Genomic DNA, 114,748 nt, shown 5'->3' with positions numbered 1-114,748 from the left:
AGGTAATTCCTCTCACAGCTATAAATATAAAAATATCTGAAAGCTTTTGAGTAAGTGCGGCACAACTGCTGGGCAGATAAAGTGTGGGATCAGACCAATGGAAAGAATCTAGAAAGGTACAACACTGGAAACCCATTAGTTTAATTCAAGTTTTGTGTAGTGTTTTTAGCAAGATCTTAGGTTTTCCAAGAAACTGCATAAAAATCAGTTAAAAATTGAATAGAAAATTATTTTTAAAACACTAGTTAATCTTGGCAATACTGTTCTCCCACCTACCTCCAGTAAGTGAAGCCATGGACATGAAGCCAGCGCGGAGAGGAGGCTGAAAACTGGCAAGAAATGCCATGGCTAATTTTAGAATCATTTCTAGTCAAGCAGCATGACACGTAGTAACAGTGCATATAAAAGTACCTGCACCTTCTGGAAGATAAAGCAAGGTTTTCAAAGGTATGTTCAAAGCATAAGACTAACAGTCTGCAAACAAGCAGGCCAGGATGCCTTTGTATTTTAGGATGGGGAAGCGGGGGAGGGGAAGGCTCTGCATCTGGATCCTGAACCACATTAATGGGATTTCTTCTCTTGCTAGTCCTCAGGATGTGGCTGTCTTCCCTCAGCCCACAGAAGTCTATTTAAACACTATGGTAGAGGTATTCTGTTGTAGTGTAGTTTCTAATTTTAAGTGCTTTCAAGCATTTAAACTTGATTGTGTTTGAAGCTCCAGGGGAGTGAATCTGTGCCATCTTTCCGTTATTAAAGCCTTCAGACCCAGCACTGGACTTTGGTAACCTTGTATTAGGGCCGTGCGAGGAGATGCTGGGGTGTAACAGTGTTCCTGTTACTGAAGTGTTAGCAGGAAACAGCCCATGTTAAACACACTTCACGTGAAGCGTTCTTCTTAAATGTCTTGTAAAACAAACAAAACATTGGTTAGAAACACATTCACAGCCACTGGCCACATAGGTTTTGTATTTAATAGAAATTAAATTAGTAGCTTAATATACATAATGTGACACTTTCTGATCCAGCAGCTTTCCAGTTCTTGCTTTCAAGTCACAGAGCAAATACTGTACAAAAATTATAACAAAGAGCAGCCAAAGAATAAACACTCACTAGAACACTGGACTGAGAAAGGCTAGCTTTATCTGGAGCTACACATGCCAAAGGATACATAACAATGGACCCATCGTGGTACAATCATGCATTACCAAGAGATAGATCTGCTGCCAGCCACACACACATTCTTCCAGGGCAGACAACAGAATCCTGGAGTGCAGAGTGGGCTGTTTTATCGTGCTCCGTAGCTGTAGTAGTAAGGTTCATCCGGGCGGTATCCATAGGCAGTCGCTGGGCGGCCAGGAACTCCTGGTGGTTGACCAAACCCATCAACTCCCATGCTACGAAAGAGTAGAGAGAGAATGTAGGGTTTTGTAGGGTGAGGAAGATGTGCTATCATTGGTGGCTCCAACTCTTCCTGCTAGGGAGAGAATTTAGTGAGGCAACTTTGCAAGCCATATTTTCCTTCTAGCCAGCACTGCTCTCTCCCCTCTTCCCTTGATGGAAAAAGAAATGTTGCAGATAAATCAGCACAACTCTTATTGAGTAAAGGCTTTCAGGTCAAACAGAAGTCCCAGAAAGACAGAAATACACTATCCTTTATGGATTTACTGGCAAAGTACTTTACTTCTGTGACTCAGTTTCTCTGCACATTAAAGTTAACCTATCTTTCAGGAAAGGCTTCAAGCATGCTTCTTGCAAAGCCCACTGATAACCCAGCCCTAGAGAGTACATCTGAATAATCTGATTTCCTTCAGTACATTTCTGAAGCCTCTGAGAAAATAACCTGCTAGAAATGAAAAAGTGAGAATATCTGGCACATCAACATAGTTGAGTAAAGGACACTGTTTCTGGTGGGATACAAGATTAACAGCCAAATGGCAGAAAGAATTCATCATATACTGGAAGGTTATATACTAATGAGACAAAAAATTAACTTTTCATGTAGAACAGCATCCTTTACACCTAAAAAGTTCCACAGCAATGAATTAGACACTCAAGCACAAAAAATGGCATAGGGAAAAGTGGCACATATTTCATACTCAACAGTAACTCTCATGCAGGAGGAAGAGGAAGAAGGAACACCGCCTAAGATACTGGATTATTGCCTATTCATAGTTATGTCACTGCTTAACTTCCACTTCAGTAGGACAAATGGAAAAGGATTCTGATTTATTGCCTAACTAAGGATGCATTGAAAGGAGCTGAACTTCCCCTCTGAAGACTGTCAGAACACAAAGAACCAGAGTGCTTTTGGAGTGGGGAAAAGCTGGACCTCATTACTGCCAATTATACATATGGAACATGGTTTATGCAAGAGTCAGGGCTGGGAAAGAATCACCCATCCACAAGATGTACAATGGGTGGGCCCCAAGCCCTGGCTCAGCACAAAGCTGGCACTCCTGAAAGGGCTCAGCTGAAGTGGTGGGGGACCATGTCCCATCACTCTGTCCTTGCAAAAACACTTTCCTCAGATTGTGCTTCTATGTGGTCCTAGAAAAGGGTCTTTGGTACTTGGTTTCTCAGGAAACTAGTTCACTCTTGGGATATTGTGATAATCACATGAAGGTGGAAGTTCTGAGGCAGAGAGGTGTCCTCTGAGAGGGAAGGGACACAGCCATAAGCCAAACTGCAGGGAAAAAAAAAATCGTTGAGTTTCACTTGAAGATATCTTGAGAAATACAGCACACAAAGTGCTTTGCTATTTCCACGTACGTCTGTCTGTCCTCGAACTGGCAACGCCCCTGGCCCCGTAACTCATACACGGAGCCATCCGTCTGATCAGTCCCTTCAGCACGGCAAAGAGAAGCAGAGTAGCCATGGAGCCAGTACCATTCAGTGGCGCAAAGCCACGCGAATATATGGTCGAGGTGTAATAACGACGCCGAACCACAAGGTGGCAGTGGGCCTCTATTACTGCAGGCAGAGCTCTTCCAGCTACTTCCAGTTTAGTAATCCTTATTCAAAGAACTTTTAAATGTATTTAAATTGATAACAAGAGCAGGGAAAATATGTTTTCAATCACATTCTCAATTTTTTTTTATATTTTTTTTTAATAAATGTGTAAGTAATTATGTCAAAATCCCCAGAGTTTAAACTTTGAGGAGTATCAGTTATTTCCAAATGGTTCAGACATATGTTAGTGTCCTGAAGAAAACTGGAAGAGATGAATCAGCTGATAACTACTTTAGACAGTTAAAAAAAAAATAAAAAGGAACAGAAAAATCACATTAGCACACCTTGATCAAATCACCACTCTTTGCTATCTAAGTATTTCTGTGAAGTAAATGAAGGCTTGTCCATGCTTAAAAAAAAATTGGCTTCATTTTTACGTGTTAGTGCTCTTGAAATATACCAGCTTTGCCTATTTGATTATTTGTGCTGGCAGCCTGTAGCAAGAAGCTTCCCCTCTTAGTTGAAGGAAATGTTATTGAACCCAGGAGGTAACCGAGGGGTAGGGCAACAAAACAGCAAACACATCTGGAGACTGAAGTCTGGCATACTGGTGCAGCTGGCAGGCCAAGGGCAGTGACTGCAAGCATGACCCTCAGAGGTGGAGACCAGTTTAAAAACCAAGTCCTGATGAATCCTTGCCATGTTTGCCAAGAACAGCCAGGAAAGATGGTAGCTTCTCAGCTGTAAACACTTGTTGGGTAATGATTGCCCAAGATCATGACTTGTGCCATGTGTTTTTCAGTTTACACCAGCAATCAACTTTGAAACTTACTCCTAGGAAAAAGTTGGCCTTATTTATTATACCTCATCTACAGGGAAAGTTGATGCTCCGCAGGGCAAGTGTCAGCCTGTCTTCACCAAAAGTTAGGGACACATAATTATGCCACTGAGATAACAATACTCATCCCCAAATAGGTATTTTTTCTCCCCATTAGTCAGTCCTGTTCCAGCAGGTACCTAGCAGAAGCGTATGTCATCCCGATAGCTGTGTAACAGATACAGATCATGCACCACCACACAAACTCCTGAGAAAAATGATTCATGCCATTGCTCTAATCTGTAAGTTATTTAAGGCAGCTCTGATTCAAAATGGCACACACGTGCGCACTGAGATTGGTGCTCACTATCCACACCATCAAAGCATGACTGTTTTCTTGTGCAAAGTTTACCACCATGCCTGGGGCTGATGGAGTTAAACAGGGAACAGTACAGCTAATTACTATGCACTGCTAACCCCAGTTGCTGGTTCACTTTGAGACCCTTTAAAATATGAGCTGTGTATTTTACCCCTATGCACTCTCTTAATGATTTGTTTTTTTTAGACTGAAATCACTTCTAGCCATCAGTTATACTCGAGGTCTCTACACAAGCACTTCTCCAAGCACAAATATTTCTTTTTCCTATTGGTCTGCCAGCCCCTGTCAGAGCAAATTTCACTTTAAACTAAATGCTAGGATACTTAAAACCTCTTGGATTACTCAGGCTGCTAGTGTGATCTATGACCTTCTCCAAATGACAGCTGAACTTTCCAATTTGCTTGTACTGCTGGGGAGCTGAAGAACACATGCCGAAGATGAAAATGTTCCTGATGTGCACGAGTGAGGAGAGATTTCTTAACAGCTCTACTTATTGATACCTACTCTGATTCGTAACATCCAAGTTAATATACCCATCTATGAACCAAGGTGCCCTGACATAATTTAACATGTAAGGACCAACAGTGCTCCCCTCAAAGCAGGAAATGCCAGCCAGCCATCCCACTATGTCCACAAAATGCTTCCTTTCCTTAACTTCCTCCTGCAGTCAGAGCCTCAGAGACTAGATAGGCTTTGTGGTACATCTGGAAACCTTGGCAGGCTCAGACAGGACGCACTATGCCAGCAGCCCTCTGCTGCGATTCCCATTCAGGTATCTTTGCTGCTCATGACTGCAGAGTACAGGAAGAGAGGCTCTTGAGCTTATTCTGAACTAGGGTAATTAGCACCTGGGTGCAGACTGGCCATGGAGCAGGGCTGCTTTCTGTAAGTTTTCCTGATGCAATAGACACCTGAGCCTGTCCACACTAGTGTTCGCACTGTTACTAGTGCTGGTGCTGACAAGTTGCTCTAAAATGGGCACTAATTTCTCCAGCATAAACAGAGCCTCAGAAAGGCAAGTCCTGGGTCACCAGAGAAATTCTTGGTAAAACTAATCCCCTGAAGTCCAACTGGAAATCCCTCCACAGGATGCATGGATCTTTGAGCAATCCCCACAAGAAACAGGCCTGCACACTCACAAGAGAGGCACGAAGCAGCATGGCAAGAATTAGTATAGACTGTAGTATAGAAGACCATGACTGCCTGTGCTGATGAAGGTGGCCTGGAAAAAGTCTTCACCTTAGAGGTTAAAGTTTATGAGCTTACACTTTAGGGACAAAATTTAATCCTTTTCTGCCCATCAGTTTCATGGTTGGTAACCCAAAAATAAAGCACCCCGAAATCACTGCCCACTGAAAATGAAATCCAAGCTAAACACACACAGTGATTCTACCAGAGCCACAATTTCAGCTACATTTTCATCCTGAACCTGTTCTAAATCCTTGTCAATCCTCCTTCTTTACTCTGCATCAACAAGGCTTATGTCAGCCTCATCTGAGGCTCCCAACTACTCAATGAGGATACAAGTTTTATAATTTTATTAGGGAAAAAAAAAAAATATTTGTAATTGACTAGGTACCCTGACCTTGGCAAGACCAGCAAACACTGCCTACAGCTTTCAACTCATCAGCAACCCTAACCAAATCCTAATTGAAGGAATTACGCCCAAAGTTCTCCACATGGTTAAGTGAGCTGCTGAGAGGGTCTACTGCCGGCATTAATATGCAGCCCCAGTGACATCTCTTCTTGCTGCCATTGATCGTACCTGCAGCTTTGCAAAACTCCTCAGTATTGGAGAACAGGATTTGAAGCAGAAGGTTTCTGAGCATCCTTCAGAAGCCTGACATCAGTACAGTTCATAGCAACTCCACTGTTTCCTCTGTACTTTGTCCCTTTATACACCTTATGTTACAGTTTCTAAAATACACCATTTTCACTCTCAAAACATCGCCTACCTCATTCCAGGCAGGCATTCAGAATTTCATGCAGCACATCCTCAAAGTCCTAATGTTTCCCTTTCTGTGAATCTACTTGTGTGTGATGGCACCACATAACATACAGTATAGTTACCATCCTATATTGCCTTATAAACTCACATGCCATAAACCCCTGTAATCTGTAATGCTGTATCAGGTTCCTGTATGTAACAGACAAAACAAGTTATGTTCAGATTAATACTGAAGGCTGTATTTTGCCTAAGGAGGTACCTAAGCCATAGAAGTTGCACACCAGTCTCTACTTTTGAGACAAGCACAGCATTATAACCTGTACAACTGAGATGGAGTTTATTGTTTATAATACTTGCCAACAAGAGACAGAGGAGTTTGGCAGCAGCAAGTCTGTATTTTTTCTCTCCCCTCAGTATTTTTGTTTGTTTCAAAGTGTTGATGAAAGGTGCTAGACTGTAGGTCTAAGACAACAGCTGCACTGCAGGGCAGTATAATCCCATATGGGATGGGGAGAGGCTGCAGTCTTGCTCCCCCAATTAGGGATTAGCCTTTCTGCTGATGCTGTCAGCTAACCACTGGATGAGATACCATTTTCATGACACCAGTCATAAAAGAGTGAAGAGCATCAGAAAGTAGCATAAAGCTGGTTGCCTTTTCCCTTAGTTAGAGTTGAGTGACTGAGAAGATGATCCTACTTACTTCTGCATGCCAGCTACCTCTGGTTTTGCTTCACTGACCATAAATTTTCTGTCCTTCAGAGTAAAAGCACAAACCATGGGTTATGGAGAAACAGCATACACTAAGAAGCCTTAGGAAAAAAAACAATGTTTCTTTATATAATGTCCTGTAACTGTAGATTCTCCCACTACTGGTAATGACGTTAAACTCCAAACCACAAGCCTCTTAAATTTTGCCTCTCATGGCCCTGACTTTTTCTTCCCTATCTGTGAAGCTTTTTTCCCATGCTTTCTATCCCTCAAGCTCCACTGGGAGGGGAGTTTTGTGGCAGGGACTGTGACTGTGCACACTGCATCAAATACCAAGTCCATCTCTACATTAGCACTGAATATTAACATTCCTTAATAATACTGTATCTGCTAAAAAGATAGCGAATTTCAGAATGAACCTGTGCAATAATACTTTAGCTCCCTTGTGCATGATACAGCTTTTAGGGATATGATGTCTCTCATGTGATCCAGCTTTCTTTAGTCCACTTAATGACTTAAAGTTTCCAGTGGCTCTGGACTTGGTGCCCAGTTCTATCTCAGCACAATACCACTGTTTCTGCCATTTAATTATAAACAAATGCAAATCTGACAATTGTGGAGAAATGAGCACTGTGTCGTCTGTGTCAGGCTCCAGCTATGCACCAAGCAATAAACATGCCAAAATTCACTGGTGGGGAGGCAGCATTTAAAAAAAAAAAAATAAATAAAATATGTATTTCCCAACTGAATAGGAAGAAAGCACTGAACTAAAACCAGATGACCTTGCTTAGCCAAATTCAGAAAGAGCCTTGCTTGAAAGCTGTAGAGCTTGCCATCCAAGCTCTGTAAAAGCAGCCTAGGACTTGGGCTCAGTTTCTTGCTCTGTCAGTTACCTGCTGTGCGATTCTGGACAAGTCGCTACGTTTCTCCATGACCTCAGTTTCCTATCGGAGTCTTGAAAGAAAAAGCACCCCAGACATTAAAAGACAGCCAAGTGACAAAATACAGTACTGAGAAGACTCAAATTAGACTGACATAGATAGAAAAGACTTTTGCTTATTCTGTAACATCCCTCATAAAAGGGAAAAAAGAACTTTTCTGATCTCCTAGAAAAGCAATCCAGAACATGGTTAGTGGGCAAAACAGCAACTCAAGTTGTTTCATAGAGCCGTCTTGTTTCTTTGAGGGGCACCAGGATAATTTCACAAGCATTCCTTCATTCATAGCTCTGCCACACAGATAAGGAGTTTCTCAGCTATTCTGAACAGGATTTGTTAAAGGTCAAGTGCACAGTCAGAGTTGGAACAGAAACCAAGAGTTCTGACTTTCCATTACAAGCCTGACAGAAACATCTTCTCTGCTGTTGGCTCAACAACTGGCCTTATCCACTGATTAGATACATCCATTTCTTAAAAATTAATTATGAACTAAAACAAATAAAAAAGCCCTGAGAAGCAGGCAATAAAGATGTCCTTTCCTCCCCCACTCTCCTTGCACAGCCCAAATTATTTCTGTCAACTCCATAAACTGAGGAGTACATTGCCTTAATTTTAAACTATAATAAAAGTCTGGCTTGAGAAAGTTTCAAGCATCTCTTTCACTGAGCTCCAGCAATGTCAGTGTTACGGTGGGTACAGAAACTTCAGACAATAGCTTGAGCGGAGTAAGATCGTGAAGTGGCAACTTCATAGAGGTGACTGGGGTCACTGACTACATCAGCTCAGGATCTGGCCCACGTCTTCCACAAGCCCTCCAGACGAGAAGTGTTTCTTGCTTCCTTTGCTAGGTTACAGAGCTGGGCCACTGTGAAAATGTACTCAGAGATAAGCGGTTGAAGCAGAAACACAAGCTTTCAGTGCCATGCATTGAAGGGCTCCTAGTTGGAGAATTATTCCTTTTAAATATTTATGCAAGCTCTTCAAGTTCAAGCACTGCAGCTCGGCCCTGTGCCTCAGAACAAGCAGGGAAAAAGGTTCCCTTCTTGTGTACAAATGCCCAGAAAAGCCATGCCAACAGGTTACTGCACTCAGCACCAAGAACCAGGCAAATCAATGTGGATGATAATCCAGATGCTGGAGGGAGGGAGAGTCAAAAAATCTGTTCTGCTTTGACTCCGACTTACAGCTGCAGCCAATAAAAGCTTTCAAAGTCTTTTCTGAAAGTTAACATTACTGAGGGATTTGCAGTGCTCACTAGAGTGCACACAGCAAATGTAGTTGGAGCGTTATTACTGATAAATAAACTTTAAATGTTTTTTACCGCCACAAATGATTGTCCAGATTTCAACCACTTTTACATAGCAACATAAGGCCCTAGTGAAATCTTGTCAAAACCTACTCCAAATCAGTAATGATTATAGTTTAAACCAAGAAGGAAGTAAGTCTCAATGTCTCTTCCTGCTTGCTTTCTTAGGGCAAACACTTGACATATTAGGGAACAAGCCAGATACAGAAGTGGAATATTTTCTTGGAGATCTATACCTTGGAGTAGCATTATCATGCAAAATTTTAAACTTCAATTAAATTAGCAAAAAATAAAATGTTTCCAGGCCAAGGTTTGGGCAGGGAGTCTTGGAAAAAATAAAGCTTAAGAAGATCAAACCCCAGAAAGCAAATAAACTCTCTTAACTGGAAGGCTGAAACACTCCAAACCTTCTAGTTTTCCAAAAGGAAGAGGATGGTTCAGTCATCATAGCTGAATGACTGAAGCTGATCAGCACAGATTCAGAGAGTTACATTTTAGAATCAAAGCAATTTAACTATTTGGAAAAGAAATTAATTTGGTATGTTGCATTAGTTTTTATACTAGAGACTTGTTTGCAGCACATATTCAGTTCAGATAATAGCCATAAAAAATATCCCACTGATACACAAGACTTTTTAAAACTACTCATTGTAGGTTTAATTTTGAATCCTGTGAGCATGCTTATACATAGCATACAAACCACCCTTTGCTTTATTACAGTTTTAAATCTTTCTTCCAGGTCTGGCCTTGCAACCACTTGTCTTGGTAAAATAGGTCACTTGAAAAAGGAAAGCTCAATAAAATAAATTACAAAACCAACAAGATTAAACTGATTGTGCTGTTTTTGTACAGTGCAGCCAAATTCTGCAAATATGCTGCTGGCTGTGGTTTGGCATTTAACAGCATGCGATCAGTGAGAAGGAGGAAATTTTATTCTCATTAACTGTTGCAGATTTACTGCAGTGAAAAAGGGTTATGTAACCTGAGAAGTGACAGAATGGAAAGATCAAAGCAGCAGTCTGGAAACTAAATAAACCTTCTGGCTACTTCCTGCAAGGAAAATTCACTCTGGCAATGTAAAACAGAGTCCAGTTAAAAACTACTCTCAGTTTTATGAGCTGTCACAGCAGCTTGAGTGGTTTGGACCAGTCAAGTTTAGAACATTATATTTCCTTGTTTTTGTCTCAGATACTTCTGTAAGCAGTTTTATAGTTTCTTTTTCCTTTTTTTTTTTTCTTTTTTTTTAAGTGAAAAATAAAATTCTTTTCTTTGGATGAAATTGAGAAGGTCACAGCTAAACTCATTAAAACAAGCAGGTCTTCATTTGCACATTCCATTCCCGTTTACTGTGTTTTAATATTTTACTTTGAGATTTATAAGTAATGTACATATGCTTTAATAACTCTTCCACATTCTGTTCACTTATTGTTTAATATAAGTGCAAATCAGTTTACAGAGCCCAGATGGCTTGTAACCAGGGAGCCAGTCTATTTCTAGTAGCACATCTGGACGGACTAAGAGTGGAAGACAGAACATGGGAATTAATTAATGTTACATTTTAGAAGAGACAGACCCAGGTTTGGGGTATTTTTTGGTTAAGACATTCCAAAGGACCTGAGCTAACGGCTGCAACATTTTGGTATTCTTTTGAAATTCTTAATAGCCACATATAGCCATAACCATGTTGGTTAAATGAGGCCAACTGCAGGTGGAATATAGTAAAATAAAAAGCAACTAAAAAAAAATGTTAAAGAAGCGACTGCAACTGAAAGAGGCCCAAGCATCCTATATTCCAGAAGAGCTGAAGTGCATTAAAACCTCAATGCTAACTCTTCCCAAACAGCATCTGCAACTTCCTGAAAAAATTGCACCTTTAAAAATATTCCCAAACAAGCTATTTCATCTCTTAGCATACTAGTGTAATTGTTCAGAGCAATTCAACAGCTCTTACAGCAGATGAAACAAGTGCAACATGATCCTTCATGATACGGACCACACACCTTGGAGAAGTGGTGTGGTCCAGTCACTGTGGCAACTGTGAGCACCAACAGGAGAGCACTGCTCTAATTCCAGGTTCTAGCACCTGACTTTGGATGAGTAACCTCACTTCTCCTTGAGTTTGGTTCCCTGCCCATATTGACTATCAGCTCTGTGTGTTGCAACTGTGGACATCATCTACATGTTGGGGCATACAAGGAGAGCTGCCTGGAAGCTTCTGATACAGTCCAAGTAGAGAATAATAACAATAAACACCCAAGCACATTTAAAAAAAAAAGTTGCTGTATATTGAACACTGCATATGAAGAATATTGTCCTCTTCTGGATATGTGCAAATCACAGGTAGTGCTGGGCCCTAATCTGTTGGTGGTGCAGTATGCACAGACCTTCAAACTCCAGGAAAAACTCACTGGTTAATCTGGGTCATAGAGAAAAATCTTCTCCTTGAATAATCAGAATAATCAGACTCCTAGTCTTCAAAAATGCTACCAAAGCTGTCCACATCATAACAGCATAATTTGGTGAAATACCTAAACTAGTGACACCTAAACTGGATTGTAATATGATCAGGTTGTGGTATTTCATTTTTATAAACACTGCTTTGAGAAAACAGTATGAAAAAAAATATAAAATGACAGCAGAAAATATGACCGCTACCTAAAAAAAAAAAAAATAAACCAGGGAAAGAGATAACTGGTTTAGTACTGGTGCAGAAACAAATTATTACAAACTAGAAATGAAGGAACTCAAGTTCACATTCAAGAGCTCTTAGCCATGAAGCCCTTAAAGCTCTTAGCCATGTTCTGGAAGTACCACTCCCACATTTAAGCACTGAAGGAAAACAACTATACAGTGAATTCTGGCTTAGGCCATGATCCAGGATCTGAAGAAATCAGGTGACGTCCTTCAAGAAGCTTGTCCCAGACTTCGATCAAAACCCTCCAAAAGGCAGCAGTTCCTGCTTCCTTCTTACTATATTTTAGTTGCAAGATCTTAATGCCAAGCACATGTACCACCTGAACATGGACTGATGAACAAAAAGAAACTTACCTGCCTGTTTCACACAAATAGTCAGTAAATGCTGTATTGTCCAAATGAGAAGTGTGCTTTATCCCTGTTATATCAAGCCATATAGAGCCATATTAGAAATTTAGTGGAATCCTGCTGACTATATTCAGTTTAACTTATTTAAAACTAAGCATGTAGGCAGTTACAACAACAGAATATGATTTAAAAAGAAGATATGACTGCTACAAGTAACAACATTTTTGTGGGATTAAAAAACAAAACAGAAAACAACCACCACCACCACCAACAAAAAAACACCCCACAAAACAAAGCTGAAAACCCCCTTATTTGTCTCCCAAAACTTCATTGGTTCTGGGCTTCTCTTTAAGTCCTTTTCAAATTTGTTTCAGTGGAATTTACAATTTGCTAATACTGATGTGTGATAAGCTAATAAAACCTGCCTACGAGGTTACAGGCCCAATTTACTAATAAAACCTAATTCGATTCTCTTGGGAAATGCAAATTAAATACTGTCCAAATGGTAGAAGCTGAGTACAACTCTGCTGAACATATTTGCAAAGGCAAAGAAGTTTTCATGTTTTGTTTTTAAAATACAGTTTAAGTATGAAAAAGAAAAAAGGCATAGAACTGTAAGAAATATCACTATGGTAAAATGCTTAAAGTAGAATCATAATAACTTATACTTTATTAGCTTTTTTCTGTTAGTTAAAATATTTTATATTCACTGTGTGTCCACCTCTCAGACAGTAAAGTATTATTGCCTTTATTCAAATGATAAGGAGAGAGATGTGGATACCTTCAAGTCTACTGTAGCACAGACCCCACATGAGATCATGTTTTTTATCTAAGCAAATTTTCCCAAGAACCATGAAGCAAAGTTTCTTCTACCACTGAAAGCTGTAAAGGGTTGCCTGGGGCAGCTCACTCTTACTGTCTACTAATGTATTAGTTTTTCACCTTCAGAGATAGCCTTCAAGATAGCACTTAACTGCTGAAAGGCTGGGAAGGGAATGTTCAAACTTCTAAATAAACTGTGCACATCACTGAAAATGTGACATGGATGAGAAATACTCAGGGTCACCAACTCTTTCAGTCCTTAAGAAGGTTCTTGATTTCAGCAATATATCCTGTATGGTTTAAAGACTGAAACAAGAAAGAGATTAAATCCTCAATGCTTGAGAAGTACAACATGTGACTGCTCTTAGCAAATCTAATTGAAGATGAGGATCTATATGTAAGATAGCTACAAATGTTGATGTCGAATTTAAGTTACAGATACAACCATTCAAAAACATTTTACCAAACATTCACAAAGTGAGCATTTGCCAGTGCCTGATGCTGTTCCTGTACCTGACCTGAACAGAAGCTATTCAGCTGTAGCTCACAACTGGGAGTTCACATGACCTTGCAGGAGTCAACAGGAATGGAAGGCTACAGACCTATGTCTTTCCCCTTGAAAATTCACATCTGATTTTCAACAGTGTACCCAAGCAAAAAAGTCTATGCATAAGACTATTCTTGCCATTGAATGTGGCCATTTAGCACAGGCAGATATTACATGTGGGTAACATAACTAGAGATAAGGTAAGTCACAGTTAACAGTCTTCCCTGTGCTCCCACCAGGACCTACAGCCATGTATTACTGAAGCCCACATCACCGCAGCTTCCATCAACCCAAGACACAACAGCTTGGTTATACATGCCTATTCTTGCCAGAGACAGACACAACTTAATGCAAGTCAATGCAGACCAGCCTGCAAGGTGCTGGCTCCATATACTTAGCTCACAAAATATCACAATGACCTTGCCATGGCAAAAAGAAGAAATTTAGCTACAGTTTTAGGCTGTAAATCCAAAAAAGAGGAAAGATGTTCCACCAAGGACAGACAGTCACCCCATAAAACTGGTTTTGCTTAACATGCCAAACCTCACTGCTTCCTGGAAAGAAGTTTCAATCACATCTCTGTTGAGAGATGTGAGCACACACAGAGAAATGCCTTGTCTTAGTAAAAATGAAGATTATGCAATGGCAGCTCTGCTACATCAGAGGTTCAAGGATTCTGTACAGGAGAAAACTTCCTCAGGATGAGGGAAATAAAAAATTTTGGCTAGCTCCAGCATTCGTAACCATTAAACTTTCTAAAGCTCCAGACAAAGGATTTGGGAACTCTGATGAAGATATTAACAAAAAAATTGGCTTTTGCACTTAAAATTTGTATGATTATCTAGTTATTGCCAGGAAAGGTTAAAAGTTGTCTCTTCCCCAAAGGGTAAAAAAAATACTGTGGATATCTTTATTATAAGATATTTAGCCATTACTATTATGTTTGTATCTTAAAGTAATTAGTCTCAAGAAGGTTATTAAAATTTGATAAATGGCAACAGATTCTTGAAGATGTCTTTAAGCTGATCTTTATCCCTTGCAGCTCAGACACTAAGCTGTCATCACATCAGCCAAAGGTGAAGGACTTTTTGTTTGCTACAATCATAAAACTTTCACTCTCTATTAAGAGTTATCAGAACCAGAGCCTTGAATACAGATTTTAGTAACAGATGAAAATTTCAAATCTATGCCTAATGTCCATCTGTTGCTCAAAGACAGTAAGATGATTCAAAGCTGGTAATCTAATCACAAAAGTCTTTTCGTAGCCAATGAAAAAACCTGGATACAAGCTGTCAAAACAACCTCCTCAGCATGTATTTTCTGCTGAATGGAAAACATATCTTACAATCTGTTTGCAGTCTGCTCTCAGTCTTTGAGGAAAACAAGAGATGCTGTTTATGTATTTTATCACTGCTTCTGTGTACATTATATTCTGAAATAATTCTATTTATAGACATCATACACAGCAGTAAAATTCCAGTAAGAATATAGTTGAGAAATAAGAGCTGTGAACTAAAGCTTCAAAACACACAAACTAGCTTACGAGAAACAAAGCATTTTGATTTCTAATAATGCCTTCAGTCCCTAAAGTGAGGGTGGCAGCATTAGAAAAATGGCAACTTTCCACATCTTTTATTATGTGCTGCTTCTCCTTTATGATGACAAGTACCAGAAACAACAATTATCTCTGCTTGCTTCAGGATACATCCAGAATAGCAAACATGCAAGCAAATTGCAAACTGAACTTAGGTCTAGATTTACAATTGCATTCAAAGTTGTTGTGTACTTCATGATGCAGAAATCGATAATGGAGAGTAGCATTCTCAACTGTTGACAGTCATCAGTCTCTAGGTTTCAAATGAAAGTCCAAGAAACCCTGTGAAGGGAAGGCAATGTCTTTGACAAATGCAGTCCTTAAGATACTCCACCTCACCTGCAGTATATAGAGATGTTCTTACTGCTAATGCTATTACTCCATGTTTCCCTCTTAAAAAATAATGGGGGGAAAAACCCCTCTGTGCTAACCCAGCAGGTGCCTATAAATACCTTAACTTTTTTAAACTTATGTTTTACTTGACTTCAAGAAAAAGGACTTTCCTACCTCCCTGAGACTGTGCAGCAGATCTAGGTATGTAGGTCCAGTATCTCCTGGAACAGGAACTCCACAGGAGATGGTTCTGATATCCCTACTAGGTCACAGGAAAGTCACCCACTTCATCAACTGCACATCTGGATACTGCCACTGCTCCAATTCTTCTGAATTTTCCTGAATGTAACTTGGTGGAACTGTAATGGCAGAGGCTGTCCCAGATCTCTGCTAAGAACTAGCATCCTACAACCAAGGAAGCACATGGTTTTCACTATCTGCTCAATGCAGTATAACTGGTATAACAACCTAATATATGACAGCTGTTGTGGGCTGAGCTGCCTTGAACAAATATTATTAAGTATTGCTTACAGTGAAACTCTTCAAGACAACTTGAGTTTGGTTGCAATCCTTGAAAAACTCTCCTCACAGATCATTTCTCTGGCTCCACAAAAATACAGCTAGTGATAAGAACACACTTAAGCCCTGGTAACGCACTGGGGGCACCAACACTGTTTCAGCACTAGCTCAGCTTCTCAGTGACATGCAGTCACTAAAAAGGTGAGTCTTTCTGTCTGACTCGTTAAGGCTTTCCCAGAGGCAAGAAGTCCTGATCCAGTCTAAGCGCATTGCAAGGATAGGAAATAACCTCAGAGACATTGAAGACGTAACATATCTTAAGTCTTCGTCATAGCAATGCAGAAAGGAGAAGAAAGGATTACTCAAAGTTGAGTTGCAAGAAGTCAGCTCATGATTGCCACCTACCTCAGACTTCACAGGGTGGTCTTAAATGAAAGAAGAGACTTCTTCAGAACTCACCTCATCGCTTAACAAACAACTGTTTCTATTACAGAATTAAAAAGCCTAATATAAAAGGCCAAGACCAGAAGACACAGGCACAACAAATAATTGTGTAACAAAAAAGTGCAACAAATGAAAAGACCAGAAATATGCTCATTATTAGGTCATTTCTCTTTGAACTCACAAAAAAAAAAAAAAAGTTACTGTTAACTTGCTAGATGTCTATGCAAATCATAACTCAGCTTGCTTTAAAAAAGTTTTGGAAAACATTTCCAAACATTAATAATAGAAAAATGAACCATTTTTATAACAAAAATTTTGATTTATTAAAAGCTGGAACTGGTTAAAAATAAATCCTTGACATAAGGTTCTTGTTAGCTTTAAACTGTAAGCATAAAAATACCCTAGAATTATGTTTTGGTATGGATGAAATGTACACTATAACACATAAAAAGAGCATTGACTTGCTGCTATTATTTTTAATTAGGCTCTCTAGCACGTATAGTTTTACCTTCCAACACCAATTCAGATTGGGGGAAAAGGGAAGGTCTGGCTCTTCAAACTCATGGGACTGGCAATTCCATGGCTCATGCCTTGGAGCACTAATGCATTTTACATTAGCTCTAAGCATCAGGAAATCCTGGCTTCTGGCGCCAAGAAGTTCAAAACGATAATGACACACATCTGAAAACTAGGATTCGCCATTTGACTGCCAGTATCTATTCTATCAAACAATTCAGTCCTGCTCTGTTACAAATAGGATAGAACATTTGCAGCATTCTACACTGTTTCCAATTAGACTATGTGTCTGGACTGCAGATAAATCCAAGGAGCAATCATATCAAAAGAAGTTCTCCTAGAAAACAGAATTCTAGTGAAAAATCTGAATATTTGCAAAGGCTATCTTCAACAGGCAATTACCAAGTTAGTCATTACCTAAACTGCAGTTTCTCTGTTTTCTTTCTCAAGGTGAGCTCCAAAATGCCTTGAGACATTGCAAGAAAATTCTACAAATACTTAATTTAACTAGGTATATATCAGATGTATTTTGCTACTAATTTTAGGTGGAATATAATCAGATTAAAAAATCAATTTACTAACGTAGCTCCCTGATAAAAGACTGCAACTTGAGGTACAGTGATCTACTTTAACTTTTGCCCAAGGACACTCAAGATTTTTTTCTTCCCAGCTGAATGCTTTCTGGCAAAACAAAAGCATCTTGACTGGAGCAATACCTAACTTTATTGGAAACAAAGGAGTCTGCAAGCTTCACTCTACACACCTTTCCCCGCACCTCCAAGGGGGCATGAAGGCTGTTGGGACCACATACCCATACAGTATTCTGGTTAATATAGAAATCTGTCATCTGCTGGGTTGTGTGTCTATTTTAAAGTTTAAAATGGTAAGTCATATAGTAAGACTCCAAGGCTAGCATATAGGTCATACTTCCCTCAGTTTCTCCTGGTGATGCCTGCATGCTCTGAAACAAAGGTTGTGCATTTGGAAACTATCAGCTCCTGTATTCCCTTCCCAAATACAGGCTCAGTGCAAAGGATTACACACTAATGTGAACTTGATCTTTACTGATTATAAACACTTCCTTTTTCCAAGACGATCTATTTCTCAAGTCCTAGTTTTTTTCCTGATCTGAGCATTTTTGTTATTTTAATTTGTTGTTTAAAATGTTACCACCATTCCACCCTTGACAAATGTTCAGCTTTCTGGTGCATAACAGACAGAATAAACAAACAAGTGTAACCATCCACTGCCCTTTAAAAACTACAAGAAGCAAAAGTAAAGGAGAAAAATCTTTTTTGCTTCAGCTGTACATACTGTGAATTAATCATGTTTTACAAATGATGACTAAAGTTCCAAGTGGTGAAAATAACATTCTTCTTTTGGAAAGGAACAACTTTAGCCACATGGCTGGGCATGTCCCGATAGCATCCTGTTGAAGTGAATTCTGTACCACTACTGTAAAGTGTTTTAAGTATTTCCTACCGAGTGCACATAAAAGGCACTTCCAAAATGCAACAAGATCTATGAATATTCCATTCTTTAAGATAAGTCTTCTCTATTTTGAATCTGTGGGTGAAGTCTACTCAGAAATTCAAACTGCAGCAGCTCGTTGACATTCAGAGAAGGAGAGGTCATTGACCAGAGGAGGAATTCAGAGAAACATCTCCCAAAAGTCAAGTCCACATCTCCTGCTCCTCTAGCAAATTTTCAGAGTAAGTGCCCTCGATAATCTAACTGAGAATACCTTGGGAAGACTTGGGTTAAGTGAAAAACAAACAAACAAACAAGCAATCAAACCAAAACCCAAAACCCAAACCAGAACCAAACCAACAAACAAATAAACAAACCCAAAACCTCCACAAAACACCAAAACAAACACCAAAACCCAACATGCACACACACAAAACAACCTCCAAAGAAAACAAAGCCAAACAAACAAAAACAACAACCAAACTCCCCAACCCAAACAAAACCCAACAAACACCACACAAATAAGTTTTGGCAGCTAAACAAAGCTTATTTTTAATGATTTAAGAATGCTGGAAACTAGTCTTCTAGGTAATCAGCACCTCAAGCTTCTTGTTAGATATTTCCAAACAATAATGTCTAAATAGTATCTGAGCAATTGTCATAACAGGTAAATAATTGTATGCTCCAGCTTTACTTTTCTATTGTACAGTCAAGGTCCTTTCCAAACTTAGTTACTCTATGATTTTATGATTCTATTACAACATGTGTGTTAATATGCTAAAAGAAGCATGTAATTCAGACAGCTGCTTCTTCAGTGTAAACCATTCCCACTGCTATGAGGGCAAAACAAATGAAGCCCTGTGAAGCAATCTGAATAGCCATTGTTAGATTCTATGCATTCTCTAAGAAGATCAATTTACCTGCTAGAGAAAGGATGCTGCCCAATGAGGTCTCCATTCTGAAGATGGTAATCACTGAAGAAATCTGGACTCACTGCTCCATCAGGGGCTATTAAGCCATCTATAAAACCAAGAAAGATACAGTGACTGTATGAAGCAGCAGGATTTCAGGGCAAGCAGGTAATACAACCTGTGCTTGTCTTAGGATTTCATCAGTAACTTGCAATATTTCTTGGAGGAATTTAAAGCAATAAAAATATTAAAAATCAGCAACTTCAATTCCAAAAAACCTTACTTGGACTTCAGGTAGCTCAGCCCACTGTTCTGAAGAAAAGCTGTATTTAAGAAATACTCTCTTACCCCTTCCTCCTTTGGCCTGTAAAGGTTATATTGAGACCAAACTTGCCTACCCCATCATGAAAGTGAGCCCAGAGAAAACGTAATGAGAAGGGTCAAATATTAATCTTGGCCAGCAACAAAAAAGCAGAAAAGCAGCAAAGGTCTTACTTGCTCAGACTCCATCCTTTACCACTGTACCTTTCAAAACTTATCAAGAAAAAACGGAAAGCTTCAAAAACTTCAAACCTACTTTTTTCTCTTCCCATATTTTGATGTCTTCTAGCTATTTCCTAAAGGGTGGTCTTTTCACATGATATCCTCTCATGAACATAGATTAAAGGGTTTGGGTTTTTTTTTTTTGCTTCTTGTATATTAAAGCACTGGCATATGAAGATGCAGTAAAGCCACTAGTATTCCTTGAAGGCTTCACAGTGTCTGCTTGCTTTAGAAGAAAAGAAAAGAAAATCAGGGGCTAACGTTTTCCCTCTGTTTTATCAGTGTAAATCCAGAGTGCCTTTGAAGTAAAGTCAGTGAACTGACCCCAGCTGAATGAGAGCCCAGCTTAACTCTTTCTTATTACCATTCACAAAACATTTCTTGTTAATATTAAGGAGAGAGTTCTTACTTGGTAATTAGTATTAGGCTCTAATCAGATAATGACTTATTTCATCAAAACTGACCCTACATCAGTTTGTCTCCATAACCGTATGAAAACAATCCCAGACTTGTAGTACAGAAAACAGGGCAGAAACAGGTACATTCAGACTGATACTTTAATAGTTCAACAGAAAAGAGATATTCCTAATGACTAGGAAGTTACAAATGCCATTCCACTCTAAAGAGAGATAAGATCCAAGGAGTCACAGGCCACTTAGCTTAACCTCTGTGGTTCTGAAACTACTGAAACTGCCTATGCAGGCAGCAGTGGAAAGTTACTTACAGACACAAGGGCTTAAAAATGACAACGCAGGCATTCAAACAAATCTCCCAGTGCTTTATGAATTTACCTGATGTTTTTTGAAGATAATACAGTGACAAATGATAAAAGGAATAGAATAGACACATCTAGATTTCTAACAGACATTTGATGAGGTGCTACAGTGATTCATTTAGAAGATAATACCTCATGGGAAAGTGACTGAATACAATGCAACAGATTGTAAATGAAAAACGCTAGCCATGATCAGACTACATTTTAGCAGCATAAGATAGCTGTACATGGATATATTCTAATTATATACATGTGTATACAGTATGTGGAAGAGTATTATTTGACAAGCAAGTAATCTGACACAGACAGACATTACTGTCTTTCAGCATATTCACCAAGACACGATTGCCCTGTGATATCATATGGATGTAAAATGACCAAAAATGAGGAAAGAAAGTTGAAATGGCTATTATTAACACTTGTGCCAGGTTGTCCTTACTCAACACCTATGCTGTATTTTTCACAGAAAATAAATCAGGGAGAACATTAGCACTTACATACTTCAGATCAAAACCAATCAGTTTAAGCAACTATATTTTAAACAGTCAGGTTTGGTTAAAACTTATCTGAAAGCAGAGAGACCTTAAAATAACATTTATCTTTATATTAATAAAGAAAGTACTACATTTTAACTTCAAGGCTAGAATACCACTACTTAAAGTGTCTTCAATCAAGACTGCTAACATTCAAACCATAACACTGAAGAGTTATAGTTCACAGGAATTTATAGAAAAATGAAAGCACATGGATACCAACAGCTGCATAATATGATTACACAGTTAAAGGACATCTGTTGTTATGTACATTTCAACATAAATTAAGGTTATGTACTTTCAGAGCAAGAGAGACTGAGCTTATGAAGGTGACTTCAGAGATCCTACAGAGATTTCCATGTAAATTCAAGTTACTGTGCAAAAGAGATGTTGGCATATCACTGCAATAAGGATCATCTTGCCATCAGTGAACTCAAGAACTTTTATGGCTAAGGGAGGACTGGTACTGAGCATCAACCATCAGTGCAGGTCATTGCTAAAATCAAACTGAAACACAGTATTTAATTTCTGACTGCACAGAGATTTGTATTTCTGCTGTTTTTTGACTAAGCCATGCTCTGTCCTTCTGACACCCAAATGCCTACTCCAACTGGTACAATAATCTGCAGCCTTTTCAAAAGAATATTATGTCTCAAAAGTATAAACCTAACAGACTTCAGAAGCACACCATTGCTGGCACTTGTTGGAAGGAACCGAAGAAGTGAATCTATATTTTTAATATAATAATCTACTCTTATACCTTTAAAAACAAAAGCACTTTTCAAACATCAGCAGAACATATCATTGGAAATCTGCCTCTCGTTCTCAGTCAAATATCAATTCCAATATGAAAATCTTTGTTCAAATAACGTTAAGCTTGTAACATAAATGACTAAAAGCCAGGAAATTCAGTGTTAGTGGTGCCACTCTGTTTAGCTCACACTATTGGGAAGAGAAATGGCCCTATGAAATAAGCAAAAGTTTATTATTAATACCTGTAAATGGGAGACTACAACAGGCATGCTGCACATCTTTAACTTCAGAAGCCCAAAGCAGACTTGATGTAATAAAAGTACCGTGTAACACATGGCTCACACTGGTAACCTTGTAGGTCTAGTAGAGCAAGATAAAGCTACAGGATTCAAAAAGGAAAAATATACCACTAAAAAGGCAGGTTACTTTGGCTGACATATGTAATCAAAAGAAAAAAAAAAAATCCTTAAGTTCTGGTACCCTTTGAGAATAATTTTTTAAACACTTCTGAGATCTTGCACAATTATTTTCTCACAGCAACTGCAAATAAAGCTTATGGGGTTTAGTGGTTTTGTTTTGTTATTACTCTTCCTGCAAATTCATCATAGAGTCAGAGAGTTTTGTGACTCATGCATCATAGCAAAGGACTGGACTGCTTATATGGAAAATAAAAAACCCCACAGACTCAAACCGGCAATTAAATAAAAAATAAATCCATGAGCACAAAATCACCAGGACTTTGAAAAAGATATAGCCACAAATCTGAGAGCATAAGCCAACTCTGAGTTATGAAAAGTTATGAAGATATTTATCCGGTGGGCAAATTATTTCATGACTGTCTCCAGCAGAACTTTTTGAACCTTCTTCTGAAACAGTTGGCAATACTGGATGAGATACACCACTGTTTTAATCCAGCATGACAATTTCTATTTTCTTAGTAACTAGAAAATCTTTACAGAAGGAGAGAGAGTAGATTCACAGTATCACAGTATGTTAGAGATTGGAAGGGACCTCAAAAGATCATCTAGTCCAATCCCCCTGCTGGAGCAGGAACACCTAGATAAGGTTACACAGGAATGTGTCCAGGCGGGTTTTGAATGTCTCCAGAGAAGGAGACTCCACAACCCCCCTGGGCAGCCTGTTCCAGTGTTCCGTCACCCTCACTGAGAAGAAGTTTCTTCTCAAGTTTAAGTGGAACCTCTTGTGTTCCAGTTTGAGCCCATTACCCCTTGTCCTATCATTGTTTGCCACTGAGAAGAGCCTGGCTCCATCTTCATGACACTCCCCCTTTATATATTTATATACACTAATAAGGTCCCCCCGCAGTCTCCTCTTCTCCAAACTATAGAGACCCAGCTTCCTCAGTCTTTCCTCATAAGGGAGATGCTCCACTCCCTTCACCATCTTAGTCGCCCTGCGCTGGACTCTCTCCAGCAGGTCCCTGTCCTTCTTGAACTGAGGGGCCCAGAACTGGACACAATATTCCAGATGCGGTCTCACCAGGGCAGAGTAGAGGGGAAGGAGGACCTCTCTCGACCTACTGACCACCCCCCTTCTAATACACCCTAGGATGCCATTGGCCTTCTTGGCCACAAGGGCACAGTGTTGGCTCATGGTCATCCTGCCATCCACTAGGACCCCCAGGTCCCTCTCCCCTACACTACTCTCTAACAGGTCGTTCCCCAACCTATATTGGAACCTGGGGTTGTTCCTGCCCAGATTCCACTTCAGATCCCCCACAACTGTGTCATCATGCACTACTGTGCATGTATTTGGGTTAATCTCAAATAAGAACATGACTACCCTTAAGAATTTTTTTTTTTTTTTAAACAAACGTCTTCAAATTGTCAAGTAATAAAACTTTTTCATATGAAGAACTGAAAAATAAAAGTATTTACAGAAGAGATTCACACACTTCCCTATATAAGACAGCAAAAATCACACAAACAGATTAGCTGAAAGTCACACAATGATTGCCTCTGCTAAGAAATCTACAGGTTTGATGTAGCTCAACTGAAGTCTTTCATCAAGATCTGCAATATAAAAATCCATCACAGGACTAGCACAAAAGGCAAAACAAATTTCAGCATCAAATCCCATAGCTGTGAATTTAACAGGGATAAAAAAAAAGGTTTGTGTTTGCAAAGCAAACAAGCTATGGACACAAGAAATAGGTGTGAAGAACAAGGCTGGGCCACCTTTATTCAGATCAGTCATCACAGTCCATTACCTCGCAGACAGGTCTACTCATATTTCTGAAGACCTGTACTTCATAAGATGACAGATATACAGTACTCAATCCATCATTAACATTCTAACAAGGCCACATTCATCCCTGGCTAGCGTGCATCAGTGCTGCTCCCAGTGACACAGATGGGCAACTGTCCGACTGGTCTGAGTCAGCAAATTCTCTCCACAGCCCCAGGTCAAGCTCCTGTTCCACAGAAGTAGCAATCCCAGTCCTGAATACTAATATATGCAGCCTCACCTGCATTGTAGTAGAGGTCAGGTCTTTCCAGAATATCCCCTTCATGGATGTAAGGCTCAATACGATCATCACCATACAGATACTGCTCACTGTCATCCATCTGCCGACTCTCCACCATCTCCAGCCACTGAGAGTTGTGCCATCGAAATTTCTCGCTCTGTATTTTTTTAGCCCATTCCTCATCATATTCCTGTTAAAAATCACCACACAGTATTTTAGGATGGGATATAGACAAATCTGTTTGGTTTAACAGGAAATAGCAGAGGAATTTCATGTCAGCAAAAGATGTAAGTTTCAGGGCTCAGTGACTTAAATCCTTTGTTCAGTTTGCAGAGAGCTTTTAGCAAAAAAGAGAATGATTTTGCAAGCACTAGGCATTTTTCTGGTTTTGTACACGCAGCAGTACAATCTTCCCTTCATGATTTGTAACTTTACACCATCCAGAAAAAAATTCTACTTTGAGCAGGGAAGTTCCATCATCACAGTCCTGTCATTTGGTTCATCAAGAAGAGCCAATTACTGCCCATTTTCAATTTTTCAGTACTTAATTACTAACACTGGACAAATACCTCATTAGGGGAATGTTCATTAGGACAAGTAGTTACTAGAAAATACAAGACTTCTGATAAAACCAATGACTTTCTATTTTGTTTCATGAGGTCCAATAAGACAGGAATTAATTTTCAACTTCTAGTCAAATTTTATAATGGCTTTTTATGATTAATATTAAATACCCACAAAAATGGTGCACCACATTTGTAATAAAGAGGATGTAGGAACCCAAGATACAACACTAAAATCCGAAAGGAGCTTCCCCAGAAAGCTGAGGAAAACAGGACACAGGTTCCAACCACTATGGAAACAAAATGTAAGCATGAAATTTCAATCTGGATTACAGCCTAATTGCACTCAAGGGATGTGATATTCAATATAGAGAGGCATCATAAGCAAGTGACATAGCCTCTGGACACTGCAATCAGCTGTTTAGAAGAGTCTTCTAAACAAACCAGACTATGTATGTGGGCTGTTGATTACCACTGAAGGAACACAAACCTGTGGATAATACTTAAGTTTCTCAATATTACTGGAAAAATAGACCACAGCTAACTATAGGGAACTCATCAACATGAAATCTGCAGATGGAAACAATTTGGGAAGATTCACAAATAATGCACCATGGGTAGTAATTTTTTAATCAAAGGATTGTGAACAGGAACATTCATAACCACAGAGTTCCTAATTGTAGGAAGAAATGTTCTTGTGAAACAGGTCTCACTTTGCTGTCTTACAGCTAAACTACAAAGGAGAGAAAAACTGAAAACCATCTAACTCTCACATTGATTAACACCTGATCTAGACAGACTTTCCCTGGAGATCTAGCTGGAATAGTTTAAAGTTTTTAAAATCTGTTTTATTTAGCCCTGAAGGGGATGAAAAACATTCACACAATTAGCGACAATGCCTTGGTTTAGAAGTGGTAATTTCTTGAACTGCTCCAGCTAGACATGCAAAAGTAGATGTGCCCTGTTACTGGAGGTCAAAAAATAGCAGTGAAGACAGAATAACTAGGCTAACTAGCTCAGGTTAAACTTCCAAAACCCCTATAGAATGAACTTGAGTTTTTAAACTGACTTAGTATTCAACCTACCTTGTCTTTACTGCTTCTAGCCTGGCACAGGTAAGACACTCTCTACCCTGTGCCTTTTCCACCCTTCTGACTGGCTGATAACACAATAACCTGCTGGCCCTGTCATTCTGGCAGAAGCTGCTCTGACATTCCTAATGAGTATCTAGAGCATCCAGAATTTCATGGGACATCAAGTCATGCCATGCAACCACAAACCCTTATCCTATGGTAGTGGGTTTTAAAACTGTTTTATTTGGGGAAATAGCAAGTTCGTTCCTCTTGGCTTACAGCAGAATGTAAGCTCCCTTTTGCTGGGACATCCATGCAAGTACCTGTAGATGTGGGCCTCTTCTCAGTCTGCAGCATTGTTCTAAATTTCTCCAATTACACCTCTGATCCACACCAATTACTAGACCCGTCTAATTCCCCTCTGCACCATCCTGGCATGCAAGCAGTCCTGTCCAAAACCTGCTCTCCTGCATAACTTCCATACAGAGAGCAAGTATCACCTGTGGGATCCATAGATATTTGCAGTGCCTAGTGACCTCAACTAAAATTCCAGGTTTCTGTCAGTAATGCAGCAGCCTAAGGGGAGACAGAAAAACAAACAAAAATTCCCCAAAACAACACACCCCCCATGCTTTATACTGTTTGGTAAAAGAATGTCTCATGCTTTTTCTGCCTCTTGATCTTTCCCTTCCCCACTTCCACACTTGGTTAAAAGGAAAGGCTAGAAACAATAGTGCAAAACAAGAGTTGCTCTGGAAAAAACAAGCTCATCCCTGAGATTTATCAAATGACCCATAAAAAAAACCAACAAAGGGCATGACTTTCAATGATGACATCTCACCAACATCTTGGAAGCATCTCCTTTCCTGCATCTGCCAGAGCTAAACTGTTGGCTGTTATGTCAGCCTCCAAAAGCTGTGAATTACTTACACCTTGTAACTGCCAGAAATCATACTGCAGTCTTAAGAAAACTATTCCCAGAAATCATGATTGTAAAGAAGTGGGGGAAAATACACAAATTTAACAAACAGCAAATTAGATTAATCTGTGGGAAAGCTGAATCCCTTTTACCTTGTTTACCTTTAAAAGTTCTCAAAAAGCCATCAGCTAAATTACCTAATTCATATAAACCATGAATGCACTTTGAAAACATTCTGATCTTCCCAAAGTTTCAACCCCAATGAATACCGCTTGCCTGACATCATTGTTCCACTCCACGCCACTGTCTGAACACGCTGAATGCCTGTCACAAATATACATCAACTCCTTCTACCCTCCTAAATAAAAAAAAAAAAAAAAAAGAGGAAAAAAAAGAAAAAAAAAAAAAAAAAAAAAGGAAAAAAAAACCCCAAACCAAAACAGTTAAAATTTCTCAGATCCTGACTTCTTCTTCAGACAATGACAACAGGGCAGAATATTCATGTATTGTGCATTTCCCATCCTATATCAAGAGGCTTAAAACTCCCAGGTATTTTACCTCAATCATTCATCTAAATTTTGGAAAATAGGGTTATCGACTGAATGGTAAATTAGCAGCTGTAAGACTGAACATATCTGCAGGTTACTTAAAAATCACAAGTTACCTGTTCAAGCAGTTTGGCTACTTTGTACCTTGCATTTCATTACGAATGAGTAACAAGAAGAAAGAAGTGATAGCACCAGAATCAGATCAATGATCAGTTTTGTCAAGAGTTTCAATCTGGCAGCAATCCTAGAAAAGGATGATTTGCAATCATCGAGAACAATTTATATAACCTCAGCACAAACAAGTTCATTTCAGTACTGCTAGATCAGGAATACATCTGTATATTTTCCACAGAAATGTGCAGAAACACCACTGGATAAATGATTAATAGAATAACATCAGAATGGAAGAAAAGCTGTAAATGCAGGAACACATCCAAACGTACAAAGAAGCCAAATTAAAGCAGTTTGGAGCAAAACAATTCCCTAAAACACAGCAAGTCTTCCAGTAATTATATTTTGAGCTATTACAAGTTTGGTTTTGTTTTGTTTGGTTTTTTTTAATACATGAAGGACACCTTTTTTGCTATGGAATTACTGCAAATTAAAACAGAAAACTAAACATCAGAGAGATACAAACATAGCATTGTGCTCTTCAGTCCTTTTAAATTCTGAGCTACTAGAAAAGCAGGGTTTGGGGCAACAAGAAGGTGATAAAAGGAATGTGCCTATTCTCTAACCCTATGTCCCCCCAACACTGCATGTTCAGAAACATAAAAGGAGGAATCTTGAAGGCTGATTTTATTCTCTTTGGAGCTCCCTGACATCACTGTTTTTAACATTCGGTTTCCATAAATCCATAAGTGTCATAGAAGATGTATGGTCTGACTTCGCGAGGAATGTGCCATCCTTTTTGAAGTTCTGTTTCCAACTTTGTTTACTACTGAACCATTGAAATATTATGAAGCGTTAACTGGCCTATTATCAGAGCATGTCTGTTCCTTATCAGAGGTCCCCTTTGTCACTGGCTTCCGTCACACCTTGTATCTGATTAACACACTATAGGATAACATAGAGCTACACAGATCTGCTTTGTGTTCTCTCACAGCTGATGAAAAACAGATTTTCCTTTTCACTTTAATGTGGTTGCCCTTTAATTGGGGCTGTAATAGGGTTCATTTGATGTGATTCCTCATACTAAACTAAAGCTGCTATACAGTAAATAGTTCATCATGTTCAAGGCTGTACTTGGTTATGTGTTACATTCTTCATTATTTAGCCATCCCTAAAACACACAATTTACGTGAAAGGTTAAATTAACCATTTATTAAGAAAGAGAAGATTTATCTTGTCTAGCTATCCAAAAGTGAGGCATGCCATTTGAACTATATGCCTCTATAAACCAAGGAGAGAAACAGATGTTATGGATCACCTTCTGCAGGTGTATACAACACCTACCTTAGTGTAAGCACCACCAGGGGGCAATTCATTCACAGACCAAAAAAACTCCTTCTAACACACCTGTGCAATTCAGAGTGACTTCTTCACAATCAGATTCATACTATATTTATTCTGATGGGAAGCCAACAAAACCTGCGATATGAAACTAAAGCAAGGCAGAGAAAAAGAGTAAACACAGCCCCTAAATTTAGGTGCCTGGCTAACATGCACACCATCCACAGGGTTCCTATATTGTCAACAGCTGAAGAGAGAAACTGTTTGGTTTTTTTTCTTTTGCAGGAGCATACGGTATTTATCTCATTGGCAAGTTGTTATGAAAGTTAACAGAGATCAGTGGTTTAGCTCACCTTCCTACTCTTACAACTCCAAAGAGCAAGCATCAATGCTAGAAGGAATCTGTCCAAGATCAGTTTTGTCTTCTCATAACCTTATTAGGACAAGCCTGCCAGGTCTAGTGCTTCCTCCAGTGTGGTTATTCTCATGCTGGTAGAGCCTTTCCTGCTGGGTGCATGCTCTTTGCCACAAAAAGCTACCAGCACCAAAGCAGACTGACTGCAAATTTAACAATGCAGAAGCTGATCAGTGAAAACATACGTCTGCAGTTCAGCCTGCAGCCCCACACCCTAGCTGCTATTCTGCCCACATCTCTGTATTCATGATTGTTAGGGGATAACAGGGGAACAAGAGACACTACAGAATGGGAGAGCCTTGACAAGTGAAGGGAGAATCTGTTTTCCTGGAGTGATTACAGCACTCTTCAAGGGAAGAGGACACCAAGCTGGAGTCAAAGGTTATCTACTTTAAGAGTATGCTGCCTATTCAAATAAAGCACACACCAAATCCCTGTGGTCTTTCTTGATTCTAAGAGAGATGGCCAACATCTTGCACAGCTGACACCAAATCCCAGAGTCCTGAGAGTTCACAGCACATTCTGGCCTCTTATGCGACATTCCAGCATGCCCAACATGAAGGATTTGTGTCAGGGCATTTAGCTAGTAGGGAAAGATGCAAACTGTTCATTAATACAGCTCTGCATATGAGGCAAACATTATTTGGGATTCATTACAAATACCTGGGGCAAAGAATAAGAGCTGGAAAAACACTTTAGGCATGAGGTCCTTCCTCAATCACATGGATAACGCTGTAGCTATCTATAAGATGGTTTACTTCTGCAGGAAGTATAATGATCCATTCTTGATCATAAAAGAAAAAAGCAGATCTGGATTCAAAGCTGTAAAAACACTGAATAGGAAAACGGGGGGAAACGAGGGAAGGGAAAGGTTGAGACTACACAGTTCAAGAATCTGGTTATGGTTAATTAAATATAATTTGAATACATGAGGAAAATAATTTAACTGCAATAAGGCTGAGCTAGCAGCAGAAAAAGAATGAGAAAACTGAGAGATTAATAGCCCTGTGAGCTCTCAATAATGTTGTCTGAGGTGAACAGAGTAAAGCCATCTCAAGTAAGCTGACACTTCTTTCCACCAGGTTGGAGTTGGAGGCGTCCAGGCTTCTGAGGCAGAGGAAAAGGGAACTTCATTTGCTCAAGACTCCTATAGCAGCTGTTGATTCCAGGCTGTCAGCAGAGCCTCGAGACCTGCCCTGCTTTAGCTGTGCAAGTACACTAAACTAGCTGCTTGGTGTGAATACTCGGCATATTACACAAGACTGAAGCATTTCTAAATTATCAACGCAGACTTTCTTTTCGACAAAAGGGGTATCTTGGATCTACCAGTGCAAAACTGCGATTCCCCAATACGTACTATGCTAAAGCAGCACATCTGTTTCAGTTCATCAATGGCAGAGTCCAGACAAGCTATATTAAACAAATCATCACTAGTGTAACATTTCCATAATTTCTGTGACAATTACTTTACTACAGAAAGCATATCTCCCCTAAGGCTTATAAGGCATCTGATTTTCTTCAGTGTTACTTCAATCACAGTATATACAGCTTATTGATGAGTGAAAGAAGCATTTGCCTCCCTGAGAAGACATTACTTTGAAACCTCTATTCTCCAACATTTAGTTTCTGATTTCCATCATCAGAGGAACTAATCCTGTCAGCATGTATGGAACAACAAGACTGAAAACTTCATTTTTTTCTTGTTGTGGGTTTAGCATAGATAAGAAGTTTCACCATTCTTAAAGAACATGTCTGCTCAGACAACTCAGAATGCACTGTTTGTGTAAAAATTGCTACACAACTAAATACCTCAGTTTTTACAGGCTGCTCCACCTCTGAGCTGAACAGCAAAACACCCATAAAGATTTGACGTTCTGATAAATTACTCTTTCAAATTTTCTCCCACCACCATCTAGAATGTGATGCCTTTTTTGCCTGTGATTTTTGGCAGTGGGAGACAGAGTGCAGCCAGCTTACAACATTAACAAGAAAGCAATGAGCAGCATTCTCTTTCTTCCAGAACAGAGGGTGTGTTTGTGTTTCCTGTTCCCAACAGGGCATGGTGTTACTTATCATTTTTGCAACCTATAACTCAGCAGCTAGATAATAAAGCTAAAAAGACCTTCTTAGAAAGGGACTCTACAAACTTATCAGTGAACACCATTCTAGGTGTGGCACTGCTCCACAACCACAGAAAATAACAACTTAATCCATGCAAACTACTTTGAGTATGTGCTTGCTATATTCTCCCTTACCCTCAGTAACAGCAGTACCACATAATTTCTTCCCTGTATTCTTCCTCAAGGCCCTAGAAGTCCTGTCCAGTGCTTCCTGCAAGCTGAGAAGCCTTACCCATCCATTATAATAGCCCTCCTCATTTACTCGCAGCTAGCATAAAGATTACCTCTTCTTAAGAAGTAAAAGAAAGCCCAATACGTTTTACTCAGATGTTAATATTGAATACAAAGCTATATCTTGTTTTTCTAGACTCTATAAAATTAATGTTGCTTAATAATTTTGCTAACATTTTTCAGTAACTAGATACTGCTATGCACCACATTGTAAAGCTCCCCAGCATGAACAAATCAACAACTGAGGCACTTGAAAATTGCAGTGGCCCCAAGACAAAATAAGACTTGGAAGCACCCTGATGGTCTGGCCTCACCCAGAAAATAAAAGTATTTGTACCGTTTCCACTGGAGATGTCTCTGGAAATAACTGATTTTGGTAACCGAACATAATGCCCATCATAAGTAAGTACTAACTGCAGATCCATCTTACTTGAAATTTTGCCCTTAAAGAATGTCAACAGCAACTCTGCCACTAACTAGGTGGATTAGGATTTTCATTCAGTACCTCCATGAAGCAAAAACTAGAGCCAGATAAAAAGAATTCCAACACAGAAAAAGTTGTGTCATCCTACTTCTTTTTTTAGGTGAATATTAAATTAGAAGACATTACTAATGAGTGTAACAGAAGACAACAAAATACCTTAAATTAGGTCTTACACTATATTAAACTTTTCAGAGAACAAGATGCAATATGTGTAATTCAACTAAAGAGGTGACAGGAAAAGCATTGAGGTAGTCAAAGACACCCCCCTTGACTCATAGTGAAGTTCCTTTGGCTGCAAGATTTAATTTCATGGCAGCTACTCTACATCCAACATTATGTACAGTCTACAATCCTAAGACTTTGCAAAACGGTAAAATTTCTTTGTGTTTTGACAAACTAAGTCATGTAGCTAAAAGAAACCTATCCAAGAGCTGAAGACACTATTAAAAAGTTCAATACTATACTGACTGTTCCCCCAGCAGCAAACAGCCAGGTTCAGGATCGCTGACTGCATTTTCTTTCTGAAACAAAAACTGGCATCAAACGATGTAGAAAAGCTGAATAAAAGCTGGTGGGTAACAAGAGCCATTTGTCTGAAGAACTAAGAAATAAAGCTTGACATACTTGTGTAATGTGATTATTTAAGTACAAAAGCACTCTCTTAAAAATGTCTGTAGTGTAAAGCTAACTGGTATATATAAGAAACTCTTCAGAAATCTGGTACAAACCTAGATTAATGATTGTCGTCCCATGAAAATGATCTATTACCTATGTGATTAGAAAGTTGTGCATGAAAAATATCTCCAATTTGCAAGTTATTTTAGAATTATCTCATGTAAAGAGGTTCTTGAAGGTCAGATGATTAAAAAAAAAAAAATTAGACCTACCGCTATAATATCTAGAGTGTTGTCACAGACTTTGCGGATCTCAGCATTTTTGTCATGCATCAGGTCGATGAGATATGCTGGAGCCTCTGGAAAGAAACTGTTAAGGATAAGAGCTTTTGGTTTGGATTTTTTTTTTCTTTTTCTCCACAGCCCTGGGTTCTTCCAACTGCAAATTTCATTAAGAACCATAGTCACAAATTTTCCATCACATCACATGGGTCAGCAGTCTTCCCCCAGTCACTTTTTAGGTTTTTTTAAATCACATTTTAAAGTACCTGAATATTCTTCAAAATTGCTGAAATTACATGCCCCTTCAAAAAAAATACATTTTGATCTGTTACTGGAAATCCATGTACCCAATGTGTTATTTCATAAGGTTCATATTCTGTGGAATGGTTTAATCTTTTATCTGTTACCTCTGTAACCCTTAGGCATTTCTGGTTTTAAAAAAGGCTTCCAATGTATTTGTTTCAAAAATATTGAAGATATTCTATTATGCAAACAATAATGACAATAAGTAGTAAAGCCTAAATAAGAGTTGTAAGTACCATACAAAACCCAAAAATTGAACAGATTCACAACATAAGGAAACTGAAGAACAGATTCAGTCATCAACAGACCCGTGAAAAAAAAAGAGACAGAGGAAAGTCAGGAACAGGAATCAAAGTCTCCATAGTGGGAAGAAGAGGGAAGACTTACATCAAAGTTCAAAGAACAATCAGGTGGACAAAAAATACAAGGTAAGCATTATTTTTTGTTGTCTAGATTGATATAAGAAAGACTGCTATTAATGCACATAACTTCAGACTGTGCAACATACATGTTTAATGGTGCAGTGCAAGAGGTTGGTTTGTTTATGCTCTATGTAGGTTCTTCTATGAACTATGATTTGTAAAACAAATTAACACAGTAATTCAGTTTTCATAAGAACTAATGGGTCACCTGGTCCAGTGATCCTCCTCCTACTTCCCTTCCTGTTTCAAAGCAAACTAACTTTTAATCTTTCTTATTAATCTTGCAGTCCCTCTCTAACATGCCTAGGCTGCCTGGCTTCTTCCTTCAGCTGAAATAAACCATTTACAAAGAAAGCTCTGAGATCAGGAGGTTTATGCAAGATAAATATAGGTCAAACAGCAGTGATGGCAAATTAATTGCTGCAATTCTAGATATTTAATCTTTAAAAAGATACGCGTTTCCTTGATAATAACATCTCTGGTGGCTTGGTGAAAGACCATCTGATAAAATACATAGATGATCTGACAGACAAACTCATCATCTTCCTGCTGAGCTGCAAGGAAAAAACAAAACGAAACAAAACAAAAACAAAAGCAGAGTTTCAGATCTTACAATTAGAAGCTTGTGAGGCTTAGAGAACACCCAGCTCTTACATATCAGCTAGATAATTCAGTGGTATGCAAGAGATTTCATCTCCCAGCAACACAAAATGAACATTTTCTTTCCTGCTTCAGTCAAGCAGAAAGACCACAGACTGCAGCAGGAGTAGGGGAGGCACAGGAAAAACTCAAATCTATCAGACTGCTACTAGTCCATATCTCTCCATCAGTAACCAAGTAATTGCTTTGCCTTTTATATATAAAACACCTACTCCTGCCTTGCAAGAGAAAATGAATGTGCATTCAGTTACAGCATGACTACATCAACTAATTTCTCTGAAAAACAAAACCAAAGTCAAACATGGCAAATATACCATTTAGAAGCTCAATCAGTGCAGGGATGATTCCAGATTTAGCCAGCAAAGCAGCACAGGAGTCATCCATAGAAACCGTTCCAATCATTATCACGACTTCTAAAACAAGGTCATCTTCTGCAGAACCTGCTAAGTCAGAATGCAGAAAGTATTACCTCTCAGAAATCCTTAATCTTGTGGCAGTTGTATATTTATCTCTAGATATGATTCTGTTCTTCTATGTTAAGTTTCCCCAAACTTAAGTGCAAGAGCACTTTAAGAATTCTTCGAAAGACTCTACTTTGAAAGAGCAACAGAACTTTGTACAGACCTGGTTTTAGTTTATCCTTGAGGTATGGAACCAGTTTGTACTCTTTCAGCACAAGTTCCCAGTCAAGATCTGGTAAGGTCAAATTTGCAAGAGTCCCCAGACATTCAATCACAAATTCCTCCTCTTCATCATTTGATATCTGAGCTGCTAAATCACCAACATAATCCTACAGAAAATATAACAACAAACATAACTAGAGAATAACCTGGGGTTCTGAAGAACTCACAACTCTGTCAAATCAAAACTAGTTCTCAAAAGACTTTTCTCCTTAAATGAAGGCTAATAAGGCACTTTCAATTTCAGCTGAAGAATAAGAAAACATTTCAGCATTCTTGTGCTCCATCCTTTCACTTTTAAAAAATGTGGATCATTTGTTCAGATGTTCTAAAAGTAGCTATTACACACATGGCTTGAAAAAGCAGTTAGAAAATAAAGACGACAGTGAACACCATACCGCATTAGCGACAGTAAGAGTCTTCTTCCTATAGATTTTAAGAAATAACTACAAGATATTCTGGGGACATGAACAGGGGAATCATGGATTCTACTTCCTAATTCTATACTACTTTAAGACAATTTGAAATTCAATCCACATTTTAACAGTGCATTTAAAATTTCCACAATTAGTATGTTGTTTCCCTTCCCTCCCTTTCGAAAGGGCAGCTTTACATGGTTAACTGAAGAGCAAGTATTCAAAATTTTAAAATATTCACTTATACAAAACACTGGATACAGTAGGGAAAAAAAACCAAACCCCACACTTTATTTTGCCCTCTAGCAATAACAGAAGAAATTGTGAACTGTTAATTATTATGACATGCACCCCAGCAGTTGGGGTTTGCGGGGGGTGGGGGGTGTGCTGTCTTTTTTCTTTTGTTGTTGGCATATGCTTCATTTTGTGTGTTTATTTTGGAACAGGGACTTACTGGATACAGCTTAAGATTTTTTTTTCCTGTAGTGAGGATTCAAACCCTGTCTTACCAAATGAGGTAGCCTTATAAAACAAAACAACCTGAGGCAGCCAAGAAAACTTAATGTGGACACCATGTAAAGACAAAGCACAGCAGCTCTCCACAGCCAGTCTTTTCCAGTAGGAAGAATCAGAGATCATATTAGGTAATAGATAGCACTTACAATGAACAGACTTTTAGTTGGTCCATCATGTTGTGAAATATTCCTGATCATCTTCATTAACAACGGATCCTTAAATTTCAAAGCCCGCTTCATTAGTGTTTTCAAGCCATTTCCTGAAATGAAGCAAACACTTGGGAAATTCACCACATAAAATTAAAAATAAGGAAAGCAATGGCTGACCAAAAACCAACACACACAAAACCAGCTTGAACTTTTAAAAGGGAAAAGTGAAGAATCTGGACAGGAACTATTTCTTCTTTCAAGTTGAAGCTGAAAAAGAAAAGTCTTTCTCTGTATAAATTCTGTAACAGCTATGATGACTGTATGTACTGGTGGGACACTTAAAAAGTCAGATAACTAGCTGAACTCTTCAAGTGTGTTTAGTTATTTATTCAGATGAAGAAAGGTTCTAGATGCAAATTGTTATCCTGTCATTGAGTGCAGTTAGTGGAGATGCCGCACCACTATTGGTACTAACTCAGAGACGCCTCTCTCCACTCTACAGAATAAATACAGTTATGGTTCTAAAAGATTATTTACGAGTTACATAGATCATCATGGGAACAAACACACGTATCTTAAATACTTGATTGCACTGAGCAAGTGCCACTGCTATGTTTCCTAAAGATCACTTTGGAATTATGTTATTATGTTTTCAAAAGATCACTTTATTACCTAGTAAGTGCTACTAGCTTGAATTTCATTTGTGCCTTTAAAATAAAATTTTATCTCCCTGTTACACCTTCTACAGAGCTACGCACAGAATTATGAAGTGGAATGCCTGGCCATATTGACTGCAACTGACCCTTTTAAAGTCTAGTAATTTATTGCAGTAGTTCGTAGTGAAAGTTTTGAGCAAAAGGGAAAATTAGAGCTACTAAATAATAACGTTCCACCTAAACTGCTAGTGTTAACACTAGTATGAAAATAAAGAAACTTTAAAAGCAACCTAGAGAGCTACTGAACAAAACAGAGCCCATCTATACCATGTAATATAATACCAGAACCCAAAATATACTCAAGAAAAAAAGTTAATGGAAAGATGCACCTAAATTACATCACTGTACTATTAATTTGGTACTCACAGGTGAAGCACTGAATAGCTGCAGATGGATTTTAGGCACATGGAACTTAAATAAAACAAAAATCTTTATCTTTCTATACAGTTTTGGATGTAATAGCCATAGCTACTGCACAGTAATACTCCCACAGTAATGTCATCAGTGTGCTCTATAAAACTACATATGACAGATGTGAGTAGATCTGGCTGCTCAGTGGCACTCATGCCACCAAGATGAATTCTGGAGAGGAATCATTACCCAAATGGGTGCATTTTATTTTTTAAGAACACATATACAGATTTGTAAGTAACTCAAATATACATAATTTATATATGTAAGTATATATAAAAATACATATATGAAGTGTCATCTCCAAGAAAACAGTAAAATCTCAGCACAATTACCTTCACAGATAAGTTGTACATTTCTTTTGTTAGCAGCAAGGTTAATACAGAAGGAAATAAGTTCCAGGTCAACTCGCTCATCAGGACATGCAAAAAGCATCTTCATTAACTGCCAAGAAAGACAAGCACACTTAAGTCATTAATCTTTCCAAAGCATTAGGAGAGCAATGTTATAATGTCAACTACAGTAGCTTTTTTTAACTTTTTTTTCCAAAATTAATATTCAACATTTCTATATAAACAGTAAAATTATAAAGGTCAAGAGCACAAGATGTATAGTTCCATTATTTGGGAATAACAATGCTTATAAAGTGCAAAAAATGGCAGTCATTCATCACCTTAAATTAATATGGGTTAGTTACATTTTATTGATACCACTAATTTTTTTATTTTTACTGTTTTTTATAAAGTTGTGAATGAACAAATTTGTTTTGGAAAAAAGTTTAGGTAGACTTAATATGGGGAAAAATACCCCACAACTTAGTTTCACAGAAAGTCAGATTACTACCTGGTTATTTAATAAGATTATGACTATAAACACATACTTAATTGCAGAATTATTACTATTTTGCTTTGAGATTACTTCATTGATACATAAATAGCTGTATCTGCAGAAATGTACTTTATCTTTGCAGCTGCCATTGCTAGAGTTGAACACTGCTATATACCAAAGACTTCTCCAGAGAAGTCCTATTATTTTGGTAATGGGATAGAACAACCTGGGTTAATGCAAGTAGACAATCACCTATAATCCTGTTCCAACCGTTTAGTAGGCGTCAGTGAATTACCACATAATTCCTTAGTCAAATAACCTATGGATTGCCATCATTTTATACATCTGGCACCTGTATTGTCCATTATATCACAGGCTATCTGGTCTCATTTTGTTCAATATGAACACTTTTGAATGGCATATTGAATATATGAACATGAGTCAAATACATAAGTTTCTTTTTCTGTTTGCAACCATGGCAGACAAGCTGCACAGCTTCCTCAATGGAGAGGCTGCAGGACATAACTCTATTTGCTCCTAAAACCTGCTCAGCTTGTAAGACATGTCAAGCTTACAATGCAAAGCAGCATGATGACAAGGCTGAGATTACTAGGAGTAGAAATAACTGAACCTAAAGATAAGCAGAATACAAGGTTCAAAAATATAGCCCTGTTTGTGTCAAGAAGAGGTGAAGGTGAGAAGAAAGCAACAACTAATCACATAGTTATGTGCTTGCCGCCTGGTGGAAAGACAGTTTGTAATACATTAAAAACTGGAGAAAGTGAGTGAAAAACCCATTTGGGGGTCAGAGGCAAGAACATTGGGATTGCAGGAATTTCACTCCAAAGTATTGTACTACAGGCTGTCATTCCAAATAGACACTCCCATCCAAAAAAAAAAAAAAAAAAAAAAAAAAAAAGAAGTTACAAGATAGTTCTTTATCTCTTTTTCTGGAACTTTCATATACAGATTTAAAAGCTATCATTGATTTCCTCCTCCCCTTCTTAAAAAGGTAGAATCAGAATTCCCTAGGTTGCTTTAAGAACTTATAAAATCCCTAGTTTATTAAATCCGTAAGCCTGACAGTCACATGAGAGTGAATTAACCAGAGAAGAAAGCTGCCACTTAACAAGTGGAATACGAGTATTCAAAAATCACCCCCTGCAACTCTTCTGTTACAAAACCTTTAAAAACGGATTTTTAAAACCCTTCAAATAATTTGAAGGGAAACATTCTCATTACTTACACAATACAAAATCTGTGGAAATTAGATGTTTAACAAGATGGGATTACACTGCTAATTACTGAACTACTTCTCTATAAAAAGAAAAAATATATCCAGTTTCAATTAAAGCTGTTCAAATTTTAAAATAATAGTTTTGTACAAGCTCCATGTTTCCCATTATGTCTTCATTTAATTTGATTGCTTCTTGTGCCACTTCAAAAGGAAGAGTAATTGCTGCCAAATAGGAAATATTAAAATTAAATTTGTTCTGCTTTTACTATGTCCATTGTCATCTTTTACTGATTTAACAGGAAGGCAGTAAAAAGACTGCAGCATGTGCAATGAAGAGGCAGTAGTGTTCAATCAGACAAGTCCCATATTGAGTATCAGATACCACAGACCAGGACTGAAATCACTGTGTCTAGACTCTCTGGCACCTGCCTTCACTTATTTACCAGTGACCAGAGGCCAACCCCCACAGCTTTCTGTTCACATACACCTCTGTCCAACCCCCTCCCGAAGCCCAGCTCAAACATCTTTGAATGATTATGCCAGAACTGCATGCCTCAGGAATCTCTCCTGACCGGCTACTCCCTAACTCTGCTGTTTGAAGTGATGCTCTGGTTTCTGAACTTCAGCAGATAATGGCGGACAGGAGCAAAGGGTGCTGTCAAGAGAGGACGTTTACCAGCATTAAGCTGAAAAGAAGCTTATAGATCAAAGAGGGGCCAAACAGGACAACCGTGGTGGAAAACATGTGGGCAGCTGCAGAGAACTTTGCACACTGCTCTGCGGTAAAATATTAAATATCACCATGACATCACTGCCTAACCATGCCCTTTGATTGGTCAAGTTATTACCAATAAAGGCTTTTATAAGCATCTGGATGGCATTTGCACCTATTTAAACAAAACACGCATTGCTGGGGTCTAAACAAGAATGAACTGTTAATACTCACTTTTAACTGTTACTAGAATAGCACCCACTAACTCCTGCAATCAAGGATGTTTACCTGGGACAGCACGCGCAAGCCCTTGTCAAGCACTTCGCCTGCTCAAAATGACAACAGGGGACTGATTTTCTAATCACGTCCTGCAAAAGCTAAACATTCATTATTGAGTATTTGCCAGTTTCCTCAAAAAGCAACAAACTCACAGAAGAGCACATTGTACTACTGAGGAGAGTTTGGTTTTCCAAGATAGAATCAGATGGCAGGGAGTCCTTTAAAAGGATGCTTGCTTCTCCTGAGTGCCTTATCCACTTCTCCATGTTTTCTGCTATCTATCTTCCTTAATAACTGTCCTCAATTAGAACATTCATTTATAAAATCTAAGCTCCAGTTCTCCAGCTTGTCCTTTCTGAACAGCCAAGAGGTGTGATCTGTGAATAATTACATTGACCAATGAAGTATCAACAGCCATAGGTATTCTTTGAATTCTGTAGTTTTAGCCAAAACCCAATGAAGGCAGCACATTTATTTGCTGCTTGTTTCACTAGTCTTTGGATACAGCCCTGTAAGCATAGAATCATACAATAGTTAGGGTTGGAAAGGAACTTAGACCATCTAGTTCCAACCCCCCTGCCATGGGCAGGGACATCCCACACTAAACCATGCCACCCAAGGCCCCATCCAACCTGGCCTTGAACACCACCAAGGACAGACCATTCAAAACCATTCCAGCAACCCATTCCAGTGCCTCACCACCCTCTCAGTAAACAATTTCTTCCTTATATCCAATCTAAACTTCCCCTGTTTAAGTTTGAACCCGTTACCCCTTGTCCTGTCACTACAGTCCCTGATGAAGAGTCCCTCCCCAGCATCCTTGTAGGCCCCCTTCAGATACTGGAAGGCTGCTATGAGGTCTCCACGCAGTCTTCTCTTCCCCAGGCTGAACAGCCCCAACTTGCTCAGCCTGTCTCCATACGGGAGGTGCTCCAGTCCCCTGATCATCCTCGTGGCCCTCCTCTGGACTTGTTCCAACAGTTCCATGTCCTTCTTATGTTGAGGACACCAGAACTGCACACAATACTCCAAGTGAGGTCTCACAAGAGCAGAGTAGAGGGGCAGGATCACCTCCTTCGACCTGCTGGTCACGCTCCTCTTGATGCAGCCCAGGATACAGTTGGCTTTCTGGGCTGTGAGCACACACTGCAGCCAGCTCATGTTCATTTTCTCATTGACCAACACCCCCAAGTCCTTCTCTGCAAGTCTGCTCTGAATCCCTTCTCTGCCCAACCTGTAGCTGTGCCTGGGATTGCTTCGACCCAGGTGTAGGACCTTGCACTTGGCATGGTTAAACTTCATAAGGTTGGCATCAGCCCACCTCACAAGCATGTCGAGGGCCCTCTGGATGGCATCCCTTCCCTCCAGCCTATCAACCGAACCACACAGCTTGGTGTCATCGGCAAACTTGCTGAGGGCGCACTCAATCCCACTGTCCATGTCACCAACAAAGATGTTGAACAAGACTGGTCCCAACACCTATCCCTGAGGGACACCACTCATTACCAGTCTCCAGCTGGACATCGAGCCATTGACCACAATTCTTTGTGTGCGGCCAGCCAGCCAGTTCTTTATCCACCGAGTGGTCCACCCATCAAATTGATGTCTCTCCAATTTAGACCATTTAGATCCATTTGACCAGTTGCTGCCTATCAGAACAATGATGTTCACCAAAGCTCAGAGTATGAAGCTGCTGAAGTTACCACAGCTCTTCACATTAGGCACTGGGAATCTAAAAGCCATGCCAAGATTCCCTGAAATCATGTCATAAGTGAGCCCTGAAACAGGGTGCGTGAGTTTTGGTTTGGCCGATAATGGCTCAGAACAAAGCAAGTCCTTATATCATGCAAACGGCTTTACATATAGTTGCTTCTTGTGGCAGAAAAGGCAGTCAGCAGGATGTTTACAAGATCATTTTGTAACATATACTAGTTATTTCCACCAGTTCTCTCTCTCTATTGTCCAAAATCCTCCTGTATTTGGAAAAGCATCACCATTTTTTTTTATGAGATAATGACCAGAAACATTCTGAAAGCTTTCCATGGCAACTTCCCACTCTGGATGCATTTGATGTTGAAAATACATTTGGCAGGAAAGAAGATATCGTGGTGCGATTCTGAAAAAGCTACCAAGAGCTTTCACACTTACGCAATGCAGCTTTCTCAATTCCAGCCTCATCAGGACTGAAAAATTACCAATAAGAAGGGATTTGGTACTAAAACCACTAACCAACCAAACTCCAACAAACAACAAAACAGAGAACACATACACACACACACACACACACACACCAAAAAAAAAATCCCAAACTCCATGATATTTTTTCTGTGCTTGGACCAAAGACTATGACTGCAGGCAGTGTTACGCAACAAACTGTAGTCTGAATGACTGGTGAAGAGCGTTCCTTACTCGTCAAGTCTCTCTCCCCTGTTGTACACGACTGTAGTTGGGAAAGGAATTGTCATGTAGCAACATAACACTGCTTGGCTGGTTTCCAGTTCATATCCTGTAATACTGGAGACATTGAAATTTTGATACCCAGTGGGAGCAGGTAAGAATGCCTTCTAAAACTGTAAATGAAATACTTTCCACAAGATCCTCTAAGGACCTGATGTGAACAAGCTTTAATCTCTTTCAAGCATTCCCAATCTCTTGCAAAAATACACCAGGTCAACTGTATTTTTACGAATTCATTGATGCAGCTCAAGCATTAGTAGCACTGAAAAAGCACATACCACTTATCCTTTTTCTAGGGACCATTAAAAGAGCAAGAACAGACTGCTCGATGAGTTGGTGATTCGCTATCAACTCAAAAGTATCGTGGTTGTTCCTATTGTTACCTGTGGGTGTCAGTGCGAGCTCTGCTATAAGTAAGGAAAAGACATGCACAGGCAAAGATGCAACTTACCACCTCGACATACATAAAAGCACATACCTGTGGAATGCAGTCTGTGTATGCAAACATTGATTTAAAGCGATCATCCATGCTTATGTGATACAGAATACACATTGCTATTTGTTTGTAGCTTTCATTTGCTAGAAGGAAAAAAAAAAAAATCCGTATTAATAGAAGTCTACTATTTTAGGTGTCATAAATATATAAAATGGGAAAACAGAAAGCACAAAAATCCTAGCTAATAGAGGCAAAACTTGCATCAGAAATACAACATTAATGAAAGGATCTTGCCTGGCCTATCCAAATGAACTGTACTTGTGCTAAGAAGGAACGGGCAATGCTAACTACTCCCCCTCTCCCCAGCACCTTAAAACACTTCCTTAATCCCCCCCCCCCCTTTGAAAAGGAATATATTTTGTGACAGAAACACTGAATAATGGCAGGCCATCCAGAGAAAGCCTTCATCATTTTCTAACCAGAAAATTAAGTAACAAATGTAATGCCAATTTAGCTGTGGATATTCCTTTTGAAACAACAAGCTTGTCTCAAAGTGAAATGATGAAGAATGTACCAATGCCAAAGAGAAAAATAAGAACTACCACTACGAAGTGTTGTAGAAGGAATCCAGTGCCTTTCAAGTAAGTCACATACAGATTATTTTATTATCCTAAATGATAATATTACCCTGTGAGTGCCTTTCGTGTTTCTTACATTTCAAAGACAACCTTAGTATATTTTCAGATTAGTTCTTACCAAGAGAAAAAGGTTCTCAGGAAAAACTAGAGAAGCTTATGTGAGTAGGCTGTGAAGTATTAAACTGAAAGGTTCTATAAAACCATCTTAGACAAATGTACAAATGTTTACAAACAAGACAGATGAATTTGATCCTGACTCACTGCTGAAATCTGCACTGAGCATTTTCTTGAGCTCTCCTCCATTAGCAGGATACTGGCTATATACAAGATAAATATTCATCTGCACGTTTCTGTTAGTCCGACCAGGATGTAATAAGGTCACTAACTCAGAGTTTACAGTTCTGATCAGAAATATCCTACCTCCCACTTCTATTTAGGCTAAGTTAGAACTTACCTGTTTAACACTTTAGCAAAGCATCAAGACCTAACACAGCAACCAGGACTGTTAAATTTTATTTATGCCTACATCATTGGGAGCTGAAATTTCCTTTAATCAGCAAGGATATGATGCCTTTATCCTGAAAATGTACATTTGAGCCTTTTTTCAAAATTGAATTATCAAAAAAGACCCATGAAACCCTTCTAGCAGTTGCCATGAAACAGTGAAGTATTCTTTCCCTATGCTATCGCTTTCCCCATGCTATCACTTTCCCCATGAAGCTACAAAGCAGACCTTTCAGATCCTTCTGGATTCTTACCTGTTTGAAAAGAAATAAATGTGACTTCTACCACAACCTTCCACACACTTAACAGCTGGAGAAAGGATAATCCCCAAATCTGATAGCTACTCTGGCTATTAATAAAATAAAAGCACAGACAGTACTGTAGTTGCTAAAGCATACACACTGTGTTTTAAGCAAATAAATGAAGCATGTATTATCTTTTGTGCTTCTCTTGTGACTGGTCATCTTATCCACCTATTCACTTACAGTGACATTGTAAATCAAATAATTACATGAAAAAACCACTTCCCATACATGCAGCTAAAAGGATTCAACTAAGCAAATATAAAAATTTAAAGAGTAAGTTATGCCTTCAAATTTCATGGTGCTAGGGGAAAAAAGAAAGAAGCCATTTACACTGCTCTTAACACTTCTTCCCATGCATCTATTTAAGACTCAAACACCAAGACTCAAATTTAAGACCCAAATTACAATTGTGCTTTGCTGGACAATGCAGGAAAGTCTATGTGAAGTGAAAGGTAAGCCAATATAAAAGGGAGGAAAGCTGGCTCCCCAGAACAGCAATAGGTAAAACAAGATAGAGTGAAGTTGGACCAGATCTTCATCAGGTATGAACTGGCAGGCAGTTTACAAGAACGATGCTACTTTATATCCATTTAACCTTTGTCCTTCATGTTTGGTTTTTTTTACTCCTTACTTCTGCAAGCTTCACTTGTGCCAAGATAAAGCATCAGCTACGATAAAGTCTTACATTTGGTAGCAAAAGCAGTTTTCTGGTATTCAGCAATGCTGGTAGCTTATTTTCAAGAAAATAGTCCACTACAGCAGGAAAGGCCACCAGTTTTCTGAGAAGAAACTATGCATGATTTTCTATCCCCTTTTTTCAAAGGTCCAACCTATCACAATAACCCTTCTGATACCTGAACAAGACCTTAGGTATCAGTGCTGAATGACAGCACTGCCTCTGTTTCCAAACTACCAAAAATAATTAAAAAGACCTAGAAACTCAATTTAAAATATAAGAAATATCTAGAATTCAAGATTATTTTACCTGAATAAACGCTGAAAGACTTTGATTTTACTGACTGGCACATAAATTCTCCCAAAGTACATTCCATCTGGCAGATTTCATGACACACAAAAAGCAAAGACAACTACAATTTCAAAGAGTTGAATTCAAGTTCCTCCTTGTTGTACAGTTAACTGACACATTTTCCCTGAATTCCCCTGTCCTACTGTCAACACAGGGAACAGAAAATGGGTTAGAGCACTTCAGTCACAGGCACATATTGCACTGGCACAGCAAGGAAATATTCTTCACCTGTAAGTAAATAGAAAAAACCCCCACCTGAATTCTACTAACTTGAAGATGAAAATAAATTACAGAACTGAAGGTAAAAGAAAACAGTATGCAACTAAACCAGCTTTTAACTATTTAATGGTGTATGCATTTAAAGTTTCATTTCACTCTTATTTCTCAGAAAGGAATAAATTTCAGGCTGATGTCTGGAAGTTCCACTGTTCCACTTACCCTGTGGAAGCCTTTTGGTGGAGAAAAACCAGAACCTCCAGACTTTTTTCAGTTCTCACACAAAACAGTGGCAACTCATGAATCAAAGAACCAGCACTTCACGAAAATCAAGAAAAGGTGGTTGTTTTTAAGCACAGCAATTGTTAATCTCATGCGCAATTAAGAAGGATACAGCCTATTGACAAGCTGATGGGAATCTGTGCATAACTAGTTTGTCAAAGATTAGGACAACAGATTCAACAGCTACATCATTTTAAACACTAAGCATCATCTTTCAGGCTGAAGGGTAAAAAGTGACAGTGTTGGAAAAATCCACCAAGCCAACTGCCATCCAAATGACATTGGGATTTCACTCACATGTAAACTGGCAGCTCAATAATTACTTGACATATTACTTAAATACACCAGTACCAAGCTTACCTTTATTTTTTTTTTTATTATTATTTTATACTCATCTGAATGCTAATGAATAAACTAAGTCATCACTGTTTACAGACTTGGCTGAAAAACTTTCAAACCCTGCCCAGTACCTGGTTGGAGAACAGTCCTCAAAAGCATAGAAGAGATACCTTTTCTGCTACTTCTGACCATTACTGAAGGCCACACATGAAAAAGCAGACACTGCAAGGAAGACCTCCTTATGACTTGGTACAGTAGGCATCAATTACTCCCCTAACTAGAAAAGCAAGAGAAAGAAAACAGATCTCTGCCAAACACATTCATAAAAATCGCCCAAGTTTTGGTGGGGTGCCAGAAAGTTGTGGCCTACAAATGCTGGTAGTTTAGAGCATCAAGCATTTTATGACTGAAGGTGGAAAAGCCAAATGGCCTAAAGCAGTAAGGGCACCCCTGGAAAATAATGACCTACTCATTATGGATTCTTCTGGTATTTATGGCAATAAAACATGAATCATAATGAACTCATTGGATATTAAATGTGGGGGTCACAAGTACTTTGATAGGATTTCCACAAGAATTTACCATTAATTAACCAAATAAGTATTTGAAAGTGTTACTGAATTATCCTTAGTTCTTCCACAGCCATTTCAGAGAAATCGGTCATTCCCAGCTGAGTGCAGTTAATGCCTTAACAAACCAGTCATTAACTGTAGTTACTGATTTTGTGGGAATTATTCTGTTATAAAATACACTCAACAGTTTACAGAAACAATACTTAGATTTTTTTTTTTTTTTTTTTTTTTTGCAGCTGTAGTTCAGCTGGAGCAGCTGGGATGGAAAAATATCAGGTCCCTCGGGCTGTTTTCACAACTAGTTTTCTGCAAATTAGAGAGGGAAATAAATACATGATGGGCTCCGAGTTCAAAATGGCTTCAGATTTTTAGCCTTTGAACATTAATAAGAAACCATATGCCAGTTTTGCAGACCAACACCTGAATTCCATGTCTAGTTCTTACTAAGGTTAAAGACCTAAATGGTATACTAGTAGCAGAAGCTAAAGGAAAAAAAAAAAAATTTCTTTATATTTCTTTATCACAAGCTCAGGTCCTACATTTTGGTTGAGTTTGTGAGCTCAAAAGGAAAAAATTCTCCATTAGCTCCATGATAGCAAAAGAGAAACCATAAAGCTGTAAAACTGAAATGCCAATCTGAGCTGCAACAGCAGCATTCATCTTTCAAATGCTAAAGTAAAAATGAGAATATAAGTTATGGACTAAATTATTCAAATGTAACACTATCACTAATTCAAGTAGTCATCATTTCTAATGGAATCATCAATGTCTCCACATTAAATGTGAAATATACCCTATCCAACTCATGTGCAAAACATTTACTACACTAAATCAAAAACAGAACACAAACAAAGGTAAATATCTATTAAAATGGCAGAGCGAATCTTCATTTCTGTTTCAAACTCTGACACTCTCAATTCAAACCTGCTGTGAATTAGGCACATAAGAAATCTATATGGATAAGAATGTCACAAACTGAGTATAAGATCTATATACTGTCTCTCACTGCTGTCAGGAAACACTGAAATCAAGAGTTCATTCACATGTATCATAACTAGCAGTGATCATGGTGAAAAAAGGGAGAGAAAGGCATCTCTGCTTACCCCTACCCTCTATTATTACTTGCAACCAGCTTGGAAATAGAGTAAGTTAGTCTGTGTGTGGTTAGACACATACTGGTTTGATTTACACGCGTAAATATAAATCATACTGGATATATCAGTTCATTTTATCAAGAGAATCAGAAAGAATTTTCAAATCTGCTCACACTCAAGGAGACTAGACATCATAAATAATACATTATGATATTAATTACATACTAACAACCCCTCTTGTGCCATCTTTATGTTAACTGAAGCTGGCTTCATACTATAAGGCTAACTTAAACCCCTGGTTTTGCCATGGTTGGGTGGTTGTTTTGTGTTTGGGTGGGTTTTTTTAATTTGTTTGTGGTTTTTGTTTTTTCTTTTGGTGGTTTTGAGTGTTTTTTAGTTTTTTTTCCCCTTCCCTCAAGGAACTAAGTACATGCCACATCTGAAACATGGATATAATTTTTCTTTTTTTTCTAGGAAACAAAGAAGGAATTATAATGATAAATCCTAAGTCAAAGGGCCTATAAATGCCTAATTTAGACTGAGTTAATGTTACCACTATAGAATCATAGAATAGTTAGGGTTGGAAAAGACCTCAAGATCACCTAGTTCCAACCCCCCTGCCATGGGCAGGGACACCTCCCACTAAACCATGTCACCCAAGGCTCTGCCCAACCTGGCCTTGAACACTGCCAGGGATGGAGCATTCACATAGACAAAAATGAAGTTGCGTATCTGGAGCCCTAGGCTCAATTTCTTTGCCTGGAACTCTATGCAAGACAGATGGGAAAAATATACAGTAAAAACCTCTCTGCAGCATTGATACTTGTAAAAGACAACAAAGCATAGCCACTCAGTAGACAACATACTGCTAAATTTAGATAAGTCCTTTTCAGAAGCTTGATCTTCCTAGAGAATTAAAACAAACAAACAAACAAAAAATATTTTTTGTTATTTAGGATGTCCTACAATCAACCATACTTGACCTCATGTGAATCCACACATGAGAAATGAGAAGCTGATTGGTTGTAGTATCCTACATGCTGCACAAATCAGAAATAAGTCAATTATAAATCCAGATGAGAGAAAAAACAGGAGGCAACAGGATTATCACTCAAGGAAGAAGATAAAGCTGCTTCTCTCTCCTTCAAAAAAGAAATATGCTTGGGTAAGGCTGTGACCAAGGAAGAAGGGAAGAGACAAAAAGAATTAGCTACCATTATTACAACAAACTGGAGATTAGAAGAGGCCGTTCTTAGTTTGAATCAAACTAAGAACGCCCACTTCCAAAGTAGGTGGAAATAATTCCATACAAAGCTGTTCCTTCAGAAGTCTCCACCAAGCTACATAGATTAAATGCTATACAATTTAATGGAAATCTATAGGACATGCATAATTTTTGCTGTATCTGCACTATATTTCATTAAATTACATTAACTGTTCCAATTACAACTACTAGAAAATACTCAAACTTCGCTGCTCTAAAAACACCCTCCCAGTCTTGCTTGGAATTCAGTGGGAATGGAAACAGGTAGAGACTTTCCATGCTCCTGGCTCTGTGGGTGCACAGCTCCACAGGAGAGCAGCCACCATTCTAAATGCATGATGCTACCTTTCACTTGGAAAAAGGGATGATTCATCACATTGAAATGGAAACTGGTTTTAGCCATGTTTTGAAGTAGCTGAAGTACAAAGCTGAGGGTCAAATCTATTAAGCCCAAAAAAGCAGAGTTAAATATTGGTTCAGCTTATGAGTCTTCAACAGAAAAAGAATTAAGCTCTTACCCAAGAGAGACTGTTCTTGCACAAGCACCAGCATACTCTTAACTAGCAAAGTCTTGGAAGAAAGATAAACAGTTCAACTGTATTCTTATTGTGAAAAGATTACAGTTTTGTCATTTAAAATGTCATTCATTGAGGACGTACAAGTTTCTCACAGATCTGACAGCTTTTACAAAAAGCATAAGACGAGGCCCCAGCTTCGCTTTATGCAATGAAATTACTCAAACATGCAGAATAACCCATCCTGCAAAGCATTTGTATGTCAGAGACCAAAGGAACAAAAACTGATTGTATAGATTTACCAGCACTACACTCACTGTAGTGCAATAAATTTTTACGTTAGCGTATCTGTACCCTCATCTCAAAGGGTCTGAAGACACCAACTGACAAAAGATCTCTCACCTTAGCAACTGCAGACATGGGGAATCTGAAGATGGTGTCCTGCATTGGAGAATATCACCTAAAAGAGTTTTCAGTAAACAGCAGAAGCTGTGATTTAATATGTTTCCATATTTCCAAAACTGGTTGTAACCTTTCCACTTACATGTGAAGTTGTAAAAGCCTCAAGATCTATGGGACTACCACACCTGCAAAATTGTTCATGTGATCCTTCAAGACAATCCCTCTGCCTGCAAGCTTCACAAGGGCTCTGGAAAAGGTGCTCTTCTCTCTTCTACCTTGGCCTTCATACAGGCTTTATGAAGATTTTACAACAGATTACGAAGACTAGCAGAAGTGCCCCACTCATTCCTTATGGAGGTTTTCCAAGAAATTAGAGCTGGCTGGTTGTGTTTTGCCATGCTTTAGGCATCCAGGTCATGCCTGGTAAAGCTTTGAGTTCATGTGGAAGACTAGATTTACCTTTTACTGTTAAAGTATTAATTTGTTCTTGCAAACAAAGGAATTAAATTAATTGCACACATATTTGTAAACTCCAGTAGAAATAGTGGTTCAGTGGGATTCTGCCCATTCAGCAGTTTAGTGAATTTCCAACAACTTAGCTCCCTCATCTTTAGATCGCTGTCATATCTCCACTTCTGTCCTTGCTGCTGCCATAAGCCTTTCTATTCTCAGTCAATACTCAAGAGGTTTCTTGTGTTACACCAAAGCTATCCTTTTCAATAAAGAAGTTAGTAACATAGCTAAATACACATGTGCACTTGTGAGCAGCACACCATGGCAATGAACTTTCATTCACCTGAACAATCAAAGGCTGAATGTTCAGATTATCATTTTGTAATAACTACAAAATGGAAAAACTGTTTCCTACTCTGGAAAGCGTTAAAAGAGTCAGAAAATTCTTAGAAACCAGACTTCAAAAACTTGAAAACTTATATAAAAAGATGATGTTACGAATTCCAATTATCCTTTCCTGATAATTCACTACAATGTACCAGTAGCACAAAGCTGGGATATGGCAAACACTTTTATCTTAGTTAGCTGGGATTCTATTTCTGCTTCAAAAAAAACATTATCACTACTGACATGTCTCTACTTTAGAGTTCGATATTTCTCAACATCAGAAGTCAATTTTTCTTTAAAGTTTGCTGTCTAATCCATAGTTAAAGTATTGAAGTAAGTGCTGGGTTCTAATACACATTGTGCACACAGCACGATCCTTATATCAGACATGCTAGGTTTATTTGCATTTCTAGTAAGGATTTAGAAGTTAAATGTTAAAAGATGGTAGATGGTTTTATTTTTCTTTTGGTGGATATTTGTTTGTTTGCTGTTGTGTGTTTGTTTCATGAGGGGTTTTGTTTTGGTTTTGTGGGTTTTTTGGTTGCTTTTTTTGTTGTTGCTGCTGGTTTGGGGTTTTTTAATGCCTTGGCCATACTCACCACAAATGATTAAAAAAAAATACCATTAAAATAAAACCTTTAATAATTACTGCTTTCCAACAGACTGGTCTCTGTAGTTGAACTGTTACTTAACGTGCTTCAGCCATCCTCTACCATAAAGGAATGGAGACACCCCAGGCAATATTCACACAACAAGTATTGGAACCAGCTGCTGCAGAGCCACCTTAGGAAAAAAAGGTTTCTCAATTTAATTGGGAAAACAGGAGGAAGCATAAATTTTACTGCCATTAATAACTTCAAGCAATCCTGATATGACTTTACCTCACCCTGATGGCTGGACATGTGCTTTCTGTTAGGGTCTTTGCCACATCTGACCCCTATTGTTTGCTCACTTGATCAGGTAAGAAAACGTATGTTTCTTTATAGGATAAACGAGGCCTATTAAAGTCAGAAAAAACATTGCAGCAGCCTATAAGAAGCTCAATTTTTCAACAGATGTGTGAAGCTCCATAATAAGTTCATTACAAAAAGGCCAAGTGAACTCATAAACAGAACACATCCACTGTAAGCCTTCTTAAAAGAAACTTTCATAAAAGGAATAGAACATTAAAAACCCACAGCCCTCCATTAATTAGAGAGCAAAGTACTACCTCAGTTTTAAACAGCAGCCAACAGCCCGCCTGGCTGCATACCATATCGAGACTTGATTGTTAGGAAACCCAACATACAACTGTTTGGCAATGCTTTGATTGCTCATTAAACCTAACTTGTAAAGAATGGAAAAATATCAGTGGAATTTCAGCAGCTCCCAGACAAGATTTTAGATAATAAACTCCCAAAATTTCTATCAATGAACCTAGTGAAGGCAGACTCCTCAGGAGGGCTAAATCATACTGCCAAAACCAGTTGCACAGCACTTAGACTTCTCTATAAGATTAGGCAGCTACTGCTTCTCAGTGTGCTGACACTAAATCTTGGAACACTGAGAAATTAAGAATATCAGGCCAGGATGCTCCCATTAATAAGGCATTTAGGCTTGATACATACCATGACTGGCAAAACTATACTATTGCTGTTTGTGACTGATCACACTGTATTTCAAAATACTGTATTAAAAAAATGTTCATCTTCTTAGCTGAATACAAATCCACCAAACCAATTTTCTTTCAGTCAGTACTGGAAAATATAGCTCAAGATGCTCATCATCACCTAAAATCATAGAATCTTTTTGAGATTGAACACCTTGGCACTGTGTAACACTTTCACAGCATTGTGTTAACACTTTCACAGCCATATGCACAACTCTTCTGCACTCCATGTCCCATTTGGACCCAATTTGCAACTGGTGCTGTTTTGTGACCTGCTCACTTTTCAGTTCACCAATACCTGTTTTCAATCAGTCCTCAATTTTTAAAAGTAGCTAGTAATTTTGAGCAACCAAAACCACACACTTTAGTGTAATTTCCAAACATGATGCATTCTCACTCTTTGAGCATAGCTTTCACTGAGAAGAGAATGAAAAGAAAATTGACATTACAATATGCATTCAGCACACCTAAGAACTCTCCAGCAGCTCAAAAGGATGAACACACCACAATGTTTGCTCCCTGTATGAAGCAAGACCTACTCCTTTTACCCTTTCAGCAGCAAACCAGTCCTCACTGCACAGCTTTTGCACTATTCTTTATCAATTAGATCCTTTGAGAGGAATAATTCACTCATGGGTGGACACAGAAACCCCAGTCCTGCCTGTCACACTTGCATACTGCCAGGAGTGCCTTCTGAACAAGATGCCACCAAGAATACTTTGCAGCCTGCCATTACACACACAGCAGCACTCAGCTGGTTCTGCTGTACAAACTGCCTGCTGTTCTCATGGAGAATGGAAAACTATTTGTCTCACTTCACAAAGGCTAAGAAAACACAAAACAGCACCCTTATTAGAAGAATGTGAATCACAAGCTGTGGGTATATTTAAGAGAGCTGTACTAAAAATCTTGTATTTGGTTTGGCCAGTTAACTGAAAAACAAAGTGGATTTGGTCCAAACAAGAAGACGGGGGATTTATTCTTCCTTGTGGACAATGCTTTCTTCTGTTTGCTGCCAGGGCATTTACTTCAGAAACCAATCACACATCCACGGCAAGAATTATAAAAAGGCTAATATTTCCCTTCCATCCAACAGTGCAAGAGCATGCCCAGGGATAAAGGAAGGATGTGAATCTGTTTTCTTGAAGTTCAGCTTTATGTTTCCCCCTTTCAGTGAGAATACTTTCCAGAAGTGAATACGCTAACCACCAAACTCTACTGTATCTGCAGCAAATCACTTCTTTACTCCACTTGAATTATGCCAGCCAAAGCAATATGAGAGCACTGGAAGAATGAAGCAGACCTCCAGAGAATAGTCTATAGCTCACTGCTTTGGTCGCTCCTTCTGTGGTGATAATTAGAGGGCACTGAATCTGTGTTTTCCACATTTCAGGCAAACTTCTAGCTTAAACCACTTGGTAAATTCATGTGAATTCTCATCTTAATTCACTGAATCCATACTTCACATATACTGGCACATAAAGAATTCACACAGAGAATGTAAAAAAGGAAGATAACTAGGAAAATAAAAAGAAGTTTAGATTGGATATAAGGAAGAAATTCTTTACTGTTAGGGTGGTGAGGCTCTGGAATGGGTTGCCCAGGGAGGCTGTGAATGCTGCATCCTTGGCAGTGTTCAAGGCCAGGTTGGATGAGGCCTTGGGTGGCACAGTTTAGTGTGAGGTGTCCCTGCCCATGGCAGGGGGGTTGGAACTAAATGATCTTAAGGTCCTTTCCAACCCTAACTATTCTATGATTCTATAATTTCTAGGTTTTAAAGCAAGCCATCAATACAAAAAAAAAAAGGTTCTCCCCAAGACCCTGGTGAGCCAAACATTACAAGGTTTTCTTAAAGAACTGAAGCCACACAAACCGACAAAGTCTCCTTTTACACCTCTTTGAGGAGCTTGTGTATGAAAAATCCTCAATATAGCAGGCTATATCTCATAGGCCTCCACAGCTCTGCTCCAGCTCTTGATCTCAAGTCTAAAGGCAAATTTCCTTCAACTACACTCAAATCTTTTGAGATTCAGAGCATAACAAAGTTCAGCTGTAATTGATTAATTTGGGTGCCTGGACGGAACAAGAGGAGTCTTGTCATATACAGTAGACTTGCAAAGAGAAGCCGTGAAAACTAGCAAGCAGTGTTGACTGGCAAAGCTACATGGGGAAGCTGACATAGGCACTATTAAAAAGAAAAGGCCAATTAAAATGGAAACCAAGACTAAGCAGAATTCCTCATGTCCATGCTTTCAACAGCAGCCTCAGCACTCTGGAGAGGGAAAGAAAGAAAATGGTCCTTATCAAATACATTCATGCCGTATTTTGTCCATTTTTAATAGCTCAGTTGAACCCAGTCCATGCCCTCTGCTTCCAGTCTCCATCTACAGTTACAGTCTTCCTGCTCCCAAGACACGAAGTGTCCCTTGGAAATGTGGCACATCTTCCAGAAGGGCAGGCTGCAGCTACCTCAGTGCTCAGCCCTAAACCATTGCCTGACAAATCCTGTCCTTTAATTCTTGGCAATCTCAACTCTTCCCTTAAACACCTACTACACTTAATTTATGCTCATCTCAAACCCAGTGCTAAAGACTCAAAGGCACAGCATGCACAAATGCTAAATTTCAGTAGACTGAGTCAACAAACTCGACCTCTTGGCATTAGGAGCTGTATGGTAACTTGTCAACAGCTGTTGAGGTGTGTTAGCACTTTAAGGTAACCTGCAAATTTAAGCTGAAGGGTAGTGACTTGAATAATGTGTGTTTAATACTCAAGTAACCTGTATAAAAGGGGTATCTGACACATGATTACTTTATTAAGGCTGCAAGCTTCCCTGACACAAGATACACAAAGTGATGTATTTGATTATTGAATCACCATATCAAGAATCACAAAATTGTCTTAAGAAACAAGTAATAGACAATAATTCTGCCTACATTTTCTAACTAAAACAAGGGCAAAATAAGTAAGTATCAAGGAATTATAGCGGGAGGAGCTAGGGCAAACAGCACATGGACCTATGCAAAAATAGACGAACATATCCAAGTCAAGGAAAGAGCCACCACTCACTGAACCAAACAGACAGTGAAGCTTCTGGCAGTACCAGAACTTTCTGCACATTACTCAACAGACACTTCAGGAACAGACTGCAGTTTTAGCAGCCCGTTCTTTTGAGCTAAACAGCCTTCTGCACAGGCCTACTTAGAAGCTTGAGAGAATGGCATTTGAAAACAAATTCTCCTCTTCACATTAGCATCAGACATTAGAAAGCAGATACTTAACTGATGAGTTTACTCTGACTTTAATGTTAAATAGGGAATTATAGGGAGCAGGGAATTCTCAGTGTTGTGCCACTGCTTGGGGTAACAAGCACCCAGAAGCCCCAAGTTTAGACCACAGTCGTAGCTGCTGTACAAACAAGAGAGGGAAGTTCCTGCTCCAAAAAGTTTACAACCCGAGCTGAGCCAGCCTACCTAGCCAGATCTCCACTCAAATGAGAGAAAATTTATTTCCTGACCAGCTTCCACTTCTCAGTGTACTTCCAAATATCATTGTCTTGAGGAAAAAAGTATAAAGAAGAGGGATTCCAAGTGCCATTTTTCTTCTCCCTCCTAGCTCAGCCCAAAGGAGGATATCAAGTGCAAACATGGTTATGGGACAGAAAGCATAAAAAGATCTGAGGCATTTCAGGATATATCAGGTAGCTGTTAGTTTAATCACCAACAAGATCAAGGCTTCCAAAGCAGTGTAAATTTTCATGGCATTATTTTGCATACTAAACAGCAATACACTCATGTTGAGGGTGAATGTAAACTTGAGAAAGCAACCAATCCTAAGAGACTATAGTCAAAGCTAGGGGGGAAGGCACACAGATTCACTATTGCATTCCAGTTGTTCCAATCATACCTGGATACACCATCAGCACTGGATTTAGTACATCCCAAACCCAATGTAACTCAGAAAGATTTAACAACATCTTGCATCAGTGTCTCATACATTCAGGGCTCCATAATACAAGATGCTCAACTTTCACCTAAAAATGAGCACTCAGCTCATGGCCAAACCTGCTAAACATTTAGTATATCTACCAGAGCAGCCTCTAGATAGTGTCAGCCGAAGAAAACACAAAGAGCTGTAAAAACTCCTTCCTGAGAACTCCAGTGTACAAGAAGGATCAAATTTGACAACGTCCTGCTTTTTCCACATTCCTTATTGGTTTTCCCCTACGGACAACAAAAAGTTTCACTTGCATCCAAAGTACCCACATGATCTTAACAGTTACAGACTGTCAAGCTGAATAATAAAAAAATGAGAGTATTAAGGAAGGAAGCTCTTTGGCAAAGAGAAAAGTGCTGTAGCAACTTTCAGGCACACTATATCACACTATATCATAATGTGAACAGCTTCACCATCCCTTATGAAATGTCTGTGTTACAACAGAAGAACACATAATGTCGTGGTTTAAGCCCAGCTGTAATTCAGAACCACGCAGTCTCTCTCTCACTACCCCCCTTCCCCCCCCGGCTCCCGAAGGGATGGGGAGGAGAATCAAAAGAATGTAACTCCCATGGGTTGAGATGAGAACAGTCCAGTAACTAAGGTATAACACAAACCACTACTGCTACCACCACCAATAATAATGATAAGCGAAATAACAAGGGAAGAGAAAACAACCGCTCACCACCCGCTGGCCGATATCCAGCCCAACTGAGCAGTGAACTAGCCCTTCCAGGTAATTCCCCCAGTTTATATACTGGGCATAACATGCTGTGGTATGGAATACCTCTTTGGTCAGTTTGGGTCAGGTGTCCTGTCTCTGCTTTCTCCCGGCTTCCCCTCCTCCTTGGCAGAGCACGAGACTCAGAAAGTCCTTGGTCAGAGTAAACATGACTTAGCAACAACTAAAAACATCGGTGTTATCAGCGCTGTTCCCAGGCTGAAAGTCAAAACCACAGCACTGCACCAGCTACTAAGAAGGAGAAAAATGACTGCTACTGCTGAACCCAGGACACATACCTAGAAGCGCAGTCAGTTTGGGAAGTAGACCAACTTGCACCATTTTATTTCTCAGGCTTGTGTCAAAGGAGAGATTTAGCAAGAGTCGGAGAGTGACATTCAGCAGGTCATCATGTTCACAGGGTACCATTTTCACAAGTTTTTCAACAATATCCATTTCAACCTGTGTATCAAGAAAAAGAAAAATCCATAATCCATCCAAACTTAGCTTTGCCTTCAATGTAAAAGCCCTCTCAGTGTCTTATACATTTACATACACACATATGCAAATGCATATCCAATTTGTACCCATAATACCCATAATGTCAATGCACTTTCATCTGAAGCAGCTTTGCTTATGTCTTTGTGGTTGAAGTCTTCCAGATTGGGCTACTGGGTAACACTGATTAAGAAAGATTTTGAACCAAACAGTTCAGATGCCTTGGAAATATTCCTTACAGTTGGAACACTGTAAAATTGTGATCAAGACATCACTTGCAAGATTAGATTAGGGTAGGGGTAACAACTCATTTAAATGTAAACACAAGCAATTCTAGAACAAGTGACGTTAAAGTCAAAGAGATACCCAACCAAGACAGACAGAAAACTGGCATTCAAAAAGAATTTGAGACCTTTCATTACAAATTTCAATTGAATTCCTAGACAGAACTTTGGACGTGCTTTCAGAAGAGGCATGTGTCCTGCATGTTAATTTAATAAAAGCATGAAAGTCATCTTGAAACATGTATTACTTTCAAATTTAAAAGTGTAATCCAGGAACTCAGAAGTGGTATCAGTTTCTGAGATCACGTTCACTTTAGCAGCCAGAAAAAAAAATGTCATCTCAGCATTGACTGGCAAAACTTTAAAAAGTTTTTTATCATCTTTTAAGCATAATCCCTCTGCTTTTATTTGACATAATCTTTTAAACGCATTTTCTTGTTTTCCAAAACCTCTTTGGCCAGAAGGAGGCACACAAAATTACTCCACATTCTTCAAACTTTTGCATGTATTTAAATAGCCTTCCAGTTATAAATACACAGAGAATGAATACTAAGAAACTACAGCTTGCCCCACACTGCATATTGCAATAATCAAACAACTGACTTATAATCAAACAACTTTGAGCAAAAACAATCAGACAGCAAGAATGCCTATTTCACAGCTTTGAATTTAATACAAGTATTAAATTCCTAAATTAAATTAATAAATATCCCTATTTGAATACCAAAGAGAAGAGTGTGCTATAAACATACAGGGATTATTCAGTTTTACTTAGAATCAGGCATTGCACAACTAATCTTGGCTCATTTTGCCTTTGACATTTTTGTGTTATTGCCTGATATAAATACCAAAACACCTTCTCCTTCACTGGTAGCCTTTCTTAATAATACTGTGCAGAGAAAAGTAGCATCTTTATTACCAGTAAGGAATGCTCAAGCAGACAGCTGACCTGAACCATACAAACCTCTTCAAAAGTCTTCTCAAAACTGTTAAAAACACTCTGCAATTAATTCAGCAACTTTGTTTCATTTTTCTTTCTGCTAAATCAAATGGAACGCAGAAGGTGTGCCAGCAAATCATCCTTATCTTCCTAATAAAGTCCTTCAGGACACTACACAAGTATAAACTAAATCAATGACCAATCACCCAATAAACAGTCTACATTCCCCCAAAACACATGCTTGGTGTCTGAATTTTGTTAAGAAATAGGATACCCAATATATAAATAAGAGAGATACCTCGTTTACATTTTTCAGTGCATATGCATGAGAATGACAGTTCCAGTAACAAAGATGCAATTAATTTCCTACTGCATTTACACAGATCTTTTCATCTCACTGTTTAAGTGTAACATTAATCTCAGATTACTTCTTGGATAAGGAAAATTTATCATTTTCATTTAACAAGCTGGCATAAAGGTATGTAAGTGAAGGCATGTATCTATTAAAAGCCGCTGGAAAAATCACTAAAGGAGATGCTTGGCTAGAGCTTAAAGTCACACACACAGAGAAATATGCTATGATTTCAGAAGTTTGAGAGTTCACCTAAAAGATGCTTACTAAGAGTAACACGGCCCACAGTTCATAGGAGCATGAAGGAACAATTGTGAGGTGCCTTTGAAGACCAAGTTGGCCTAGTAAATAAGTAAACTAGTCTAGCACACTGCAAAAGGGTAACTATCTTTCTTTCCGAGGCAATACATGGCAGAGACACCCGTATGTTGGCAAAAGAATCTAGTTTGGGGGCAGGGCCATGGGCATTTCCAGAAGTGGGGGTATGAAAAGACTCTAGGGTGCTGTCTTCAAAATTTGGAATTTCATGTATCATATTTTGAGGTAACTTCACCATTAGGGATAACAGTTCTTCAGAAAAATGTTGCAACATGTTATTGGCTGGATGTTGCACTTTTACTCATTTTACTAGTAACAAAGAAGATAATCAGTGCTACAGATACTTAGAGTGGGGACAGAAATGTCTCCCTCTTCCCTTCAACCACACAGTCCATACTTTTCTAATATTGCAGTAGAGTGCTATGAGTGCTCTGAGCCTTACCATATCATTTTTGTTCTCCATAAAAATGCTGAGTTTCTTCAAGAAAGATACAACCAGCATAAGCAGCTCAAAATTTTCACGATCCAATGCTTTCACTAACATATGGACAATGTTCTTGTTTCTCATCTTCAGCTCAGTGCGAGTATCCTCAGCAAGATTTAGGAGCAGGTAAAGTGCAACTAACAAAGTCCAATACAAATCATATCATGAGATCACAGACAAGAGAACTAAACAAGTCTCTATATACATATTAACTGCTTAAGACTTTCAGAAGTGTTCTGCTACCTTCACAATGCATTTTGAAGGAAACTGACCATGAATGGTTTTTATCCCTGTTTAGAATGCATTAAGAAGCTGAATTCTAATAGTGGTTTTGAAAATAAAAATAAAAATATGATAACTAGAAGCTTTTTACACTTCTTTTTCTTTCAGTTCCAATGGGAACTATTAAAAAGCCCTTCCTGGGAAAGCTTTGCCACTCACATCATTTCTATCTAACACTAACTGTACTTTCGTACAAAAACTGAGACAGAATGAACTTGAATCAGATACAGGCCAAGTTAACAATGAAACAACAAAATAAAAAAACAAACAGAAAACCCAATACAAAACAAACACCCACACCCCCAATACCCCCTCCCCATCAAATGTACAAAACCAGAATACCCAAACTCCTCCCAAATCAAAATTATGAGCAAAGAAAATTTAAGCGGATCACTTTTGCTATTTTTCCTCTAAGATTCACAGATCATTTTAAAAATTGTTAGTACACTGTCAATCTGATTAAGCACTCATCTTCTCCCTATTCTTTGGCAATGCTCTTCCATATTTATCCACACATTCAGTATGTTTAATGCATCCTGGTTGTAACAAGCACTTAATAAAACCCGCTACCCACATTCACCAACAAGGAAATAATTTTCTATTTGGATTTGGTACCTCTGAGTAGCTGTTCCTGCTTGACAACCAACCCTTGATATTTCTTGTAAGTTTTCTCATAGTCCTTTTTCAGGGTTTGATTTTCAGGATCTTCATCAAGTAAATTACAGGAGTTAAGAAGTTCAGATAAAAGTTAAATAGCCTAAATGACTACAATCCTCAGGGTGTTATTCAACCATTAGTAAAAAGCAAGGGATCTGTGGAATAGCCAGTGTAAACACACTACTTCAGCAACATCTTGCTATACTTGTAATCTACGGCATAATTTTTTTTCTCCTCCTCATCCTGGATGTATCACATTCTAATAGTCAGGACAAATGTTCCTAAAACATACTACTGATGAAATAAAACTTTGTTGTTGTTGTTTTAGTAACTATAACTTAATGTCTTCAGCAGCCCAAATTTCTCACTCTTGGTCTTTTTCATATTTTATTTTGCACTTCACTAGAAATAGTAAATTCTACTGATTTCACAGAAGCTGCTGTATGCTCATCTCATATAAATCAACAACAGCTATCAAGGCAAGTCAGAAGCCATCAAGCTGCCCCAGCATACCAAAAGGATATCAGCTTTCTTCTTCTTAGAAAGTTCTTCCTGCCAAAGCTCATGTCTCTTCAGTTCATGGTCTATGATATTCATACACAGAGCTCCAATTTTGTAGTGTGTGATTATTCCATGAAATTGAGAAAAACTACATTGAAGAAAAACAACTTGTGAGGAAAAAGAAAAATGCAAACCATCCCAAATCTGTTTTGACATTTATGGCAGCCATGTCCCAACATCATACTACATGAAGTATTAAAGAAGGTATTTACTCTCTGCCCCATTATAACATTCCTCTATTCAAAAATTGTTTCAAAAGACAGTTTCTATAAACATGAATATTTTTTCCAAACTTGCAGAAGGAAAGCAATAGCATGTTTTTCCAATTCAAAATAAAGAACACATTCCAATTTTTATGCATAAAGGAAAATCGTTTTCCAATCAGCCCTACTTTCCATATTGTAAGTGCTTCAGAGGAATCCCTACTTACCAGACACATAATAGAGGCCTAAAATCAAGTTGCAATGCAAATTACATTTGCATTATTTCTAGGCAGGGTATGCTGAAACACTGGCATAGCTAAACAAGAACAAGCACCCACTTCACTTTTGAATACCACTTGTTCCTTGTAGGAATGCTGAGGGAAATAAAAAAGTGGCAGCTCAGCCTATAAGCTGTGGGTGAGAACCCTTACTAGTTTCTTCTCAGCTCTACTACACATTGCCTCACTGCGGGGGTTCTTTTTGTGCCTCAATTTTGTCATTTATGAGAAATGCGTTTCCATCTCAGCAAACTTTTTTCCTGTTTCAGTGAGGTTTTGTAGTGCAGTGCAGAAAACAAATGCAAAAACACTAAGCAGAGAGGAGTTCCTACACACAGAGATGCTGCACTCACCTTGAAAAGCAGAAGAAAATATAAATTATATTGGTAGCAAGTTCCACGCTTTGTTTCCAGTCTTCCCTCAGCACTCGAGCCAACGCACCCAAGGCAGCTTCTGAAGTGAAACAGAATTTGGGTGAGCATCAGCATTTTACCTCCCTCCTTTTGCCTTGTGAGGTTCAGAATTTGGATATACCTCATTCTACATCTATCAGTTTTCTAAATGAAAGATTTTCAGACGTATCTCACTTTAACATGTAACACTGCTTACAAGTTATGTTTGGAAATGGTACTAAAACAGAGTACCCTGGGTGGTCATCCAATCACAAACCCTAGGAAGAGGCCACACGCAAGAAAGCTGCAACCAAACACAAAGGTCATCCTAAAACTACCACTAATCTTACCATCCTGTGGCCTGTGCCAGCTGTATGTTCCATGCTAGTCTGTGGGCCCTACCTAAAACATCACCACTTTAGTTTCCAAATCCCCTTTAAATGCTATATTGAGAAGTATCACTTTTCATCCACATCTTTCTTTCATCCACTTTCATCTTTTTTTCCCCATAGCAACTTTGTATTATTTAATAATTTGGTTTATATTTCTTGTCATACTTTTCTTGTCCAGATCACTCTTCTTTCCCATTGAAAACTGGACACCTATAGTTATGTATAGCATCAAAATTACAAGGAAAAGGAAAAAAAAAGCAAACCAGCTGGAGCCTATTGAGGCCCAGAAGATTTCTGCATTAGGCCCACCTAAGAACAGCATCCATTTGTGGAGAGATCCAGCTGGGCTTTGACAGACAGCTTATGTATTTATGCAAGGCAAACTAGAGAAAATCCCAAATTAAAGGTGAACTATTTTTCCCTTGAGAAGAAAGCACCACATTAAGAGGAATTACCACCAGGTTTAAAAATTACCATTGATAAGTAGTTCTTCCAAATTATCCGGATTCCTAGCCAGCTGCAGGACAAGGGCAGAGCCACGCACCTTGTCAGGAATGTCTTCATACAGTAACTCAATGTACTCATCCATGTCATTGATATTGGCAACTTCATCAATCTGAAAGCAGTCATAAGTGACAGTTTCACAGAGAAAATGATGCCAATTCAACACAATCAATCACAACATTATTCAATCCCAAAAGAGTGCACAGCTTGGAGTTAAGATCTTAGGAAAAATAAAATACAAGGAAAAAAATCAACACATCCAGAATAACTGCCAATGAACACCAGGAAATTTGAGAATTAATTACAAAAAACAAAGGATGCTTAGACACAACTCTCTGTGTCCTGTCTGATGTTCCAGACCTCTCTTTCTGCTCTGCTGCATGCTACAGCTGGAGAGGGAAGTATGCAAGTCAAGTATTTTACCCTTTATGGAGACAATTTCTATTCCATTCTGCAATATTCCCAAACCAAGTTCTTTGTTTAAAAAAACAGGCAGCATAAACCCCTAAAGCTTCAGTATTTCCTCTTCCCTAATATCTACTTAAGAAGTAAATGGATTTTGCATTTTTCTTCTACCACCAGTATTTACCTCCATTCCTTCAAATGGGGATGGATCTTTTGGCTTACTGGATTTCTCTTTCTTTTCTATAAAGAAAAAGACAGGGTTGCAGTTAGACTATGCATGTGCGCGCACGCACGCACACACACACACACAAGCCCAGTATTCTCACAGTAAACATTCTCATTAAATCAAAATCAAAGTCCTTTTGTGTCACGCTGACCTGTCAGACTAACACAGCTAAGGTATGTCAGGTTTCTGAAGCTGGACAGCATACAGGAAGCAAAATAAATCTTAGATGCCTTCTGACTCCTTACTCTAAATGATCAGTTGCAGCCCAGTCAGCTGGGGAGACAAAGGCTGATAATCATTAGTGAAAGCCCAGAGTGGCAAAACTCACTTCCACAGTGAAATACCTTAGCAGCCTTGATTCTGCTTGTGCACTGTGGCAAAGCTGCCCTATGATACACCAAGATATATATACACACACACACATATATATATACATGTGTGTGTGTAATGTACACATGTATATGTATACATACATGTATATAACAGATACACCAACACAGAATCATAGAATAGAATCACAAAAAAAAGTTGAAAAGGATGTCAAAATCATCTAGTTCCAACCCCCTGCATGTATACGTTACACAGAAGAGGGTAAAACACCCAAAGCACCTACAATCAAAACATACAAATAACATTAATCTTTGTTTTAATCTTATCCCACTAAAATAATAACCCAACTTGAGAACAAAGCTAATCATTTAATGACTGCAAGAAACCTTGCTAGCCACAAGGTTAACGCAGGACTGGACATTAAATATGAAACTGTCCCCTGAGCAGAAAGTTTAAGATGAACTTAAAACAGAAATAGGATCATTAAGATGCCAGGAATTTAAGACGACAATACAACTATTCCAAGCTCTCTGCTACACCAAAGCTTGTCATGCTCTGAAAACTCCTCACTCCGTCTCTACAGACAGTGCAAATTCAGCCTAGGAACACTATCTACCCTTGCAACAGACGATGACAGATCTTTCTAGGAAGATCAACGTACAGTCTTTTGATGTCACTGCATGTGCAGATGCAACAACAAAAGGCTGCATCAAATAATGGAATCTGTACCTCTCAAGTCCTACTAAAGCACAAGGCAGCCAGTAATAAGCATCAACACTAAGATCAACTAACCAAAAAGGTAAGCTCTGGTTTTAAAAAGATAATTCTCACCAGTCTCACTCCAAGATTTTATTCTTTCCCAAGTGTGATTTACCTATACATCTTCCCCATTCTCATCTCCAGAGGACTCATAAGTTAGGATCAAGCAAGTCAGGATCTCAGCTAGAAAAACCTCCCACACTAGTTGTTCAGTGCTGAAGCAACCCAGTCCCAAGCTACTTTGTTCCTGTATTATTTACCTTTTCCTGCTGAGGCATCTCTGCGATTCTGCAGATAGTACAACAGCTGTTCTACTTCTGGCAGTTTGGAGGGGTGAATGAGCTTGCATTCTTCAACCACCTTTCGAGCCAGGGAAGCAATGTCTGTATTGGCATTAAGACTCTTCAGCCGAATGCTGCAAAAGAGATGAGTGTCTCTTCAGCTTCTAAATTTTTGTATCTTCTGTTCTTTATGTTTACACAGTCATGAATTTCTTGAGGCAGAAATGATCCTGATACCACCAATGGCTGTGCCATGACTTACAAACATAATGTCAAACCAGTGGCTCTCTACAATTCCAAATGGCAAGTAACTGTCAAACAGATTTGACAGAGCATAACTATCCATCAGCTGACAAGCAGCAACACTAAATGCAGTTGCACAAACAGATCCTTTATAACCATCTCAGACACAGCAGCCAATAATTTATTTGCAATACACCTAAAAAAATATGCACAAGACTGCAAAGTAGTACAGCATCCACAAAAAAATAACAACAGGATGGATCAAAAAGGAATTCCACCACATTGCATATGCAAGTTATGCTGATTCATCTGAAAAGATATTCTCAGAAATTTGAGATAATTTAAAGATTTTCTTTTTCTTCCTCAATTCTTCTTCTTACATGCACTTACACATGCAGCCACTTCAGCTCAAGTTTTCAAAAAGAATTCAGTATAGAAATAAAACAAACCTAGGAAAGGTTCAAACTTGCATCTTGGAAATTAGAGTCATAATAGTTCTATGGGCTTTTCCAATGGGGAATATTTTAATGCTCTTAAAAGAAAAATACCAGGTAAAAGTAAAATGCAGATACTATACTGAAATTACTAGCAGCACTGAGAGAGGAAAACAACAAGAGAGTCAATGACTAGAGTATAAGGCTGTCAGAAGGTTCAACAGTATTACTTGCTCCAACATTAACCATCTGATTAGGAACCAATCACTTCACTCTTCTCTATCTCAAGTTCCCATCATATAAGATGCGAGTAATAACTTTTCTTTACAAACCACCTTAAAGTACATGGATGAAAAGCACTTTACAATATGTGTTTTAGATGTTAACTTCCTTGGCTTCTAAACCCTCCACTAACCTAGTGTTAAGTTTTATAAATATTAGAATATATAATTTCTTACAGGCTATTGATACTTTGAGTTATTGAATTTATGACTAGGAAAAAATGGGCAAAGCTATCAGAACTTGCTATGACCTTACATTTTCTGACATTCCTTGCGCTCCCCCAGCACAGGGTCTCCCATCTCTCCGAGAATCATTGCTTCCACTTCATAGTGGACAATGAGGGCTTTCTCAGATGGATGTACATCTATGTTGCCTCCTTTTACCTTCCTGCAATGAAGAAGAAAAAAATTATTGAAAAGCTCAGAAAACATATCAGAACAGATAAGTAACAAAGACTTGTCTCCTTAACCCAAACACTGCCCTCCTTCTGCACCACATTTCATTTCACACAGCTGTACCAAAGCTTAGTGCTATTGGCATATTCTTGACTTTTTATATCTACTAGAACCAGAAACACTCAAATCACTGGTCAAGACTTAGTCACTGAAGTCAAGTAAGAAACAAACAGGATAAATCTTTGATTTCTAAGTCTCCCAGCTCTCTTTAGGAACTACAATCAGGAAAAAGATGCACCTGACAGAGAGGGTGAATTTCCCAGTTGATTCCCTGTTACATTGTCAGTATTGAGAAATCTTCTGCTAATGACATTGATTGAGTGCAGTCATTTACAAATGGAAATTCTTCTAAGACTCCCTTAACTAAATCTTAACAGTTAAAACCCTACTAAGAACGAATCACAAATAATTTTAATTTTTCTCCTGAAGCACAAACCTGTCTGATACTGTTCTTCGCCTCACTGTGTCTGTTGCCAGGCTTGGGGAATTACCAGATCAACAGCTGCCATCAACAGATATAAATCAAGCATGTCTACATGTTTTACTACAGCTACAGATACTTTGGAAAAGCATTCTCCAGGAAAGCACCCTGGGAATGCCACTGCCTGAAGGACCTGTCCTGCTCTCTCCTACTTTGTGACAGCAACTCCATGTTCACACAGAGATACAAGGATCATGAGGATAGGCCATGGATAAAAGGCCATGCAGATACACATTATTTCTGGTTTTGAGTGATAGCAGAACCACATCAAGAGAATGGCTTTCATAGTGCATGTGTGGGTTGTTTGTTTGTTTTGGGGTTTGGTTTGGGTGTTGGTTTATTGGCATAACCTGTGCAATAAAAAAAAAAAAAAAAAAAAACACAAACAAACCACAAAACCAAACAAAACAACCCAACCAACCAACCAACAAAACAAAAATACAAAAAAAAAACCCACAAAAAAATCCCACCCCCCCAGACTTACAGGTGGCTTCACTAGTAGCTGTATCAGCATACATGAGAGAACAGCTGGCTATAGCATTGGGTCAATTAGACCAGGGAAAACTACTTCAGCCTCAGAGAGCTGCAAATGTCAGCAAATCCAGATGCAGCCTTCAATGTAACCACTCACTTTGGAAAATGTTTGAAATGTATGCCTCCAGCTACCCAGCTACTACAGCGGGTGCTTCCCCTTCTGCTGAATACAAGCATAAAATTACCTTTTTCCTGAGATATAGCTGCTCAAAAAACCCCACAAACCACAGAAAGGTCTGCTGTGGGAAATAAAGAAACTAGTTCAATACCAGACTTACAAGGACATAAAGCTACAGGGCAAACAAATACATCTCACTGCTAAAAGCAACATCTTCCTTGAGATTGTAGCAGAACTCCATTTACCACTTAGGATTTTTTGAAGAAACCTGCGTTTTCTTCCCCTTAACAGTATTTTGAAGCAGATGCTTCAGTACAGTCTGTTCTCACAAGGTTCAGCCTTGCAGGGGAGAAAGCTTACAACAAATCTATTTGAAAAGAACCACTTCTTGCTCATCACCCCCAACAGTATTTCCCTCACATTTAGATCTACCAGGAGATCCCAACGACAAATGCTCCTCGTGATAGGCAAACCTCTGTAAATTGACAGCTTGGTAATATTTACAGATATAAAGAAAAGGATAGGTAGAGAACAAGTGGGCCTGAAGGAGTGTGGCATAGTTTTACAAGAACTAAGCTGAACTAACAGCTCATCATTGCCAGAAGGATTAGATCTTCCCATGTTTTAACTGCTCCTGGCAGTTACCTTTGTTCAGCGTGAGGGCTCACCAAACCTTTCACAGCCAATTCCAGCAATCTGACAGAAAACTCTTCATGTTTTGGGCAGAGGGATTTTTTTTAATGTGTTACTGAATTAAAGTGCTCTACAGAGAGAGAATAAGACTTCCTATCTATGAGCAGGGATAAACAGGATGGAGTGAGACCTCCTCCTTTTGGCAGCAGTAAAGCAGTGATGAGCTTAGTGACCAGCAGAACCTCAGCCTAAGACTGCTTAAACAGTTTTAGCATTTTCCATACGTATTTTTTTCTGTAAGAACGACAGATGAATAAGCTGAAAAATTTACAGCTGCAGAGATTTTCTGCCCTCTCACATTGATAACCACTCTTAGTATGTGAGCTATTTCCTAGCTAATGGAGTCACAAATCTATTCACATTCAAGTTCCCAATCTGAAAAATTTTACCTTATGAACTGCTTGAAGACATACACTAAAATGCACTATCCAGCCACTAAAACTGTTTTCCATTTGGAAAACACTGCATTCAGATTGACAGCATGACAAAAGCAAAAAAAAATCTTTTAGATAAATGATCCCTCCTTCCCCATTGAATCCACAAACATCTACTTTATTGATTTTCTATGCATCTTAAGTTTGTATATATATATTCAAAAAATTCATATATATTAAAAAATAAATTCAAAAATATATATTCATTAAAAATTTTAAAATACAGACATTCTTGTAACTAATAGAAGCAGCAATGCACTAGGGACTTCTCACACACATCAGCCCATCCCTTCACTGCCTGCTTTGTCAACAAGAAACCTGCTATATTAGAGGTTTAAAAGAGGAAGGCCTTTTCTACAAACAAAAGCTATTCCAGACGAACTCACACAACCAAAGCTGATGTGTGAATAACCTTTATCAACTAATTTCTTCAGGGGGAAAAAGCAAAACCAAACTATCCTAATTACAAGTGGCACAAATAGTACACATGGATAAGCCTGAAAATCCAATAACAAATCCTAGCAAGTCAGACTTGGTGGGAGGGGGACTGCTCAAGGAGGATGACAAAGGGAAACAGGGATCATAGGAGTACCAGACTCGCACACAACCCTAGCCCTGTTAATCAGCACTGTAGATGGTTTTGGCTTGTGTCCTTTAAAAGAGAGAAAATATGCTTGTTGCAGGGATGACTACAAAATAAAGAAGAGTGTTCCAAAAACCACCTAAGATGGCACAAACAGAATATCCAAAGCCAAAAATAGGCACTGCTGTAAAGTTACAGCTACTTATTTAGTTACAGGTGGCCATTTGTTTTTACCTATTATTGCATTTATATGACAGAATTAATGTTCAAAGACTATCAAGAGGGGCTTTCCCCCCACTGTTTCTAATTATGAATCTTAATATGTGGCATATGAAAAGAAAGAAAAAAACAACCAAAAAAACCAAACCAAACAAAAAAAACCCACTCCTCACCTACCCTCACTCCAAAAAAAAAAAAACCACCCAAGAAAAAAAAACCACACAAACAACAACAACAACAAAAAACCCCACAACCCAGAACTCCATGGGATTCATGATGCGATGTCCTGACATCTTCTGGGATTGCTAGCACTTTTGCTTTGAAACAACTGATGGAGAGCCAACAGTTGCCTACTCAGACCCTATTAGACTGACTGGTCCCACTGCCAGTACACAGATAAAGGTACCGTTCATTCATCACATCTTTAACATCAAATTCAGATCGCCTACTTCATACCCATGGTTACCTCTCAGGTCCATTTCAACTCCCAAACTATTGCATTCATCCCACCACATCACCTGTCCCATCCCTCCCACAATCTGCCACACCTTGCCCTAATTATCTCCTCCAAATCAGCTCATCTCTCCAGCTGCATCCTGAACCTGCACTTACTGCCTAATACCCCTTCTCAGTCCCCAGCCTGTCTGTTCCCCAAAGCAACCACCCGCCCACGGCAACGCCCCTCCCCACTCCTAATAGCAACTATACCCTTTCAACTTGCTGGTGCCTCAGTGCACCATCCCAAAGGCACATCATAAAATGTCATCAGTCAGCCTCAAAGCAGTGCATCTCTCCAATCTACCACCTTCTTCAACCAGTTACCAGAAGCATGCCACCCATCTCATCTCTCAGCCCACCCTAAACCCACTTTATAACCATCACTCATCCCTTATCCAGCTTCCCAGTACCGATACAAGCCTCCTGCCCATCAGACTAGACAGACACCCCTCAGCCTACCCCTAACAGATATACCTCTCATTTCCAAACCACTCACCCCAGAGCACCTCAACTCCACACTCCATCACCACCCCACAACCCCTTCTTGCCCCTTTATCCCACAACTTCCCACTCAGCCCTCACCACAGACTAAAATACCACAGCCCCGTAGCCTCAGCCCCCTCATACTCCCGCAGCCCATAACCTCCCATCCATCCCCTACCACAGCCTGCAACACCTGTCTCCCCACCACAACCTCGTACACCCCTCAGCTCTCCACACAACGGCACGGCACACCACACCACACCACTCCAATCCCCGGGACAACCTGCCGCGCCTCAGCCCCACGGCCCCATGCCCAGCCCCCCCCGCAACCTGCCGCGCCTCAACCCCACGACCCCCTTCCACCCCAAAAACCCCCCCAACAAGCCGCACCTCGGACCTACAACAACCATCTCTTTCTCCTCCCCGCCAAGGCCAGCCCCCCAGGCTACCTCTTGAGGTACCGGACGTCCTCGCCCTGCATGGTGACAGAGGCAAGAGAAGGCCTCGGCAGGGCGCGGCTCCGCAGCGGTGCTGTTACCAAGGTGAGCGCGAGCCCCGCCCCGCGCACTCGGAGCGCGCACGCGCTACCACCCCCGCGACCCACGGGGACCTGCGCGCATGCGTACTGCGCTGCGCCTCCGCGGGGGCCCGGCTGCGCCGAGAGCCGACAGCGAGCGGGTGTCGCAGCGCCCCCTGCAGGTGCGGGGGAACCGCTATTCCCCTGGCCTCGGACGTGCTGTGTGCCCCCCCCCCCCAGTGCCGCCTCAGGGTGTAAGGGACCGGTAACGGCCGCCGGCCGCCGTGGTAGGCAAGCACCCCCGGCCGAGGGCCCTCGCAGACCTGGGGTGCCGCTGATTCCCCTGAGAGCCAAGGCTCTCCCAAGTATCCAGCCTCAGGGTTTGCCTGCGCCATCATGGGAAGGTGAGTGGGTATGACGGCCTGCAGGCCCCACACAGGGCAGGCCGGTGGTGCTGAGGAAAGCGGAGGCCCACGTACAGCATGGCCTCCGTGGCTAAAGAGGTCCTTTAGCTCTGAGGGAATCAAGAAACAGTTGTGCCCTTACACAAGGATACCACCTCTTTCATACCTGGTATTTCAGGACATTGTGAGCAGTAGGGGTTAGGGGACTTCATGATTCTCACTGCGGTATTTAGGGAAGTATTGAAGAAGGGCTCTTGTAGTATCCTGCTGGATTATGGCAATCTGAGCCGCCACTTTTCCTCAGCACCATTTCATAGTTAAGCCCAGCCTTAAAGCAGCCTTGGTCAGCAAGGTGTTTTGAAACATAGCCTTCCTCTTAGATCAGCAGCACTGTTGTTCCAGGAGACATGGGGCTCCAGCCTTAGGAAAGTGGCTGGAAATCCAAAATTGTACAGCCAGCACCTAAATCCTCTGCCTCTTTACCTTGTATCCCAGCCACAACCGAACAGCATCATATCCAAGAGATATCAGAAACTATATTAATGGACTGTAGTTGAACTAACAAGAAACTGTAGTTTGTTTAAGAGCAGCATCCAGTCTGGAATGAAGATTGCTCCAAGCTGTGTGGTCTAATATCCATGATGGAGGTAAAGCAGGCCTATCCCCAGCTGCCTAAAAGTCCTGCTGTCCATCTAGGTAGAAACAAACATGTAGAACTAGAAGCAGCAGCGTCTTTTCGGCTTTGTGAACTCTCTCTGTACTTTCTCAAAAGAGGGGTTTCATTTCTGCTTATATTTGTAAAAATAAAACTGTGTGGAATTGGCAGAGATTGTTTATTTCAGTAACTGAGGAACAGGGATAGTTGTTTGGGTTTCAGAAGGAAAAGACAGTAACACTCCATAGCAACAGTAGTTGAATATAAGATGGAGGGCAGAATCCATGCATGTGTTGTTTTCTAGAATGCTCTTTGCTGTACTACAGCCCCATTACATACAACTAAAATGGCTGTCTACACAGTCATAGGGGTAATACAGAAATAAATAACAGGTAACTAAGCTTTAGTTTTTATTGTGAAAAAGTATAAAGAATGAATGCTTAATGTCTACTGATCCTATTAAACACTAAAAAAAAATAAAAATTATATATACTAAAAGACATTATTTTTTTATAATTTGTAACAGGGCAGCAAAAAATATTTTAAGGTGTCCATACTGTGCCCTGCCTCTGGTTTACCAAAAAACAAAAAAAAAAGTACCCTGTGAAATATAAAGTGCTACCTTAGAGCAGTGAATTTACAAAACATTGCTAGAACGTAACACTTTTGTTACTGTCCTTATTATATTTTTTTATTATGGTAATATGTCATCTGTTAATGACTGTCATAAAGAAAAATGTATATACAGTTACCTGTCAGAGCCACAATTCTTCAGTGATTTCAGCAGCTCTTCAGATAAGCATGAGCCAAACATTAAACTCTCAAGTCATGTAACTAAATAGTCTAATATTAATTTCCTGAGTACGAAGCACCTGACAGTCTCCATCTATTTCACTGAGAATTTCTTTTTTTTAATCTGGCCACATATGACAACAAATGGAGAATAGTTTTAGACACCTATGAAAAAGTAGGTCAAGGATTACAAGATGAGAAGGATACACAGGAATGTGGGACCTGAAAAATATGAGGAAAGGAACATTTATTGTAGTTAAATGTGCCACAGACTTTGGGTTAAAATTGGCTGTTTGTCAAGGCCTGGAAGAACAGCAAAGCCTGTCTCAGCCTGACAGAGGCCAGATGAGAACACCTCAGCTTTGCAGTGACTGAGCCATAAGCAGTGCCAAGATCAGATAATTTTGTCAGTGACAACCAGTTGATGCTAGGTTTAGAAAACCACACTAAAAACCTTGTATTACATAGTAGATTCTTTGAAAATTAAATTGTAAACCAAATGTTTCCTGAGGTCTGGTTCTACAGCCTTTCCCTAAGCTGTTGATGTTGCTTTGCACAATTTCTTACATCCCTTATGTTATATTTCAATGAGCTTCATGGTATTACCATAGGGCCCTGGAGAGTCTCCTCACCTGCATGTTAGAAGCATACACAAAGAGAATGAAAGAGTGATATTTGAGGCAGAAGGCTAATCAGGCTGCAAAGAGGAGCTGGAATATGCAGTACCTCTCTGTTTCTCCTTTTTTCTTTTGTTTGAGTGGTCTTGGTGGTTTTTTTCCTTAGAGCAGTTGTAAGAAATACTATTCTAGAATGAAGTAGAAGAAAAGACTTTTAGTGAGGGAACTTAAAGAAGGGTGAGAAAAAACATGGGAGTTGCAAAGAAAGGCAGAATAGAAAGAGAATGGTAGAGAAAGTTGCATGAAGAGAAGTTGGGTGAGAGAGGAGTGAAGCAGGTGGTTAAATAGAACAAGAGGAAAGAAATGTGGAGCGTTCTCAAGTTAACTATATATGGTAGAATATATGTAGAAGAAATGGACAAAAACATTTTTGTAGAAAAGGTGAAGAAATTAGCAATATTTTTGTTCTTTGTTTGCATTAAAAATGTGAAAACCATACCCTTTTTATGCAGAAAATTGAGGTTGTTTTTTTTTTCTTTCCTCAAGATATGGCCAGGTGTTCTTAACCTGACAGAATGCTGTCCATGACATCAGAGCAACACCCACCATGCTGTCTCATGGTAACTTTGTAATTTGTAATTTGATAATTTTTTCCTATTGGTTCTCTTAGTATAAATCAAATTAATTATGACTGAAAAGTACTAGAGCTAACCCTGATTTTGAAGTCAAAAAAGATGCTTCCATTGTCTTCAGTGAGCTTTACATGGGCCCTTGGTATATAACCACAAGACTATATGTTGAAAACGATTTCTTCAAAGTTTCATTGAGTCCTACACAAATTTTTTTATATCATTGTGGAAGAAAAAAGATCAAACAGAATAAGCAACATTGCTTTTCTATAGAAGATAGAATTGTTAAAATGTAATAGGTTAATTTCTGTCTTATGCAATTAAGCAACTGAAGCAATTTTGAGATTTATAATCTCTCCATCTAAGATTGAACCTTACTCTCAGGAAAAAAAGAACATGGGTGGATTTCAAGGGAAAAATACTGCATACAGGATATTTTCTTAATCCTTTTAAAGACGAACTATGTATGAAACTCTTTAAGGCTTTTTATTAGCTAAAATAAACTACAATATTCTGAAAGGATGACTCTCAGAGAAACATTTTAAGTGATTAGACAATGCACTCACTGGGGGATGGAGATGCTGATGTTCTGCTGTGCTGTCACACAGTAAGTGTTTGAGGTATGGAGGTAATAAACCCTGGGCTTAAAGGTTTATATTGGAAGGAAGAAATGAGATGAGGCAAAATAAAATCTGATATGCAAAGGCAAAGTCTGGCTTAACTCTTCTGGATGAAGTTAATCTTAGGACACAGATCAAGGTGATTCTTGAATGCCTTTTTGATCAGCAGTGACAGGGACATCTGTGCAAGAGAAGAGCATTTTCAATATGACATGTGATTGTGCTGGTAAATAAAGGGTGCTCTTGTTATCCTTGGACATGAAACTTCACAAAAATGAAAACAGGATTCTCTATGGAGAGCTTGATTTGAATTTTGTAATATATCTAACTGCACACTGACCTAACTAAATGCATTAATTTGAGGCTTATTTAAACCACTAAAGAAAATTAGCTGTAGGGTTTTACTGTTTCAATGTAGAAAGAAAAAAATAAAGATGTGAAAAGAAGCAGATCTCTTCATAGAGAAGCAGAACTTTCTGTCAACTAGACATTATGGAGCAAAGGGTATATTGTTTTCTCCCCTGCCTTATTCAAATCAAAATTGCTCACTTCCATGAAAGTGATCTTGTTTAATGGCCTTGTACTCTCATTCACTTGGCTGAGTAAGTATATCCAGCTGGTGGTAAATTGACCTCTGCCATCTTGTGCTTCAGTGCTCCTCCGCCACTGGAGCATTACAAACTCTGCGTGTGCAGGCCTGTGCACACCTGCAAGGCAGGAATACAGTACCCAAGCTCAGCTGAAGATGTGGCAAAGCAACCATCTACCTGGACTTTCAGCACCTGACTTGAGACTTTAGGTTGCTGCTTATGGAAAAAATACCAGTTTACTCATGTCCTAAGCAAGGCTGATGGAAGTAGCGTTGGAAGGTATAAAAAGTACTTTAATGGCACTACATTAGCTTTTTTTTTTTTTCCCTTAAGGGACCAACCTTTTAAGAGGGAATTTTGCTGTGAGGAGTATGGAACAGCCATGTCGTGTATTTTCACAGAATCGTATAATCATTTAGGTTGGAAAAAACCTTTAAGGTCATCAAGTCTAATTGTTATCCTAGCATTGCTAAGTCCACCACTAAACCATGTCCCTAAGTGCCACATGCATATGTCAGTATGTTCTGTATGTGTGTGCTCAGTATGTACGGTGCACTATTTCATTTCTGCTTGTTTTCTAACAAACTGCCTGAAATGAAGTATCTCTATCCAAAGAGTCAATGATGTGCTTTCAGTTTGGGTTAATTTTAATTATGCTAAGGAAAACAGAAAGATTAAATTATAAAAGTGTCCATACAAGAGTGAGCAGATGGCCTCTCTCTGCTCATGTCATCTTGTGGGCTGCAGTGACTATGATGGAGATTTTTTGTGCTAAATCCTGATTCTTCTGAAGTCAATGAGAATTTTACCATTGACCCCGATGGGGACAGAATTTCACCTCTTAATGTTTATTAGATGTAGCAGGCAGAAAGCAGACTCAATGCTATAAAAGCTATGACATTTTATGGTTCAGACTCTGCAACCACTCAAGCACATGCTTAATTTTGCCACAGTAATAAAAGTTAAGTGCTAGCTTAAGTGTTTTCAAGAAGGGGTCTCCTTTACAGTTGAACAAGTCTATGTTTGATCATAAATCAGGAATTCCCCCTCTTTCTCATCCCCTCCAAAAGAAAAGAATTCTGCATGTGATCATCAGATTTTTCTACTTTGCTTCAAAATAATGTCCTTTTTCAGGTTTTGTCAAAAAAAAAACCAAAGGGAGAGTAAGGAATGGGTACCTCAGCTGAAGTGGTGTCCTCAGACATTTGACTTAAAACAAAGTACTCATTTCAAACAGATTCAAAAGGTAAATTTCATTTTTCAATAATTGTTCAGAAATATCTCAGGCAACAGTAATTTCCTTAGGAAAGAAAAATACAATTTTGCACAACACTTTATAGCCAAAATATTTTTCATTAAGTTTTTTAACTGTCCTGGACACCACTAGCCTTGTTCTTCATAGCAGGGCAAATCGTGCTGCTTTTGCAGATAGCAGCACTTATGTATTTGTTGCCATTTAATTTTATTCAAAGCACATGAGAAGTGTAGCAGAGTGGAAGCACAAGGAGAGGCATATAAGCTAGATGAATTCAGACCTGAAATCAAGCACAAAATTTTAGTGGGATAGCACTTAACCAGTGGAATAACTTACCTTAGGATTTATGTCCAGATGCTTCCCCGTTAGTACCAATCTTTATGTCCGGAGTAGATGCCTTTGTGAAACAAATGCTCCAGCTCAAACAGACTGAGGTTCAAAGCAAATTGTGCTGAAGCAACCTCTTTCAGTCTATCTCCCTGCCCCAACGCAAATAATTTGTACCAATGTTATTCCTATCGCTAATATCATCTTCAGTGATGTGCATTATAGTCTTCCTGGGGAATCTATTCCAGGACTGAATTGCTGCTATTCCAAGAAAACCCTTCCTTTCTTCTATCAGAGTTACTCAGTCAGCCCTTACTTTTCTTGAAGAGCCATGCTCAAACCTGGGTACAGTACTTCAGCTGAAGTCGTTCCAGTGCTGAATGGGTGAGAAGGATGACTTCATATTGTTTATGGGGATGAAGTAATCCTTACCCTTGGTAGTGATAAGTCTGGTCTTGATGCAGGGATGGGGGTCTGATGTGTATTATACTGAAGAGCCAACTAGATGGTCATGGAAGTCCCTCTGGTTTTTAAATCTAAGAAAGCAAATGTGGATGATGAGTGTAGAGTAAATTCTTTCATGGGTTCTGTTCTTATGCTAATTTGGTTTATTTACATCATGGTTGATAATAATAGAGGAAGTAGGACATTGGATCAGGTGGGTGGTGAGTCGGTTTTAGACTTACCAAGAACCTAAGCAAATGCTGTACTTCAGTTTGATTTAGTGCGCTTGTCCCTTCACTCTACTTGGTCTTCCCAGGACAATCTGTGGCAACATGTCTGGGGTGGAAACTGGAAGAGTGTGTAGAACAGAGGCAGTTGTAAGAAAAAATGTATTATGTGACAGTCAGCTGTCAGGATGTCAGGTGAAGGGTTATCATGGGAGCTATGGTTGCGTTTTCCTCGCAGGTAGGAGAGCCTTAAGGCTGCACTTAGTGCCTAGCACTAGCTTCATACTCCTCATAAGCCATCGGTTCTGGGTAGAATGATACCAGCCATGATACCTTTTTCTGAGGAGCTTTCTAGAATGCCTCTGAAAGAGTGGATGTGACTTGCCATCAACCTGAGCTCTGGAGCACTGTGGGTTCCACATGCTGTCCTAGCTCAGCACAGAAACAGACAGAGCGGTTGCTGGCTATGAGACACAGGGAAGGAATGGAAGGAAAGTGTATGGGGCACCTTCTGACACAGTCAGAAGAGGTAGGTGATGGTGTTCAAAATAAAGTGTATGGTGGGCAACAGGAGACTACTGCAGCTGTACTTTCCAGAAGTCTGTAAAGCACTGGGGTAAGGAAGGATCAAGGGCTTGTCTGGCTGGCCCATGGGTAAGAAAACACAAGAGCCCAGGAGTTCAGCTGTGGTAATTACTATTTCTCATGAGCTTCTGGGATACAATACTGGAAGTTTTACAATGCTGTTGAGCTGTGTGTTGAAAAAACAATCCTGTTGAGCTGTGTGTTGAAAAAACAATCCTTCAGCTTTCAACTGATTTAGTTACCATCTGTAAGCTGTTTAAGTAATTCCCTTCGTTTCACTGTCCTCATTTAATTTTGCTATGTATACCTTTTCTTCATTACATGTCCTACATATGCATCTGTATGGGCACAGAGTAGGATAAGTGTGTAACTCTGGATTTTCCTTAGAACTGGAAGACACAATTGTCACTGATGTGCTTTGTGGGCAGAACAGGATAATGCTAGACTTCTGTAGCCCATCCACAGACTGTAGGCATTTTGCTGTGGGGACCTGTGGTCTGTTCCTCACATGTGTATTTTAGACACAGAAAGTGTAAAATACATAAATAAAAAGTGATTTATCCTACAAAATTTCAACATCGACATATGTGTAGATGTTCAAGTTTTATTTTGTGCCTTCTGTACATAACTCAATTTGCTATTTGATTTCCAGTTTCAAAGTTAAGATACTGATATTGTCCTTAGTTCACCCAGCCCCAGCTAAGTATTCCATCTCATATGGTTCGTGAGATTTCCCTGGAACCCAGGAGCATATCAGTTGTCGTGGCAAGGCACAGCGAGGTGAGTTAATAGCATTCCAACATATCATTGTTTTATTGGCTAGTAGTGAAGAATCCCAGAAGAAGAAAAGCACTATAATTCTGCCAGATCCATCCTGTGTTTCCTATAGTTTCTTTCTTGAAGTTTTTTCATATATGCTATATTGTCTCAATGCCAGTGCTCATGGTCTCTGAAATTAAAAGCATTACTCATAAAGAGGATTATGAGATTAAAAATATTGCTCATAAAGAACACATTGATCCTCACTGGGAGGATGATAGACATAAAAACATCAAATTACTGATGTCACCAAATAAAACTAATTTAGGAGATAACAGTGCATTTTTTAAGAAATAATGGGGATGTGTTAGATTTACAAACTGCAAGAACTTTCCTTCCCAGCATGCTCATTCTTCATTTATCATTTTATAATAAGAAAACCTGTTAAACTTAGTCTCATACAAATGTCACTTGCTAGCTTTCTTGCTAATCCAGAGGAAATATTATCCTAGTGGTCCCTGAGGTCCAATGTCTAGGTGTTGGATACATGATAAACTTACTTGAAGCTTTCTTAGTGAGATATAGCCCTCTGGAGACAGCTGTGGATTTAATTTTTCAAGCTTTAGTACAACCAAACCCCCTAAAAATAAGATTTAAGTTTCCCTTGTCAGGTTGTTTAAGAGTTTCTTCTTTTATTTTACTCTTTTTTTTTTCCCCTCCTTTGCTACTTGCCCAGACTTCTAATCTGCAGCCTCTGGAGGAAACATTTAACCATCTCAAACTTATTCATGTCTTGATTATTTTTTGGTTCCAAAGGACAGCACACATACATTTGGCTTTTGAAAGGTTCTAGTCTGAGAGCTCAGAAATTGTTCATGCAAAGCAAATAGTTTCCAGTCTTGGTAATTTAGGGTTCTACTTTCAGTACAGAGCAAAGCGTTTTTTGCAAATTTTGAGCCACTCCACTGTGTAAGAGCAGTATTTCACAAGAAGTGTGTGCAACCCATGTCCCTGTGTGTTTGTGCTGTCTGGGAGTTGGGCCTAATCTAGTTTTCTTACCTCTTGGTACTTATCGCTTAGTTTTCCAAAAACTGAGTTTAATGTTCCAAAGCATGCACTGGATTTAACTGAATAATTCCTGGTATTGTGAAACTCCATATAAATCAGAGACAAATTAAGGATGAAGGCTGTCGAAGTAAGCAATGTCACAGATATGCTGTATCTGAAATGCAGGGGATAGTATACTTGTAATACTTAACTGATCCACTAAAAATGCTGCTTACAGATCCTGACCTCCTGCAATTTCTCTGGTGTGCAACCCCACACCTCCAGTTTCTACCAGACTGTTTATTGTCAGGAGCTAAAGCTGGAAGAGGCCTTTCAAGGTCACTTGTCAGATTTGTACCCTACAGTCAATTTCTCTTTTTCCTTTCACCTTGTTTTCCTCTGGCTTCCTCAGGAAATCAGTTTTATCTTGCCTTACCTGTCCATCAGGTCTCTTCTTCCTCCCTCTAATAACTTTATGACATGTTGGCCAAGTGCAGTCACCGTTGAAAGATGTGCACAGAGTTTGAGAGTTAATTGAGTATCAAGAGGTTGTGTGCTCTGGCTGCAAGGTAGAGAGAGACTCATGACAGGGACAGTGCTGAGGGAGAGTTAAGTAGAGTGCAGCTAAGTAGTGCAGCTCACTGGCAGTGGAGAGGAGTCAGGCTGGCTGTGCACAGGCTATCCAGACAGCACAGATGAATGGGCTGGCCAAACTGTCCCAGAAATCCAGACCAGCTGCAGCACAGGCAGTTTCTTGTCCAGTGTGGGTCTTTGCCCACCTCACCAATGTGTTTGCCATCCTAGCCAACAGCAAGGAGGGGTCCACAGAGCTTGAGATCTGAAAGCCTGGATCTTTACATCTCAGCCTCTGTAATATGAGAGGCGTATTGCATAAGGCTAAATGGTCTCTCTAACCCATGGTCTACCCATATAAATTCTTTCTACAGATCTGGTGTTACCCCCTGCACCCTCTACTTCCTCAGAGTGTCTGTTTTGTCTTGATGTTCACATGCCAGAGAAAGGCTGTCTCCTCCTGGCATCACCACTCGCATGTCACATCATTAGTGTGTGCCCCTGTATGCTCAGGATGGGGGCCTTCATGCCTGGGCCTTCAAAGAGTTCAAGAAAATAACCTGGTTTGGCTCTGTGTGGGAGCAGTATGTAAGTGCAAAGAACCAGCCAAAGCACATTTCCTAGCTAAAGGGCTTAGACTGTTTATTGCAGCTCTTCGCTGTCAGAGACAAGATAACTGGGCAGGATATTTTTGATCTGAGCAGATGGGTCAATCATATGCATTAGGTAGGAAGAATCCAGCTGAGAGGAAGTGGAAAGGCATGTTTTTCTGGCAGTGTTGTGTGCAGAAGGAGCTTTGATGGTGTGGGTTGCCATCTTTCTTTTGCTTTGGAATTACAAATAAAGCCTTGAGAGACTTTTTACCAAAGCATTTCTGGCAGTTGCATGCCAGAGCTGAAAGACATTAAGACTTATCTCCCACTTGCCCAGTTCTCCCACAGGCTTTTCTGTATTGTTTTTCGTGCTGTTTCCTGAGTGTGCAACATCCTCTTTATCCTGGCTCAGCAAACCACTATCCCCTCTGGTCACTCCTTAAAACTCTCTTCTTATGTGCAGTCCACAATGACTGAGACAGCCAGTCTCCAGACTCCCTTCCAATTTGGTTAAAGAGCTGTGCCTGCATTCTTAAACACAGAGCTATGGGGGGATATGAACTATGCACACACACATGCACAAGGCTACAGCTGTCTTGATCCTGCATTTTCCAAAACAAACAAACCCTGCCACTCAGGCAGAAGGAGATTTTTGTTAGCTTCCACCTAGAAAGTGAGTTTTACCATGTGTTTGAACCAACAGAGGGCAATATATGCAAAATTCAGTATTGAGAAGAAATGCAATTAAAAGATGACTGAGCAGCCCAGCCCTTACTGTATCTGGAGTCACATATCACAGTGAAAGGCGGCATTCCATGCTGGACCTAAAACCTTCTCAGGCTCCATCAATTAAACCACCACATATGGGGTGGAAGAGACTCAGCAAGGAACTCTCACTAGGGTTCAATGAAAACCAGATGTTGTGGGCACAGCTGTCATGCTTCTTATCAAGAACAACAGAGCAGCCCCTTCTGCAGTTTCATCAGGAACCCTGCCCTTCCTTCCCTTCAGCCCCAGCCCTACTGAGAGTCCCTAACTAGGACTAAATAAAATCCTCATGGTCAAAGCATGCAGGAGTCCTCCCCAGATATTGCTATTTACATTAGCATACTGTTTATGGATCTCCAAATCAGGGTCCCACTGTGACTGTCGCTGTACTTGAGGCATGATGAGACAGGCTCCCACTCTTACCTAAGAGTGGCTTCACTCACTCAAAAATGTAATTTAGTGTCAGCTTCAGAGCTTGAAGTATTAGAGGGAAAGAACTGTGTATTCCCTCTGTCGGGGTAAAGCTCTGGCCAATTTCATTTACATGAATTATAATGTATTTGCCCATAGGGCTCACATGCTGTGTTTTGTAGCTTCAGATGGAATTCCAGATTGCTAAATTCCAATTGTATAAATGATAACAGATTGCTGCTGTGACTGCACCCGTGAAAGCACAGGGGAATTGTGCAGGATATGCCCTGAAGGACATGAGTCATCCTGACCTACAGACAGTGAACTTTGCTTTGGAAGTGTGGCTCAAAGCAAGGTTTCTCATGAGAGATCAGAAGTCCTATCTCAAGGTTGGGTCTTTGCCCAAAGACCTGTTCTGCTCTGCATTTCCTTGGGTCCTTTTGCTGCAGAGGGATTTTGCAAGACTGACTAGCTTACTGGTGACAACATTATTGCTGTTTGCACTTGTAAATGAGACACTGAAACCAAATTTACCTAAGTTTAGTTGTAAATAAACAAATAAAGAAATGCAAACAAAACAAAACCTTTTATTTGGCCTGACACAAGATTTTTTTTGGGGGTGAGAAAAGAGAAATATTTCAGTTTCTCATCAACCCAAAACTGTTTTTTCTCAATTCCATACTCAACTCAAAACCAAATTATTTCCACAGTAATACTTCTGAAGACTGCTGAGTCTAATTAGACCCATGTGCAGAGTTAGGTGGGCGAGGACTGTAATTAAGAGTTCTGGACTTCAGCCAAGTCAGACAATTAGTGCATCCATTGTCATATTACTATTTCTGAGCTTGACACCCAGATACTGGTGTACACCGCTGCTCTGAATAAGCCACCGAAGCTGCAGTCAGAACAATACAGGCAGTTGCTTTTCCGGCTGCAGCAAAGTCAGTTGTAAAGGTTACCACCTGCCATCCAACCTGCAGCTTTTTTTCACTGCCCTCATAGAATCATAGAATCATAGAATAGTTAGGGTTGGAAAGGACCTTAAGATCATCTAGTTCCAACCCCCCTGCCATGGGCAGGGACACCCCACACTAAACCATGCCACCCGAGGCCTCATCCAACCTGGCCTTGAACACCGCCAAGGATGGAGCATTCACAACCTCCCTGGGCAACCCATTCCAGTGCCTCACCACCCTCATAACTGCCTGTGTGCTCTCAGCCTGTGCCTCTTCTATTAATGTGACCCTGTGGTTTTCAGGAACTTCTAAAAACTTGTTGTCAAAGATAAAAATTTCTTGCTTTAAGCATATGTGTTCCTGACAGCATATGCCAGGTGTGAGTGTGAGGGAGAAGAATGAATATAGAAGTCTTTTTGAGATAAAGAGACATCTTACAGCAATCCTGATGGCTTGTCCATGTGGAATTTAGATTGCATACCAGGTGTTTTCTAAGCAGAACACAGTAATTTAGAGGCAAAATTGACCCTTTGTGACCTGCTTGATATGTAGAGCTAGTGCACGTTTTCCCTCTCTTTACAGCTGATGTGTTTCAGAAGTAGCGTGTGCAGCTCAGATCTGCAGAGAGGTAGTTACCTACTAATATAAAAGTAATCCAAACTTTTTTTTAAATACCTTGATGTTCCAACAAATAGATCTACCTTGGATCTTGCAGTGACTCATTATAAGCCATCTGATATCTTATTTTAAACCTGCTACTCTCAAGTGAAGATCAGCTGCAGGTATTTTAACAAGAAGCCAATCAGGCTGATCCTTCATTTTATCTATGCTAAGTGTGATGGCCTAGAACTGATTTCAAGGGGAAGAATATGAACTATTTGTTTACTCATATAAATTCAGACACATTCTTACTTTAGACCAGAATCTTTTTGAGGCAATGAATGTGTCTACTGTAATTTTAGTGTAGGGCTTCAGTTTACCCGAATGTACAGATTCTCCAGTGTCCCTGCTACCAACAAAAAAGATGGCTAGCTGGCTTCAACTTCAGAAAGAGTCAGGTGGCTGTTTGGGAAAGGAAACTAAAGTTGAGAAGTTGGTTTACTCACATTTCAACAGTGATCCTGCAAGTAGTGTGGGTGCCATTTTGCCCATACTCAAGCTCCATACTTCTTTTTAATGGAGATGTAAGGTATATAATAGTGCTTGAATTGTTTGCAGCTTCTGGGTAGACCAGTACTACTCCTGTTCAGAATATGGGGTTAGGAGACAATGTGAAATAGTTGTGAGTTGTTCTTAGCAGAAGACATTAAGATGCTGCTGCCAACAAATAGGCAGAGAATATACCATCCACTTTTGGGGGAAAACAAACAATCAAACAAAACCAGCTGATATTTCTGTGGACTTTTCCAGGCACTTTTGGGCACAAATCTATGCTTTTGCCTAACCTTTGACAGCAATAGGAAGTGCTTTGAAAGTGATTTAAAAGGCTTCATGCTGTTGTTATTCACCCACTTAGCTGCACTAGTATCTGAGGCCTGAGTGTATGTTCACACTAACTTTTAGGTTATAGAGCTATTTGGAAGAGGGACACAGTCTTGATCATGTGCAAATAGAATAAATAGAATTATGATGCCTTCTGTAGATCTTCACCCTTTTTTTGTGGGGCAGGACTACTCTGAGTCAAAACCACCACTAAGTTATCAGAGAGCCGGAAAAACTAATCCTGTGGACTGTTGTTTCTAACACATTTGTGTTGGATGGTTGGGAATGGTACCTTGGAAAGACAGGTGCATATGTACCCATGCCTGTCCATCCTCATGGGTTTTATGGTGTCTCAGAGGAACAAAACTCCCTTTGCTGAGTGACACCAGGATGAGACCTATCGTAGACAGAGACATACACAAAATGACTGCACTTACCTTTTTCACTAAGGAAAGTGGGCTATGAGTATGTTATGAAATCACTAGCAGGGCATTAAAATAATAGGGACTGACTCTGAAATATGCTTGGCTTCCCATGTGTATGTATTCATTGTAATCAGCCAGATTCTCAGAGGATGTAAATTCAGAGAGGTTCACTAGAGTCACAGTAACTCGGGCATTTTGTAAGCACTGGGGAACTCAAATGCACAATTCAAAGAGAGTTAAGCTCCACTTTGTGCACAGAAGGCTGGAGAAACAGTGCTCTTTTCTGCTTTTGCACATCCTCCCAGTGAATGTAGAAACCCAGCCCTTGTGGGCCTCATGAGTGTCAAAGCTACGGGGAGCCCTGGAGCTGCAGTCCCAGCACCCTTCACAGTGCGTCCCAGCGTTTGACTCCACTAGGACACATCAGGGCTTAGGTTTCATCCTTGGAGTCACTGCTACCTCTAAGCAGAGGTCACTTTGCTATACAATGGGCATTGCCAAAACTACAGCCATGAGAAATTGAAACGTGGCGAAATGTGGTGTCAAATGCAGAACAGGTGGGCTCTGAGTTCCTAGGGGGTATCTTTTATTGGTGACAAAGTGAGCTTGTGCAATGTCTTTCCAAAGCGTTAACTTGCTGTCTTGATGCATCTGTTCCTGGTGCACTAACTGGCAAGTGGCTGAAAATAGATAAGCAAAGAGAAAGGGCCAGATTTGTGAGAAAACCAAGACATACCCCAGGATTGTATACGGGCCCACATATTGCAAAATTAGTTGGAGAGAGCCTGGTGTTTCTCTGATAAACCAGGAAGAAATTTGAAACCGAGTTATTTCAAGGGATGGCTGAAATGTTTAAGGTTGCATGAAAAACATTGCCCTCTGTTGAAGGAAGGGCACAAACTTTGGCAGTAGAACTGATCTAACCATTGCCATGATCCCACTCTCCCCAGCCCATCCTCAACTGCACATTTCTGCCTCCTTTCCTGCATTTCTCTGGCAGTTGTTAAGCTCTGTGCTGAACTGGTTCACACTGCTGGCCAGACAGAAAAAGCCAACTAATGTATCAAGCTGAAGTGGCTCTGCAGAGACCCCAGAAGTGCGAATGCGTGAGCAGGGAGGGGTGGAAGTGTAGAAATGTATTTTTTAGTACTTAGATTACTTTCGGCTCTCATGGAACCCACTGTAGCACACCTCTCTGACAGGAGGCAGGGAGGAGGTCTGCATTATTGGTAAGGCCACTGTGTATTTGTCTGTATGGCTACCTCCTCCACACTGCCATCTCAGGAAGCTGTTCCAGCCCCTGTACTGTAGCACATAAAAAATTCTCTTATGTCAGCTGTGGGCTGGACTGGGGAACTGATCCAACTTGAAAGAAAAATAAGTATATTTTTCTGAATAAGATTTATTCACAGATCTGTTCACCAGCACGTTTGCACAGTCATGTAGATTGGAACCTCTGGGGAAGCAGCGTGCCAGTGCAGTTAGGTGAGAATGAGTAGTACAGGATGGTAGTTGGGGAAACAAGAAAAGCAGTAATACCCAGGAATGTTTTTTTCCTCTGAGTACTTTTAGTAAGTAATATCAAAGTAGAGATACGGAGATTGACTGCTCCAAGGAAGTGAGTCATGTTGGAAAATATGCTTTAATCGACGCATTTTTCAATGCTGCTTAGCCTTATGTGTAGCTGAAGTACTAGTGATTTTCCTTGGTGGAGGCTAGGTCATCTTTGTTCTGCTCTCAGAAGCTTAATTAGATGTTTATTGGGAGTTTCAGTACTGCTCGGGACATATGGCAGCCCTTTTGTATTGGAAACATCCAGCTTTCTGATCGTGCATTGCTGCGTTAGTGTGCTTACACTGCAGACAGCTGGAATAAACAGCTTGTAAAGCAGATACTGTCATGGGCACAATGTGTGGAGGTCAGTGAAGTCAATACAAAGCCTCCATTCTCTTGCCGGGTACCTTTGTAACTCAGGAGGCTTGAAGCTCTACCACACTGAGTGCCTGAACTACCAAGGGGCAGAAAAAGTTTTGAAGCAGTACCTGTCTCTCCTTGTCCCTTGAGGGCCTGATACTCCTCAGGGATGGGATATACTTAGGATATACATCCTCCTTCATGTAGTGGTCTGAACCGCCTTCTCTTTGCCAGCCAATATATTTGTCTAAATTTGTTAAGGGCAGTTTACCTCATTTTGTTCTTCTGTGTATTTTGTTAGCTGAAGCAAAAAGCTGTTACTCTTCCCTGGCTTTATAATTCCTGTGTTCTTAGACAGTAATTTCTTCAAGCTAGCCTTTGCTGATGAGATAGTCTGTACCATTTAAACAGATTAAATTAACCTGGTATAGAGAGTGGCATGCCCTGGCCATAGACAGTGGCAAAGCATGAAGCTGAATCTATTGCTTTCTCTTTGCTTGCTATAGTCACGGTTTATTAGAACACACGGTAGTGTGTATGTAGAGGCATGTCCATGTTCTGTCTTCTGGCCTTCCTCTTGAGTGCCCCAGACTGAAAAACAGATAGCAAGGGAGAGACAGAGAAACAAAATCACCCTGTGAGATATAGAAGAGGGAGATAGGAGATCCTGGATAATATCAGAGTTCCTTTGAAGTGAAGGCTGAATAGATTAGGAAAAGTGTAATTGAATTAAAGCCACTTTCTTGGAATAGATGTACTTTTACTCCGGCTAAGCAATTTCCTGCTTGAGTTCTTTATCACTATCAGCACCTGCTTGTTTCAGAAGGTGACACTCCAGAGATTACTCTGAGCCAGTGCCAACAGCCAGCATTTCTCACTCCCCCCTCTCCCTCCTCCACCCCCTTCACTGCTCTGCACACACACCCTGATATAGAATGACAGCACACTGCCACAATTTAAACAACGCTGCCTCTGCCTCTTCGGAAGGACAGGTCCTCCAGAGAGCACCAGCCACAGAAACTGTCCACCCTTGCAAAAAACATCTTCATCATGGCATATAAAGCAGCACATTTGGCTTTTAAGTCACGCTGGCACAAGACAGATGAAGAACTCTGTCGGCACAGTATGTCTTTTGTCTTGCATAAAGCAATCCAAAATGACTTCTTTCAGAGTTACCTTTATCTGCTGGAAAAGCTTCCTCTGGGTGAGTAGCTGGTGTGTAGGAGTTTCTGTGTACATGTGTGACTGTGCTCCAGAAAGGCATGTGATGTTAGATGGTAGAGTGCAGGCACATTAATGACAATAAGTAGTAGTTTTGAGAAGCCTGGCTAGAGAGACTACGGTGCTAGCTAAACCATTTGGTAGTCTCTCTCAGCTCTGACTCATTCAGTACCCTGCTGTTTTACCTAAATACTCCACAGATTGTTAGAGGAGCGTGAGCGAAAGACCACAAGAGTGAAATAAAGTTGGGTTTCTAGCTGATGGTTCATTTTTTTTTTGACCGTTTAAATAAAACTTTCATTGACCTGTTTGGAACTTGGAAGGACAAATGCAAAACTAGCAGAGCTGACATGCCTTACTTTCTGTTGCTAGATAACCGATTTTGTTGTCATTCAGTGTGCCCTTAGCCTTGCCTTTTGCATTGTTTTGGACAAGTGCTTGAAAGGTAATGATTTAATTTTTCTTCAGGTGTCGTAATCCTTATCTCTGCAGCAGGCTGTCTAACCTCCTGTTTGTTAACTGGAAGGAAAATGCTTCCAAAATGTTTGTTTATAGCTGAATTTCAGTGACAGCCTCTGGTCCAGGATGCCAAGACAATTTTTTTTAGATGCAGAAAATGAATGTTCATTTCTCATGAAAATTTAGTCCTGAATAAGAAACAAAATTTCCCCAGGACAATATAGCTAAAACGCAGATTTGACTTGAGTCTGTATTACATTAGCATGTCAGTTTTTAAGCAGAATTGTTCACCTTATACTCAATATTAGAACTGCAGGAATTTAAGATGGAAAGGACGTGTCAGTGGAACCTGTTAAACTACTCTTCACAGTGAATTCTTGAGGCCTCCCTATTTGAATGATCCATTTAGGCGAGTGGATTGTTTTACCTGATTGTTCGAAATTACACAGACCCCGGTGAGAACTCTGCTCAAGAAGGTAGAATTCATGAGTTCTGTAAAGAAAAAAAAACATTTCTGTGTTATCTTAGTTTTTGATGTGGTTTTTCAAATGAAGCAATATCTGAAGCTATTTAAAATGAAACATGGAAGATAAATACTCCTATCCCTAGTGGTAGGTAGCTGTGAACAATGGAAAGGAAGGAAAGATGGAAAGGAAGGAAAGTCAATTATAGGTTGATAAAATCTCAAGAAGTCTGCGAAAATGTTATTCTTTCATTTGTTTTGGAAATAAACACAACATATTAGAAACTGAGCAGGATTTCTTACAGTGTTAACTGTTAGTGTAAGTACTAGTGGATCATTTTAAGGCTAGAAGGTACCAGTATGAACATCTAGCTTAGAATTTCATGTAAAGGTTCATGCAACATGCTTATAATGTATGACTGGATCACAGTGTATGTTTATGAAGGCAAAAATACCTTGGTTTAAGGACTGCAAATAACTGAAAATCCATCAGTCCAGCATTAAGCTGTTTCCAGGCTTAATTGCTTTATTCTTGTAAGAATATATTCTTTTTGTAGTCTGAATTTTAATTGAATTTCTATTCCCAGCCAACAAACATTGTAAAATGGTCTTATCAGATTAAAGTTTCCCCCTCTGCAGGTTCTTCATGACCCACATCATTAAAGCTTAGCTAAAGAGCTTCCAAGCTTGTTGCCATCTTAAAATCATAGAATCATAGAATAGTTAGGGTTGAAAAGGACCTTAAGATCATCTAGTTCCAACCCCCCTGCCATGGACAGGGACACCTCAAACTAAACCATGTCACCCAAGGCTCTATCCAACCTGGACTTGAATACCGCCAGGGATGGAGCATTCACAGCTTCCTTGGGCAACCCATTCCAGTGCCTCACCAAATTATCCAAATTATCATCTTATCCAAATTAATTTGACTCCATGGAAAAGGTACTGTAAATCTAGCCTTCATGTGAACATACAGCATGTCTGTTACTCCATGCTTATTGTCATGAAGTAAAAGTGTTCTTAAGGAGAGGTACTGTGGAGTAGCTTGCACACTGTGAATACACATGCAAGAAACTTCACAGCATGCTAGGATGTCATGGTCTGGATGGGTGGACAATAAGATATTTAAAATGCGGTTGGGTGATCAGGCTCAGAAAGTCGTGGTCAAATCTTGAGGTCAGAAGAATACTGCAAGAGTCTGTCTTGGGACCTGTCCTGTTTAACATCTTTATCAATAACCTGGGGGAGGTGAAGGACTGCTTGCTCATCCCATTGGCATATTGCAGCCAACTGGCAGGACTTGTCTACAAGTTCTAGATCAGGATTACCATTCAGAGGCACCTAAACAGGCTGGAGGAAAGAGACAGTGGGAACCTAGTGAAATTTTAATTCACCAAAATTCAAAAATAAATTCCAAGTCCTGTACCTGGAAAGGAAGAATCTTCGGCAACAAGAACACGAGTGGGGCAGTGGCTGGCCAGAGAGCAGTCCTAATATTAGGGCTTTGGTAGATAGCAACTGAAAATGAACCAGCAGTGTGTCCTGGCAGCAAAGGCAGCTGTATTGACAAAAGCATAGCTAGCTGATCAAGGGTAATAATGATCCCCTTTTATGCAACAGTCATTAGACCATATGCATGGACAATGGAACTCCCAATGCAGGAAATGACACAGAGCGAATTGAATGATCTTCAGGGTGGTGAGGGAACTGGAGCACATGCTCTATGAAGAGACACAGATAGAATGGGGCATGTTCAGCCAGAAGAGACAGTTTCAGAGAGACCAAGTATCAGCCTGCCAATACCTACAAGACCATGAAGAAGATGAAGCTGAGCTCTGCACAGTGGCATGAGGCAAGAGGACAAGACACAGTGGCCATAAATGGAAACAAACAAGGTTCAGCCTGGCTCTGAGGAAAAACTCTTTCCCCATGAGGACAGTCAGGCATTGGAACAGTTGCCCAGGGAGGTTGTGTAATTCTCCATCACTGGAGGTTTTCAAAACCTAGCTGAATAAAGAACTGACGAACCTCCTCTGACCTCATGTGTGTCCCTGCTTTAAGCATAAATTTGGACTACAGCCCTCCTTAAATCCCTTCCAACCTAGATTATACTGTGAACCAGTACTTCCTCTGATGTAGAGAACAGAATGTGGCAGGTCTGAACATCTCTGCAGAATGACATTTACCAGTTCAGTTCAGAGTGGAACTGAGCAGAAATTAACTGAACTTCTCAAGCTTCAAGACTACATCTGGATATTTCTGTGTGAACAGCATTAAACCAAAGCAACAACAAGACTGTGACCTAGTCAGGTAGTTAAGAGTGTGCTTAACCCTGAATGTGAATAAGAACACTGAAATTGAGCCTCACATTGAAACTTGCAGTTCTGTCCAGGGCCAGCAAGGTAGAAAGCTTGCTGAAAGCTATGCTAGCTCCATGCTTTCCCCACTCCATTGCTAGGCTCAGTGGTGGAGCACTGTTAGGCATGTTTACTTATGTGCTGAGCATATCTGCTATCACAGCCTGTTAAGAGGAACATATCACTTTTACAGACCAGGGTAACATTTATAAATAAAAGACGTGAGTAACTTTAGGCACTGATCCAATAATGTACTTAAATGTTCGTGAATACCCTTAGGCCCAGTGGACTTTAATGGAGCTACTCAGATGTTGGAAATTATGCATGTGTTTACATGGGCTATGGGACTTGGTGCCAGTGGGGTGAGATTTGTGGTGGAAAACTTAGATGATCGGTCCATAGAGATAAATATTCCCATGTGTGAGGCACGTGTCTTTAAGTAATATCTGCTTTGGGGGTTAGCTAGTGTTCATTCTCTACAAAACAGAATTTAAATGGTTCTTGGACCAGAGTAGAGAGGTGAATTCTGCCCTGCACCCAGATAACTGTTTTTCAACTGATGCACAAAGCAGATATTGCATGTGAAAGGGGATACTCATCAAGACTGGAATTAGTTCAGCATCTTGCAGAAAGTAGTTGAAGCCACAAAATAATGTTCACAAATAAAAACTTCAAAAAAATTACTTGCAGCATTTACTTCTGCCAGGGAAATTTAGCTGAGTAAACCCCACAACCAAGCAGGTTGGGGTTGCACCCAGCCTCATGTAGTAAGTGGTCTGTTTCTCTAGAGTTTTAGACCAGATGCACTGGGAAAAAAAATTCTGAACAGATCCATTACAAAATATGAGAGATAACATTTTGGACTTTGCAGGGCAAAAGGTCTTGGGTAGATAGATTCTGTCTAGTCCAGGGGTTGGCATTCAGCTATAGATCACCACTCTGCACCCTGACTGTCTTGGCAGAAACTTAAAATTAATGTCTCATGACTATGGAGTGACCTTTAGGGAGCCAGTTGTGTTCTGAGCCTGCTTTTGCAGTGCATTTGTTTTAGCCATCTCCACTTGGGGGACTTGCCAGCAGATCAGCTGAGACCAAGTGTACCATGAAAAAAGTTTCTTCTTGCTTTACTAAAACCACATTTCTAACCTTAAATCTTACAAGTTACCTGCCTTAACACTGAAAACTTTGTGAAAGACAGCTGCCCCCTGCAACATCTGAAAGAGTTGCACTCTCCATCATCCTATCCTGCCTATGCCCTACTTTACAAAGTTTGCTGAAATCAGACTGTGTATCCATAACAGACCTCATAAGTATTTCCTGATGCAAGAGGTAGTCCCACATGAGTCATGGGAAGGGAGGTGCCTCAGGCCAGACAGGTCCTGTGATGAGAGGGAGGTACAATGGAGCAGAGCTGCAACGCTAACTGCCACCAAGGGCATGTGCCTCCTCACTCTTCTCTTTTAGGGTAGGTTCTTGCAAGCTGGCAAACCTCCTTCTGCCTCTGGTCCTGCTGCTAGAGGCAGCCAGGCACAGCTGCAAGGCACATCAGAGTTGAGGTTAACTGGCTGTATCAGGAAAACTGGGTTGTAAACTGGGAGGATAGGCAGTATTGCAATTCATTAGAGGGAGGAGTAACCCTGAGGGAGCATGAGTGAGACTGTGGGTCCGCAGGAGATGTTGGGTACATTGCCACCCTTTACATTATTTGCATGCCCTCAGGTGGGAGACTTGCATAAAAAGATCTTGGCAAAGACTGATGAGTAGAAAGACGCTCTGGATGCTAAGCCCAGAGCTGGTTTTGAATGCCAGCACGTAAGGCAGAGCTCTGGGGCCCCAGCAGGCCCAGGAGGAGCTGCAGTCAGCTGGTGTATGCACGCAAGTCCCGGCAGGCATTCTGCAACCCTGATACTAGTTCTGAGTGAGAAATATGAGAGCATACACTACAGATCTGATATCCTGAATAGCATATCGTCCCCATGTGTTGCCTCAGGTCAGGCTCATGTTTTCAGTAGAAGGACTCTGACTATTTGTTGTTCATGCTGCCAGCTGCCTGCAGACAGCCTGTAAATGTCTTTCTCTTCAATCTGGTAAAACAGGATAAATCACTGTCTCTTGATTGGTCCATTAAACAAGGCTTAGAAATAATCACTGGACTCTTACATGGAAGTTCTAACAAATCTAACATGCAGTGATTCAGTTCTGTTCACCAGACAGGCTGGCATCTGAAACAGAGACACAGAGAAAACAAGATGGTGCCATTCCCAGGGGAAAGATGGAGATCATTTACTGGAAGAATCACAGCCACTGATGGAGTCTTTTTCCCAGGCTCTGGGAGTCATCCTGGCCGAGTTGTGCTAAGGATTGGCTGCTGCCCCCTTTGTATTAATTTCTCCAACTAAATGGTTTATTCTAAGTATGTGAATATAATCAGTGGAGTGTGTAGAACTCCCAGGTTTGACCCTTGCTGGGCTCAGTGCTTCTTGTGGTATAAATTTCTTAGGCATAACATAAATGTGTAATGGATTAAAGCTTTAATAGTATCCGTTCAGCAGTTGACTTAAGCAGGTGATGACAAGAGGGGCTGGTAAGGCTGCTTTTGTTGGATGAAGGATATGCCAGGCATGCTGCTTATGTGTAATCCAATAGCACTATTCTGTTCCGAGTGGTCCTTGGTGGTAATTATTCCCCATCCTACTTCCTTTGTCCTCCCCTTTGTTTGCCTCCAAAATGTCATTCTCCTGCTGAGGATGGGCAGGCACACACTTATCATTCCCTGCTGAGCTTGCTTGCCCTCAATAAATACATTCCAGGTTTATATTCAGGGTCTCTGGCCTAGCTCTCTTCCTCTGTGTGGAGGGCATAATTCCTGTCCCCAGCCATTGTAAGCAAGGCATGGCCTGTTCCCAGCAGCAACCAGCAGTGCTCCTGTGAAAGTTAAAAGGTGCAGTGACAAAGTACTGCTCCCCGATCCTTCTATGTAGACAGTCAGTAGGGAGCTCTCGCTTTTTACTGTTATTAACCCAAAAGGTGTTTGCTGCTGGATCATTTCCAGTTCTTTGAGCACAGTGGGAATCTGCAGCAGAGCTGGTCTCACACTGCAAGATTGTGCTTGCAAAGACTTGTTCCCAGTATGACTCCATCCCTCCTTATTGCTTAGCTTTTACAAGCAAGCCTGTGGTGGTGTTTTTGTTGGAAGATCTGTCAAACACACAGGAAAATGCCTGGACACTTGCATGTGCACAGGATAGTCAGGGGTGCTGGTTTCCAAGCAAACTGTTTATGGGCTGCCTCTATCCAGACTTTTAAGCTGCAAAACTAACTGCTTTTGATATGCTGATGCACATGGAGTATAGAAAAACCCAGGATGTGAAAGACAGGCATCAGTTTTTTAAAGAGTAATATATAATAATCTTTTACCCAGCAAAGCTGGCAGGTTTTAATAAAACAGCTTCAAACTTATGATTGCTGTATATTACCAGCAAAATAGACAACCAGTGAAAAGAAACATCCAAGCTCTGGCACACAGGAACTTTCCAGTGTATCACCCCCTGATTATCTTGCTCCTTGATCTGACAGATGAAAATTTAGTCCTGTCTCTTCTGAATGGTCTCCCTGCCTCTATACTCATGTAGGCCTGAGACTACCATCTGCTCTTTGGTTCAGCTTACTTGCAGTGCCACAGATTGTACAGTATCACTAAAAATAAACCAGAGGGAGTGCCTCATTCATACACTCTCTTGGTGTGCTCTCCATGCAGCTGTCAATGGCTAGAAAGCATATATGGAAATCTGCACAACAGTTAGGTTTGTGATAGCGGAAATGATGACCCTGAAGAGCAATAAATGCCATCCCCAGCTTTTCTGGGAGCAAATCAAGCCCCTTGCACTCTTAGGCATGCATTTTCACTTCAAACTTGAGATGATTTTTCACTGACATGAAAGATAGTGTGATGACAGAACTGATGTCTGAGCCTGAGAGGCACAGAATTTGCCCAAGGAGGACTGTGTCTCTTCAAGGTCTTGCAGGATTAAATCCAACACCTTTCCTTCCACCTTTGCTTTAGAAACAGAGGTTTGGTGGTTTGAAGGCTCTATTTAAGTTTATAGGTCTTCACCATTGTGTCTACAGAGCAATAAACTAAACCAGAAATGTCTTTCATTAACAGTAATAATAGTGATTTGTCTGCTTGCAGTGAAACTTTACGCTTTGACAAGTCAAGTTATCAATGGGGAGATGCAGTTCTATGCCAGGGCCAAACACTTCTACCAGGAGGTGCCAGCCACAGAAGAGGGCATGATGGGAGACTACATTGAGCTCTCCAATACAGACATTGAATCTTCCAAGGAGTTTCTGAGGAAGTTTGTTGGGGTGAGTCATTTAATCCCGTCTTCTGCAAGAAACAGTAGTGATGTGTCATAAATGACATGCACTATGCCCAATCAGATATATTTTAAATGGTACTGTGTGTCATATTTAATGTGCAATCACAGGTTATAACTGTCACTGGGTCAAGTAATGTGTTCTGCTAGCTCATGCATCATCAGGAATATACATTTTGCCTGGTCTTATGTCATTATTTACCTGTTTTGCATCCTTTTCTTAAACTCCAAAGCTGCAAAGAGGATTGGGCAAGTTCTTTTATCTGTGTTTGGGTGGGAGATTAATTTTCAGTGCAGGGCTGAGACCTTTCGTGATAAAACGGCTTCAGTGGGAGATTTGTCTGCGCAAATTCCTGCAGTCCATTTGGGAAAGTAGCTGAGACTAAATGCCAAGTTTCTGTTGTGCCTATTTATAGATATTTCTGAGAATACTGCAATGAAACCCAGCCCCCCTGTGCCACCCCTCCCCACCCCAAACATGAGCAGTATATAGAATAAGCTACCCATTAGGAATTTTTTTTTCTTTAGTGTTTCAGTGTCACTGGGGACCTTTGCAAGCAGATTTCTAAAGTTCTGTAAATATCTTCAAAGGTCTGCTTTGCCCTGTGATCTAGAGAGATGCCAAGTGGGATTTTAAAATCACCTACAATAGCAATAGCACTTTGGCACTTACGTTTCTGAAAACCCTGTTGATGTCTTTGGGAATCTGCGAATTTTTAAAGCTGTGATCTGATGATTTTCTGACTGTTCTTTCCTCTTCCCAGGGGAAAAGCCTACTAAATTAGCTCAACAACAGTATTAGATGCTAAAGAATCCATGAAGCCACAGGAAAACAAATATCTTTAGTTCTCCTGTTCACAAAATGACTAGTTCTTTATAACGCTACCATAAATCTTTCATTTTCTGCTCAAATGTACAAATTTGGGGTAGCCAGATGACCTTGTTTTAGTCTCAATGATCCACTATAGCAAAAAAGCTCAATAGTTTAATTAGATGTTATATATAAAAAAGGGCACACTTTAAATGGATTGAGATGGAAAATGAGTGTGGCTTAACAACAGATAGAAATCCTGTATAGCAGTGAAGAGCAACTTATGGCAAAGTTTCCTGTACCTGATAGAGGGAGGCTTTTGGGGCAGTGAGCCAGCAAAACACGAATGAACAGCTACATTTTTTCATTTACAGTCATTTGTATTAATACCAGTGCAAAAAGATTTCAAAACATTTTGAAGTCTAACTGTATCAGGCTTTTTACAAACACAAAATACAAAAATACAAAGAAAGTTCAGCAAGGCAGCTGAACCTGATGGTAAAATGGCATTTTCAGAAAAAATGAAATGCAACTTTTAAGTATCTGGCTCAAGGCATATTCCTTAAATATTACTTAAGTCTTGTTTTAAGGACATTTTGTGGAATGCAAGTGGTGCATAAAATTGTACTCAGGGAAGCATTTTACACTTCCTGGACATCATACAGATGCCATTTCCTGAACAGAAGGTTTATACCACACTGTTACGCTTTCTCATCTTCAAGACCCAAAAAGGAAAGAAGTACAGTCTGTAGCAGTTTCACATGCTGAAGAGAAGTTGTACCCAATGCATCAGGTATGATGACAGATACAGAATACTCCAGAGCAGAGTTCCTACTCCTATTATTAGCCAGGGATAGAAAGGATACTCTGAATGGCAAAGATCAAACAAGAAAAAAAAAACGCAAAACCCAGAAAGGAATCTGCATGTTTTGCGAATTCTGATTTAATATGTTAAAGTCTGTCCTCTGTTGAGATACAGTTGATTGGTTATGTTATTTATGGTTTATTTTCCTTTCTTACTACTGCAATTTGAATCCTACTCAATCAGACTCAAATATTTGCTGGCTTTCTGTAGTAGTGATTTTATTGTAAAGATAATTTGAGTTATGTCTTCCCAAGTTTATGGCTCTATGGATATTTTTTTTCCAATATGGTGATCAAGGTAGAAAAAAGCAGTTTGCTTCACCTGTAATATATAAACTATACTTTCTTCTTAAAAGAGAAGTTTAACAAAATCAGAAAATAGAAAAATTAGTTTCAGATCAACTGAACATATTTAATTTAATTTTTAATTGTTTTCCCCTATGAAAAACTTCTCCCTTTTTTTTCCAGAGTTTAAGTCAGTTCTAAAATGAAAAATGCTGTTTAGAAATGAAAAGTTGACAAGTTTGGGGTTTTTTTCCTTGAAAGTTGTGAAATAGAAGTATCTTTACATTTTTGACATTCTTTCCCATGTGTTTTGGCTATAACTCTTCTCTAGATTTGAAATACCAATTTTGCAGAGAGTTTTATTCTTCCAAAACTTGGTTTTCTGGCAAAACTAGTGCTCCTTGAAAAATGGTTGCCTGGTTCCACTCAAATTACCCATCTTGAGTTTGTCTGGCTGGTATGAAAATGCCACACAGTGACATTTCACTTACAGGACTGATGTTGCATACCTTCAGGGGTGGAATTTCTTAGCATGATTTCTTAGCACCACTGTAAATTGAGCTACAGATTTCTTTACGATTGGAGAATTTATCTTGTCTAGGTACATGGAAGGAATTACAAAGAAGACTAAGGACGTCACATGCTCTGATTGTGGGATTGGAGAGGACTTATATTTTAGCCTGTCTCCTTCCCAGGCAAGTCAAACTGAGTTAAAAGTGCCACTATGCTCAAGTTAAGTGGTTTTATGTGTGTGTGGGCAGAACTCAAACCAAGAGCAACATTACTTGAGCCAACAGTGCTGCACAGACAAGCTATAGGCTGTCTTAGATACAGACGTACTTGAAGGGTTATCAGCAGATAATTATTATGCAATAAACATTGCGTATTTATGGCAATGTATCCATTCCAGTTAAAGCCTTGATATCCACATAGTGTGTTTTCAAGTGCCTAATCCAGAGGTAATGTGTAAAAAAGGAAATAAAGAAAACAAAGAAACCATTAATTCAGAAACAGTTGTGAGCTATAGGTGTGTGAAATAATACAGATTATATTAACTTTATAGCTTCATTTCTGCCCTAAACCTTTTCTCCCTTTCTGCCCTCAGTTCACCTGCCTGATTGGTTACTTGCTGAATTAAAAGCTTCTTGAGAGTGATTTTCTTCTGTTTGATCAGGGAGGTGGAAGAGATGTTGTTGAAAACCTGATTTTTAAAATTTTTTAATAGAAGGAAAACCACTGTGATTTTTATTGATTTCTTGAACTCTGATTTATTTTTTATCCTGCATATCTACACTGCCTTCCTGCCCTTCCAAGACTTGAAGTAGCATCAGGAACATATTCCACAGCTCTCTTATCCCTAAGGAAATTTGTGAGTGCCCTCTTTAGCATTACAGAAGAATTTTTGGGTGTGTATGTGTCCTAAATGCTAGTGATTCTGAGTAATGGGGAGCAGATAATCAGAGGAGCAGTCAGTGTTAAATTTTGAAGCCTCTTCTGGCTTAAATTTTCACTTATATTGTTTTTTAAAATAAGGAGTCTGATTTTCAACTCAGGCTTTTGGGAAAATGATTGCCTTCCAAAGAAAATGTTAATACCCTGTCAAAGCTCTGAGCACTTCCAAACTGAGAATATATTAGCTGAACATGGACTTCCGTCAATATTTTCATTACAAACAGAGCCGTGGTGCTTCACAGGGCTTCTCAGCTGACTGCCTGATGCTCTTGCTCCCTTTCAGCAAAGTGTGGAATCAAGCTTCATCTCCCATGATTGTTCCCTTTCCTCTCCTCCACGGCAAATGGAGATGTGTTATCAGAGGTCCTTGCTGTGACGCATCATGGGAGATGAATTCCCTGTTTTGAGTGAGGTACTGTGACTATAGGTTCTCTGAAACACAAATATCAAAGATGTTCGGTGGCTTTTTGTTTAATTCTGTTAATTGTTTTGGTAGATCTTCCTGGTCTTCTCACCAGCTTTCTCAAAAGATTTTTACTTCATCACATCAGTGTAGGCCTGTACGTATCTGTCAGCAAACAATATGGAAATCCAAATGATCCAAACAGAGTTCCTTGTCCTTTCATAAAATCCTTGTTACAGCTTAGTAACTTACTGGTCATCAGTAAAAACCACATGCTTCTAAGTGCAGCCTATGAATGAAGAATGGCTCACATTTTCTGGCTAACTGGAAACAGGTAGTCTCCAGAGTCCAGTAGGGTTAAGGGCTTGAGGACTCTTGCACACATCAGGAGACTAATCTTCCTAGGTATACAAATTGGGACCAGCAGCCCTAGAGACTGGTGAAAGCCTTTGAGGTCCTTGTGCTCTTTCTGCAGTTACTTTATGTAATCAGATGCTCAGCCAGGCTATTCATAGTCATGTCATTGATGGTACTGTCCTTTGACCTTAATAATCTACTGAATTATCCAGTGAAGCAAGGCCAAAAAATGTGGTGAGTTACATGATTTATGCTTGATCATTGGAGAGGAGTTCTCCCAGTAAACAGGAAGAGCAAGACTGTACCTGGGCTTATTTCCTTTAAGAGCAGTGCAGTTGCAGCAGGGACTTTGGCCCATAGCTTTCACTTCAACACTCAGTTCCAGGGGACAGGGAAAAGTTATTTACATTTGCTTTTAATATATTTGTTTAACAGATAACTTTGGCCAGGGGAACTCCAATCTCACAATCAGTGCATGTACAGACTTACTTAAAATTTCTGGTTTACGGAACAGCAGCAGGCTCTTAAGAGACTTTATAGCTAGAATGGAAACCTTAGGGGTGAAACACAGCTGTCATTATAAAGCTCTTTTTACAGTGACTCATTATTTTTTCATAGACATAGCTTTTGTGCCACATTTTTTTCATGCCTGATCTCTGTCCAGAGATTGTATTTATGAAGGAAAAAAGAACAGTTATGCAAAATCTGCTCAATCATCTTTCTTGTCTCTATGCTTAAAAAAGAAATTCTGTATGTGCTCCAGTCCAAACCTTTTGAGTTGTCGTAACTTACCTACAACTTCAGCATCTTCATTCAAACACAGCTTGTTTTGAAAACTGCACTCTGGTCACAAGGATGCTGTGAATCTGCAGCGATGTCCATGGGTACCTCAGGAGTTCTTTGCTGCAGAAATTACTTCTTGTGTGCAGTATTTGATATATGCTTACTTTTTTGTTAGGCCTTTACAGGGCTCAAAATGAGGCTTATCTGGCCGTGTAGTTGATTGTGAGGTGTGAATATTTGATAGATAAAGTTGCAAGGATTTTACAAATACCAGTGGATCTTCTGAGAAAGCTAGGAGTTTGTGACAGATTATGTTGTTTCTTATACCAAGCAAAAACTTACTGTGTGGTAATAAATGCATGGCTGTAGTGAGGAAGTCCCATCAACAGCAGCCTGGAGCCCATAGCAGCCCAGTTCGACTCAAACATAGGTACCCAAAGCTGTATTGATACTGTCCCAGGTTCTTACCAGTCTTGCAACAGCTCTGCACAAATAAGGAAACAGGGCACTAGGCTTGGTGTACTAAAGGACATAGCAGTTAACATAGTTGCTATGATCTTTCAGGTGGTATTTTTCAGATTTCAACTGATTTTCTTGTATCCCACAGGGGGTGGGGAAAGCTGGCACCAACCGCGCCCTGGACTGTGGCTCTGGAATAGGTCGTATCAGCAAGCATGTCCTGTTACCAGTTTTTAAGAGTGTGGAATTGGTGGATATGATGGAGAATTTTCTGGCTGAGGTCCCAAACTACTTGCAGGGCAAGGAGGACAGAGTAGAGATGTATTACTGCAAAAGCCTCCAGGAATTCACTCCAGCCCCACAAAGATATGATGTCATCTGGATTCAGTGGGTTTCAGGTTAGTTCAGCATGATTCATCCAGCCCAGCATCTGAGAGAACTGTGCAGCCTGTGCTAAAGTGTATGTTAAAAGAATGATGCAGCTGTAAAAGGAGATTCAGTTCTTTGGGGCTGCTTCCTAAAACTCACAAGAGACTCCTGAGAGCTCTCCCCAGCCACATGCACAGTTTGTACAAATCAAGTTGGGTTTTTTAAGGTCACTTACTGGAGGAACATACATGCTTTTGGCAAGTAGCCTGCATGCTAAGGTACCTCTGAGGAATGGGCCTTACCTATGGGTTTTCTTGAACAGGAATGCTACTTTTTTGTTGCCAGTGCTGCAGACATGGGGTTGGCCTCAGCAACAGGGATTTCTTAATCTGATGTCTTGGGGGTATTTCAGGAAACAATCTGAAAAAAGCCACAGTTGAAATCACCAATATCTGTAAACAAGATCATGTCTTATACATGCATTGATGCTTATCAAACAGGTTTACTTAGCTATGTGTCACAGTACCCCTCATATGAGAAGTATCTGCTTCCAAGCCAACGCAACCACTCTCAATTTTTTCTAGAAAACCTGCTGCAGCACCTAACTGTCCTCCCAAAAAAGGTTTTCTCTTAATCTGTGAACCTAAGTGTCCACAGTGCAGTTTCAGCTGGCAAGAAGTCATTATTCTAAAGTGTAAGAGAAGGCCCAAACAACTCCTTCTCTTCAAAAGCCTGGAGAAAGTTTCTTGCTATTCAAAAAAGAAAAAAAAGAAAAAAAAAAAAAAAAATTTGAGAGATTAGCACAGGAGGTGGTTTTATTCAAGAACACTTTTTTGTCTTCTACGCATAGTCTTAAAAAGTGATGAAACTGAGCTTCTTAGAACAGGTCTTCATAGCTGTAGTTGCTTCAGAACAGTATAATTTTCCTTTGTATTTTTGCTTTTCTTGAATAACCAATCATTGCAGTAAATGTAGCTCCTGCCTTATATTTTGAGCAAATCCGAGTCAACATGAGCTAAGACTTGTCTGAGACTGTGCTTATCAGCTATGTAGCTGCTACCAAAGGGACCATATGCCTTTTCTTTAGCGTAGAAATAGATCTGAATCTGCTTCCTCCATCAATTTCTGTGAAATACATAGTGATCTAAGTATTAATTAAACTTCTACCTCTATCTTGAATTTGGCTGGAATATGCCAACAAGCTCAATGCTTTCTGGTGAAGCAAGGGCAGGACTGTCTTGTAGAGAGCAACACCATGAAAATCTCATTTTGTTAGGAAAGTAGGCTAAAAGCTAAGTTAAGAGAACATTAAGTTCCAAATAAGGGGTACAAGAGCTTCAATGAATATTGCTGATGCAGTCTTGATTTGTCTTATGTAGCATAAGTTTTTGAGCCCAGGCTGTTATTTTATGAAAAAATAAGAATGCAGGTTTACATTTCATGCAGAAATCACTATTGTCCTTCAGTTTGAAAGGTATTCAGCTTTAGGCTTAGGAGATTTTTTCTTTTTTTTGGGGAGGGGTGGTTAAAGAAACCTGACATGCTATGTCAAAATGTGGTTTTGAAATGACAACTTCCATTTATAAAAGTTTAAATCTTCCATCAAGAGAACTAAATATTTTGACTAGAAAACGCAAACAATTACTTTTAAAAAAAAATCATTCAGTTTCTGACCACCTGTCCTTGTTAATTCATTTTAGATGTTTCACATGTGAGAGTTCTCATTTTGCTTTTCTCAGAGCTCTGCACTACTGTACTCAACATAACAGAAGTATTGATCTTTGGGCAGGAAGGATGAAAACCACAATCCCAATAACATACTGACAAATGTACTATTTTTTAGTGTATACAGTGTATGCAGAAATCACAACAGTAGAGAGTAATATAAAGAGTTTATTTGGCCATTTGGAAGGTCTTGCATTCCACATTGGATCTTTGATCAAGAACTCCTTTGGGTACACAATGTTACACAAAGTTATAGAGATTTGTAGCATTAAAAGACAGAAGGGATTGTTACATTATCTTGTTGGACCTACTCTGTATCACAAGTGGTTATAGTCATTCCTTTACCCTTGTACTGAGCCCAATAGTTTGTGTTCAATTAAAACATGTATTGAGAAATTCAACCACGCTTGATTTGAGGACTTCAAGAAGTGGTAAACATCACTTCTGTTGGTAGTTTCCAATGGGTAATTACTTACACTGTCAAACAGTTGTCACTTATTTCCAATATGAATTTCTTTGGTTCCAGCTCCCTGCCACTGATTCTTATTATGACTTTAACCACCGGACTAAAGAACCGTTCAGCACACAGTATTTTCTCCACTACTCCCCTTGACTTCTGTCCACATCTGGTGCTACTACTAATATGGATCCTAAATGCTGATTTGAGCTTGTAATGATTGATCTCATTGATTTGCCCAAGATTTCATAATTAAATCTGGCAGGACTAGAATTTCTCTTGCAATAAATAGGATATGGAGACTCAGAATAAGGCATCATTCTGATATGTAAAGTGGGAATTTAAATGGTTAATAGTGATCTGTTTTCCATCTTTTCATCTGTAGGATATCTGACGGATAAAGATCTCCTGGAGTTTCTTATCCGGTGCCAGAATGGCTTGAAGGATAATGGTGTTATCATTCTCAAGGACAATGTAGCCAGGGAGGGCTGTATCCTGGATTGTCTGGATAGTAGTGTGATTCGAGACCTGAACATCCTCCACAGCCTCATTGAAATGAGTGGACTCACCATCCTGCGAGAGGAGAGGCAGGAGGGATTCCCTGAGCAGTGTGTCCCTGTCTGGATGCTGGCCATGCAGAAAGGCCCTGGCCATTCCTGATTTCATAGTGAGACTGCAGAGACTGGACTATGGATGAACCACAGGACTGGGAAGGAGAAAAGCATCTACTAGAATCCACCTAACCACACATTGCTACTACTATAACTCTATAGCAGCAACTCCTAAAGGGTCAGGAGAGAATTACAATTGAGCCAGCTTCTCCAGCATATAGTCTGCTTCTAAACCCTGTCTCCTTCATTATTCTCTCCGTTTTTAAAAGCCTTTCTAAGAGCTTCTTGTCAGATCTCTCTTTCATTAAGAAGTTAATACTGGACAAATCTAATAGAAAATAATTAGGTCTGAAGTCTCTGTAGTGGCTAATGCCTTTTGGAGTGTTCTGTATGAGGTGTTAACAAATAAGCCTGATTTTTACTATGGCATTTTAATCTTCTTGGAGTTTAAGAAGGATCTATCAGATCACTGAAGCAAGAAATTCAAATACTTCTGGAAATCCTAACCTGAATTTTGACTGTCATCACTATCTCTAAATTATTTAGACAAAAAATATGAGAAAAGTTTTATCTGTTTGTTGGCCTCAGCTATTCATTTTGGGGGAGTTTTGTTTGGTTGATTTTTTGCATTTCTGTCAGTTTGGACAATAAGACAGCCTGCCTAATTTTCCATTAACCTGATTAATTTTCCATTTTAGTTCCATTTAGGAACTACTTTATTTTCCTGATGTTTCTGCCATAGAGCAATAGTGGCGCTTAACAGTTTTTACACTCCAGGATAAAACTTAGATGACAAATATATGCATGTTTGCATTGAAATTTTGTGAAAAGATTGCCCCACAAATTACATTCTGAAAAATATTTTTTCAAAATGTTCAAAGTGGAAACCACTTGAAAGCTTCTCTGTATTATACATACCACTGTAAATTTCTTGCTTTCCCACATTGAGAGCAAGTCTGGCACCATATGCAGCTAATGGGATTTCATGGGGCGTTACTAGTAAGACTGTATTAAGTTACTTAATAATATATTATATAAGTTACTATATATATATAATATATATAATATATATATTATATAAGTTACTAGTAAGACAGTATTGTATTAATTAACAACTGTACTAAACTGCAGAGGGTGATAGTGTAACCCAAAAACATCTCAGATTTATATTCAAACAGGAGCTCTAGAAGCCTGGATTTGAAAATACTAACACAAATACTATCTCCTTATGGTTCACAGAAATTACACATTAAGCTTCTCATCCTCCTCTTAGAGGCACAGAAAGTGCTGTGAGAGGGCAGAAGTTCATTTTGCAAATAAAATCAGAATTTGAAATTCTGCTTCATTCTGAGTGAGGACAAGAAGGGAGAATTTTGAAGGAAAACCACACAACCGCAGACTTTCCCATTCAGACAAAATCAAATGTTTATCTTGAATTGGGCTTTTAAAATAATTTGCACTTCAAATGTCATTAAATGCAGTAAAAAGTAAATTAAATATGGCTTGTTCAAAATTCTGGAAATTGAATTATGACATTAGAATGGACTCTTTTGACTCTCTCAGAATTTTTATCATGTTTTATTCTTCTGAAAAGCTATTCTGGCAAAACTAACCAGCTTTTATAATGAGTTGCATTATGACAAACCTCCATGTTCTGATGGAAAGGGGTTCTATAAAACATCCTCCACATGACTGTAGGCACAATTGTCTGTGTTAAATATTGTCATCTGTGTTAGACTAATTTACATAGAAGCCTGAAGATAACAAGATCAAGGAACCTCTCAGCTGGATTTTAGAACCCTCTGCCATCCTTTGATAACAAATCTCCAGTTTTGGTTTTAATTGCATAACTCATCTTCTCTAGCAGTATGGTTGCGTATGTTGAGAATTTCCAGTTTATGGCAGAGGGCTTCCTGTGATCAGATCTTGTCCAGTGAATGTCCTCTTAATGTGGCATCACTAATTGCAGCATTAAGGAAGACAACCCTGGTGATTTGGTGAGTTTTCTGGCGTGTCGTATAACCATGAAACCTATAGTTCCCATGACACAGATGCTTCTGGAATGTTTTGTCTAATCTTTCCATTCTAATTAACTGGTAATGGATGTAAATTTAGTATATAATATTGATAAAAATCTTAGGTGAACACTTACATTCTGGAATTGTCCCCAGCACTAAATACTTCAAATTCCCTTTAAGCTACTACAATACTTTTATTCTGCTAAGGCTGCTAAAATCTGGTGCGGTCTTTGTGTACATATGAGTATGTGCAGATATTTGAAGGAAATCCAGTCATTTGGTTTACAGGAAAGAGGAATCAGTCCTATAGCTAGTAACACTGGTTAGCAATAACAGGAGAATATTTAAAAGGCCTTTACATGGATTACAAATTAATTTGCCCTTAATAATTTTTTCTTGTAGCCAGAGTCATCTGTCATGGTACAGAATACTTGGGGATTGCTGGAGATCATAGTACAATCGTGCCTGTGCCAGGCATGTCTGAATGATGTTGATCACTACAATGGTGAGAGAATGGCATTGTGGAAGTAGGAAGTAAACAATTTTATGCAAATCTAAACAGCTGCCACATCTCACAGGGCAGAATATATCAGATGTTCACTTACACACCAGTGTGGGTGCCGTTCAGTAAAGAAAGATATGGTTCCAAGATGGATATAAGAATGTAAAGGGGTTTAGGATGAAATGTAGAATATAAATGATTGGTACTGTTATCAATGAAATACAATTTTCAAGGCAAAAATGGTCTTCCTGTGTTTTGTACATCTTTCCTATATGAATTTCCAGAATACATATATTTAAGCATATAATGAAAATTGGTTCCCTTAACTATGTGAGAACAGAGACAAATAAAATCACAATTTACTAGAAAAACACATATTTCATGGTTCCCACATTCCTGGAAATTAATGTTTCATGGCTATGTTGCTTCCACAGTAAAATATTAAAGCTTTTCTGGTGACATAATGAACCTCAAAAGTAAAGACACACAAGCCCTCCAGGGCTTACATGCATGAGATTGCTGCAAACTGAATAATATTTTGTTTCCCACTTTTCCAAGATACATTTTTAATTCAAGTCCTCCTAGTCAACCAGTGTAGGCCACCCGTAAATGTTCATGAATTTGGGTAAGGGCCATCCTTGGCTTAAAAGATATGGGCTTTCTGGACTTTACCATAGTATACAGTAACAATAATAATGAATCACAGATTTCAGGGAGAGGATCTTGCTTAGAAATCATGTATGTATCAGTTGATCTTTCGTGTTCAAAGACTGGATAATCAACTCAGTTGCTCTGCCTCAACTTCCAGGTTATTTAAACTATGCACTTAAAGAGGTCTTTAGCTGATCAGTGGGAGTTTGAATCCCATTTGTTTGGTGCTCATTTAAGACGTTCCCAATCTCAATGTTACCAGAAATTTAATCCAAGATTGAGACCCTGGCTGAAGGAAGGTTCACAGAACACTTAGGGTCCTCCAAGCTCAAGTCCTCATTCACCACTGACAGGTAATTAGTTAAATACCTAATTACTCCTTCAATCAGAAGTTTCTCCCAGGCAACCACTGCTCAAGTAAATGCTTAGCCAAACTGCAGAAAAGCCTGCTTCTGCCACCAAAACTCTTGGTAATGCTCAGTTTCCCTGTGTTAGGTCCAGTGCATCTATCCTTTTTGACTGAAGGCCAGGTATTACCTTTATTATATGAATGTGATGTTCCTTGCAAAAGAGATCCTCATATCCTGACAGTAGACCCCCAAATGCTACTGCAGCCCAAATGAAACGTAAGAAAGTGATTATTAGAGCAGGCTGAACAGTGATTCCAACTGTACATCCTGCAACCATCAAAGTTCATGCTGTTCGGGTTCCAAAAGCAACTCAGATGTTACCAATGTCCCTTCATTCCTGATTGGAAGTCATCATTTTTAGACATGTTGCTGAATAGGTATTCTAAAATATTTTGCTTCAGAAATACCAAAGTGATCATATCAATTTTCATTTGACTCTTGTTTGGATGTTTATATAATCTAGCCTAAACTGACATTTTATGTAAGATGATAATACATTATATGGTATTGCAGTAGTTGAAGTACAATGTTTGTTTCCTACAGAATGTGCTAATAAAATCAGTGCCTTCACTGCACCCAAATATAGTGAAACAAGTCAGCAGTTTCCAGAGGAAACAGCCATTTCAAGAGCAACAGTACTGTCAAGAATTATTTGCCCAAGCTCTTTTTCTCCAGATGTATCCCACCCATGCAGGCAGCCTGCAGTGTGCCCGGTCTAGGGGGCAGCCACCTTAGGCTCTTTGACAGCAAGGAGAAGAAACTGGTACCTCCAGAGCAATTCGGACCACCTCAGAGCTGAACTGACTTGAAATATGAGAGTCTCTCTTCTCCCTGGTGGTTGTACAGTGGGAATGAAAATACATCCTTGTTATAACCAATTCAGCATCTTCATTGTTAATGTCAAACAGAAGTGCAGTGTGATCTGAGACATGGACTTGCATAACCAAACACCCATTAAAAATCAAAGTCATGGTACCAGGGCACTATATTAATGGGAGCAATATATCACTGCATAATGCCAACTGACAAAAGCTTTGACAATTGTTCCAGTGAGTGTCCTGAGTACCTTCATGCCATTCACCTGTTTTTTCCATTCTCTTAACCCAGGCTCCCCAGGGCATTTACAATGACATATCAGACAGTAGGCCTGTCCAGAGGAACTTGACTGTTATGTGTGATTAAAACCAGTTGTGTTGCATCCCTTTTCCTTTGATGCTTCTCCCAACTTGCCAAGAAAATCCCTCCTCCACTTGCCAAAAATGATTTGTTCTCTGTGGACATCACCACATCTCACTGAAGTAAAACAGATTACCTTTGATTTTAAGAGGAGGTAATTCTGTTTATCTGAGAGCAGTAACAACAGGCTGTATTTCAAACATACAGGTTAATACCTGTCTCTTTCAATTGATGTCAAGTAGGCACTCCCAGACCTTTGTTCCAAACAAAACTCACATTTTTATCATCACCATGAATGACAATATCTGTATAACACTATACATCCCTAGACCTTGAAGCATGCATTATCCTTGTGTTCTGGATAAGGAAACTGAGGCACAGAAGTGTGATCTGGCTCACATTACAGCTTTACCTAAGTGGTAGCTGTGGGTGATTAACACCTCCACAAATGAGGCCATGACAGGAACTAGAGTGTTTTGTAGGCAGACATAAACTTATTCTGGTTGTGCTTGGAGCAGATTGAAACAGCATGGTTGTGGTTAGCTTGCTTATTAGGCCAACCCAATATGTCCTGCAAAGAGAGGGCTCAGGCTGAACATTGTGCTCATGAACATACAGCTTCTGTTCCTTTCAAAGCACTAAGTGCTGGTGTGTGCCTGCAGCAAAAATACAGAAAATTGGTGGAAAGACTCTCTTCTCTGTAGCTCTCTTTCAAAAGACGTTGAATTTAAAAGCATTTTAACCTGTTGTGTTACTTTGAAGCTAAGGATTTTAGAGGCATTTGAAGATGTGGAAGTCCTGTAAGTGCGCTTGTGGCTTAGCAGATACATATTGGTGTCTTTGCACGCCTGTAAGTCTCTGAAGGTTTGGCTTGTAGGAACCTCAGCTTCACACATGACTCATTTTCAGAATTATCTAGGAGACCAAATTTGAAATCATTTAAGTGCCTGTCAGTGGAGGTTGGCATCTAGAGGGATTTCTAAAGCATTTGGCCAATTCAATCAAATTTTAGCATCAGCATGTCTTTGTAAATCCCTCAGGGAGATGTAGACATCTTAAGTACAAATAATCTCACTTGATTTGAAACACTTAAATATAGATGTCTCATGTAAGATAATTGTATAGCCTCTCTTCGCAGGTAGTGGAGAAAAACTGGCCCATGCAGGAGACATTCATGGCCCATGCATTCATCTCATTCTAAATATATATATTAAGATCCGAGCAATAGAGAAGTCCTTCTGAAAGCTACATTCAATTGTGCCACTTTACAGTGATTTGAACTGATTTGTTGGTATATTATGACTGATTGTTCCCCTCTCCCTAACCTCTGACAGGGCTCTGTGAATGTAAAATCCTGATTCAGAGACTGTCTCTTCCAGATCTGTAGCAGAGATTCCCAAACTGTGGCACACATGCCACAAGTGCTGATAAGCCTCCACAAAGTAGTATGCAACATTTTCTGAGCAGCCTTCTAAGTACACATGCAGCCTGCTGGTAGCAACTTCAGTTCCCACTGCCACTGCTGCTGGGGAAATGCTCCAGCATGGAAGTCCTCCCACCCTCCTCCAATAATAGAATAACAAACATAGAGCATCATCAACTCCAGAAAATCAAAAATCACAGCTCTAGCTTCAAAATCTTTGGAAGATTTCTCTCCTTGTGTTCACAGATGATTAACAGTTTCACAGATGTATATGCATACACGTAATGTGGAATATATGCTGCTTGTACTGGCCAAGGTGACCTGTGGTACTTGGAATATGTGTAGCTTGCCACCTTTTCTCAAGGCATCCCCTGCCATGGAACAGCAGCTGCTCTGTAATCTGTATACCCAGCCACACAAAGAAATGATCCAGCACCGTTTGCAAGGGAACTGTTGCTGGATCAGCATTGGATGTCATCTGCTCAACCTGGCTCTATCCCAGGACTCAATGGCAGGATGCCCTGGGTGACACGTGGCACATCTCACTTGTAAAACCCACTCAGATCTGCCCCACCCTCTTTGAATTAATGTTGCTTATATCTTAAGCCTCTCAGTCATGGGAGGATTTTGTAATGTGGCACATAGGATCAGGTAAGATGACCAAATGATTTTGTGTCTCACTTCTCTATGGCTGCGCATGATCACAGGGGACACAAGACATGCTTCTCACCTAATCTGTACATCTAAGAGACACTTATCTGAGATTAAGGTAATTGTCAAGACTTTCCATGATCACCACTAAGGAGACATCGGCTCCTTCCAGAAAGCTTCTTCCCTCCTGTGATGGTTATCCCATAATCTCAACTGTAGAAGGACCCTACATGCCTGTTTCAGGTTCAGACAAGTAATTTTTAGGTGTTTAAGTGAGGTAGGATGAATTCCAGTTCGAGCGTATAAGAATTCATAGACCCTACTGAGAGACCAGTCTCCAGTGCATTCAAGTCTGTTCTTTCTCCCACAGATGAGGACCTTCGATGCTCAGCCACAGCTGAAGAAATCTTGCAACTCTGAAAGCCTCTACTAAGGACCAAAGTGAAGGTTGCTGGAAATTATGCCACCTTGGACATTTTAGCATTTTCCTTTCGGAAGGTACAGGCATGCATACTCCTCAAAACCCAGTGGAGTACAAAATTACACTGATGTTTGGCTCACCCCTCCCCAGATAGCCATAACAAGTTTCCTGAGGGGTGCTTTTTGCACTCTGGATTGACTGGTTTACCAATGAGCCAGGGTTGACCCTCTGTTGAGTCTTATTAGATAACACACTAGTTTTATTTATGGATTTATTTATAGATTTTATTTATGGATCAGTATGTGAGTGCATTGCTAAATAAACAAGTGGCTTCTCAGGGTACCACTGGCAAACTCTTAAAAATCAAACCCATAAAATAAACAGACTCCAGGAGTTGCCTGTGACTCCCACCACTGCAGTAACTTCAAGGTAACAAGAAGTCAATAAACCCCCATCAACAAAATCCCCACTGGGATCCAGCAACTGAGACTCTGAAGCAGCTGTCATCAAGAGAAACTAAGTGATTCAGTAAAACATTAAAGTTCCCAGAGGAACCATATTTGGGCTGCCTTGATTTGGTGGAAGAGACAGCCCTGACCACTTACCAAAAGCAAAACATAGGCCATTGAAGAGGCTCTTGTTTGGATAGTGTCTGTAGAGCTACTCTGGTGTCTGACTTGCTCCCTGCCCGTGATTAGTCTGTGTGTCATCCCTAGCTGTCTAGATGTCAAGGCAGAAGGACCTGAGTAAGTGAGTACTTTCTCACTCTACAAGGAATCAGTTCACTGCTGAGGTAGGATTTAGTCCCCATCATTCTGTTCTCCTCAGTCTTGCAGATTCCCAAGCTGCTGTCTGATAGGGCCTTCAGTTCTGATTTCAGTTGCCCTTATTAGCTGAGACCAGTAACTAATTCTTTTGTTTCCTGGGCGCTTTCAGCACAGGCAGTTTTTTCAGACAGGCACAGCCCGTCTCCTCCAACAGACTGCATTCTCTACTGCAAGGAGAGAAATACCACAAAAGATGGCTGAGCACACTGCGGTGATCCAAACCAGCTGATGAAACCGCTAGGACAGATACACATACCAAACAGAAAGGATTTAGGAGCCCATGGACTACTTTCAATTGCTACCTTCTCAGATAAACAGATCTGCTTACACTCAGGTTTTTATGACCTCCAGAATCTCAACATGGGATAATAATTACAACATTGATCTGTTCCACCCCACTGTCAGGTGGACAAGGACTAGTTAGTTTCATTGTGTGTATGGGATCCCCAGAAAGCAAAAGTACGTTGATCTTGTCTTCATCTACTTAGTCCAAGTGGTTATTACAATTGCCTAATAATCAGGGAAGCAAGGCCAGCACCTCTGCAAGACTTTTCAGTACATCCAATGCTATTGGGCTAATCTGAAATTAGGAATATCCACTCTCTGCTGATTAGTGATTTGATCTTCAGCTGGGACCATATACCTAATGTTAAATGAGCTGAATCTCACCTTGAGAGAAGAGGGGTCTTAGAGAGTTGTATGCATTAGAGCAGGGAACAAACCCAGCTCTCCTTAGTCACAGCCATGTGCTCATACCACTGAGCCATTTTCTTTCTTGTTTGTGTAAACTGAGGGGATATGGGTTTCCAGCATGGTAAACAAAGATTTAACTACTTCATCCCTCCTCCCAAATGACTTTTCCTGAAATTAACAAGGTAAACAGAGCCCCTGCTCTCAAAAAAGCCTTTCTGCTTAGTGTTGTTTTCGTAACTGGTCCTTTTTTGGAAAACAAGCAACTCGCATTTCTCCTAAAACCAACCCAATAGAACCTCTTAACAATAACATTACAAGCAAGACCTTCCTTCACCGAGTGCTGTGATGGAAGAGTGAACACCTACCTATAAATGGGTTTGTAATCCTGTGTGATAAAGAAAATCTAAGGCAGCTGGCAGCACATAGAGAGATGCATAGAGTGCCTCACTCCCCTCTAGCTTTGTGCGCTGCTTGTCAGACAAGAGTGGACAGAGCAGCACTAGCAGCTGGGATCAGGAGTCACAAAGAAGCTGTGGCCTCATGCTGGCCATGTGTTGAGTTGCAAAGATGGTGGCAGGAAAAGAGAGGATGTTTGCCATAGAAAGCAGGAGACTTGAAAGGCTGGAGTATTTTCATCCTCAAAAACCCAATTGTGAGAATGTCTTTCAAATAATGACATTTTAGGAAATAATAATCTTATTTGTCGC

The 114,748-nt window shown here is 39.7% G+C and overlaps 2 protein-coding genes across 5 annotated transcripts; one reads left to right on the top strand and one right to left on the bottom strand.

Annotated features, from left to right (window-relative positions):
- Positions 1-978: 978 nt before the first annotated feature.
- KIFAP3 (kinesin associated protein 3) lies at positions 979-71,775 on the bottom strand. 3 transcript variants are annotated; one of them, XM_080623181.1, is made up of 20 exons: positions 71,674-71,775; positions 66,982-67,113; positions 65,747-65,901; positions 64,356-64,411; positions 63,737-63,878; positions 62,832-62,931; positions 61,961-62,085; positions 61,395-61,493; positions 60,456-60,634; positions 57,921-58,083; positions 43,301-43,401; positions 37,645-37,753; positions 36,180-36,292; positions 35,046-35,211; positions 34,736-34,861; positions 34,217-34,315; positions 33,028-33,113; positions 24,336-24,525; positions 19,253-19,352; positions 979-1,394 (listed from the first exon to the last, which is right to left on the bottom strand). In XM_080623181.1, the coding sequence occupies exons 1-20, from the start codon at positions 71,703-71,705 to the stop codon at positions 1,286-1,288; spliced, it is 2,382 nt and encodes a 793-aa protein (XP_080479307.1). In that variant the 5' UTR covers positions 71,706-71,775; the 3' UTR covers positions 979-1,285. The 3 variants fall into 3 exon arrangements, with proteins under 3 accessions (XP_080479307.1, XP_080479308.1, XP_080479309.1); XM_080623182.1 differs by having other exon boundaries at positions 71,615-71,681; XM_080623183.1 differs by lacking the exon at positions 34,217-34,315.
- Positions 71,776-72,003: 228 nt separating this feature from the next.
- Positions 72,004-108,265, top strand: NTMT2 (N-terminal Xaa-Pro-Lys N-methyltransferase 2). Of its 2 annotated transcripts, XM_080623021.1 has the most exons (5): positions 72,004-72,145; positions 74,756-74,829; positions 96,507-96,682; positions 102,256-102,505; positions 105,044-108,265. In XM_080623021.1, the coding sequence occupies exons 2-5, from the start codon at positions 74,817-74,819 to the stop codon at positions 105,316-105,318; spliced, it is 714 nt and encodes a 237-aa protein (XP_080479147.1). In that variant the 5' UTR covers positions 72,004-72,145; positions 74,756-74,816; the 3' UTR covers positions 105,319-108,265. The 2 variants fall into 2 exon arrangements, with proteins under 2 accessions (XP_080479147.1, XP_080479146.1); XM_080623020.1 differs by lacking the exons at positions 72,004-72,145; positions 74,756-74,829 and adding an exon at positions 88,762-89,018.
- The last annotated feature ends 6,483 nt before the right edge of the window (positions 108,266-114,748 follow it).

This window comes from Psittacula echo, assembly GCF_963264785.1.
Source record: "Psittacula echo genome assembly, chromosome: 7".
NCBI classification, from domain to species: Eukaryota; Metazoa; Chordata; class Aves; order Psittaciformes; family Psittacidae; genus Psittacula; species Psittacula echo.
Note: the sequence above shows the minus strand (reverse complement) of the source record. Positions and strands in the feature narration are given on the sequence as shown.

Coding starts and splice junctions, on each gene's coding strand:
- KIFAP3 (XM_080623181.1), bottom strand. CDS start 71,705: ATGCAGGGCGAGGACGTCCGGTACCTCAAGAG. Junction 65,902..66,981: donor CGCAAGGAATGTCAGAAAAT/GTAAGGTCATAG, acceptor TCTCTTTTGCAG/CATTCGGCTGAAGAGTCTTA. Junction 58,084..60,455: donor TGGAGAACAAAAATGATATG/GTAAGGCTCAGA, acceptor CTTGATACACAG/GTTGAAATGGATATTGTTGA.
- NTMT2 (XM_080623020.1), top strand. CDS start 88,865: ATGGCATATAAAGCAGCACATTTGGCTTTTAAGTCACGCTGGCACAAG. Junction 89,019..96,506: donor GCTGGAAAAGCTTCCTCTGG/GTGAGTAGCTGG, acceptor GTCTGCTTGCAG/TGAAACTTTACGCTTTGACA. Junction 102,506..105,043: donor CTGGATTCAGTGGGTTTCAG/GTTAGTTCAGCA, acceptor TTTCATCTGTAG/GATATCTGACGGATAAAGAT.